Source organism: Microtus oregoni, unplaced genomic scaffold, assembly GCF_018167655.1.
Source record: "Microtus oregoni isolate MIOR12 unplaced genomic scaffold, Mior012 000009F_ref0000495, whole genome shotgun sequence".
In the NCBI taxonomy this organism is placed as follows: Eukaryota; Metazoa; Chordata; class Mammalia; order Rodentia; family Cricetidae; genus Microtus; species Microtus oregoni.
The window spans coordinates 25,892,147-26,036,325 of NW_024543068.1; the positions used below are offsets into that span (position 1 = coordinate 25,892,147).

Consider the following 144,179-nt stretch of genomic DNA (forward strand, 5'->3'; position numbering starts at 1 on the left):
GGGGCCAGAGAGATGAGCAAGTGCCTAGGAGCACTGGCTGCTCGTGCAGGGGAGCCGGGTTCGTATTCCACATGGTGGTTCACAGTTCACTAGAGCTTCAGCTCCAGGGGATCTGACACACCCTTTTGGCCTCCATAGGCACTGCACAAACGTGGTAGATTTTCATGCATTAAACAAAACACTCACATCAAAAGAGTACGCCTTAAAATGAGAGAGTGAGGAGTTGACTCCGTAACAAAGCAGTGGCAAAGAGATTGGAGGAGGAGTGGTCAGAGGGCTGTCGCCCGATGGACGGCAGTGGGAACACTGAGGAAAGCCCTGGACTCGGATTCTAGGGGGCCAATTCGGTTTTGGGCAAACAATCTGACCCTCCATTTTTCTTTTGTAAAATGAGAATAATAAAAGAACCCCCCTGGCAGAAGTGCTTCAAGGGTCAAATAGTTTCCAGGGACGTGACTGGTTGCGGGGGGAATCCAGCAGGAGAGCAAAGATTAAGCCTACCAGAGAAGTCCATGGGTGGCAGCTCTCTTGGTGTCTCGTCTCTGCTTCTCATAGGACCTAAGGTCACTTGAAGGGAGCGGTCATCCAGCCTGGTGCTGGGCTTACAGGAGACTGGCTAAATAAACTTCACACAGCCGTCATATAACCCTCCAGACCCCCGGCTCACAACGGCTCACCGCGAGGGCAGCACACTTCTCTGACCTCACAACTCAGCAGTCACCAGACAGAAGAGTGGTCACTCCTTGAGATGGACTCTGGAATATAAAGGCTCCGGTGCGCTTTAGCACGAGGTACAGCTGATCTGGGTGTGTGGCTTCATCCCGTGAACTCCTGAAGAGCATTTTCATCCCGTGAGTGACAGCAAGTTAGGAAGCCGAGCATGGGCTGGATGGTGAGTGAGCCACACGGGGACCCAGTGGGACAGAGAGGAGGTCAGCCCTAGCGAAGTCAGCTCTGTCTTCCTCAGAAGGGGTTTTGGTTGTTCCAGCTTGGTAAAGACCTGTGAAGGAAGCTGAAAAGGAAAGAAGCTGTGGTATGAATGATAAGCTATCAACACACACCTTCCATACCAGATGGAGGTGTACAGGGAGCCAGGGAATCCACAAGCTGATGCAGCCTCCTAGGCTACTGCTGGCAAGAGCAGCGGTGAAGTTCAGGTGGAGTTTCCAAGCCTATTACTTATTTTCCCCTGGAGTTGCTCTTGTGAACTTCTCTCTTTGACCACCAGAGGTCAGGCTGCAGTCAGGAACAGGCAGGATCCAGAAAGCTCAGCTTCAAGTGAACCCCCCTCGCACACCCTCCCGTCACACACCCCCCTCCCCCCAGCCCCTGCAGTTCATCTAGATTCTCCCAGGCTTGCTGAACACCCAGTAGTGATGGCAGGATTTCTCTCCTGTTCGTAACTGACATGAGCAGATATAACAGAAGCTGCCTGCAATCAGGTTAAGGCTCCAGAAAACCGTTCCCCTTTCCCACAAAACTATGCTTGGGAGTCACTCATCTGCCAATCAAGGAGGTGAGAGAGATATTCTATAAGCCAATTCCTTGTCTTGTTCACCATTCTGAAATCTGAGGTGGAACCAGGAATCTGTATGCCACGCCCTCTCTGCCTGTGGTTCTGTTCATCATTCCTGAACAGCAACATCCACTCAGGGCTGTCCCCAGGTTAAGCCTTTGACTGGGGCCATGCCAAAGAAGGAACCGTTGTCTCCCTAGGCCTGTAAGCTGCAGAACGTGGGGTTACTGGACCATCTGAAGAGACACAATTGCATATGGTGACATTAACATCCTGGCTGGGATGAAAGAGAATTCTCACTGTCCTGTGCAGTGAAGATCACTGGGAGCTGGTCTGCCCTCCCCAGGTGCTTAGAGTGCTGTGTTCCTTCTGGTTGCTTCTGAGAGCTGGTTTTTTTCTTTCATCCCATTTGGTGTGCTCCCATCTTCCCAGTGCTCGAAAAAAGCATCTTGTATTGTGATGTGGTTCAGCTGTCCCCTCAGGATAATCCTTGCTTGTCGTTCTTAGGTGATAAAACGTAATCCACAACACAAACACCCTGCCTGGTACCCCAGCAGCTTCCGAGGATGGAGATGGAGGGAAATCAACATCAAGTAGGAAAAAATCCATCCTAAGATCAGCCCCCCCCCACCCAATAAAAAAATGTAACTTAGGATGAATATAAGTTTTCTTCTGTAGTTGAATGTTACTATATCCACCTACTTAAATCCATCACAAGCTTGCTGTTTCACATAGCTGATCCAGTAGCTGGATGGGGTATGTATGCTCCTGAAACAGCAGGTTTCCAAGAGGGGTCAAAGGATGGATGGGTGGCTCTGTCTGCATCCTGGGGCGGTTAGGACTAGCACTTCCGTTAGCAAGCCTTCTCAGAGCCTGCGCTGTGAAGCTGTGATGTAAGAGGAGACCATCAAAGAATAACAGATAAATAAATGGGTCATTGAGTCGAAATCGGAGGTTAGCACAGGGTGGTACTGAACAATCTCTGCAGGGTAGGGACACAATAGAAGGCAACTTTAGAATTGGGGGGCAGGAGAGAACGGTCAGCAGAGTCACCAGCTAAGACCAGAATGGAGAGATGACCAGAGGAAGAGTCCCAAGGGGGGACCTATTTGCAATCTATCCTACTCACCTGGCTCCCTGGCACGTGACTACAGAACTTCTGCTTGTTGCCAAGCTCAGTATTAATTGGGTCTCTTTCTATGCCAGGCCCAGCACTAACTAGGTTTTTAGGATGTCATTGCAAACGGGTGTGTGTGTGTTTCCTGTACCTATGCGTACAACTTACTGCAATTTTTAAAGGATAAAGAAAACTCTGTTAACTGTCACCATCTATAAATTCACCACATCACCGTCCCTGATGATCTCCATCCCTTCCTTTACTCGCCATCGCTCTCTGGTGACGGCTGGGATGAGAGATGGCAATGACTTATGGGATAACCCAGTCCTGGGCTTTGGCGCCTCCTGCTGCACCAGCTCGGCACAGACGGAGGCTGTTAGGCGGGGTTTCAACGTTCATGCCAGACCCCAAGATGCAGAGGGTTCCCTTTGCTTCTGAATTTAGGAACAGAGGTGGAGGAAGAACTCAAGTAGAGAGGGGCTGCCTGGGGTCATAGCCAGCCTGGGTGCATCTGGCAGGCTTCTGAGAGGGGTCAAAGGATGGATGGGTGTATCACGGTCCTGCAGCACTCCTGGAGGTTCGGATTGGCGTTTCCCAAAGCTCCCATGCTGTTTCAGCACCTCTTTTAGGTTGATGAGTCCTTGAACTAGGGTGGACTGGTTAACACACTTGTGGTGAGCATCCCCTCAACTCCAGGTACCCCACCCTCTGTGTCTTCAGCCCCTCCATCTGAATACAGGGGCTCAGGTTCCACTTTTTGTCTTTGGCCCCCTAGAGGCTTGAAGCTGAAACGGGAGGCAGAGCCAGCCCCAGTGCCAGGTGGAACAATTGACTTGGGTCCTTTCAACAGGGCATTGGGTTACCAGACACCCATCTGCTGGCTGTGCTCACCGAGGAAACCGGAGCCAGATCGTTCTCTGGGGGTCTCAGAGCCACGCTTCCTTGCCTGCCCAGAAAAGGAGAGCCGCCTCACCTTCTGGCACCTTCCGACCAACAACTCCCATGTGACCCCCAAAGGCCTTTTCATTAATATCCCAACACCTCACAGAAAAACCCGAATTCACTGGCAGGAAGAGTCGACCTCCGGAGAAGTGGCGGCCACGGCACCCAAGGCACCCACGGCACCCACGCCTTATCTTTTCTACACAAACACAGCAACACTTTCCAGACAGAAGCCACATCACCACCTCATCATGGCCATCGCCTCTTTGTGGCTTTCAACAAGAACAGTTCAGTGGTTAGTACGTGTAATAATTCTGATAGCTTTAAAAAGAAAAATTAGCCGGGTGGTTGTGACACACGACTTTAATCCCAGCACTTGAAAGGCAGAGGCAGGCAGATATCTGAGTTCAAGGCCAGCCTGGTCTACAGAGTAAGTTCCAGGACAGCCAGAGCTACACAGAGAAACCCCGTCTCAGAAATATATATATGGAAAAATAAAAAATTGTATCCAAGTGGTGCATTAGTATAATTTAAAAGTCAGAGCCTCTACTGGGCACCATCTCCACACGCCAATGGTTTCAACTCACAATCCCTTTTCAGAAAAAAAGGATTTCAAACATACTTTTAAAATATCATTTTTTTTTTGTTTTTTTTGTTTTTTTTTTTTGTTTTGTTTTTTCGAGACAGGGTTTCTCTGTGGTTTTGGAGCCTGTCCTGGAACTAGCTCTTGTAGACCAGGCTGGTCTCGAACTCACAGAGATCCGCCTGCCTCTGCCTCCTGAGTGCTGGGATTAACTTTTTCATGCTTCTTCCTTCCCTTTGGGCTAGTTAGCAGCTTTCTAATAGGAAAGGTGAGACTGTCCCATGGCCGCTTTCCACACATTCTCTCCTCAGGCACAATTTCCTCCTCCAGGACTAACCCGTCTGCTAGCAGTGTTGGCTCCGGAGCAGGCGGTGTTTCCCGCGAGCCGTGCAGCGCTGATGGCGCCCTCAGTTAGTATTCCTTTGTGTGCTCATCTAGATTTGTATCGCTGACCTTTTCTATGTTTCTCACAGAGCTATAAACCTCCCATGTCACTCTGTAAAAGCCAAGCACATTATGAGACTTTGAAAATTGCCTGATGATCTGTCCTGAACTGGTCTTCATTACTTGTTTTCTGGGCGTTCCCGCTTTTTTTTTTTTTTTCTAGTTTGGACAAGCCTATCTTCATCTGGAGTCATTTCTTGTCAGCTTTCTTTCTCCAGATTGTCAGTGTGAACCAGCTGTCTTTCCATGTCTGCAGATCCTGGATGCCTGCAGGTCCTGGATATCTGGGGTTCTGGATATCTGAGGCCCCAGATATCTGGGGTCCTGGATATCTGAGTTTCTGCATATCTGGGGTCCTGGATATATGGGGTCCTGGATATCTGGGGTCCTGGCTATCTGAGGTCCTGCATATCTGAGGTCCTGGCTGTCTGAGGTCCTGGATGTCCATACCCTCTTATTTTCTTTCTTTTCCTTTTGCCCTCTTGACCTTCTGTTCCTGTTTTCTGGGGGACTCCCTTTCTCTCCCAACTCTTCACTTAAACATTATACAGCTCCGTTTCTGGAACTCTCTCCCCTCTCTCTGTAGCAGCTCTAATGTTCCACGCGCGGTACTTAATCTACCTCCGACAATGTCCTCTAAAATCTGCTCTCTGATTAATCTATTTTTAATTTTTAAAACGTACGTTTATTTAATGAAGGTGTTCGTGTGTGTGTGTGTGTGTGTGTGTGTGTGTGTGTGTACATTTGAAGGTCAGAGGACAACATGTAGAAGTCGGTTTCTCCTTCTACCAACCAGGTTCTGGGGTTCACACTTGGGTCATCAGGCAGCTCAGTAAACTCCTTTGCCTGCTAGGTTACCCCTCCGGTCTGTGCTCTGCTGTTCTAAAACACTGATTTCCTGAGAAGAAAATGTAGCTTAGAAGAGAACAGCAAAAGTCTTCTTTCCATGCATGTGGCCTGCCTCTTCTGATTTACTCGTAGCTTTGCTAAGTGTCCTTCATGATCATTTGCCACACACTTCCCGTGTAAGCAGACACAGACGGCCACGTGACTTTTCCTCAGACCATGCTACTAGAGACGGCTTGTTTCAGCCACTGAGAAGTGTCAGCGAGGCGGGAGTGGTGGCAGCTGAGCAGCTCACATCACAGCAGCCGGCATGCACAGAAAGAGCCTGTCTCCATTTGTGTCTTCAGCCCGCCCACGGGATGCTGCACGCCACACTCAGTCCGGTCCTTTGCCTGCTAGTTAATCCTCTCTGAAATGTCCGTCCAGATACTCCAGGAGTGCGCCTTTCTAACCTAGGCAATTTTTCCATTCAGTCAGGCTGACAATCTGTCTTCAGCCCACCCACGGGATGGTGCACGCCACACTCAGTCCGGTCCTTTGCCTGCTAGTTAATCCTCTCTGAAATGTCCGTCCAGATACACCAGGAGTGCGCCTTTCTAACCTAGACAATTTTTCCATTCAGTCAGGCTGACAAGCAAGCTTGTCCTTCATGGATAGCCAGGGAGCCAAAAGCAGCCTGCTACCTGTAGTTTTGTTTTGGTGTGTGTGCGTGTGTGTGTGTGTGCGTGCATGTGTGTGTGGCTATCTCTTTATTTGGAACAGATCCAAGATCTTTGCTTCTATGTTGTCTAGGCCTTTAGATATGTAGTTCTAACACACTTCACGTGTTAGATAAATGTTCATTTATTGGCTTTTTATAGAAAACACATTTCTAGGCTTTTTTTGATAGTATATTTTCATCTTTCCTGTGCTATTATTGCCAGACACCTTCTTTCCATATATGGTTATATGTGTGTGTATATATATGTATATATGTATGTATATATATGCATATAAACTTTGTAATATATTGCTTTGGTTTTTGCTTTAACTCTTCAGTCCTGAGTGTCTCCTCAGTGTTTTCTCAGCTCACTAGGCCTCTTCATTCCCACTGGCAGGGGTGCAAACAGCTCCTGGCCTGGCTAAGCTCCAGGGTTTTGTCTATTCTGCTTTCTGTGGGTTCTTTCAGTGCCGAGTATTTTCCTTGTAAGTGTGTACCAAGTCCTCAGTTCTGTCTCCTCCGCCTCAGTACTCAACTCCGTTAGCTCTCGCCCCTTCACTTTACCTGTCCCCTCACCTTTCCTTTCTCATTCAAGGGGGCCCAGGGCTCTCCTGGGTGCCCTCCCCCTGTTGTGGCCTGGAAGCTCTCCAGGCACTGATCAGGGTATTGACAATGATGCCCGTTTCCCGTCTCTGTGCCTGCCCACTGCCAATCATTGGCAACCATCTTAAACACAGTCTACACATATTTTTAAAATTAGTTAAGGCAATTCATCACTCCATCGTGGTTGCCATGGTTCATTTTGGTTGCAGCTGATGGAATTATCATACGTTATTGCAGCTGATGGGAATAACATACGTTATTGCAACTGATGGAAATATCATACGTTATTGCAGCTGATGGGAATAACATACGTCACTGCAGCTGATGGGAATAACATACGTCACTGCAGCTGATGGAATAACATACGTCACTGCAGCTGATGGAATAACATACGTTATTGCTGCTGATGGAATAACATACATTATTGCAGCTGATGGAATAACATACATTATTGCAGCTGATGGGAATAACATACGTTATTGCAACTGATGGAATAACATACGTCACTGCAGCTGATGGAATAACATACGTCACTGCAGCTGATGGAATAACATATGTCACTGCAGCTGATGGAATAACATACGTCACTGCAGCTGATGGAATAACATACGTTATTGTAGCTCTACATTTTAGGGACACAGCAGATCAATTATTTCGGCCTTCCATTAAATCCTCATTAAATAGCACTTACCTTATCTCACCCACGGTGACAGGATGTGACACCAACAACTTAGGACTCACAACTCTGGATACACAATCCACCCTGACCCCAGAGGCAGTGGGACTGGGTCCTGCCTGTAGCTGTTGAGGAATGCTTGTGTCCCTTTGACAGATGGGGAAGCCCCTTGATTTTTAAGACATGCATTTGGAGTTAATGGGCGAGTGTGCGTGCTGAGGTTCCCTTTAATTCAGTCTTGGCTGGGTCCACAGGAGGGTGCCACCTCTATGTGGCATGTCTCTCCCTTCAGCTAACCGTCCCTGGGAAAGTCCTCAAAGGCACATCAAAAGGTGTGTCTCACTAATGCCCAGGGATTTTACTCATCCAATTAAGTTGAAAATTAATCAGCTTAACCATCACCCCCGTTCATATTGCTGTGGCATTTCAAGCCTTCACGTAAGTTCCTTAGCTTTTCTGAAACACTTCTACCCTGAGACCATTCAGTGGTAGAATCTTCAGGCCCTGAGCAGCTCCTAGCCCTTCCTTTCACCTCTGTGGATCTGAAGATGACATTTCCTAGGCCTTTCTCCCATGATGCCAGATCTTCTAGTGCTGCTCTGAACTTGGGGGGTTGCGGATGAGGAGTCAGTGAACATTCTTTAGCTCCAAGACAAGCGCTTCACCTGGCCTGGCTTACCTGACGCTGATTTCTCTGTGTGTTATAGCTGAGCACAGAGGGGCCATGAGAAGGGAAACCTGAGATTTCACTCTTGCCTTGCAGGCTCTGCTGTCTTCTTTGCACCTGCTTGTGGGGGTCACCTCTGCTTGTGGGGGGCACTCCACCTGCTTTCTTTGACAGATGGTTACTAATGCACATGGTAAAAAAAAAAAAAAAGAAAAAAGAAAAAGAAATCTCTAATAATATCCCTGGACGAAACAGGCATTTGCAGGCCAGTAAGGGAAGTGGGATGCGTGTTCTAAATGTCAGATGATCAATTTAGAAGCACACTTGGAACACTGGAACACGATTCCTTTCCCATCTGAGAGCTGTCTGTTCCAACAAAATCAGCCTCTTGCAGTGATGACGGCAACGCATGGAGGAGACCTCAGCTGATTACAGCTGACACCAGATGGGTAAACATCCAGCCCATGTAATAAGGTGGTTAATTATAGCTCTGCCATGTTTATAGAATTCCATTAATCTCTTGAGCGTATTTAACTTTGTCACCTACAATGGCTCAGGGCATCTGAGCAGGACTTCTGAGAAGTCACGCTCCTGTGTTGACTCTACACGCATGCCTTAAGAATCAAAGGGCTAGGTGGGGTAGCTTGCTTTCATTATCCTCTGCTTGGGGATAAATCTACACAAAGCATCTGAGAAATGCTGAGGCAAATGAAACAGTGGCTGGGGAGTTAAGAACATCTGAGGGCACTCCCTGGTCCCCACCCTCACACTGTTACAGCGCCCAGCACTGTCCCCTAGTGAGGGAGGATGCATTCCCATGTCCTGGAACAGTGAGCCCACTGCTTCATATGAACTCGAATCGCTCTAAAAAAGGAATGTTATTCTCGCCAAATGCGATATCCTTGGATGCCCTGGAGACCCAGCCCATCCCAAGCAAGGATCATGGCAGGTTAGGGGCAATAGCCTGACTGGTTCATATTGCTCAGGTTCAGTTCCAGACAACAGGCTCAACCCTTGTGCATCTTAGTTTACTTCAAACTACTCTGGATGAACCTGGCCAGATGCCCAGGCTAGCCCTGGGCCAGGGCTGGTTTGTGTTCTGTAGGTCTTCGTAATGGGGCAGCCGAGACCGCCACTGGGACTGTTTTTTAACAAAGTATTCACACAGCGTACTTGTCACTCAGAGTTGTAGATAACCGTCATCGTCCCAGGCCCTCTGCCAAGAGCGCAACCGTCTGCTCTTAGCGGGTGAGAAGACTGTCTAGCAGCCCTTGGATTCTGCTTCCCCATGGCCGCATCCCCTTCAGACTCTCGCCATCCTCTCTAGTCTGGCTTCCCCTCCATGTAAGCACCATTCCGCTGTTTATCTCAAACCAACACACATTTTCTTCCTTCTGTATCATCCGTCAGTGACTCCTTCCATCGAGGAAACAAAACAAAACCCAGTGTCTTCTCTCTGTACTTAAGACCTTTCACGGCTATGCAGAGGAGTCACCAGGTCCCTAGAGGTCCTCACGGCCCCGGAAGACCCCTGCCGGGTGACTTTCAAGTCTTTGTTGGGCTAGCCCCATCCTGCCAGGAGGCTCCTGTCTTCCCCACAAAAGCTTCTGCTCTCCCACTCTTTAAGCCCAATCCTTCATCGCTTTTAGGTTAAGGCAAAGCCTGAGCCTTGTACATGCCTGGCATATCGGGTGCTAAAAAGCAAATTACTTAATTAGCACATTTTACTTTCACCCCTAAAATGTGGTTCTTCCCCTTAGCGTCTGTTTTCTCTAAGAGCTTTGGTTAGGTTGGTAGGTACAATGGGAAAAGTTTTGTATAGATTTGAGTTTAAAACTCTGATTCATGGGGCTGGAGAGATGGCCCAGCAGTTCAGAGCAGTCCCGGCACCCACATGGCGACCCACCTGCTCACCTGTAACGCCAGCTCCAGAGGACCTGCGGCTTCCTCCGGCCTGTGCTGGCTTCAGGCGTGCACATGGTACTCATATATACATGCAGACAAGATTACTCAGACATAAAAATGTAAATGCCATGGTACCATTCACTTGCGACAGGGTCTTGAGCAAGATTCACTGTTTCCTCAGTGGTGAAATGAGGGTGATAATTCCTTCAATTGCCCGAGGATTAGACAAGACGGATGTAGCATTGGATGAATAACAATAGCCTTTTTTTCCCCATTGACTTCTTCAATTTACTCTGCAACATTCATGAATAACACCCCACTACAAAGTTCTGGTTTTAGCTAGGCCTGATTGATACAGGCCTGTAATTCATTCAATAGGCTGAGACAGGAGGATCATGAGTTTAAGGCCAGCCTGGGCAACTCAGTGAGATCCTGCTTTGGGGGTGGGATGGAGGGGGAGACTAGGGGGATAGCTCAGTGGATAAAGCATAAGGACTGGGGGTTGGAATCCCAGAAGCCACATAAATGCTGGGCAGGTGTGGTGGCCACCTGTAATCCCAGTCCTTGGAAGGCAGGGACAGGAACTAGGCAGTTTGGCTAGCTAGACTAGCTAAGGTTAGTAACTTCCAGGTTCAGCACGAGACCTGCCCCAATAGAGTGGAGAAAGATTAAGGAAGACAGTGTTAACTTTGGGCCTACACACGCATTCATTCACACACAGAGAAGCATCATACATAAGCAAAAAACCATGGGCTATAGCTCAGTGGTACAGTGCCTGCTAGCCTGCTTAGGGCCCTAACTCCAAACCACAGTGTCACACACACACACACACACACACACACACACACACACACACTCCCCTACCCTTCCCACCTCTCACTGTGAACTCTAGCTAGGCTTCTAAATGACTCTATCCCAGAAGAGTTAAATGCCTGAAGTTCTGAAAGCTCTTGCTTCCCATCCTACTCACCAGGGTACCTTATTACTTTAATTTCTCAGTCCTTTGAATTATTATTGCCTTTTTGAGCCAAGAAAATCAGAGCAGAGGTAAGGTCTTGTCTTTGAGGGTGAGAGAGGCTCTGCAGAGATCATCTCTAGACACTAATTCCTGGCTCCTTCCCTTTACGCCTCAGGGCATCCAGCCTCGCGAATGCAGCCACTTAAAATCAACTGACAGTGTTAAATGTCTAAAGTTACTGCCTTTTTTTTTTTTTTTAGAGTCAGGGAGATACCTTAGTGGATAAAGGTACTTACTGCTGAGCCCAAAAACCTGAGTGCGATTCCCAGAACCCACATGACGGAAGAAAAAATTCCTGCAAGTTGTCACCTGACCTCTATACAGACACTGTGGTCTATGTGCACCCCCACGTACACACACACACACACACACACACACACACACACACACACACCTTTGAGCCTCTGATGAGACAGCGGTGTGTGACTTTGCCACAGTATCTGGAAAAGCCCTCGAAACCTTGGTTCACCCTAGCTGGCAGGACTCGCCGCCTCAGACATGAGGATTAATGTGTGTAGCCCTAATCTGGCAACAGACGGCAGAACTCAGCACCCTCTCTCACTGCCTTCCACGAAGGTGTAGGGTGTCCCCGTACAGCGGGACAGAAGAGCACAAAGAAAGCATGCAAGCACTTCTTCCTGGTTCCTGCTGAACGCGAAGCCGAATAACAAAAGACACCTTAAAGGCCAAAAAGTTAACTTTATTGACTGCCGATCTCACCATGAAACACCTGTAAGAAATAATTACAAAATAATGCGAGTTTTTTTTTTTTAAACATACTTTCAGTATCATCCCGACATGGTGATCCTTTCACAGAAAGGATTATTTACAGCTTACTGAGATATAAAGCTCACTGTGGCGAATACAAACGCGGGTGACATGGAGCGGTGACATGTTCCGACCTGGTCTGTGTACCAGTCATCGACATGTTAACCAATGCAGCATCAACAACAGCTGTGTCGTTTTCTTTTCCTTTATTTTTAAAAACAATTTCCCAATACAAAAATGTCAATTATTCGAAGTGGGTTTTCACATAGCTACCTGTGTAAGAGTCTACCACGGACCACAAAATTACAAATGTTCCCTAGCAGGTTTCCTCTTTGAAAAATCTGTAAGGCTAATCCCAAATCCAGCCAAAGGAGAGGGAAGGAAAAGCAACACCCCTGGCAGAACCCTGGAGACTGGATTCTGGAGCAGAGAGGAAAAAGAATACAGAGTACGACCTGTTCAATTAAACAACTATTTTATCTTTGTATCTGCAAGCGCCGCTGAGGGCCATGGGAACACACGGCACGGCGACCGGGGCTCTCAAGAAGACCAACTTCCCCAGGGCCTGGCCCCTAAGCATCTGTGAAAAAATGGTGAGATTATGTAATGACTCATAAGCAAAAGAAGTCATTAAATCATCCCTTCAACTTCCAGCCTTCTGCAAGGAGACTGAGATAAATTCTGGTATCAGAGACTTTGGTTCTTCTCAAAAGCATTTGACAACAGCAAAAATAATGTCATGGCCACAGAACTTTTTTCTTTTGTTCTTCTTTTTAAGGGGTCTGGTGAGAGTTACTGGGTGACATTGTGCGGCAGCTGTGCCTGCACAGGAGGGCAGCATGGTGGGGCAGCCCCCGTGGCCGCCACCGGTTCTGTAACACTGACTCCCACCCACAGGGAACGCTGCTTAAGTTCTGCCGTGCCCTACGTCTATTTCTTCGTTACTTGAAAACATAATTTTGTAGAAAAATATGAGCTTCTTTAGAAAATAATACATTTTTTAATAAAACCTGGCAGATAGCAAAAATGGAGTATCAAAATATGGTAAACAAATGTTGTAAAATACTAAATCATTAAAAACACCCCCTAGAAAGACATTGTGCTGTGAAGTCCTCTCCCGAAGTGCGAGCAACATTTCACTGCATGTCAAGTTGCTAAACTCGTCCCCTGGCTTGCTCTGACCACACACTGTAACAGTAGCAGTAGCAGGGCAGTGACCGTCTTCTTAAACATGGCCCATCCACCATTACTAATATCCCCTGTATACTTTCATTTCGAAGTTAATAAAAATACACTCTTGGATCAGTGGGCTCCAATCCTACTGTGCATTACCTCTGCCTAGCAAACTTTACAAGAAAAGACAGTCTCACCCGGGCCCCACCCACAAGAGCCTGATTTGAACTGACCTGGGGTAGGACCCAGGCTTGTTTTAAAAGCTCCCCAGAGGAAGTCTTATGATGCAATCGGGGTTGAGAATCTTGGCCAAAGGCACACAAGGAAAGTCACTCTTAACTCTACATTATCAACTGATTGTCTGTGGCGACCATTCTTCCAATAATGTACCCTCAACCTTAAACACGGAATTCTATGTGTGCAAGACATACGCGGAAATCCGAATGAAGAGTCATTAGGTTTCAAACACATATAAACACACAGAGTTCCATGTATCTATACACATGTGACATATACACACAGCTAGGGTATCTTTTTAAAGCAGAAACTAGCATTGCCACCATTAAAAAAAACAACAAAGAAAATACCACCAAACAAACTTTTTCTAAGACATTTCCACTGTTTTTTTTAACATATACCAGCTTTGTAAACTCCACAAAACGCACCATGTCACTGACACAAGCGAATCCCAGAGCTTCCTGGAAGACCAGCACAGTGGGCGTGGCACCGTGTGAAGGAGTCCCAGCATGCCTCTTCCGGCTCTGAGAAGCACTTCCATTGTACACGCATCTTTGGCTAGAACCCCAGACTCCCACCACTCCGTCGGTGTTCATTTTGGGCTAGCCTCTGTGAGGCAGCCATGGCTATAGACCTAAGAATGACTCTCTGTAAAAGAAGAGAGAACTTCCATCTGTCCTCCCTCAAGACATAAGCGCTCCATGAGGGAGTGGCTAAAAAAAAATAAACAAACAGATAAGCCTAACATCTTCCGTGTGAATAACGTATTTGAACTAGAAAACAAGGGATGAACACACACCACAGCCTAAGCCTGGAAGCTGGGCAAGCTCTAAAGCACACTTCCCCCCAAAGGGTCAATAAACATCCGGGCACTTGTCTGCCTTTTACATTCTGTGTATCTTTTACTTCTGCATAATACTTAAAGTGCATTGTCCCAAGGCTTTCGTTTCCATAGTGGATATTATAAAGAAAGAGCTAAATTTGGGGTGAAAAAAAATATGGCACAAATAATATGTGAAGGACCTCGGACTCCACAGCCTTCAGCAGACAGCAGCTGCCCGCAGGGCTGCCCGCAGTGGGGCTTATACGACGAACTCCGGGACCTCGTCGTGAGTGAGGTCCAGGGAGAAGTATTTGCTGGTTCTTTTGACTGGGAAAGTGTCTTGGATGTTGATGCACTGCCGAGCCAAGCAGCTGTTGCAGTAGAGACCGTCCTCCTCCAGTCCATGGCCACACCCGAAGGTGTAACTCTGAGCAGTGTCCTGACACAGACCTGCGATGCGCAGGAAGTCTTTCTGGTACAGCCTGATGTCATCAAGGCTCAGGCTGTGTCGATCGGTGGAAGTCTTTGGTTTCCGACATATTGTCTGCAAGACAAGGGAAGGGTGAGAAGATGCGGTGATGTGGACTGCCTGGGAAGGTAGTGTCTCTGGCCAGCTGAGAGAGCCGCGGCAAAAGCGTAAAATGTCAAGCAGTCCTTCCGTGTTACAAAGTGATTTCCTACCCACGGCTTCTGCGGGAAGGAACTTTGATCGACTATTTAAATCAGTGTGCCTGTATTCTGCCTGGACACTCAGCTGGTACGAACTGTGTAGTGTCCCTCCCCAGTCTATAGAGCCAACACAAAGACAGGTGAGCAACTACTCGCACGTGAGAGATCCAGCAATTACTGCAAAAGAAGGCTATAAAGATAGAAATACTGTTTTTCTTTCTTTTTTTTCTTCCATCAGGACAGGGCAGTTCAACTGGCTAACACCCTTCCTGTTTGTGTCTATTAATATTTTAATAAGAAATGGAAAAGCAATTATCACTCAAGAAACACAGCTTGAAGAAGCAAGTTCTAGAGTCCAGAATAGAGAGTTCTTGCTGCCGGAAGCTGGGAGGAAACTGGGGCTGCAAAGACGGCATAGCTGTTAAGAGAATGGGCTACTCTTGCAGAAGACCCGGTTCAGTTCCCAGTGCCCACAGCAGTGGCTCATAACCGCTTGTGACTCTGGCTCCTGGGACCCGCCACTCTCTTCTGTCCTCTACAGGTACCTGCATGCATGTGCACACACATGCACACTAATAAAAAATAAATTTCGAAATACAGAATGAAAAAAACAGCAGTTCTGGCCAGAAAGGGCTTGTCCTTCCAAATGGTACCAGTAGGTGGCAGGCCTTTGGAATTCATTATCCAAGTGGTCCTGGTGTAATGGAGAACACTGGCTCGGAGAGTAACACAAACGGGAGATGCTTACTAGGTGATGTGAAGAAACTAGATAGTCTAAGCTTGTTGTTTAGCACCACAAGGAACATCTTGTCGGAAAAAGACACCACTTTTCTAGACACTAACATTCCAGGAGCACATTTTGCTAAAAAGGGTCACATATGAGAGACACTGGCTATATGGAATGTCCCCTCAAACTTGATATAGTCTTCCCAGGTCTCAAAAGGAGCTCAGACAAGGAATTATTTGGTTATTTCCAGAAACCCTCAAGGCACACAAATGTCCCAGAGCTGTAGGTTTGGCATTTGCTGCTTAGCTGTGATACCTGTGACATCCATGTACAGTGTAGTATATATGGGGTGGCAGAACTTGGGTTCCAATTTTCCATGCTACACCTACTGTTTAATATCGGAAATTCTAGAATTATAGAAGTATGTGTACATTTTTAAAGAGTTGTACCAGCGGTCACAGCCTCAGACAGTGTAAGTGAAGGTGGGCTTTGAGGTCTTATATGCTCAAGTTATACCCAGTGTGGCCCACAGTTCACTTCCTGCTGTCTGTGGATCATGATGTAGACCTCTCAGTTCCTCTCCAGGACCATGTCTGTCTGTATTCTGCCATGTTTTCCTGCCATGCTGATAACGGACTAAACCTCTGAACTGTAAGCTAGCTCCAATTACATGTCATCCTTTATAGGAGTTGCTGTGGTCAATGTGTCTCTTTACAGCAATAGAAACCCTATGAAGGCAGAATGCCTACAACTCCAGTTCACAATATAAAGGTTTCAATGCCCAGTACCTGTGGAAGGGAGTCGGTGCTCTGTCCACGCAGCTTGACAACCGTTTCTGAAGAGCTGGAGGTGGAAGAGCTGATTTCTTTCACAATTAACCCTGAGGTAGAACAGAAAGAACAATGAACCTCCTCCACATTTCTGACAAGGCCAGCTGTGACCATTACTGAGGACGCTCATGGTGGCTCCTCGGTGGCTCACAGCTAGTGGTACCCACTCTTTGCTAGGAAGCAGAGGGTGACGAGTAAGGGTCAGCTGGGGTGGGGAGGTGAGAAGAGGCCTTTTGACCTCGTCTCCGCGTCTCCCTTCTCCTCTCATGTACCACAGTGTGCAGCACCAACATTATCTCCTAGCTTTGGGTCTATGTGGACATTAGGAGTGAGGAGCAATCAGGTGGGCTGGGGGGCTGGAACCTGCCCAGATAATTAACTGACTGTGTATCCTGGCCAATTCTCAAGTCTCCTCACATCTCATTAGCTTCCTTCTACAAACAGGGCCGCTACTCAACTAGCATTTTTGTGATGGTTAAACAGTAATGGACAAAAGGGTCAGGAGCTCTGGCTGGCCAACAGGTCACTATGACCACAGTCCCCGTGGCAGATCCCAGTGGGAAGAGATCAAGATGGAGATGGTAGTGAGAACTCAGCACTGGGTCTCAGACATCAGCGCAGCTCTTAATCACCTCTGGACCTCGAGGAAACCTCCATTTCCAGAACCAGAAATGCAAGGATGATAGTCTCCTTTCTGACTTTAACATGGGAGTGATGCACTCTCCAAAACGTTCCAGAGGCTAAAATCACCAACCCGGGCTGGATACTGGACCAAACACCACTGAAACAAGTGAGGACCAGCAGAGGTGTAAAGACAATGGCTCAGAGGGACATACACTCCCAGCACCCCACGGCCAGCAGCCTATAGCGCCTAGTATGCACCTTGTAAATACGGAGGATTCAGTAAGCAGCTCAACTGAAACATGAACCGTGAAGCTTCTACACAGGTGCTTTAGATGCTCTTGCTTGGGATGCAGTGTGAGCCCCTGAGTAGATCCCACAGGACTGAAGGGCTTGCGCACCATTGGGTATGTGGGATGATTCTGTGAGGGTTCTCTGGTAATGTTCTTGGCTCCTATGCCTGTGAACACTCCTCCACGCTCAGATCCGCCACTGAAGAAGTCAGAGTCAGGCATGGCTGCCCTCATCAGTCCTCAATCCACCACGAGAGTGCAAAGGCCATGCTCATGTGGTACAGAAAATGGAGAGCTGGGGTGATGCGAGGAGCAGCTGAAAGCATCCGTGACCCCATCAAAGTCACGTTTTTATGTAAACAGTTTCAGTTATATCACTTTTATATAACTTGTGTTTTTGTTGCCTAGCTTTTTAATTCTGTATAGTATCCTTCAAAAACTCATGGAAAGGCTATCTCCAATGTCTAGTGATCAGATAATTCAACTAGTCACTGTTTGCCTTTTTCACTATTAAAAAGGTATATTAAATATTAACAGCCATACTATTTAAATTCTGTTTCTATTAAAAATTACAAAATTAATCATCTCATGAAAATTGAAAGCAGAAACATATAAATACAAAGCACTTGCTAGTGGCCCACATATTCCACTTTCATGGGCATTTTGTATATACCGCTTCAAATCATTTTCTTTTTACAAACATAACTATGCAGCACTTCCCACGCACTTATCACATGCACACAGCTGAGGATTTCCACATAATGAGAACGGGCAGGAGGCACCAAGGCTGGCCCAGCATTGTGAACTTGGGCTGGTGTGGACAGGAGGCTCCATCCGCACTGCTGGTGGGTCGGCCACGGTTTGGGTAGACCATCTACAAGTGTGCTTAGGCTGGGTGAGCAAAAAGGATTCTGCAAGGGATTGTTCCTTGTGCTCTGTACAGTAGGAGGCGGGATGAAGGAGACTGTGTGTCTGTCTAGTTTCCCTCTGACGGCTGCTGTCCGCCACTCAGAGAGACAGATGGAAGAGCCTCTCCCTTGATCAAAGCTGAAAGTGGTTGGGGAATAAGGATCCGGGGTCCCTTTACAGAGCTGGCTCCCTAAATCTTAAGTCTTAAGAACAGACCCGTGATAGAGGCACACAGAGGTTTTAAAACAAACTCACACTGCTGACTTCAGATGGTGGAAATTTGTAATGGTGGCATTACGGAATATTATATAACCCTAGTGTTGAAGTTACTGTGAAGACATGTTTTCTAGAAGAATTCGTGCAAATGTGCAGTTTAAGAATGTCCACCTCTGTGAACGACAGCATGGTCTACAGAGCGAATTCTAGGGGAGCCTGGAATTTGAGATAGAGAAAGCCTGTCTCAAACAAACAAATCAACAACAACAAAAGAGAAAAAAAAAGACTATCAAAAAACTACACTGGTTTTTCTTGCAGATTCTTTTCTTCAGACCAAACCTGGAGACCTGACTTCTGTTTCTAGTCATGGACACTTGTCTCTTTAATCTCTATATACTTCTCATGTATACAAGGAAAGAGGCCAGACTGAAGGGTCTCCAAGGTTCCCTCTGGGGCCACAGGGTTCTCTAATTATCAGGTTGATAATAGCAAGGAGGAAGATGGGAGAAGGAAAGAAAAGAAAGTCAGTCACCCTATAGCACAGCGTGGTCCATAGCCTGTGTAAAAGATGCTAATGCTCCTTCCTGGTATCCCCCACCCCCAAACACACGCGCGTGCGCACACACACACACAGACACACGCACGCACGCACGCACACATGCACACACACACAGTCTACAGACGGCACCTGGCCTTGTGACGGTCGAGTGACCCAGAGTGGCTGCTCTCCATGGTGAACTGAGCATGCCCACTCTCTTCCTAGTCTCAGAGTCAAACGCTTGTGGGTTGCTGTGAGAGCTCACCCGAGTGTCCATTCAGCTTCCTCGACAGGAGCATGTCCTCTGTGATGTAGATGCACACGTCGGGGCTGACTTCCAGTGACTCTTCTGTCATTGGCTCCAGGTCCCTGGGGTCATCGACCAACATCTCTATTTCTGACACAGAAGCAGGGAAGAAGACACTGAATGATCCCAAGGAAAACGAAGACTATACCCACAGCCACATCACACTGTGAGGGCGGCCAGGTAAACAGCCACGCTGAGAATGAACCGAGAGCGTGACTCTGCGGGAGCGACTGTAGGGACACTCTCAGTCTAGGTTCCTTCTGAAGGATCGCTGGTGCTGCCCGCTCCACTCTTTACGCGGTAGGGTCATGCTGCAGTGACCCGGGGCTAACTGATGCTGACGGGTCATTAGCACCAGGGCGAGGACTGCTGACCCATGCCCACCTGAGCGCCCCAAAGCGGCTGCTGTGGAGTCCTGTGCAGCGGTACAGCGTTCAGGGGCCTAATGTGTTGTGCAGCTTTTCTTAACAGAGCCAGTCGTGTTTCTTTGTTTGTCTGTTTTCATCAAGCCCAGATGTCACAGAGCTCATGTGAAACAGAACAAAAGAGGTAAACAAACGCTACATCTGGCAGACACAGGCTGGGATCTGCTGCGTTCTCTCCACAGAGAGCGATGTCCTAGCAGCCAGGTTCTGTGTTTCTTTTATACTCCCTGTGGTTCCGGTGGCATGGGGAACACTCAAGAAAACACTTTAGGGCTTAACGGTATGTACTGGGTGTAATGTTTCAGGGGAAGAAGAACACAGGACAAAAGGGCTACAGGACTTCTGTCCCCTTGACTTCATACAAGCTGCCAACCCTGAGGCTGCCAAGGTCCCTGACAGACACGGGTAACTCAACCATGTCCCTGGGGGAGACGGCCAGACCTCTCTACCACCATTACTTAGTCACTAACCAGATACTAATGCTACGGGACCAACATGGGGAAAAGCCGCAGCGCCAGGAGTTACCATCGTCCTGAGAGTCCTCTTCCAGACGCTCTTTGCCGCCGCTCTCCACTCCTGAAGTGTGGGAGCTGCCATGGCTGGTCATGGAGCTGCAGGTCTTCAGCTTGCGGTGCATGGCGCTGCCGGAACAGCTGTCTTCTGGCCCGGGATCCCGGGGCTTAGTGTCTGCTTCGATGCCGGAGGTGTGGGAGCTGCTGTGGCTGGCCGTGGAGTGGCGGGACAGGCGCTTATGCTTCGCGCTGCCGGCGCTGCTCCCGCTGGCACGGGACCGCTTTTCCAGCTGGTCCATGTCAAGGTCCAGGGTGTCACTGATGTAGGATTCCCGGTACTGCTTCTTCTCTGTGTGGGAAAATGCAGCTCAGCAGCATGCTCAGCCAAGGCAGAGTGCATGAGAGGGCCAGGCTGAGATCAAGGGCAGCCTCTTTGACTGAGGAATTCGGGGAGCTGGAGCTTGCTGTAGGAACACTATGTGGGGAATAAACATCAGCGCAGCAGTGCCTTGGGGGGACTTAGAACAGCCAGTTATGAAGCTCCAGACACCAGAGAAGTGAGCCCTTCTGAGTGTCATGGCGTGTCACTTACTCCCTGTCTGCAGACTGCTACCATTCCACAGTGAAATAAATTCAGGGACTGAGAGCACCTATCACCTTGCAGCGTGACGGTGACATTACCATGGCAGTCACTATGGGATTCTGCATTTTGCAAAGCTGGCAGATAACAGCATGTTAAATATCAAAATCTGGTCCTCCACGGATGATTCTAGAAACATTCAATGACTGGTTATTCAATATGCTAACTGCTGTCCTGTTACCTTCAGTTGCTGAACCCAACAAGACAAAGCTATTCAGAAAATTTCTTTCAAAAGATTCTAAAACTTAGCTTTTCAAGTAATCCAAGAAGAGCCGGGTGGTGGTGGTGCATGCCTTTAATCCCAGAGGCAGAGGCAGGCGGATCTCTGTGAGTTCGCGACCAGCCTGGTCTACAAGAGCTAGTTCCAGGACAGGCTCCAAAAAACCACAGAGAAACCGTCTCGAAAAAAAAAAAAAAGTAATCCAAGAAGAATGACTTTCTCCAGTTTGGCCAAAAAGTGAGGCACTCTTTACCACGATCACCACTAACGGCTTCGTGCCACACCCAGGTGACCTTCGATTGGTAAAAATCCTCAGCTATTGGCTGAAGCAGTCAAAACAGACTTGAGGAAGCTCTCTTAGCAAACACTAAGCTAAATAAATAGATGTGGGGGTTACAAAGCCACACACGGACACATAAAATGAGCAGCTGGACTAGGGCGCGGTGCTCACTGCAGAAATCTTATGTTTCAGGTGAGAAACATTTAAAAGCAACAGTCTGGCTTCCGTAAAACTGATGAGAAAGAAACACAGCAGACCAATGTTAAGGACAGAGTACATTTGGGGACCATTAAACTGATGTAATCTTAGACTAGCAGACTATAATTGGGATCTTGGGGGCCTGTTAATGGACATACTTGTCCTGCTTCTTGGCTAAGTGAAAACACTCGCAGCCCTTCTGTCTGCACACAGTCCTGAACCTGCACCCCCACCCGCTCTCTGGAGGCAGTGGGTAGCAGGACAAAGAAAGGAGGCCTGGGGATGGAGCTCATAGTCCTCTGCCTCCTTCTGACCACAAGAGCCCGTAGCCAGATCATCAGAACCATGCCTTCTACAGCGTAAGCCGGGAGAACAGAGGTTTTTTCAGACTGTATTTTGGATATAATGTCGTAAGTGTGACTTCTTGATCTGGGACCTAAGAATGAGTTCTAGTAACTGTAGATGATGTTTTTTGTTTGTTTGCTTTTTTCAAGACAGGGTTTCTCTGTGTAGCAGCCCTAGTGCCCTGGGTTTCACTTTGCAGACCAGGCTGGCCTCAAACTCACGGAGAGTTGTCTGCCTCAGATGATGCTGAGATTACAGGCAAGCACCACCGACTGGCTAGATGATATTTTAAAGACACTAGGCACACTTTCCTTCTCTCAACCACAAGTATTCTTGTGACCTTTTCTATAATAATGGTGAAACGGTAGTATCTTAAAAAGGTATGTAGAAATAAAATTTAAGAATACCCCCTCTTTATATGTTCAACTAAATGCAAAAAAGGGCTTTTCTGGTGAAAATGATAAAGCCCTTACATGTGGATTAGCTCTCAGAAACTTGGTGTGAGAATTTTTTCAGACCTGAAGGTACCTCTAAGAAGGAAAAATAAACAAACAACCCCATCCCTGCCGAGATGGGGTTTCTTTGTGTTAAGTCCTAGCTGTCCTGGAACTAGCTCTGCAGAGCAGGCTGGCCTTGAATTCACAGAGATCCACCTACCTCTGCCTCCCAGGTGCTGGGATTAAAGGCATGCGCCACCACTGCTCGTATTTTTTTTTTTGTAGGAATACTGTCCCCATCATTTATTTGAACTGAACCAAATGAAAGATGCAACATGCACCGTTATCATTTCTCTAGTCCCCTATTGTGCTCTGAATGCCCCTCTCAACCCTGGTTGAAATTTCATCAGCGTTGAGATGTGGGGCTGGTTCGGAAGTGACGAGGCTGTGACAGCTCTGTCCTTATTAATGGGCAAATGTGACCGTGGGAGTCTCCTCCAGTCTCCTGCGCCTGCTCCTTGTTCTTCCAGATGATGCATCAGGAAGTCTCCACCAGACACCCAGCCTTGTTTGGGCTTCCCAGACATTCTCTCTGCATCACCAGCCTGGAGCGCTCTGCTCCGGCAGCAGACTGAACTGAAACACTTGCTCCCTTAAGTTATAACACATCAAGGGGACAGTGCCCGGGCCTCCACGAGCTCAGTGTCCTCTGTAACCTCACCAAATCTACCAGACTCTCAAGGGTTCCATTCAAGGTCTTCTGCACCACTAAAATGCTTTGGGCTGAGGATTGATGTGATAAATAAATCTCTTTTAAGGTGCCACAGTGGCCACTTAGGAATGAGGCAGAGGAGGAAAATCATGGGCTCTACACCCGGCTGAGTCACCTGTTCTCACAGGCTCCTCCTTGGTGCTTTTGTCCCTGAGAGGATCCCTCTTAACATTCATGCCAGCCCAGAGGTGACATATTGGCTAGGCTGACGGGACAATGGCAGTCTGCAGCAGCAGCCGGGACATCAGAGGGTGCCACAGGAGAGTCACAGTGGCAGAAGGGACGGAGAGATTCATGTTCCCATCATTGCAGACAAAGGACTCTCCACACAGATCTGACCACACCGGCTTTAGGGAAGTTGGTCAGATGCATGTGTCTTTAAGGCTGCGCTGTTAGAGGACCGCTGGAGTCAGCAGTTGCTTCCAGAGCTAACGCATGAACCGCATGCACCACTGTGTCCTGAGGCCCGGCAGACATTCCATTTCTAATCTGATTACTGTGACAGTGACCACAATAGGACTCTGTGCAACAAACTGAAAGCAATGCTCAGCAAACCCATTTGGGGCTGAGAAGCTGGTATTTACTAAGCAGAGGAGCCCCAGGGTGTCACAACTGATAAAGACAGAATCTGTTAAACTGAGGTCATCTACCGGAGGCCCCAACACTGCCTCCTTCCCCACACAGTTAGCCCTCTTAGACAGTGCTAGGACCTCAGACACGCTCTTCAGCTTCACCGCATCTCCATGGAACCACCATGCAGCTGTGGGCAAACTCCTTGGCTGGAAAAAGCCTCCCCCACTTTTATTATTATAGGGTCAGTCACCTTGAGGGTCTCCCTGCAGTCAGTCAGAGAAGCTGTGATCTATCTTCACTGACACTTGGGCCTAAGGAAAGCACCAGGTTAGGAGGAACTGCGGCGTCCTGTAGAGAGCAAGGCCATGGCCTGGTGCAGTCAGACTCTGATGCAGAAGGTTCCATTCTAGCTCTCTGCAAGCTTTTCAGGCTGGGGCTAGAAACTCTAAATAGGAGGCTGGGGAGCTGCTCAGTGGGAGGGCCTCCTGGGCTGAGACCAGAATGGAACTGAGCTCTGAAGTCCTAGTCCCCATTCCTGGCAGGGAGAGCAGGAGGCTAGCGGTGCTAAGGCAGTCTTTGCTTTCCCCATGTGGGGCCCACAACACCACCCCACCCGTCTCACCTTCGTTCTCCTCCAGCTTGCGGAGGTGGCGCAGGACCGGCTGCAGGTTCATGTAGAGGCGGTGGCTATTGCTCAGCAGCTGCAGGAGATGCCGGGAGCGTGTGGGACACCCTGTATAGTAGACTAGCTTCCTGGCGGAGGGAAGGCCGTCGGGCAAAATCTCAAACTTCTTGCCCTGTGGAGAAAAAGCGCAAATCAAATTATGGCAGAAAACTCCCCCAACAGCCAAAGTCCACTAAGCTTTTTATTTATTTATTTATTTTAGATAGTTTATTTATTTTTACTTTATGTATACTGGTGTTTTGTCTGCATGTATGTCTGTGAGGGTGTCAGATCTTGGAGTTACAGACAGTTGTGAGCTGCCATGTGGCTGCTGGGAATTGAACCTAGGACTATGGAAGAGCCGTCAGTGCTCTCAACCGCTGAGCCATCTCTCCAGCCCATCCCCTACACCATTAAACTAAGATTCTCACAGATGTGTGAAGCTGAACTGACCGTTCTGAGGGACAAATCATTGTTTTTTCTCCTTCAGAGCTGTTGAAGGACAGAGAATACCAAACTCAGGTGGGTTCTATCCAGGGTTTCCGGGAAGCCCTCACGGTGGGACGGGTCGGGCCCAGCACAAGAGATCCCTCCAAATACAATCCCAACACCTTAATGTAGCACATGAAAGGAGGTAGAGCTGGAGTAAAGGAACAGGGGACGGAAATTTACATACAGATTACGTTTATGTTTTTAAAGCATTGACTCTTGGATTTATTGGGCCACAATGTCGGGATGTTAATAACTGAATTCAGTAAGCATTAAACATGCATCAATTCATCTAGCCCTCACAAGAAGTTTGCCACTTGGTAGAAGAGCAGATTATCACTATTTGAAAGGAATGCCAAGGTGGAGAGAAACTGAGTCTCTTTTTTTTTTTTTTTTTTTGGTTTTTCGAGACAGGGTTTCTCTGTGGCTTTGGAGCCTGTCCTGGAACTAGCTCTGTAGACCAGGCTGGTCTCGAACTCACAGAGATCCACCTGCCTCTGCCTCCCGAGTGCTGGGATTAAAGGCGTGTGCCACCAACGCCCGGCCTGAGTCTCTTCTTAAAGGACACATGTAGGCAGGGCTGGGAGACTTGGGGAATGGATTCCTGGTGTCTATGCCAGTTGATAAACCTCCCGGGGAGGGAAATGAGGATGAGAAACCTGCCACCTTCAACAAGACTCTAGGTAAGGGTGGTGTGGTGGGAGTTCCAGGGGTCATGGTCAGACCATGAGAGCACAGCGAGGAGGGGGCAGAGCAAGCTCTACTTAGTGTGAGTGAGGCCAGAGAAGTCGGTGCTCAAGGAATCCAGGCAATGCAGAGTCAGAACTGACAGGCAGAGCTGTGCGGGCCAGGGTTCTGCTCCAACCAGGTAAGATGGCCCTGTCTGCTCAGGCCTTCTGGTCGGCAGAAAGGAATACATGTCTACACATCTTTTACAACGTTTTCTGGTCTACTTTTCTCGATTGCTCCAGAACTCAGGAGGATTATGGATATTTGTGACCTCCATATAGACACACATGACGGTAATTCTTGTAATTCTTAGAACGCTACCACACAGTGAACATGGCTGGTAGAGAGGGTCACCATGAAGAGTCGAGACTTTGTTCTCATAGACCCCATGTCAGTCCTTACTGCTCCCCCACTGCTTATGGCAGATCATTGGAAATGGTGGAGGTTACAGGGTCTGGCATTCATGGAAACACCTTGTCAGTTTTACGTTATATTCTGAACTTCCTAGGCCAATAGTCCGTCTACACGCTGAGCCATTTACTCCACGTGCCGACAACTCCTCTACTGTGGAGTTTGAAATACAACTCCATGTGGCGGACAACTTCTATTTTCTTCTTCACTTCCTCCCTGCAGTCCAGTTACTCACGGTGGTGTGGCAGGAACTGGACTCACAGATGAAATTCTTTGGTTCTGATTTGCTTCTGACATAAGTAACTTTGGTTATGAGAATACTTGAGAAAGCAAATTGCTCTCAGCTTTTTCACTTTTGAAAAACCGCTTAAACACTTATTTTGTGTATGTTGTGAGGGGCACAAGCCACTGAGTGTTTCTGGGGCCGGTGAGAGGACAGCCTGTAGGGTCAGGCCCTCTCCTTCCACCTGGTGGATCCCAAGGAGTCAACTCAGGTTGTTAAGTTTGGCCACGAGCCCTCCATGCGGAGTCATTTCACCCACTTAGCTTAGATTGAAAAGAAAACAAAACAACCAACCATTCCTGACCCCATTTTAAAAAAACCTGACTCTTGGACACAATATTTTTCAAAATGAAACCCTCAGATTCTCAAAAACAACCATTCTTCTTTTTCTCCTTTCCACCGCTTTTTCTTAGTTACTTTCTACTTACCACAAATACCAACTTCCCGACATTCGTCCAGGGGAAATCGTACAGCAATTGTTTCTCTTCTTCTAGATTCTGCGGGAAAAGAATGTCGGCACGTGAGGAGTTAAGAGGAAACGACAGACATCCTACAGCTGCTGACTCATCTCATAGTAAACAAGGATTCAGTAATTAAAACCTGAAAGAGTCCTCAACCCTGTATGGAGAAAGGCAGACCGTAATTGAAATGATCTGCTTCTGTGGACTGCAGTCACTGGTCCTAGGCAATTTCCCCTTTGGTCTTATCCCCAAATTTAAATAGGAAGTCCAAAAGACTCAGAGACTGGGCAACCCCAACCAAGGGAATGAGACTTCCGGATATTTTCCTGGATCAAAGATAAGACAACTTTCTATCTTCTTCTAAGAGAGCTACTTCCTCCCAGTAGTTCCTGATATAAAGCTAAAGCTCCCACCAGCAGAAGGGAGACTATGGGACATCGTGTATCAGAAAACCGTAAAAGACACAGAATCATCGGGAAGACCCGAGGAGCAAAGTTTGGATAGTGAGGCTCTGGAGACTGGGCCCGTCTTCTGCCCTGCATTTTCTCTTAAGTGGGGTGGAGCCGTTCCATCCATGACTTCCATCCACCTCTGTGCCGACACACAGGAGACAAAGGCTGAGCCTGGCAGGTTGGCACAGCATTCCCTGTAGTAAGACCCGCTCACCACCATTTGATACTCCTCCCCCTCCCCTTTACAAACCTGAAAAATCTGTATTCCCCGCATGGTCAACCCCAGGGCCAGTGAAGCTTCAACTTCCCTTTTATCCTGGGGGAACAAAATTTTATGAAAAACCGTTTTTCCTTGTATAATAAACAACTGAGTAATGAAGAAACAAAAAGATACTTTTCAGAATTACGTTTTTTGTTTTCTTAAAATAACCGCTCGAGCCGGGCGGTGGTGGCGCACGCCTATAATCCCAGCACTCGGGAGGCAGAGGCAGGCGGATCTCTGTGAGTTCGAGGCCAGCCTGGTCTACAAAGGGAGTTCCAGGACAGGCTTCAAAGCGACAGAGAAACCCTGTCTCGAAAAACCAAAAAAAAAAAAAAAAAAAAAAATAACTGCTCAAATCGTTCACATCCTTGGTTTCCTGCAAGACTTAAAATTTTGAGTATTTATTAAACCAATTATTCTCTTTATTTCCGACTCCTTAGGTTTCCAGGTCTTAGTGTTCAGCACTGTATAGGCAGCTTCTACTTCTGAGACTATTCTAAATACTAATGTCACCAAGAACTTGGACGCCAGGCGTTTCCTGCTGCCTTCCCACTTTTGATGACTGTCTCCTTCCACTCTATGCTCACTTACTGTTGGACACCACACTATTGATTCAGGGGTCTAGCTATGGTATAAGACGGATTTCACAGGTTTATAGGTTTCAAATCGGGTAAGTCTCCCAGCTCCCTATCCCTGAAGCCAAAAGGAGAGACAAGTGACAAAACACGGCTCACCCACAGAAGATTTATATTGTTCATCTGCAGATATGTGCTGATGCACACTCTACTATTAAGTGTGTATGTACAGAAACTGTAAAACTGAAGCCATTTTAACTATAAGAAAAACAATACTACAATTTAAAAATGTGCTCAGATTGGGCAAATCTTTAAGGACTTATATGTAATGAGTAAGCCATGAAGCTTTAAAAGTTGAATATTTTCTTTACAAGCTATCTCAAAAACAATAATGAATATTATCAAATCTTCAAGTTTAAAATTATTTTTAGATTTATTTTACATGTATATTTTGCCTGTGTGTGCGCATGTGCTGTGGGCTGGATGCTGGATGTGGATGGGTGTTGGATGCCTGGAACTGACGTTACAGATGCTTGTGAGGCACTGTATGGGTGGTGGGCATCTAATCCAGGTCCTCTGAAAGAGCAGCAAGTACTCCAAATAACTAAGCCATCTCCTCAGCCCCTAGATCTTTATTACGCTTAAGGCCAGTTTTCTCAGGAACACAGGAAGAAGTAGTAGAAATTACGTTCTTGCCTGAATAGAGAGAAAAAGCTGACCTGTTACTAGGTTGGATTACTTCTTCCCAGCTAAACAATTTTTATGTCAAGAAAGGCACCTGCAGGGTCAGGCTCAACAGGGCCTGCTCCAGCAGCACACAACCTCAGGTCGGTTTCCCTCCCCAGGCTGTGCCCGTGCTTCTGAAATAAGATTGGGTCCAAAGCAATACTGTGTGCATGCCTGAGGAGTGCATGGAGAAAACAGGCACCAAACCTTCAGAATGCTCCCCGTCTGATGAAGCAGATTTAATGGCTGCCATTTGAACTTTCCAGACGGGAGGTGTCTATCAGGTAGTAGTATCTCCTTCACCCTCTTCAGTTACGGCTCTGGTGAGTCTCTTTTTAAAGCAGGCAAGGCATTTTCTACACAAGGTAGAACCATATACTAAGCAAATTGCCCCCACGCATCGTCAAAAGATTAAGTTGTATATATCAATTTTACTGAAAGACTAATTTCTTATCAAGCTTCTTTAAACTAGCAAATTTCCCCAGCAAATAGGACAAAAAGCAATGGTCAATTTCTAAACACTTGCTAATGTCACAGGTGTCGCACCTTGCTATTTCAAGCCCGTTACTGCATGGCCTTCACAGGCAATAGAGTCGTTCTTACTCGACAGATGGCCCGTGACCAGTACAGCTGCCCAGGATCCCCAGGGCCTCTACCTGATACCTCATTCCAGGACCACAGTCTGTCCAATATATCATTTGTATCTCTAATGCACTTCAAAATATGAACAGATTGTCCCAGATGACACTTACTGGAATTGTCTCGTGTAAAACGGGATGTCACAAAGATGCCTCTTAGGAAAAGCGAGTCAGTCCTTTAGGAACTTAGATCGTAGGGAACTAACTCTATGGGCCTCGCTAGGATGGTGAGGTGTTACCTCTGAGAGCCAGAGCTAAGGAGGGGGATTGTGCTGAGGTCTGCAAGCAGGTGGGAAGACTACCCAGCAATACGACCAAACACCCTCCTCCGTGTGCGGGCACACACACAATGGTTCAGTTATACTGATCTCATCACAAAGGATGTGGTAGGGACAGCAAACATATCAATGAAATAGCTTGCTGAACATAATGTTTGACATGTGACAGACATTGTTTTAAACATGGTTCCCTCATCAATTCTTTTAGACTGCAGTCCTAAGGGGTAGGTATGTTCTAGTGATCCTTTAAGCCATGGGAAATCTGCAGCACAAAGATGTTAAATGCTTGCCTAGGGTCACACAGTAAAGAGCCAAACTGTGTTCAACCTCACAGTTAAGACCTACTGATCATATTTTAACAACTTCATCCCATTGGGCTTATAAAAACAACTTGAGTACTTAGAATCCAGTTCTAGTCAAAGAATAGCACTTGTAAGGATAGGGAAGATGAGTGGGGGGCAGGGAGGGAAGACAATAAGATGCTGAAGCCCGGCAGGAGTGTGTACACAGCAGAGCACTCCTCCCCACAATGCTCTGTGACTGTGTGGTCCATATCAGAAAGAAAAACAGGGCTAGGGATACACGGGCTGCAAAGGAGACTAAGGCACCGGAGCGCGGCAGTGCTTGACTTCAACACACTGTCATTGAGGAGCCCGCTGAATCCAGTCTGCTGCTTGGTTTTGCAGCCTTAGTGAATTATTTAGCTTCCTTAAGCCTCAAGTTTCCTGGCCTATAAAATGAGCACACACTTCTTGCAGAGTGGTGGGGGACTGAACGAAACAACGAGGAATACCATGCTCTGTCTGCACTGGCTGCTGTGGGGACAGTCCTGCAATTAAAGGACCTCAGCGGAGGCGAATAAAGGCTAAATAAAATCCACCAAGTGGGTTGCAAGGGTTACTCTTCAAAGCAAAAAAAGAATTACGGATTAGGGGCTGCAGAGATGGCTCAGTGGTTAAGAGCACCGAGACTCCTCTTTTGGAGGTCTTGGGTTCAACTCCCAACTGTAATGATCTGTCCTGTCCCTTTAAGAGACAAGCTCGGCCCACTCCCACACCCCTGTCCACAGAGGCAAGCTGATCTTCCTTCAGCTTCCAGACTGAGCTCCTTCCTTTTCCATCTTTCTTCCAAAGAGGCGGCTTCTCTTCTCTTCTTTCCCCCCTTCCCCCTTCTCCCCTTTCCCTTTCTCTCCATAACCCACTAAATAAATACCCACTCTCTTTGCACACCTCTGCCTCTCACCTGCTGCAACTCCTCAAGCTCTCACCCACCTTGCAGCTCCCTGCCTGGGACCCACTGTCCCTCATGGCCTGCTGCCCACTGCTGCCTCTAGGGGGATGGGGCCGTTTTATTTTTACCATTACACCAACACCCACAAGCCAGCTCACAACTGTCTGTAACTTCAGGACCCAACACCCTCCCACAGACTTACATGCCAGCTAAACATTAATGCATATAAAATAATAAATAATATAAACAAAGGGCATTAAAAACAACTACAGATTAAGCACCAAAGAGGCAGATTCCCGATCTACAGCCATCTGTTAAGGCACAGTTACAAACATTTAAGGCATCCTCCATCTTGCTTCTAGGCTGGATCAAGATGGCCTCTGGCCTGACCTGTGGAAGCCAAGGGCAAGCCAAGAGAAGCTCTTTCTACAGCTGTGCAGTGCTCAGGCGAGCTCATCCCAGGGGCGGGGCCTCAGACTCCTACCTTGTACAGCCTGTAGTAATGGATGGCAACGTCGTCCAGTCGGACGGCCTCTTTGATGTATTTCAGATGCGCCTCGGAGGCCGTCAGTGCAAACTGGTCTTTGTGCATGTTCGGAATGTGCTTCAGGATGTACTCCTTCCCCCTCTTGGAAACAACCTGTTGGAACACCGGCCCCCACAAACGGCAAAAGGATGAGGAGCTAAAACAGGCCACATAAACTGGCTGATTTCTATTAGAAAACTCTAATTTTATCCCCTTTCCACTGTCTTGTTACACTACTTGGAACTGGCTAACATTATGAGCCACAAGTCCATTTGGTAGAAGAAAAATCCCAATGGGAAAAACAGTTTCTCTTTGTTTTAACAATCACCAAAGTGGGGAAAAAAAATCCCATGCAATCTGGTGTAACTTCATACACTTCATGGATTATACTCCCAAAATGGTGGGTACCATAAAAAATGCCTACATCAGAACATCTGCAGGCTCTGGCTCCCGCTCACTCCCACGGTCACACACACACACACACACACACACACACACACACACATACACACACACACACGGAACACGAGACTGTAAACATGCGTCTGGGGAAAGTAAAGGAACAGGCAGGGTTCTTTGGAACACTTTTGATTTTCACACAAAAGGCCAGGAACTCTACTTAAAAATGCGTGAGGAAACTGTTTCAACTCAGTGTTCATTGTGATTTGTTGAGGCTCAGATTCTGATGGTGTCGAAGGCACACAGGACCCAGCAGCTGCAGGCTAACAGATGCAGAGAACGCCCTACCTGATTTCACATGGAAAGGTGGTGGCAACGTGAGCAAAAGGAAGGGCTTCAAACAGGAGTGAAAATACTCCTGAGTTTCTAGCTTTAATGTGGCTTTTCAGATATGGTGTTTGCTTCTCACTTTGGATATTTCATAAAGAATTCAAATGCTAAAGGAGAGAGGCCACTGCTGGGTGTGGTGCTGTGTGGACAGGTTTTTAATGCCAGCACTCAGGAGGAAGAGGCAGGAGGATTTCAGTGAGTGCCAAACCAGCCTGGTTTACATGGAGAGGTCCAGGAAAGCCAGGTCACACAGTGAAAGCCTGTCACAAAACACAAAACCACCAGCCAACCAGTCAAGCAAGCAAGCAAGCAAGCAAACAAACAAACAAAAAGATGAGAGGCCCAAGGTATGAAACATCACAGTAATGATGCCAACATACAGGTAAGTCACTGGCTGGGTGATGCCAGGCAGACATTCAGGTAAGTCACTAGCTGGGTGACATTAGAACACATAGTTTAAGGGGCAGGACAAGCAGCTAAGAAGAGCTGGAGGGGCAGTGGGAGCCAGATCTTGGAGTTTTGACATTTGGGAACAGGGACTTCCCACCACAGGGAACTGGGGAGTTGCTACAGGCTTGATTCTCTCAGGTACAAGCTGGGGAACACAGAAGCAAGGATAGCGCCACCCGGTGCGCTGAGATCTGGGACTCAAATGGAGGGACAGCTGAAGGGAGGGGATGCAATGGACATGGATGGGGAATAACAGTAACAAGAAGATTCGGGACTAAACAGGGTGGCAGGTGACGTCAGAGCATGCTGCTGTTGCTGGGTGGGACACGGAAGAAGCCGAGCACCAAGCAGAGCCCACGTGATGCCAGCCAGGTTTGGGGCAACCGGGTCAATGGCAATGTTCAGCACTCTATACCAGAAATATGAAGGTCGGCTACGTCTGTGGAGCTGGGGAAAGGAGCATTATGGGTGCTCTGAGTTTGCGGTACTTAGGACTGCACGGCTATGTAACAGTACTGTGTAAACATATTGAGGGGTCACCTGCATATTGTGACAGTAGTAATGAAAAGCAGTGGTCAGGATGAAATCTCCCTGGTGTAAATGGCCAACTGCCATGTGCAGTAGAAAAACTCCGCAGAAAGAGAAAAGTGTCTGCCAAATCAGCAATGTGTACAGCTGAGTGGAAGCGGGCAGGCGGAAGTGGACCAAGGTATGCACACTGGAAGGAAGAAGCTGGAAAAATCAAAAACACTTGGCCTATCTTTAGCTTTTTCAAGCTCTCCCGAGACAGGAAGCAAGCCAGGCGGCTCTGCTTTGTGGACGCAGGTGACCCACTGTTCTGTGAACACTATCTACTGCGGGAGAGTGAGCTAGAGCCAGAGCGGAGGACTCGGAAGAGAGGGCCAGGGTGGCCTGCGGGAAGAACGGCAACCCAACAGGCTAGGGAGCCTGCTGACCTACATCTACCTTTTCACTGACAGAAGAGGGTGGCTCCTTGCCTGGCAGGGAAGGACACAGAGGGCAGAGCCAAAAGTTTATTTAGATTCTTTTCTCAGCCCATTAAAACTGTGAATGACCTCATCTCTTGAGAAGCCACCATTTTTTTCCTCAAAGGGAGAAAATGCATGTCAGCAGGAGGATCCTGAGTGCCACCACCACGCACATCCGACGGGACTGTGGACACTTGCGGTCCCCAGCATCTAGGCTGGCCGGTGAGCCTCCTCAGCTATGAGCAGACTGGGAAAGACCTGCAGTATACCAAGCTCCTGTACTTGGGCATCGTGAGCAGTTTCACTGTCCCCAGAACCCGCAGGTTCATCTCTCAAAGAAGGTGGTGTACCTGAATGGGTGGACGGGGAATCCAGACAGTACCTACCCATGCCGGGAAGTAAGCCTCCGGCTCAAAGTACTTTTCACGGTGCTTATTCCTTTTGAAGTTCCCGAGATCAGCCTGGAGCGCGAAGGCCGCCAGCAGGAAGTAGGCCTCCTCTCTGAGCACGCACTGAGAGTGCAGGACTTGTTTCCTCAGGTGCCAGTAGTAATAATACCGCGCTATGCGGTCACTAGAACACAGGAAAACAGCACAAACATGTCAACAGAACCCAAATCTCACTCTGCATCTGCCGGCAGACGTCCTTGGCTTCTCTTCCCCGTACCCACGTCACCAAGGGCGGAAGGCCCAAGCTGGGACCAGATCACCACCTCAGGAGGCTGCAGGAGTCAGAAGGCCCAGATGCCAAAACACACTCTAAGGCCCACAGCCTTTGATTTGTTCAAAGAAAGGGAAGTCTGAGGAATTCCACTCCAGTAAGGCAAGGATGTCACAGAACACAGAGTGGCCATGCTGGAAGCTGGGCATTGGCAGTCTGCTCAATGTTTATTCTTTCCCTGCACATCAACGTTGTGCACACCACTCGATGGGAAGAGCCTGACAGATGCTCTTTGGATTGCTCCAAAGGCTCTACAGCTCTTTAGAATGCTTGTCGGCGAACACCACACACTAGTGGTCTGTTTCTCTCCTGTGGCTGAGGAAGAATGGACCAGAGCTTCCCTTATACCTGCCCTGTGTTACAGGAAGAGGATGCCGTCTTACAGAGTGTTTTCCCAGGCACGTCATGACAACCATGATGCTTCCCCCAAGAGGAAATACCAACAGTGCCCGTTCTGTAATCCACTCGAGCCAGAAATAAACTCAGTCTCGGCTGAGATGAGTAGAAAGCGCTGGCTGGAGTGGTGGCAGGGGTGGGTGGGTCACAGGACAGCTAGTCAGCTCTACGGAAATGCTCCTGGATAGCTTTGCAATTAAGGGAAACCATCACAGACATGCATGCTCTCAGCGAGGTCACTACTCTCCCTACTTCAGACTGTTTTCCTGAGGTCATGGCTCATCGGCAGGTAACAGAGCATAATGGTCTATTTTAACTAAGACCAAGGCTAAGAATACAGAGCTTGGAAAGGAAGCATCCATGGCATTCCTTCCCACAGACAGGGCACCTTTCGGTGTTGCCTTTGATGACACCGGTTACATGCTGTCGGTAGGGTGCTGAGAACCCAGCCTGCCTCCATCTTCTAGTGAGGACAAACTAGGTTTATTCCTGTTTATGATTAAACCTCTATTTCTCAGGGATGGGGTGGGTTATACCCCACCTGTAACCTTAACTACAAATGGTTCTGTGTTGCCTGTTCCAGGAATGGCAATCATGTCTTTGTTCTAAAAAGTTGTTTATAACCAACTTACTCCCCTCCCTTTGTTTCAAAAGGTTGCAGGGCCATCTATGACTACCTCGCTATGACTACCTGTTGTCATGACAACCATGTTATTGTTTCAGGTGGCCGTCAGGACTCACTTGCTGTGCTTATGTTCTGCTCCTGTAACCCCGCCTATTTTGCCTGCAAATCCCCCATCTGGAAACCCCCTACCCTGAGCTACAGAAGCCTTGTCTTCCTCACATCCAATGCTGACCCCTCAAACTCCGACTTAGGGAAGGCAGCCCGTGTAGATGGATAAAAAAGCTTGCTTTAATTAATTTGGTCAGGATGATTTGGGTCTGTGGTCTTTCTCCTCCCCTCTTTGGGGTTAATAGTGGGGGTAGGGGCACACAGAAGTCAAGGGTTAACATTCGTTAGCCCTGTGGGGTTTACTAGTGGCCAAGCACTTTGTTTTCCTTCCTTGCAGGGCATTCCATATAACCACGTAAAGTGGGTGAGCACATCACACAACAGGCAAACCAGTGAGGTTTCTAGTCTCTAGAAACAGTCTGGGTATTAGTACCTCTTACTCTTCCTTTGCAGCTGATAATAACAGGAAAAAATTAAGTGCTAATTTTTCACATTACATTGGCCCAGCATCCTTCAAGGTAAAGGAAGACAAGTTCTTATTTCTTGTGGTTTCTGTCGGCCAAATATGCGATCTCTTCACGTTCTCTAACATTGAATCCCACACCAAAGAAAGAGATTCAGAACCAGTAAATTCTGACTCACATCATGGTGCAGATCACACATCCACCTCTGAGAAGAAGAACCCTGTTCCCCGCCCCTCAGAGTGTACCCTCGAATTCCACAGGAAGCGCCTCGAGGTTCGCTCTTAGCTTCTGAACCACTGGCTAAGAGTGCAAATAAGACCTCAAGTGAAAACCAAGTGACCCCTAAAACTCAGTGGCTTGAGAGTTTGAGGCCCTGTCCCGCCTGGAAAAGAATATAATTGCCACATGCCTTTAATCCCAGCACTCAGGAATCAGAGGCAGGTGGATCTCTGTGAGTTTGAGGCCAACCTGGTCTACATAGTGAGTTCTAGGACAGCCAGGGCTATTCAGAAAAACCGTATCTCAAAACAAACAAACAAACACCCCAAAACAACCAAAACAAACAAACAAATAAGAACAGACTCATATTTAACGAGTCTCTTTACAACAGTGACAGTTCCTTCTTGGGGACTGTGAGTGGAAATGTGAGCCAGTGATATTAACATTGTCACCTTTAGTCTATGATTTACTTAGCCCACAAACACTTGTTCGGCAACAAATGTACCCTGTGTTTAGGCACCGAGAACACACGAATGTGCAAAGACAAGCAAGCGAACAGACTGCTGCTGTTGTAGACTTCTCCCAGCGGGAGAAGAAAGCAAAGAACACCATGATGTATCCGGTGTGTATCAGGGAAGCGTGCTGTGGAGGAGACCAAGGCCCAGGCTCACGACTGCTTCATCTTCATACCTGATCAGTTTTCCATTCTCCACATAGTACTGCACCCGGAAATGGATGATCATGGGAGGCCCGAACTGGTCGATGCCCTAAGACGGAGACATGGGCAGTGAGCTGTGTGTAGTTACCTCCACCATGGGCCTCAAAGGCAATCACACTGGCATCGCTCGCAAAGCACATTCCCCTGCACAGAGAGGTTTTATATGCTTGGAATGTGGAGCTTGTAGTAGGCACTGTTGTCCCATGCAGACACCAGGTCCACATCCAACCAGAAAGTTACAAGGCGAAACAGGGCACCCTCCTTCTTTGGATTCTCATCCGTGGTGATGCCAATGGGAACATAAGGGAAGATAAAAATAAACACCATGGAAATTTCTAGCTGAGATCCGGCTTCTGGCCCAGCTCTGTCCCCTGTGGTGACCATTTGCTCCCTATTACAAGTGCTCTCTTGTTCCCTCAGCATTCCACACGCCACATTCTAATATGCTGCTTGTTTACTTAAACGTTGGAGTGTTTTACTCTGTGGCTGGCTTTGAAGTCCGCCTTCCAGTGCAGCCCAAGAATCCTACACTGCTACGGGAGAATCTGGATTAGAAGTGCGATTTCATTCCTGACTCACCAGGGTGATGGGGAAACCACACAGCCCCCCTGTGCCTGCTCCCTCGCTCAGATGGAACTGATGTTTACTACATAAAGACGCCAGCACAGTAAAACCACAAAGGCCTGAATGCAAGAACTCTAAGAAGGCAAATTTAAAATTACTAAAGACTCCAGCAAGTTTTGACAACACTGTCACAGGAGAAAAGCAAATACTTTCTCATGCTTTTCACCCCAGACATTCCCCAAGATTACTAAAACATTACTACCAATAGGTAGTTTACGCTGTCAGGTATTCACACCTGAGCCACAAGACGTTTCAGCACCTAGAAGTCATTTCCTTTCCTCATTCTCCACTGGAGAAGTTGCTGCTTAAGACTTTTCCTAACGTGACAGCTAAAATAAACAGCTTTAAAGAATAAAAAGAAGTTTGCGCATAAATGCAATCTCACCCAAGTGACTTCGTATTGTCGTACCTTGCTGGCCTCTTTTTTCCATTCTTTTGGACAATACTTATAAAGCTTTTGTGACAACTCCATATATACGTGTTCATTATCTGCACATTAAAAAAAAAAAAAGACAAGATGCTAAAGAGAAAAAAATCTGTTTCAAAGAAAAAATATGCAAAGTGACAGTTCAATAAATACAGCCTCATGATCTATGAATAAAATGTGAACCAGGAAAACTCAAGACACAAAAAAATCCAAGGTGTATTAGCTAGACATTAATGAGGTTATGAATTCTCTTGCTTCTGCAACACAGAACTCAAGATTCTAGAACATGTAATGCTCAGAAGAACTGGGGCTTCTAACTCTCCCTGTGCTTAGCTTCCAGAATCTGCAGACAGCATCCAGCACCCACTCCCGTGGACATGCATCTTAGAAAACACACTTTGGTTCGGTGTACAGAACACGCTTCTCATAAATGCAAAACACTGATCCAGCGGCAGCACCAGACCAACCTCTGTGAGACACTAAACATTGATGATAGCTCACTTCCAAGAGTGGGCATGACACCTGCTTTGTGAAGAGCTGGCTTTAAAAACATCCATTTTCCGTGTTCCCACGCCAGAGCACAGCTTGCCAGAATGACAAACCACTACTGGCTCTGCCTTTGGGATCTATCCTATCAGAAAAGCTCTGCAAAAACCAAGAGTTAACACCAAACAATCCCTCGAGGAGGTGACTTGCTGTTAGAGTGAACAGAAAATATGCCCACTGGAACTTATGAGAGATGAGTGAGTGTAAAAAACAAGCTGGAAGATGCCATTAGGACAGTTATGCTACTCTGGCTACAAATGGGCTCTTCAGTCCTCTTAACATGAAAGAAGGGATGAGACACCCCAAAGAGGAAAGACAGGAGGTGCTGCTTAACCCAATTAGCAGGTCAGTGAGTGCTGCCACCTTGCCTCATAGCTCATGCATATTTTCATTTTATATATTGTCGAAAATAATTTTTTAGACAATATATTCAGATCATGGTTTCCTTTCTCCCATTCCCTTCCACATCCTCCCCATTTCCCCTCTCAGCCAACTCCATGCCTTCTCTCTTTAGGAAACAAGCAGGCAAATAAAGCAAACCAAAACATTTAAAAACAAAACAAAGAAAAAACAAAAGAAATACAGACACATAATCTATAAAAATACAAAATCAGAAACTGTAAGATACAAGCAAAAGGCCAGTAAAGATTAAAAAAAAAAAAAAGGCCCAAACAAAGCACTAGGAGACAAAATGTTTGCAAAAAAGTGTCCGTTTTGTGTACTGAGTTTGTTTTGTACTGGCCATCTACTGCCAGACATGGGGCCTGCCCTTGAGTGTGGGTTGTTTCCCCAGTGAGACTCCACAGGACAAACTCATTTTTCCTCTGTGAGTGGTTGTTAATTAGAGATGCTTCTTGGTTAGGCATGGGAACCACTTCCCCCTCTTGGGGCTGAGACTCCATTTGGCTTAGATTTATTTGCACAGGCCCCGTGTATGCTGCCAGAGTCTCTGAGTTCATGAGCACATGCATATTTTAAAATTATCTTTATGTGTCTATCACTTGACAGTGTGACCAGCTCTGTCTGGCTTAAAAACTCTGGGTATCTGAACACAGGGAAACTGGTATCCAATGAGAGCAGATGGGTGTCCCCTCCCTATAACCTGCCCTAGTAGCTGTGCCTCTGCAGCATCCTTTATGGCACAGTCCTAAATGCCTGAGCAATAACCCAGGTTTCACACTGTCCAAGGGAAAGAAGAAGGGGTAGGAAGAATCTCATGGAACTAGATTATAATAAGGGTTAATATGAGCTCATGAATATCAAGGAACGCATGTGGAGAAATTTTTGCCAAAAGCTAATATCACCATTAAAGCATAAGTAACTATTGTGTGTCTCATGATACTGTATACTGAGATGGGCTTGTTATCATTTATCTGATATTCCCACCCAAATCAGGCATAACCTGAATTAATCATGAAGAAACATGAACCAAATCAAATCAAAAGATATTACACAAAGTAACTTGTCTCTTCTCTTAAAAGAAAAAGCAAAGATCCCAAGGAGGGGTGATAGAATGGCTGAAGAACAGACCTGAGCCAGGCTACCATAGTCCCTGGACTACGATGGCCATTTCCAGGCCCCTCGGCATCAGTGTGCAGACTTCCTGACAATGAAGTTCCCACCACGGTTATGTAAGAGATGTTGGAAAGATGGGAAACAGGTAGATCACAGATGGAGAAGACATGCACTCTGGTGTTAACACCTGAGGACATCTCTATCATCTTCTTACATTGCTGGAAGTTCGAAATTATTTTAAAATGAAAGTTGCAGAACTGGGATGACATTAGGGTTCCTCGTGCTCAGATTCCCCCTTGGACAGCTTTCGAGAAGAGTGCTGGAATGGCTGGATTTGAAAATGCCAGTGTCTGAATTACTTGAGAATTAAATTCTTTCCAACTACTCAACGGACAAGGAGAATTTCAGCTGAGAATCCACAATGGTGTGAGTGGCTTGGGGCAGTGACAGTCATCCTGCACACCGTGACCACATGCCATACATCCATGTAAAGCCGTGGGATACAAACACCCGAGTGAACCCGGAGACAGATGATGGACTCGGGGTGGGTTCACTGGTCACCACACCAGGGTTGGGGCTGACAGTGGGGAAGCTGTGCCTGCAGGTGCCTGGCTTTCTGGAACTCTCTAGACTCCCTGCTCAACTGGGCTGGGAGTCCAAAACCATACCAATCAAACAAAACCTGTGAGACAAATTCTCAAGCACACTTCCAATTTCTATCTGATGTGAAACAACCTGACAATGAGGAAGCCTGGTGGCCTGTCTGCAGGTTCGCTGCTAGCCAGCGGTAGAGCCAGAATCAGAACCTGGTCACCCGGCTGAGGTTCCGACGCTTTCACTACACTGCAAATTCTCTTCTATAGAGCATCTCAAACACTCCCCTTGGATATGGAAGGAAGCTAGGAACTGGTTTCCTTGGACCGACTTGTTGAACCACAGAGATCAACAGTCTGGCCGCAGGTGCAAAAGGAAGAATTAGCCTTGAGGAGACCACAGGAAGAGCCGCTTGGAGTCTGTAAGGCATCTTATTGCTTTTAGACCAGTGGTTCTCAACCCATGGGCTGCGACCCCTTTGGGGGTCTAACAACCCTTTCACAGGGGGCTGCCTAAGACCATCAGAAAACACAGATACTTACATTAAAATTCATTAACAATAGCAAAATCACAGTTATGAAGTAGCAACCAAATAATTTTATGATTGGGGTCACCAAACATGAGGAACTGTATTAAAGGGTCACAGTACTAGGAAGGTTGAGAAGCACTGTTTAGACCCTTCCTAGAAAGATGACGGCGGTCTGCACAGACACAGTTATGGATGGAGCTTAGCCTAGGGCCCTCTGTAGTCTCCATCCCATGTTCCTAGACAACTGAGCACAGTTCCCATTCAGAGGAAGGGAGCTGGCTTTATCTGCTGACCACAGTACGTTCTCGAACTCGGCAGATGTGAATATTCACAGCGCAGTCCAGCTTCTCAAGCTAACATAATCAGTTTAGATTTAAACTGATTCAAGTAAATATCCACATAAACATAGAAAGCATAATTAAATACAAGTAAATCTCCTTGAAAAAGATGAGCAGAGATGCTAAAAGACTCTGGAATTCAGAAAACTAACACAGAGGAATTTCCAGATACAAACCGACATGGGACAGCTTTTATCAATCGGATGCAGGTGGTCCCAAGAGCCTAGAGCTAAGTAAAGCACACGAGACGGGCAATGCGTCTATGAAATCAAATTTTTCATGTAATGGAGGAAGAAAATGACTGTGTTTCAAAGTCACACAGCCTGACCAGAAAAAGAGAAGAGCACAAAGAAAACCAGAAAATAAAATTCAATGAATCATCTGTTACATTGCTAACCAGGAATCTAAACAGAAGAAAGGCAGTCTTACTGAGCTCAACATTTTTGTGATGCTACAAGCCATTATCACTTACAGTTATTAGAGATCGTAATGATAACTGACAAGAACATCTACTTTCCTCCCAGCTACAGCTGGTCTGTGTACAAGAAAACTAAACAAAAATCAAACTTGGTTCGCTAAAACAAAACAAAATAGGGAACAGATATATGAGCATCTAGATTCCTAAAAAGGAATCGCTATTAAGTTCAAAATGTAATAAATATAATAAAAATCCCGACTCATATAAAAAGTACATCATGCTGATATTGGAAAATAAATACCAGATTAAGAATGAAGATTAGTTGATGGGTATCTGACAATCAGGTTACACAGCATGGTGGCTTTAGGGTTTACAATGTCATTTCCTCGGGCATACTTGGCTGACAGAGAACAAACTGAGACTTACTTTGTATAACACTGAGACCAAAGAGGTGACAGTCCTTTAACCTGAGCAGGTCACACACCTGGACCAGCAACTCATGACAGAGAATTTTAACCTGTAAAAGGGAAGAGAAAAGACACTTGAGATAGTCAAATTCGGCCCCCAGTGAGCCACAATCAGCCACTTTCCAACAGGACTTGCTCACATCAGCACCGCCGGCTTATCACTGCAACCTGTGGCTGTGTGTCAACCGTTATCACTCTTCACAGCGCTAACAGAGCACCAACACAATCTTTCACAGGACTCATAATCTCAGGACAAATGGGCCCTTCAGAGGTCCCTTAGAGGAGCTCGCTCCACTACACGCATTTATGTTTGCTCTCTCAACATTTTTTCTTACTTTAATGGATATGCTTTTACATAGTATTCAATGTTGTGATATATGTATACCCTACAGAATGGATTAACCAATGCATTGCTTCACATACCTATTATTTTTTGGTGTGTAGTTAAGATCTGCTCTCAGTCAGCACAAGACTAGTTACAATTGCCATTCTACATAGGTTTCCTGAACTGATTCATCCTGCAGATGAAACTTTGGATCCTTTGACCAACACCTCCCCGCCTTGACTACTTCAGGCCCTGGTACCTACAGTAACTGCCTTACACTCTGTTTCTATGAGGTAGCCTTTTTTGGATTCCACACAAATGAAACTATGCAGTCTGTACCTGGCTTATGACATTTAGTATAATGTTCTTCGGAATTACCCATATTGTTGTAAATGACAAGCTCTCTCTCCTGGTGTGGCTTATTACTTGAGCCTGTGTGGACACACTACACTTGGTCTCTTCAGTCATCAGTGGGCACAGCTGACGGCCCTGAACAAGGCTAGGGACTGTCAGAGTGCAGGTGCATTTCCGCCATGGTGACCTCATTTCCTCTGGATGCCCAGGAGTGGCCCTCCAAGATCACAGGCTCGTGCTATGCCCAGGAGTGGCCCTCCGAGATCACAGGCTCGTGCTGTATTTAACGCTCTGAGTAACCACATGCTAGCTGCCACAAGGGTCACGCTGCTTCATTCTGATCACAGATGACACATGCTCCTCTCTTCTACGTCCTTGGCACTCTGTTTGGTGACAGTCATTTTAACAGCTGTAAGTTTCAATTTGTTCTCTTGATGCTGAGGCTGAGCTCCTTGGTGGACACCCATCAGCCACTTGTCTATCTTCCCACGAGAAACGGTTCTGCAGGGCATCTTTGCTCAAGGAAGTTTTCTTCTTAAAGGTCTAAGCAAAGTATTCACCCACTGCACAATGACAGCGTGCCAGATTTTGTTTATTTTAATCAATCACTTTTATTACTTACTTTCCCTTTCTGAGTCTTAGCATAACTCAATCACACTAACATTCTGAGGATGAGCTATTACTAATTGAGAAGGCATCACTTGTGTGTGTGTGTGTGTGTCTAGATCCATGTATTTGTATTTGTGAAGTGTGCGTGTGTGTGTGTGTGTGTGTGTGTGTGTGCGTGTGTGAGAGACGGGGGTGGGGGGACAACCTTGGGTGTCAGTCCGCACCTTTCACCTTGTCTAGGGGGTCTCTTTGCTCGTGGTCCTCTGTGTCCACTTCTCCACCTCCCATCCCCCTGCTTGAGCTGCTAAGTCAGGCTTTTAATTGGGTTCTGGGGATTCAAACTCAGGTCCTCAAGTTTGCACAGCAAGCGCTTTTAACCCTGAGAGTCAAATCCCCAGCCCCCAGACACAGATTTGATGCTTTCTCTATTGTGAGGGAGCTGTCAGGTGACAGTGCCCTGAGTGTCCAGAGTCAGCCGCACTGCACCCAGAGTCACCTAAAAGACAACCCAGCTCCATCTCTTCACCTCACAGAAGTAGAAAACGAAACTGTTCAGTCATGTAAGGAACTAGTGACAAAGGCAGGCCCTCACAACTTACGAGTGTCAAAGGTTGCACACGGGTTAAAATGTGCAACACAACCTTGGTGATTTCGATCTATGTACGGTCATGACGACACCAGTCATGTTTTTATACAGGACTAAAATTAAGAAAATGAAAATTATGCAAAATTCCACTGGAAAGAGCTGAAGACACTGAAGGCCACAGGGACCTGTCGAATTCTCCAAGCCCCAGGGACTGAAGAAAGCTGTGGTGGCTTTAGGGACTTCTTGCCACTGTGACAAAATAGTTGACAAGCAAGTGAGGAGGAAGGGCGCATCCTGGGCACCTGAGGAGGAAGAACGCCTTGTGTTCTGGCTTACAAGGAGCGGCATTCCATTGCTGTGGGAGGGTGGGGTGTGGTGGGTGCAAGAGCTTGAGGTGGGGTCACGAGGCACCCAGTCAGCAGAGAAGGGAATGCTGCTGCTCACTCTGTCAATCTTACTCAGTCTGGGATCCCAGGGCATGGTGGTCACCCACATTTAGGATGTGTCTTCCTGTATCTGGGAACCTGACCCAGAGACTCCCTCACAGCCATGCTGTGAAGTTTCTAGACCCTGTCATGGTGACAATAAAGATGAGCTGTCACAGGTAGTGTCCCTTTATATGCAGGATTCGATTCCCAGCAAGCTCTAGGGTACCTCCACTGTGGTCCCCTAGAGACCACCCCCTCAGTTACCCCCACGGACACTCTCGCTTATGAACGTGCCATCCAGCGATATTGTAAACACATTTGCCTGAATGGGTCTGTGTACCCATGTGTAGAGTGCCCTCTGAGGCCAGAAAAGAGCATTGGGTCCCCTGGACCTGATGAGTTCTCCCCTGGGCCCTCTGGAGGAGCAGCCTGTGCCTCTAGCTGCGGAGCCAGCACCCAGCTCAAGTTCACCTCACCAAGAAGACCCACTGCCGCCCCCTTCCCCATCCCGTGCTAGCTCTATCCACCAGCTTGGTGTACTTGACTTGTGTCCTAGAGAAGTTGGACTAATTTCCGACACTCACTGTAAACACTGAATTTGTATTTCATGCCGTAACTATACTGCCGCAAAGAAGCTTGAACAGACTGACAGGAGGAAAAAGGGCCACAATGACAGACAACTCTTACCCCGAGCTCCATAAACTCGAAACTTACTTCAAATGTCGCACTGCTCTGGGGCACTTTTAACCCTTAGCTTGGGCTGTTTAAACTTTGGTTGGCTTGGCTGGATATGGAGCAGCCAGGGTGAAATGGGACAAGCAAGCAGCCGAATTCCAAATTCCAAACCCAATGTTTGTAAAATGAAGTATGTGGTGAATCTTGACTAAATAAGGCCGTGCGCCTCTCTTCCAGGCATCCTATCTAGTTAATACTGTCCCGCTACTTAAATCAAGTGTCTGGAGCCTTCTGCTGAAGCGCTCTAACAGTCATCAAGTAAGTGCAGTGTGCTTGTTTAAAAACTATAATTAAATAAGGAGGCGGCTTGAAAGGGTCACCTGCTGTGAAAGCAATCTCCAGCCTTGGGTGTGTGCAGAGCACAGTCTTTCTAAAGCCACACGGCTGACTGTGAAGTTTTGTAATTCTTCTCGTCTTCAGGGGCAATGGGAACTTTAGAAGCACTACGCTCTCGACAGCGTGGGCTTTACCTAAAAATACCCTCCATACGGAACTTTGAAGCGGAAGGGGGTTTGATCCTCGCTGTGCCAATGGTGTGTTACCATGCAAGGATATCTGAACTGTTCTCTGGAAAGAAAGAATTGTTCGCTTTGCCACAGGAAGGGAGGTATAAGCTTCTCGCTCTGTGATTTCTGCCACCTTAAAAACTTTCCGCCTCTTATATTCACCATAATTTTATTGTTTAAGTTTCTATGTTTTATATTCATTTGGTGATTAAGATGATTTAAAATAGCCCCTGCTAATACAATTCATGGATATTCAAAATGATTAAAACATTAAATTGATTCCACATGCAGAAAGCCAATATGAAGTCACCTATACCTGAAAGGGGAAAAACTCTCACTGCTAGGGGTGGGCACCGATAAACTTTTTTTTTTACTACAATTAATTTGTTACACCCAACTATGTAAACATCAAAATCACCCTTCTCAGCTGTGGGGAAAGGGGTTCTGGGCACTCTGGCCTGTTCTTCTAGCAGTGGGTAAGGCTCCAGGGTACCCCATCCTTCCTGAGGTCCCAGGGCTTGCTGGAGGGGAGCCCTGGCATGGCAGAGTGCCCTAAAGAAATGAATGAACAGCACAAGGATCTAGACAAGGGCAATGTCACTCCATAACGACAGACTCACTGAGCGACTCTGAGGACAGACACTAACGTGCTCTACATACAGTGTCTTTAAATCCTTGCCATGTTTCCGCACGAGGCCTAGAACAGCCAGCCCCTCTTCATGTATGAGGAAAACAAACCAAATCATGAACAACAGACTTAAGAATCATGCCGAAGACTGCAAAGAAAGCCAGGGAATAGACAGTTCAGACAAGGTCCCTGGTGTCAATGGCCTCAGGAAGTGAGGGGCTGGGCCACAGGCTCTTCTGCCTGCTTAGGACTTCAGCCATCTGTGTCCTGCCCTAGACATACACCAGCATCTCCATGGGTGAAGCCCACAGAGCTGAGCCCCTCCCCCAACAATTCTAGGGGACAGTCAAGATTTAAAGCCACTGATCTACATAGCAGCAGCTATGGGGAAAACTAACTCACAGCACCACATTAAGGTAACTTTTGCTTAATTCTATTAGACAGCAATTAGATGAAAGAAAAAATATGGAGGTTGACAGTAGAAAGAGGCATTTAAAAAATGCTAGGTATGATACCATAAGACATGCCATGAGTCTGCCCGTCGTCTGTCAGTCTGTTCTCCAAGAGTATTTCCCTCAGTGACTGGAGACTCCGGTGTCAGCAAACGCCTTTAGAAACTGCAGTCATCTCAGTGTTCCTCACCATGACAGATCTGGTACGCCTTTCCCCATCCTGTACTAGTCACAGGCTCAGCAACATGGATGCACCCTTAACCGGGCAAAATGACAGGAAAGAGGCAGAGGAGTTTCCTCAATGCTTATGCTGTATGTCCTGGATTGTGTGTGCTTAAAAAATCCAAAGGACACATTGAGCGTGTGTGTGTGTGTGTGTGTGTGTGTGTGTGTGTGTGAATGAGACTTCACACAGCAGATCTACGGTAGAGTTTTACTTTTCATTTCCATTTATGTTGCTGATACCCACACTGACATGTTTTCAATTTTCATCAGGTTCTAGAAATCAAGTGCTGCGAAGAGAACAGTCCAGCACTCTGCGCTCTGCACTCTGCCCTGTGCACTCTGCGCTCTGCACTCTGCCCTGTGCGCTCTGCACTCTGCACTCTGCACTCTGCGCTCTGCACTCTGAGCTCTGCACTCTGCGCTCTGCACTCTGCCCTGTGCACTGTGCACTCTGCGCTCTGCACTCTGAGCTCTGCACTCTGCGCTCTGCACTCTGAGCTCTGCACTCTGCGCTCTGCACTCTGCCCTGTGCACTGTGCACTCTGCGCTCTGCACTCTGAGCTCTGCACTCTGTGCTCTGCACTCTGAGCTCTGCACTCTGCGCTCTGCACTCTGAGCTCTGCACTCTGCGCTCTGCACTCTGCCCTGTGCACTGTGCACTCTGCACTCTGCCCTGTGCGCTCTGCACTCTGAGCTCTGCACTCTGCGCTCTGCACTCTGCCCTGTGCACTGTGCACTCTGCGCTCTGCACTCTGAGCTCTGCACTCTGCGCTCTGCACTCTGAGCTCTGCACTCTGCGCTCTGCACTCTGAGCTCTGCACTCTGCGCTCTGCACTCTGCCCTGTGCACTGTGCACTCTGCGCTCTGCACTCTGAGCTCTGCACTCTGCGCTCTGCACTCTGAGCTCTGCACTCTGCGCTCTGCACTCTGAGCTCTGCACTCTGCGCTCTGCACTCTGCCCTGTGCACTGTGCACTCTGCGCTCTGCACTCTGAGCTCTGCACTCTGCGCTCTGCACTCTGAGCTCTGCACTCTGCGCTCTGCACTCTGCCCTGTGCACTGTGCACTCTGCGCTCTGCACTCTGAGCTCTGCACTCTGTGCTCTGCACTCTGAGCTCTGCACTCTGCGCTCTGCACTCTGAGCTCTGCACTCTGCGCTCTGCACTCTGCCCTGTGCACTGTGCACTGTGCACTCTGCCCTGTGCGCTCTGCACTCTGCCCTGTGCGCTCTGCACTCTGAGCTCTGCACTCTGCGCTCTGCACTCTGCCCTGTGCACTGTGCACTCTGCGCTCTGCACTCTGAGCTCTGCACTCTGCACTCTGCACTCTGAGCTCTGCACTCTGCGCTCTGCACTCTGAGCTCTGCACTCTGCGCTCTGCACTCTGCCCTGTGCACTGTGCACTCTGCGCTCTGCACTCTGAGCTCTGCACTCTGCGCTCTGCACTCTGAGCTCTGCACTCTGCGCTCTGCACTCTGCCCTGTGCACTGTGCACTCTGCGCTCTGCACTCTGAGCTCTGCACTCTGTGCTCTGCACTCTGAGCTCTGCACTCTGCGCTCTGCACTCTGAGCTCTGCACTCTGCGCTCTGCACTCTGCCCTGTGCACTGTGCACTCTGCGCTCTGCACTCTGAGCTCTGCGCTCTGCCCTGTGCACTCTGCGCTCTGCACTCTGCCCTGTGCGCTCTGCACTCTGCCCTGTGCGCTCTGCGCTCTGCACTCTGCGCTCTGCACTCTGAGCTCTGCACTCGGCGCTCTGCACTCTGCCCTGTGCACTGTGCACTCTGCGCTCTGCACTCTGAGCTCTGCACTCTGTGCTCTGCACTACCAAAATCAACTTCAAGTCCCCCAATCTGCCCGGAAGACAGTAAAACCCGCCTGGGAGGCAGGTTTGATGCTCCAAAATGCAAACGAGCAGAAACCAGGCGGCAAGGGAAAATCAGGAAACTGTTGGCTGCTTGAGGAAGACCAAGATGTCTACGGATACAGGCAGAACCTTGCTGCAGTCTAAGCTTTTAATCAGGTTATTTCAATGTCGTATCTGCTCTGCATAACCATCCCATTATACAGAAATTATTATTAAAACTACATAGCATACCAGCAGGAAACTAATTCAAGGGGTGACAGTTAGGACAAGTTTTTCTTAGTTCCATCAGAATGCAGTTAAGGGAAAGAAACAATATGAAAATTGATAGGTCTGGGCATGGCGGCCCACGCCTTTAGCTCCAGCACTTGGAAGGCAGAGGTGGGCAGATCTCTGTGGGATCGAGGCTAGCCTGGTCTACATAGTTTTTTTCAGGCCACCCTGGCCTACTTTGTGAAGTCCTGTCTCAAAACAAAAACAAACAAACAAACAAACAAACAGGTTGATAGGTACAAAATCGACTGCCATGAATCCGCCTGGCAGTTCCTGCCCAGGGTGCTCGCTGTCTCGCGGTGGTGGTCTGCGATTCACACATCTACTCTGACAAGTGTGTGTCTGTGTTTGTGGGGCTATCCCGAAATGCTCACAGCAGCTTCCTTCATATTAGTCTGGAACATCAAATGACACACCATCCGTCAGCCACAGTGAGTGAGTGAGTAACTAAATGGGGCACGGCCACACTGCTGAAATATTCTTATAATGAAAACAAACACTGCTGTGTCATTTTCATGGGCCAGATGCTGAGTGAGAAGTATCGGAGACGAGAAGAACACATCACATCACTCCTGTGGCAGGAGCCGACGACAACGGATTACTGTCATGAAGCGTCTCCTCAGAAAGATGGAAATTAGTATCTTAGGTTGGGCAATGGTTACATGGCTGTATACACTAACAGTGTATGTACTGGGGTGCACATTTAAAAGAGTTTTACGCTTTGCAATGTGTAAATTGTAATTTAACTGTTAAAAGTTAAAAGGAGAAAACTAAAAATAGTATCCCAGTCCTCAATGTCCTGGTTAACCAAGTATCTGAATCTGACTTAAGAGCCCGTGGGTAGCATCTCAGCTTACCCACGGCCCTTCAGCTCATCTGGGATATTGCTTAGGCTGACTGATCAAACCAGTCAAGACACAGATGAGAAACTTAGCAACGGCTACCATTTTATGACATGGGCGGCAACTCTGAGCATTTAAACCACAAACAGGGGCTATATAGATGGTTCAAGTGATTAAGAGCACTGACTGCTCTTCCAGAGGGCCTGGGTTCAATTCCAGCACCCACAGGGCAGCTCACAACTGTCCATAACTCCATTTCCAGGGCACCTGACACCCATGGCAAAACACCAATGCACATAAAGTAAAAAAATTTTAAAAAACTCACAAATGGACAGACTTAAACAGAAAGTTTATTCAGAAAGCCAAGCAATTTTAGAAGCAAAAACCAAGGCTCAAAAGTGTTCAGCTTTGGGCTTCCTTACTCCATCTATAGTCTCTGGCCTCGGACTCGTTGCATTAAATCTTAGCTAAGAAAGAGACTCCCACACAGCAGGAAGAGCAAAAGGAATCCTTCCTAGTACAGAAACTAGGAGCAGAGGAAGCCAAAGAAGAAGCTGAGTCTGACGGCGGGATCTGAGGGGGTCCTGTCGCTCAGCAATATTGGGGGCATTCCCTAGACCTGAGTGGAAAAGGGAAGGTATTCCAAAGGACCCCAGATGGATCCACGGCTGAACACACAGAAAGATAAAGAAATAGAGAAATTCAATAAGTTAATTCAACTGAAAAATTATTCAATAAAGTTTAAACACAGAAACTTTTTTTATTTTAAGCGTAGTACCCAAACTCCTAATTTTACCCCACTAAGACTGCTGAAGGTAGCTGTGCTGAACGGAGCCAGAATGCTGCTTCCAGCCGTGTGGATGCCTAGGAGGATGTCTGCCACATTATCTTTGGTTCACTCTCTGATGACTTTGCCCTGAACTACCTGATGTGGGTGTGGTCTGGCAGGGGAACAGCCCATCAAAACGCTCCTAGAGGAGACCTACTCACGTTTATGATGATGTTCAGGGACTCATCATTGGGAAGGAAGATACACACGCTACGCCGGTCCTGCATGACTCTGTTGTTATGGAAGGTCAGTTTGTTCATTGTGTTGTGGGCTCTCCAGTGGGCAGGCTGGGCGCACCGAGTGCTCAGCAGTTGCTCCAAAGCCAGCTTCTCCTCATCCTCATATGGCCAACAGGAGAAGCATCGTGGTACCCCACTATGTAGGTTTCATAGCTAGAGAAAGTCCACAGGGAGGCCTGTGAAGAAAGGGGGCAGTCTGGTCAGTGGAGAGGCAGGCAGGAGAGCACACAGCTATTTGTCAGGCGCAGGGGAGCAGACTGCTGTACCCGGGACACGAGACGGCACAGACACACTCTGCCCCTTAACACCCATCTCCACACTCCATTCTCAGACATCAGTTAATAGACACAGTGAGAGCCTGGACAGTCACAGACGGCCAAGCACCACAGACTCAAGGCGATGGATCCCGACTGACGAGTTCCCAGTCTCTCAGGGGAGATGAAGGGGTTCTGGAGTGAATGCAAGGATGGCATCAACAGAAGCCTCTCTTCCGGGGTATGGAACACAGATGGATCCCTGGCCTCTACCACATTCCTTAATTTCACCAGCTGGTTCTTCGAAGGGAGCCCTGGCTGCTGGACCACCCACGGGGTCCACGGGAGCAGCAGTAGCCACTGGAGCTGATTTCTCCATGGCATCCTCCAGGGTTATTGAGTTCTCCTTGTTTTTTATGTCCTGCTTTCTCCTGGTTCTCTAACTAGCTAATGAAAAATTAATTCATTAGTTCATCAATCAAATAATATAGCAATACTCATGCTGTATTACCAAGCCAGGTATACATGTAAAAAGAACTATGGGTCTTAGAAACCTCTCGTGTTTTGTCAGTTTACTAAACATTAAGTTGGCCCCCTGCTCCCCGAAGTTTTAAAGTATGTAACTTTGCTTGTAAGTAACGAAACTTTTATATCTCTGGTCTTCAGTAATTTCACCCTTCATTTCTGTTTTTCTGCCTCCTGATATTGTAAAAGCCTGCAGAGTGATTGTCAAGCACTGGGGTCTTTTTCCTGCTCTCGAGGACGGCTTTGTATGTTGCTGCTAACAGGACATTACTCAACCGCGGTGTGTTGAGACCAGCTGTCTCTGTGCCATGGTATTTACAGTACTCCTTGGCAGCTGTATTTGCAGGGTGCGAGAAAGCAAGCCCAGGAATGCGAAGCTGATTTCCAAGGCAGAATCCTGACCTCTCTGTTCCTTAAAGCTCATCTGTTCTCAGCAAGAGAGACGATATTCATAGATGGTAACATGAGTAAGTGTGATCTAGTGGTTTTTAAGAACGTAAGTAAAGCTGGGCGGTGGCGCACGCCTTCAATCCCAGCACTCAGGAGGCAGAGGCAGGCAGATCTCTGTGAGTTTGAGGCCAGCTCTGGTCTACAGAGCGAGTTCCAGGACAGGAACCAAAGCTACAGAGGAACCCTGTCTCAAAAAACAAAACAAAACAAAACAAAAAAAGCCAGGCAGTGGTGGCGCACGCCTTTAATCCCAGCACTTGGGAGGCAGAGGCAGGCGGATCTCTGTGAGTTCGAGACCAGCCTGGTTTACAAGAGCTAGTTCCAGGACAGGCTCCAAAACCACAGAGAAACCCTGTCTCGAAAAAGCAAAACAACAACAACAACAACAACAAAAAACCCCCAAAAAACCCCAAAACAAACAAAAACCACATTAGTAAAATATAATCTTCAAGAGATTTGTTGAAAACTAAAATTAGGTGGTTAATCTTGCATGTGGTACTTCTTTCTTAGGAAGGGGACCATCCACTCAGACATTCTGTCTTCCTTAGAGGAAAGGGTGATTGCTTCCCCTTGGTTTCCAGTACATCTCTAGAGGCCAGGGCCTCTTTAGAGTATGGAGTTCCAGGAACTACTCCCCATATGCAGTCACTCACCTAAAAAGTATTCTTTTCTTTTAAAATTTATTTATTATGTATACAGTGCTCTATCTGCACACCAGAAGAGGGTACCAGATCTCATTACAGATGGTTGTGAGCCACCATGTGGTTGCTGGGAATTGAACTCAGAACCTCTGGAAGAGCAGCCAGTGCTCTTAACCTCTGAGCCATCTCTCCAGCTCCAAGTGTTCTTTTCTTAACCAACGGTGCCCAAGCACCAGCTCGAAGGGCGATGCTGGCTACATGTGACCCACACGTGGGGTTGGAGAGAAATGCAGAGTCCAAGCCACAGTGACACTTCTACTCATGACAACTTCCTGCTGTGCCGCAATGTGGAGACCACCCCACTCTCGGGGCATGCCGGGAGAACATCCTAAGAACCGACCCACCAGAGAGTGACCCCTCACTGCTACTGCTGAAAATGTTCTCAGCATTTTCAAAGGTAGACATCCCCCTAAAGCACACGGGGCACATGCTGGGAGTCTCAGCACTAAAGCACGAGAATTTCAGGCTCAAGGCCATCCTGTACATTCCCATCCAGTCCTATACAGAGCAGGAGCCTACTTCATGGAGCCAAACACAAGCCAGGTGTGGTGGTGCACACTTGCGATCCTGCCCTGCAGAAGCAGGAGATAAACGGCTGCACATTGGGGCCAATCCAGCCAGAGTTACACAGGGAGACTCTGTCTCAAAAACACTGAAACTAATAAAATTCCCGAAATGGATCAAATCTGGAGACCGAGAGCCCCCCACTTAAAAATTCTAAAAGTATTAAAGGCTCTGAGAAGGTGCATGGGCAGATTCCTTAAAGCTGACAACATCCCACACGCACGTCTCTCCCCAGAGACTATTACGGTCCTGGAGAACAAAGCCTTAGGCGCATCCTATCAACTGAGAAAGGCAGTTCTGGAGTGATTCCACGGCAAAAGGTCCCCCTATCAACTGGAATAGTCCAACGTTTAGGCCTCTCTTTACTACATAAATTATAAGCTATGATTAAATATATCTTAAATCAAACCCTTAAGTGATATGAATCCTACTATAATTTCTTGTATTTAAATCTGCACTTCATATTGAGAAAGTTCCATTTTTAAATTAAATCAATTAAATCAGGATATTTCTACTGACCTACTTTTTGGGATTTAAAAGTTAAATGAGGGGGGAATCTTCTAAGGTTTAGGATGGTTCTAGCTTCATTAAAATACATTAAAATTCTCGTTTGGGTGTGATTTGTATTTTGTGATTTGGACACAGTACAAAGTCTGGACAAAGATTACAGCAGCAGTTACTGACAGCCACAGAAGAAGGTGCACTGCTTCACTGCCGCCTTAACACGAGGGTGACCCACCTAAACCCCCTAAAGAGAGAAGGGACTAAGCCTTCACTATGCCAAGACACCGTCAAAGCTGACTTAAACGTCCTACTAAAAAGGCAAACACAAACCAAACCAACCCTATCTCTAACACATACCAGAGCTCATAATCTCCATGAGGAGCTAAAGGTAGCACAGCAGAAACAACAGGAAGTAACACTGTGATATTCTAGTTGAATGCCAAGTGATGCTATAAAATGAAACCCTCGTCAGAGGGACGTCCACCAACCAGTCGCCTGCTCTAGCTACCCTGATGGTTCTGAACGCTGCTGTTGCTATTCCGACTTCTGCTCCCACCATCGCTACTTTCTGTAACATTCGCACTCATTTGAGGAAGAAGGCTAAGCAAAGGACAAGACAGCTGTGGTACCTGGGGAAGTGACGTGACTGTTCCTGCCCTACAGACCAGCAGCACAGTCCTTCAAAGCCTGACTTGGCATGCCTGTTCTCTAGGGTGAGGGGGAACAGGCACCGCACTGTTAACCTATGATGGGAAGGGCTTTGTTCCTGGAGTCCAGAAAGGAGTCAGGGTGACCTGCCATTCTTTCTAAAACCCTGATGGAAATGTCACATTTACCCTGGCCGTACACCAGAGAAAATAACTATCAGTTAATTAGCCCTCCTACCATCTGAATACTTACCTGGAGAACACAGTGTCACAGGCCATAGTGATGAAATGAATAATCTTTCCAACCCAAAGACTAAGGGGAGGGGACAGATGACCAAGTGATCTTCGAGGTCTGAGGGATCTGAACGCCATATGTAGACACTGAAAATAATCTTAGAAGGGAAAAGTAATACTCCTCTCCTCTGGGGTCCACCCTTCTGATGACCATGATCATCTGACCATGGTTAGCTGCTGTTCTCGCCTGGATTCTCAAGTTCTCTTGTATTGCTCCTTAACCACACACCCAGGTGCTTCTGTGTTAACAAACACTGATCACAGGTAACACATGCTCACATTCTTCAATGGCTCGGCACTTCTCTGGACACGAGATTGTCAAGGCTCACTTTGGGTTACTGCAAATCATTTCAGATTTTCTCTTGCTTTTGATCACGCTGTTCCCTCTGCCCAAGATATCCCCCCACCCCCGCATCCTGTCCCGGCCGTCAACTTCTTCAGAGAACAAACATGGTCCTTCCTGCTCCCTAGAAAACACAGGTGCTGGTCTAGAAAACCTGCCTCCTCATCCCTGGGTGGTCAGCAGCTGCTGCTTCCACTCCGTTCAGGGGATATGGTCCTTCTCCAGAACACTTTGTTAGCCTGGAGGAATGCTCTACTTCAACACTGGGAACCCAGTGAGACTTGCTGAGTATTGTAGAGTTACTTGCCAAAAAAGCAAACAAACTCCTTAGTAAATAAGATTAATATTATGTTCCATAGATATCCTTTGGAGCCAGTCATAGTAGCTCATGACTATATTCCTAACACTTAGTAGGCTGAAGCAGGAGGATTGCTGAGTGTTTCAGTCCATCCTGGGCTATGCAGTGAATGACGGGGCCAGGCCCTGTCTCAAACACCAACCAGTAAGCAAGGAAGCAAGCAAATGAATCCTTTCTTTCCCCAGTGGTATTAAGTACTGACCTCTGCTTTTTGAACATCACACGGGTTAGAGTCAAAATGGGTACATCTTTTCTTTTCCTCCAAATGGAATGGGCACACAATGAGAATACTATCCCCCAACAACTATCAACACAATATTTTTTTAAGTCTCAATAACTTCCGGTAATGTCAACTTATATTAAAATAAACATAATGAAAACTCAGTCAGATTCCCTAAATTGAAAGTGCCAAAAAATACCCAACTGAAACCTGAACGGTGGTGCCAACTGCTTGATTCCAACTCTTTGTTCGCTGTTTACCAGCTAACCGGCTACGCAGCAGCTGTATACTCGGGGATGAGTCCTATCACCTTTCGGTATCGTCCGTGTGTTGGAGGGTCTTGTAAGGCATATGGTAAGTTTGATACAAATCTTAACTATTGTTAAGTAACATGACTCATTAAATAATTCAAGGAGATTTATAAAGGCAATGTCTTATGTGGGTCTGATGGAGAACACAATGCCATCTAGGACCTCGTTTCTTCCTGATGCCATGAAATCGGTTCTATCTGAACTGGCATCTCTCAGAGGGGCTGCATCAACTAGAAGGTGGTAGGCAGCAAACAAGAACACTCGACTAATGCCATGGGTCACAAGGCCCCATCAAAAGGCAGGAGCAAGTCCGCCTCTACATCAGGAGGAAGAATCAGCTTCCCTGGAAGCAAACCAAAACCAAAATTGAGTACCGTTGTGAAGCTGAGATGGTGAGGTTAGACAGGCAATCAGCAGGGAAGACAAAAGCAATACTAAAATTCATGAATTTTAAACCACAGAAATGTTATTCCAACAGCCATCTGCAGTCAAAGTCGTATCATGTTTAGCAATGAGGCACAAAAATTCCTTTCAACCAAGATGAACTTCTAGCCTGACACTGCCAAGGGAAAGTGCTGTTCTCAGGGAAAACACTAGACTCAGAGCGTCTGCTTCTAACTCCTACAATGAAATCTTTGATTCCTTCATTAGCAGGACCTGCACTCAGTTCCATCAGCTACACGAATTATGGTTTTGTAGATGATGATTTTGTTGTAAAATTCTCATTATATATATATACACACACACATACATATGAGGATAAATATATACATGTATGTATGTATGTATGTATGTATAGAATTTTAACATCAACTTTTTGGATGTTTCTCCTGAAATACTTTTCTCCAAAGAAAACATAATTATAATGCCTTTAAGGAAGAATGAATGAAACACTTGAGAAGTCGCTAGCTTTCTTGGATACTGCATAGTCTTTATATCATTAAGGAACTCCTCATAACAACACACACACAAGTTGAAAACAGAGGCGTCCACGGCCAAGAGTAACATAATCAGCATTAAACACCAATCACAGGGAAAATGAATGAAAACACAAACAAAAATCTCAAAAATGATGAATGAAAACCAAGTTAATAGAAAGATATATGATTCTATCTCTAGGATTAGCAAGTTCAAAGATAGGCAAAGATAAAGAACGATTCATTTAGGAAGACAGGATAGACGCATAAGGCAAGACTCCTAAGGGAAGCAAAGGAACAATTCAACTCAAAATTGTATAAAAATTACATATAACCTCTTTATTCTATATGCAACTTTCCAATTTTAGAGAGCAAAACTAATCCGTGGGTACTGATGATAAAAATAACCACATACTAGCGAATAAGTCTTAACATATCTATATCTATCTATCTATCTATCTATCTACAAGGGCTGGAAATATACGCAATTCTACTACGACTGCCTGCCACATTTCACAAGATGACCCACTGAGGACTGTATCAGCTTATAACACTTCAAGTTAATATAAAATATTTCACCTACCACATAATTGCTATCATGGCTTTGAAACTGAAAAACAGCCTCCAGGGCACTTAGTGCTAACTTAGGAGACAATTTAGTGAGAACATGTGTCTTCTGTCTTGAGTTTCTAAGTATCCTAAATGGAAACACTGTAATCAGGCACAATCAATGACACCTTTACCTCTGCTCCACTAGCTGAACGTGGGAACTTGACAGGTGAAAAAACTGGCACCTGACCAAATGACCCTGTCGGTGTGGGCTGGGCTTTTCCTTACAAGACTCTCCCTCCCTAGTTTAAAACAATAATGGATATGAAATAATTTAAATCTCCTTGGAAGGCACAATAGCTACATATTTCATAGAAAGTTAAAAAACATTTGGAAGCATTTAACTATGTCAAACACACTCAAGTGCTAATAAAATGTCTTTTTTTCCCTACGCGGCTAGCCACAGAATTACATGGGAAAACCTATGACGTTAGAGAAAGACTCTGAGATGCCAGAAATTCAATATCCATACATATATTATGAGACTGAGGTTATACTGTTACACAGACACACCCAAACATGTGGCAGTTCCACAAGGAATCACCATGTCCACGCACACATGCACACATACACACGTGGCCTGTATACATGTAGTCTGGGGACAGACACTCTTTTCAGTAAAAGATCAAAAGCACAATCTACAGGCTTCAAAGGAGAATTTTCTAACAAAGCTTTATATTGCTATGAAGTCTTGTTTTACACCCCCTTGGGGATTTTGCTTTGAATACATGAGTTGGAGACAAAGATGTCATATATAGACAGAGCTGTGATTTATGGCTTAAAAGGCACTTAAGAGAACGATAAAAGTATTTGCTCTATGCATGACCTACTTTTTACAGCTTCACACAATGTTCGCTATAGCTACTCGCACAGGGAGTCTCTATCAGACGCCTGGAAAAATATGTCTGCTCCGGCCAGCTTCGGTCAACAGTCCCTAAAGTGTCATTAAATTCATGAGCCCGTCTGCTCTGAGGAAATCATGGTGGTTTGTGTACCGGTTGGAGAGGCCGTTGGGAGATGGTGGCAAGCCACAGCTATGGTCCTTACCCAGGGAAATCTTCTTCCTGAAGCTGTCTCTCTTAACCAATGGCCAATATTTAATTATTCCAGCTTACTCACATCTGGAAGTAACTACCATAAACACGCAAGTCCACCAGCTGGAATGTCATTTTTGAAGGGTGCTTACCTGTGGAGTAATGTCCTGTTTTCCCTTATGCCAATTCACAAATCTTATTTTCTTTAGCTCTTTTCACTGAGGTTTTTGAAATCAGATAAAAATCAAGGCCAACTCAATAATAATCCATTTCTTCTCTGGGGGATGGAAAGGAAGCCAAGGCCTGACCCTCTGTGCCTTTGGGTATGCGAGGCAGTGAGCCAGGAGCAGCCTAGGCAAGCCCCGAAGGCAGACCCCATGCTTGCTCCCTGGACCTCTGGTTGTAAGAAGCACATCTCTGCATCTCCCTCGACAGGGCACATTCCTTCTTACAGAGATCACCTGCGGATGCTGGGAGAGACTTGCAGTCTGGCTTTCCAAGGGTGTGGAGGAAGGAAATCAGAATCACACCTTACTTACACTAACATGCTTAATCTTCCGTGAAACAAATGGAACCATCCCTCAACCTTAAAGGTTACAGTTTTAAAAAAGTCCCAGGCTAAACAGAACCAGAAACTACCCCACCTCTGCTAGGGACTTTTTTTCATAAGGCTGTGATCACACCGGAAAGGCAACTATTTTTGAGTTGAGCCAGGGACTTTCTGCCCGGGGAAACGGGATGTGCAGCTCATCCGTGGCCAGCTGTCACTCACGGCAGGACCAGTACCCGGCTCCAGTGGTGCAGGGTCACCCTATCAATTCCCTCGATTCCCCCCAGGACAAGCCTGTCTACTGCCAGCGGCCTCAGAACCATTTCATCTGTGGGCCAGAAACAATGCATTCCAATGTTTTATTTAAAAGTACTCCTTTTGCCAGCATGCCTTTAATTCCAGCACTTGAGAGGCAAAGGCAGGCGGATCTTTGTGAGTTTGAAGCCAGCCTGGTCTATATAATGAGTTCCAGGAAGGCAGATCTACATAGCGAGATCCTGTCTAGAAATAAATTAAAAATAAAAAACCATACTCTTAGTCAAGTGGTGGTGGCACACATCTTTAATTTCAGCACTCGGGAGGCAGAGGCAGGCGGGTCTTTGTGAGTTTGATGCCAGCCTGTCTACAAATCGAATTCCAGGACAGGCTCCAAAGCTACACAGAGAAACTTTGTCTTGAAAAAAAAAAAAAAAAAAAAAAAAAACCCAACCAAACTGAAACATACTCTTGATTCAGTGAGATGGCTCAGTGGGTAAAAGGAACCTTATGCATAAAACCTGATGACCCCTGAGTTCAATTCCAGTATCCCACAGGGGAAGGACAGAACCCACTTCTGAAATCCACCCCTACTCTGACCACCATACAAGCACCATGGTCTCTCTCTCTCTCTCTCTCTCTCTCTCTCTCTCTCTCTCTCTCACACACACAGAGTACAAATACAATTTTTCATTAATTAAAACCACTTGTGCGTCTACACTGAGGATATGGCTAAGAGGCAGAACTCCTGGTTAGGGTTAATTTGGGCCCTGGGTTCAAACCCCAGAACCCTGGGATGGGGAGGGAATGAGTTAAGAAAGCATGTTACCCCTAATGCTGAGCTTCCTAGTATGGAGAGTTGGGTGAGAATTCTTTCTCACATATAAGATCTGCAAAACGCTATCTGCTATCGATACAGGTCACCATATTCAGATGATCCTAACCTCCCCTGGCAAGTCTTTCTTTCAAAAGCCATCTTCCAAGTGAACACAAACTACTTAGAGTTTGGAAACGATTTCCTCTGAGGGCAAAGGCAGGCAGTTCCCCAAGCACCTGCCCTCCGGGTTATCAGCACTAGTGATGAGGCCATCAGCGGCAGAGATCTTCTTTTCGGTCTTACCTTGGCAGCTGTGCAATACACTCTGGATGAGCCGTAGACAAATTTCCATTAGCACACGAGTGCTCGCTGGAGCCATGCTTCGAAATAAGCACCAGCATAAAAATTAGGCGTGAGATACTGAGTGTTTTGCTGTCCATATTTTCACAAGTATTTCTTCTGGTTTAAGGAGTTTTAAAGATTAAAAACAAAACAACACCACATCTAGGAATTTCTAGCGCTTGCTGAGTTCTGTCTGTCTGAGACGAGAAGACTGAGATCAGAGCTGGAGCGGTAGAGGCATCTGGGGCTAGGACAGCACAGAACATCAAAGAGGGTGCCGAGGTACAAAGCAAGGGCTAAGGATCTATGGGGGTGGGGGGAACATGCTGGAAACCACCAGCCTGGTATCCGTATGGAAAAAGCCCACAAAGTCAGACACAGACTCCTCAGAGAGCAATAGGCCAAATGATCCCCAGAGTTCACAGGGTCTGGCAATGGCTCCAGGCCCCATTAGCCAGGGAGAACAACCCTCTAGCATGCATCGTAACAGACGGCTTACTCCGAAGGCCCTCCTCATAGCAAGTATCTGAAATAGCTGTTGTTTGAAGGCAACTCTCAAAATACCTTATAAGCTTCAAATCTTCCGAGGGCCAAACGTGAACCCACGTGCTAGAATAAAACCCAAATTCAAAATTTGGCAACTGGTACAGATGTGTGAACCGTTTAAGTTGACAGACACAACAACGTCGCTGAAAAACGTTCATATTTTTCAGAAGACACAACCGACCAAAGCTCAGTGGAGAAATAAGCTATCTGCATGCACCACTGTCTGTCCCACAGATCCATGTTCTAGGAAAATTAGACAAAGAAAATACCAAGTGTAGATGCTGTCCCTCCAACTACTATCAACGTGTAAAGAAAAAACAACTCAATTCTCTACAAATTTTCTAGGAAATTAAAGAGAAATATTTCCCCATTGTTTTTATGAGGCCAGCATTTCCAAAACCTGTTCATTAGAGAAAAACAAACAAAATGACCAACATCTCTCACAGATGCACTTAATAAAAACCTTTACTAAAACTTGGTGTATTGAATCCAGCAAAATATAAAAAACAAATATGAAGCTGAACATGGTGGCACACATCTTTAATCCCAGCACTGGTGAGGCAGAGGCAGGTGGATCTCCGAGTTTGAGGCCAGCCTGGTCTACAGAGTGAGCTCCAGGACAGTTAGGACTATTCAGAGAAACCCTGTTCCCAAAAATCCAAATCCAAAAACCCAAAACTAAAAACTCCAAGGACCCAAGAGGAAACACAGTAGGTCTAAGTCTACAGCATAGATAATAGCATTATGCAAAGTTAAGGTCCTGGTCTGGAAAGCATATATAGTTATGAGATTCTCTTTTCTCCCAGTGGAGAGGTTATCAAAGGGTAGGATGGAACTACTATTTTTGTGGGTCTCAAATTATTACAAAATAAAGTTTTAAAGCTTTGCAGTATGCTTTTTTTCAACTCAAAAATAAACAAGTGGATATAAAATTAGCTAAAATGATTTTGACGATACCAAAGTAGGTCTCACGACCTCATTCATAGAATTCTTTTGAAAGATACAAAACCAGAAATACTCAACCAGGTAGAATAAAGGGTTCAGGAAAAAAGCCTGTATAAAGTTATCTAACTTTTGACAAAAGTGATTTATTAACACATTTTTATCAAATTGTACTGAAACTACTAGACCTAACCATATGGAGGAAAATTACCATAGACCTTAAACAAAAAAAATTGTCCACAGAATTCTGCCCTTTGAAAGTCACCTTAAAGATGAAGAAATTTTCACACTGGAAAAAAAGGTAAACACCTGCTTCAAAACAAGTCCAGAAAACATGAATAACACAAATAGCTCTCATAACGAAACAGAACCGACAACTTCTTAAAAATATGATCAATAAATCTGAATAGTCATTCAGCGAGGACCAGGTAGTAAGGACAAAGAAGCACTTGGGATGATGCTCGGCATCATTAGTCTTTAGGAGACACAAGTAAGAGCCAGAGTAAGCTACCTACACACTCATAAAACTGCAAAGACTGACAACGCCAAGACTCGGCAAGAATTCGGACAAAGAACTCTCGGCCATCATCGCTCATAGGACCTTGAAATGGCACAAGCCACTTCAGAAAAACAATCAGGCAGTTTCTCTATCAAGTTATGTATTCCCATACCAGGCAACTAAGACCGGAAACGAACATGGATATTCTTGGTAACTTTAGGATGGCTCTAAAATAGGACAACCCAAGTATCCTTCATCAGTAGGGGAATGAATGAGCCAACCGACAACTGGATGCCACCCAAGAATGCCAAAGGAGCTACTGGCATGGGCAACCAATGGTGAATTCAAAGCAATAGGAACTTTTTTCTTTTCTTTTTCTCCCCCTTTTGGGTTTTCAACACAGGGTTTCTCTGTGTTGCCCTAACTGTCCTGGAATTTGCTCTGTAGACCAAGCTAGCCACAAACTCAGAGATCCTTCGGCCTCTGCCTTACAAGTTCTGGGATTAAAGGTACAGTGCCACCATCATCTGGCAAGAACTTTTTCTTTAAAAAAGATCACTCATGAACACGCTCACCAAAATCCCTAACAAAACTTGATATCCCCAAACACATATACTAAATGACAGAAGAAACCATGTACAAAAGCAAGGTGAAAGAAAGAATGGGGTGTGACTAAAAAGGGGCCACAGTAAACATTTGGTCCCGACAGAATGGTCTATATTCTAGTTATTTTGTTGGTTACATGAGTGAATACATTTACCCAAACTCAATTATCTACTTATAACTTGTGAACTTTATTTCTCATGCATGTAATTTGTCTTAAGAAAGGTAAAATGTTTAAAAACAAATCTACATATCCACTAGTGTTTATATAGTAAGTAGCAGTTATTACCTCAAGCCTCTTGTTGATGTGCAACGAATACAATGCAGAATTGGCTCAATTAGTAAACCCGAGGCTTTAGTTTAAACCCTGAGCTTAAACTCAACCTTAGAACTGAAATGTAGGAAGTCATGGTCATTTGGTAACTGAGACAAGGTCAAGGCTACTTCATAAAACAAAGATCCAGTTACCACTGAGCAAGAATTCTGAATGCTTTTAATCTCAGCACTTGGGAGGCAAAGGCAGATGGATCTCTGTGAGTTTGAGGCCAGCCTGGTCTACAGAGTGAGTGCCAGGATACCCAGGACTACACAGAGAAACCCTGTCTTAAAAAACTGAAGGGAGTTAAAAAAAAAAAAAGAATAAAGAAAAAAAAACAAGAAAAAAAATTCTGAACAGCAAAAGATAATTTGTTGTCAAACAAAAACAGGAGAGCAGTTATACGTAGCATCCTCCTTAATGAATACACTGTGTTAAGTGTGCTTTCCTTGTCCTTCTGGCCGACCTGTGCTAGGCTCCTGTCCTGCTCATCTCTGATTTTCAGCAAAATCTCTGGCACATACACCAGTGTTGAGGCCTGTGAGAGCAGCAGAAGGTCCGCGGAAGAAACACTTCCATGAAGCACCCGTTGTGCCCCTCACGGGCGCCACAGGCTTCTGCATCCCAGGTTGTAAACGGAAGCTGTAAAGAGTATGCCAAGTTTCGGAACTGAGTATCGAACCTTTAAACACACAATGTGTGATCATTTCAAAACACTTTTCACTTTAGATTTCTTGCTAGCAGGTTCGAAAAAGCAACAAGATAACATCTGCAATGACCAAAGGAGCCACAGTGTAAGATTTTACACACATCTTTGCCTTTTGTGATTAAAGGTCAATGATTTGGAATTCTGGGTCAAGCTGAAAATGTCTGAAAAGACAGACTTTAGTTGGCCTGAAATAAAACTTCTCTCCGACAAAATAAACATGAGCTAAAGAAAATAAGTTGCTAGTGTCCGACAGAAACCACAATTGGCTTTGTAAGTTATCAAAAGGGTACTTGGGAGGTTGAGGCAGGGCTGTGGCAAATTAGAGGCTAGCCTAGTCTAAGTAGAGGTATCAGACCAGTCAAGGCTATGTAGTGAGACTCTATCTCAAATAAATTATTACGTAAATTTTAAAGGGGATAAAAGAAAAGGAATAAAAAATGTTGTGCCATATATTTCAAAAACTGTAATTATTTTATCCAACAAGGTAGTTAGCGGAAAAGAGCACAGGCCTTAAAGAGGGCCCTGTTCTGCTGCAGCCACCGACTGCCCAGGGAAAGGTGTCCTGCCATTTAACTCACTCCTTACAGGCTCCGTCTTACAGCTATTTTCTATCTGAAGTCTTCAGACTCAGTTCTCAGATTCTTTAGAAAATTTAAGCATTAAATACATCTTGTTCTTAAGGAGCGGTGGTTTGCTTCCTGGTCAAGCTGCCGGTTCCTGGCTGTTGGGAGCCATCACCCATGCTGAGATGGCTATGGGGGTGCGTCCGAGTCACTTCTGCACTTGGCCCTAACCCTTCACCCATATTCCTGTAAGTAACCCCCATAAAACTCATGGTTCACCAAGTTGGACTTTGGGGTGTCAGTACATTGGTTTGTCCCGGGCTCCGAATCTGTGAACAGACGTGTGTCGCATCTCCCCAGAAAGTTTTGTCACACAATATCCCAATTGATACCAAACTCAGGTATTTCAAAAGACAGAGCTTACATTGAGAAAGCACAGAAAATTTCTACTGTTATTTTCTATCGGTAGTCATAAAAACTCAGTCTCTACTTAGGGCCTTTTGAATATCTAAGGAACAAAATTTGTATTCTTTTCAATGCAAATATTAAGAGCTGTTACAAGACGATAGAGTTTATTCATATGTCAGACTTAGGACAGAACACATTCCCTTTGCGGGCCAGCAGGTAAACATGTGATTTGCCTAAGGTGTGAACCCGAATGCCAGGTGACTGACCTCACAGTGCTCGGAAGGAACAAAGCGGAGACACCGCTAGACACAGGTCAAGAGCCACCAGTGCTCCAGGTGGCAGGAAGGAGTCCAGAGGGCAGAACAGGAGCCGCTACCTGTTGGCAAGCTGCTTGCTGCCTACCTGTTAAGCCACAAGAGGCCTCCCAGCAGTGTCGGTGTCACTGGGTGAGACACAGGAGCTACCATCACAAAGTCCTGCCAAGACTCGAATGGCCAAAAAGGCAGTCTGGCTGACCCCAAAGCAAGGCCTCCCCCCACCCCCCACCCCCCGCCAGCCCCAAAGCCCTCAAACCAAATTTCACAGCCTTTCTAATCACTTAGGCAATTTAAGATAGTACTTCAAACTCTATTCAGCAGAAAACAGATTACAGAATAAAGGTATTAATTTAGCTCTCTGTCTCTATCACTCCGATTCCCAGGGTCCTTCACAATATCCTCCTCAGGAAGCAGGCCTACTGGAAGGACAAGGCTGGTACTAAAGGGAACTGCACGCCCTATCTTGGGTCACTTCCATTAGCTTTCTGTGACGTCATGAAAATGTCTCTTAATGTTCCTCTAGGCACCTGTGGAAGTAAATAATCAATCAAATGTTCTTTTCCAGATATTTAAAATGAACACAGGCTCAGAAAATAAACTCTGGAGATTACAAAGGCTTTATTTTAAATGGACTTAGTTAGGGTTTACTGCAAATTCTAGACCCTCGACATTCCTAGAAAAAACTGCTTCTTAATTTGATTTTTTTAAAAAAAACATTTTTTAATGTTAAATTTGAAAATCTCACGTTTACTTGAAGTAACACTCCCTAAAATCTGCCCATAAGTAACTTGATTCCTTAATAAAGATCTTAAACTGGCACCTTGAAGCTGACTTTAGTATGAAAAACAAATGAACTTTAATACTGTATTTAGATAGGTTTGGTTAAGCACAGGATTCTCTTTTCTTTGGAAGAAAAACACGAGCCGTTTCTGGTTGTGGTGATGGAACCTACGCCAACACAGAGGCTGACTCCAGCCAAGTCTTCAACATTTCCCAAAGATATCAGATGGGGAAAATCGTTATGAGCTTGGAACCATTAAATAAAGGCTACCCACTTCTCATGGGGAGGGGGTGTTCGTTTATTTTCATCTTTTCCTTCTCAGAGCAATGAGACAAGACCTCACTGTTACTATCTTTGAAATAGTTCATAGTCCCGTAAGTTATTCCCAAACTGGCTGTGTCTGTCTTACATTTGAAGCCTGATTTTCCCATTGTCTTTTATTCAATCAATTCCTAGAGTCATAAAGTGTTATTTTCTTTAACACTGCTGCAATGACAACAGGCAAAGAAAATTCTCTGGACAACAGTTTTTCCTTTTTTGAACATTTTCATCCCCCAAGCCCTGGCTTTCAGTACATCTTCATTCATTTTTGTCCCAAAGGCTGTAGGTTTACATTTGATTATTTTTAAATCTTCTGTTGGAGAGCAGAAAGGAAGGAGAAGGAATTCAGAACCTGGTCACTATCACATGCCCTACCTTTGCCCCCTCCTAGACACTCAGAGAAATCTCTACTAAGATCTTGCTGCATACTTTTCTTCTCTCTCTCTCTCTCTCTCTTGGTTTTTTGAGACAGGGTTTATCTGTGTAGCACTGGCTATCCTGGAAGTGGCCTCAAACTCACAGAGATCTGCCTGCCTCCTGAGTGCTCTGTACCACTGCCCGGGTTTGTTGTATACTTATTGCAATAATTTTCAAAACTAAATCATTATGTATTCTAGTATTTAGAACCTACCTTTCACAACCAGTCACTGTGGTCCACACCTTTAGTCTCAGCACTCAGGCAGGCAGATGCAGGCAGACTTGTGAGTTCAAGGTTAGCCTGGCCTACAGAGTGAGTTCCAGGCCAGCCAGAGATTCACAAGTGAGACCTTGTCTTCACAAACAAAATCAAAACTGAAAACAACTCGGGAGGCAGAGGCAGGAGAATCTCTATGTTTGAGGCCAGCCTGGTCTACAGAGCGAGTTCTAAGACAGCCAGGGTTAACACAGAGAAATCTTGTCTCAAACAACAACAAAAAAGTAATGTACACATTATTTGTAAATGAATGAAAAAATCTGGACTTCTGAAAGTGGTCATAGCTAAGATGAAGCATACTGCTCCCCCAAACTGGTAGGCAGTACTGACTCATTAATCTGGAAACCACACATTTTCACATTACACACTGTACAGAAGCTACACACCTATACAACAGGACAGAACATTGACGATAACTGAAGTATTAGTGAATGGATACGCAAGAAGATTGTGCAAACACTATGAGAACGGGCTTGGGAATAATATATCTAGAAAGTACAGTTTGAAGGCGATTTTACTAAGACTGCTGTTTTCCATTTCTATACCATCACCATAATTATAGAGAATTATAGAGTTCTATGCACCAGAAACTAAATCAAAAAAGCTAATCCAGTAAATCTAAAATAAACTTTCCTGGTACTGGTAAATTATATGGTCTTTGCTTTCAAGAAACGAGTGGGGAGACTGGGCGAGCCAGGTACCACGCGCAAAGCTGACCGCACAAGGTGCCAGGTGCCAGGTTTCGGCTGTGAGGAGCAACAGAGAGAGCCTGGATTCCAGAAAGAAATCCCAGAAGAGGAAATACGGCGTCAGCATGTCACACGGGATTGACGGGGAAGACAATTTAACTAGACCTAAGGCGCTCTGAGATGACACACAGCCCACTGGAAGAAGCAGGCTACTGTGAGATGGAGCAGCCTAACTCAGGAGATATGGACACTGGCTCTCTGCTGGCCTCTGTGGGGCTGCGGAGCACACGCCCACACAAAGAAGGTCATTGCCAGGGGTTCTGACCTTTCAAGGGGAAGTATAAAATACAATTTTTAAAATGTCAAATTTCCCAAGATTTAAATGTTGGCGAATAAAAGTGGTAAAAGCTAAATTATGTCCACCGCCGCCAACCTTGCTGATGGGCGTGAAAAATCTCATGCTAAGAACTCTGGATAGCATCCTACAGTCCCGGACAGAAGAGACTTGACATGGTCTGCTTAAAGTTCGGCACCATATAGCATCCACCATGGAAAACACTGCACTGCAGAACCATTTCACACTGGCCTGGTGTGTTTCTGTTACGAGTCAATTATGACCACTTAGCTAACCGTAGAGTGACTTGCAAGCTTCAGCTGAAAAAACATGCAAAACGATGATAAAGAAGTGTGGACAGCGCATGCCTGAGCATGTTGACATTAGATGCCCGAACCACAGTCTGCTGGAAACAGGCTACCATCAGGGTGCTCCAATATCCAAAAGCCATGTGCCATAACCCACGGCCAACGAAGCCTTTGCCCTTTCCAGCACCTCTCCATAATCAGTGACTTTCTACAGAATCTTTTATTACCAAACAATAGTCAAATCGTGTAACAAAGTCTTAATTCTCCCAATCATTTTGTAAGCCTTTAACACTCCAAAAGCTTAAGTGTCGGTGTTTGAATACACTTAGAGAAAGATAATTAGTATTAGAGATGTGTTATTCATTTTGATGACAGCATTACATAAAATTACCATTATAATCCAAAGTTAATTCCAGGAAGGGAAAATTCTTGGTGCCCAATTATGATATAAAATCCAAAATTACAAAAATTGCTTAATCACATGCTTAGAAATAACGATCATGATGAAAGCCATTAGCGGGGTATAGAACAAACACTAAAGAGAACTTCATTATTTGCTTTGACTCTTGAGAACCTCTAGTCCTAATTCCCTCTGTGAAAGAGGACTTCCAGTGTGGGCCCTAAGCATAGCCTGGACACCCTAAACCTACTGTTTTTCAGGCATGTATCTCTTTTCCTACAAAAGAACTTCATATACTGAATCCAAGAACAGATCACTGGACAGATAAAGACTCATGTGAAGGGCTTTTAGGGTACAGTTTTTAGCTAAAGACAGTCAACCTGCAGCTTGAAAACTGCGATAGAACAGTTCTCTTATTTCAAAAAAAGTAGATACATACAATCTGGACACCGGAGCCTTACCAACAATTACCAAGGAGAGGGGCGTAAAGGTGCCCAACTCCTGTCTGAGCCCACTGAAGCCCTCAGGCTCCCAACAATCCCATTTCTGAAATAATGCCCCATATTAAAATAAAAAACATAATCAATATTAAAGATTTATAAATGGCAGAATTACAGACAGTTACCGCTCATAAACTTCTCGTTCTCTTGGGACCCTCTCCAACTGGGCATCTGTCCCTACCCTTGCCATCACCACAGCTTTTGCCTTGGTCTAGAATGATTTCAGGGGTTCAAAGAATGACTCTCCTACCTAACCCCGCTTGACCTCGATCTCTGAGCAACACGTGACACTCACTCACTCACTCTCCCAGACTCTGGGAGACATTTACTGACTTCAGGGACATTCCCTGCTATCTTCTGGGAGTTCATTCTAAATTCAAGTCTGTTGATGAAGCAGTCCAAGCACCACAGTCAGAAAAACAACTCCTCTGCCTGTGGTGCAGACAATGGTGTTCGTAACAGCATCAGACGCTCAAGGAGGAGCCCACTCCACTGGAAAAAAAAAAAGCCTTCCTTGGAGAGTTCGTTTCTTCTCTTCTCCACCAACTACGGATACTTATCTGCCCCGCGGCTTTGCTCATAGGCCTTTCTCTGTCTGCACAAGCTATCTCACGCACACCGTGTTGGCAACTTCCAAACTCTGGACCCTTTCCCTGGACTCCAGATCCCACAGCCAATCTCCCTCCTCCTCGGCTCCTCCACTTGGAAGTCGGTCAAAACAGCTTCCGGGAACTCTGCCCATCGCAGTCACCGTCACTGGCACAATGAAGCAAAATGCTTTGGTACTGCCCTGATATCAGCATCTCTACTCCAAGCAGTAATGTCCCCATCTCCCTGGACCAGCATTTCTTTTGACCTCCTTTTGTTTCATACTTATGACCTTCTGAACACATAAAATGGACTTCACTTCCTGTCTGTCTCTTAATAGACTACCATGAAGGTGGAGCTCTGTTCTCTCTTCTGTTCACTTACGTATCTCTGGGGCCTACAACACAACCTGGCATATGCCGGTTATGTATTATGTTAGACGAACAACGGAATTTAAACATCCAGTCACTTCAATTTCTTAGTTTTCTTCTAATGCTTGAGGCTTTTTCCTGAACTCCAGGCAAGTTCCCAAAGATGGAGCTCAGCCTGGCTTCCTACCTTCCAGAGGCTCAGCACCCAAAGATGGGACCAGACATCGTACCCTTGGCCACGACCACTTGTTTCCTAATTGCTAATTTGGCACTTCCCTAGGGACACCTAACTCCTTTCCCCATACTTGTATTTCACTGGCCAGGCAGACAGGGGCCGCAGGCATCACTCAGTATAGCTCTGAACACTTCACGCAGACACCGAACCTAGTTTCTGTTGGTCTAGCGCACACCGCTAAGGTGCTCAGTTTACTCCAGCCTGAGGTTTGCAGAGTGCACAGGCAGGAATGGGCCATGTGAGGTGGCACCCCCACTTCCGGGAACAGATCAGAATGATACAGCACGGCTCATCCGGGCCTATAGCTGAGCTAGTAATTACGCTGTTTAGATGTAAATGTATCTTCCCGATGCGCTTAAGCTAAGTTCCTTTTTGCTTAAATGCTCCCTCTGAAACTTTCAGACTATTAATTTCCCCTGAATGAATGGTTTTAAAATCTTAAACTCTGGGCCCAATAACAGAAAGTCATTAAGGGGTTTGACTCACAGTGTATAAACTGGGCCAATGGGGAGGGGGGCTGAGGAATAAACATGAGGGGGGCTCATGGGAAATTCTGCAGGGTGTATGAGCAGAAAGCAGGGTCCTCTGCCACTCTTCAGTCTGAAAGCGCTACCCAATATATTAATGACATAAAGAGAATACTTTTAATATGCAGATTTACTTTTTGGTATCTGTAAAAGAAAGAAAAACAATTAGAAGAGAACTTGGAAAACTTCCTCCCATCAACCAGTAAGAAAAGCCAGCTGTTTTAATGCAGCAACCAACTGCCCAATATCTGAACATATAAAGGTTTTGTTGCCTGCTTTTCCTGAGAGGAAAATCCAATGATCCAGTAGTAAACAAAGGCAACCTCTAAAAAGCCCATTACTTTTTCTGTATACAGCGATAACAGCTCAAACCACTTGACTACTTGCTGTATGTCAAAACCAGGCCAGTTGTTTTGCATGTACCATTTCATCTAATGGTCACAGGAACTCTGTGGGGCAACCAAAACTTCTGTCACCCATCATTTTATAGGAGAGAAGGAAATGCAAAGCACAAGTCATTTCTCCAGCTACCCGAGGAGAACAGCCGAGTCTGGATTCCAGGGAGTGACTTCAAAGTTACCCAGTGGAATCTGGGTCAGCATACTAGAGACACTGCTCATGACTGACAGCCCTGTTGTGGAGTCAGCCTAGGTGCCTATTAGCAGATGAATGGATGAGGAAAAATTTGGTGTGTGTGCGTGTGTGGGTTTTATCCAATCATAAAGTATATCATTTGCAGGACCAAACTCAGAAAGACACATACCACATTTTCTCTAATATATGGTTCCTAGATTTCATATACATATATAAAATCATTTATATGTGTGTGACATGAAAAGAGAAGCAAGAATGGCTGGCTATAGGAAGAGCATGAAGTGGGAGGGGCAAATACAGTCAAATCACATGATACATTTGAATGGAAACTTCTTATGAACCCTATCACTATGTAAAATGAATACATGCCCACTTAAAAATATCCTTGCCAGGCAGTGGTGGCACATGCTTTTAATCTCAGCACTCAGGAGGTAGAGACAGGCAGATTTCTGTGATTCTGACGCCAGCCTGGTCTACAGAGTGAGTTCCAAGACAGGCTCTGAAGCTACTGAGAAATCCTGTCTCAAAACTGCCTCCTCACCTCCTCAAAAAATTCTCATCATTAAGTAGGCCTGTGGTGATGCATGGCTTTAATCCCAGCATTGGGGAGGCAGAGACAGGCAGATCTCTGAGTTCAAGGTAAGCATGGCCTACGGAGTGAGTTCCAGGACAGCTGGGCCTACACTGAGAAACCCTGTCTAAAAAGAAACAGACAAACAAAATCCTCACCTTACCACCTCACGTCCCTGCCTCTCTTCTCTACAGTCCTCAAGCTATAATAATCTCTTGAGATTTCACTGAGTAACATGTCAGGACTGTAGATCTGCGGTCATCATATACATTCTCCTGGGATGCTATCTGACAAGATTTTGCTGTTGAATGTAGTGCCTCATTTCATCAGGGTTGAAGATGACATACTCTTATTTAAATTTCTTTCTTTTTTTTTCTTATTTAAATTTCTGTAGTTCTACCACCCACTACCACCTTTTTCATGAGCCTAAACCGAAATGGCAAGCCTTGTCTGGAGCCATGAAAATGCCCTTTATTCTTCAGGGAGACGAGAGAAAGAGCACATCTGAATTCTTTGTGAACTCTTGGTTTTATCCACCGGGTCTCAGTGTGACCACAATCCCAGGCTTCTCTGTTTAGGCTTCCAGGGCGGGCCACAGCCCTCGGCAGCAGAACTTCACCTCTGTTTTTGGTGAAGACTGGCTGTTTCTGAGGATATTTACTTGCTGGGGGAGAATATAAAGAGGGAGGGAAACTTCAGAGAGGGAGAAAGCTTACATGGAGGAACCCAAACGGTGAACCTTCTTTAGAGACAAGATCTTTGAAATTAGAGTCCATCTTAACAGGGTCCAAGATACCCACTCAGCTGTCTGCAGCCCAGCATCTCTGGCTGGCCTAGACAGGAGGAAGATGAGAGCGATGGGGAAGAGGGAGGGGGAAAAGACAGATCACAATAGCTCAGTGTGGAAGGCACAGGGGTAGGGGTGGGGTCAATGGGCATGGATGGACAGATGGACAGGGGGATGGACAGATGTCCCGCATCACTACAGATCCATTCTAACAGGTGGGACTACCTGAGCAGAGCCACACAACATCACGGGGTGAATCAGAAAAGGGCATCTATCCTCTAGGCACTGAGCCTCCAGGCAGACTGGGATGAGAACTACCGGGTTCCAGGCCTGTGCTCTCCCCCGCAAGGTCTGGACAGTAGCCCCATCTGTCTAGCTGCTGGCTGGACCACACTGGGTCCTGAGACACGCCCACTAGTGTGAGTCATTCTGCCCCTAAAAATGATGGGTTAGTCCATATGTCACCTAAGGCCCCTTTCACACCTTCAGTGCTCAGCTGAAGTCTGGCACTGTTGAGCCGAAACACTTCAAACTATCCCATAAAGTTTGAGTTCCCAGCTGAACCTTCAGTGTTTCTGTTGATAAATACTGCTTAAAAAAAAAAAATCACTCTGATTAAGATACTTAAAAAAAAAATCATTGCATACCCTATTTTTGAAGTTATTTTTAATCTTAATGTTATACTCTCAATTCTGAAATAATTTCTTTTTGAGCCACCAAAGCATCAGTCAGTACATATGAGCCCCACACTACCCGACTGTCTGGTAACAGAATGGAGAAACTGGATGTATTAATCAGTGGAAATTCAAGAAAAAGAATCACCTCTCACGACATCAATTTCTATGAATTATGTGACATTGTTGGGCTAACCATCCAACCCCCAAAAGGCAAAATACACAAGAAAACCAAGCAACTTATATTTGCCTGTCTTTAGATGAAATCTAAGAACAGATTAACCTTACATAAGAATCAAGAATAATGTTCCTCCTTGGACCAGATCCCTTTGTGCCGGATGATTCTGAGTTAAGCGTGTCTCTGGTTATATATAATAAGTGAGCAACAGATTCAAAGAGATAAAGCAACAAGGACTAAAAGGTGTGAAAGAAAGTCAGCCAGCCACTGCAACTGTAGAGCACAAGCTGTGTCCTGTGGGGAGAATATTAATTACATCTCATTCTGTGACCAGAGAGCCAGCTCCTGAGTTAGCTTCACTTAGGGAAGACTTTCTCTCTCACACAAGACTACGGCTGTGTGTTGATATAAAACGGTGTTTTATAAAAAGTATAAAAACGTTGGAAAACATCTGCGGGTACGCCGGGGTAAGTCACCCAGGAAACTCCGTATCTAAGTTGATGCTTCTGAACGGAACCTTGTCCCAGCTCCCGGGGAACATCTGGATCGCTCCACAGTTTTTTACTGTCTGAGCTCTGCCGCAAGGGCCATGCAGGTGGGGAAAGCAAAGCAAGCAAACGCTGAGCTAGAGACACCGCCAGGGAAGCCCCAGGTCAACAGTGCCTTTTCCTTGGGACTATGTACGCTTGGTTCATCTGAGAATTCGTTTCAACACATTCTTCTCTTCCTGGAGCAACACAGCCAGCGGTCAGATCAGTTATTTTCCTCGTCCTTCTCATGGCCTGTAATCTCTCTTTGATCAATATAATATATTGCACGTGGTGCACATAAAGAATGACCATATACAAACTTGCACTAGAAGTAATTACACCACTAAATCATGAAAAATTACGAGATGCACAGAGTGCCTGCTTCTACCCCAAACTTAATGTCGGCCATTACTGCTGAAGAACCCTTTGGTCCCACGGCTTTTACCAAGCATGTATTAATAGCCTTCCCAAATGGTAGAGACCAATTAAATATCTGTATAATCATTAGCATTTACACACAAAAATTTTCCACTCTTTAAAATGGGAAGTGGCTGGGGAGGGGTGAGCAATAATGGCATTTGGCTCCTACACATTACTTAACAGCAAACTAGTGAGTCAACAACAAGGGAGGCAAGGTTTCCAGGACAACAATCAATCAGCAGCCAGTCCCACTGCAGGCTGTATACAGACCCTCGGCAGGTCAATTCCAAATTTATCCTTTATGCAGCTAAGAAAGATATTATTCTTTTAATTCAAATAGAAAGGTCTCCCTACTTTAACGCTGACATTCACTGTTTATCCGTCTAAGTTTAAATTCCCCATGCAAGCCAATGCTCAGTATTCTGAGACCTGGTTCCTCTCACATTATCCCTTTACCTTGCTTCTACTTATTTATGTAGATCGGCAAGGCCCCCTCCCCAGACAGTGTGCGATTTTAACAGCCCTCTCAACTGTCTCCTACCCACTGAAGTTTCGCCACTAAGGTTGGCAATCCCACTCTTCTCACTTAGCTTTGGGGAAGACACATTTTTATTAAAATTCCACAACTCAGAAACTCCTTGACAGAGCTGGGTAGTGATGTCGCACGCCTTTAACCCCACAGTCAGGAGGCAGAGGCAGGCAGATCATTGTGAGTTTGAGGCCAGCCTGGTCTATAGAACGAGCTCTAAGACAGCCAAAGCTGTTACACAGAGAAACCCAGTCTTGAAAAAACAAACAAACAAACAAATAGATCAATCTTCTTTCTCTTTTAAACTACTTGTTCAGACTCAGAAGGGGGCAGAAGGTTAAGGCTAGTCAAACAAGACCCAAAGAAACTTGAAACCACAAGACAAGCCCTTATCGCGGGACCCTAATGAAACACCTGAAACTTCTTTTTCTGTTAAAGGAAAGCTGGACTCAGGTAACTAAAGGAAACCTTTGAAGGCTAGCCCACATGCTCTCTACCTCCTGTTTTTACACTAAGGAACAGACTGCATGTCCTGCGCTGGGACCCTGCAGGCTTCTGTGGGAATAACAAGCTCCCGCCCTGCTATGGTTCAGAAAGCTTTCTATTCTCGAGATTTAAAATAGCATTAAAGTGACTTTGGAGAAAGCCCATGAAATTCGGTCCTCAATTCAGAAACAGGCCTATGGGATAATTTGTGGATGCCATCTGGGATCCAGGCAGTCTCATCCACAAAAGGAAAACTTGTTGAGATCATCCAAATCTAAAATTCACATACATTTTTTACATCTGGACTGAATTAATCTTTTCTTGGTACTGGCTTTCACGTAACAAAATAATTGTTTGCAGGCTTCATTTAAACACACACACACACACACACACACACAGCTTTGGAGATCAAAATGTATAACATCCAAGTTGAAAACTACAAAGAATTCCTTTATCAGAGAGTTTGTTGTGAGGCAGGAGTCATTTACACAAAACTCTTAAACCTGACAGCTCAGTTAAAAACAATTCTATTTGAAACTTGCATTCCAAGCAACTGCCACAAAAGGCTACACGGCCCATTATGTCATAAGTTCTGAAAGCCAAATGTTCTTTATAAGCATAGTTAAATGTGGAAGGGTCTTCAACAGCCCCCAATTCAGCCAGCCCAACTGAATGACAGATTTTTAAAAACCTATAGCACACTGGCATGTTGCCTTCAAAGCAGGGCCTCAGGAGCCTGCCCAGGTTGCTTGCAGGCATTTTCCTGTGAAGCCAGGGGTATCTGAAATCTACACGCAGATTGTGTCCTCAAAGCTGGGGTCTTACCCCTGTTAGATCCAAAAAGGAAGGGACAAAGAAGCCAGAAAGATCTGTCCTGTGTCAGAAGGTTTTGAGCCCTGCAAGAACTGCCCATCAGGGTCAAATCACGGGTATTCTACAAGCAACTCAAAACCGGCGGGGAACGAATTCTGATTAGAGTCAGCCCACTTTCCGGAGAAGATATCCTGCAGATAACTTGATACGGGATATCCCCTGGAGGACCCCTTCCATCTAATAATCCCACCTAAGGTCTACTTTACTATGAAATATGAAGTCAGTGTGTTTACAAACATAGCTCCCTCAAACCCCCCCCCCCACATTTCCATGTCACCTGCCTCCAACTGTGGAGCATTCTCAGTTTTAACGTAAAACGGTAATTTCTTAAAACCACACCCAAAGAAAATGATTAGGTGCTAGGAGTTTTACTACAAAGGACCGGGGCAAAAGGCATCTGTTTTCCTGTCCCTTTCTGCTCCCCTCCCCTCCCCCACTCTCCATCCTGCAAGCCATTTGTAGGTCTTGGTTGTTAAAACTTTCTACAGCAGTCACAATACCCTAGATTCGGGATAAAGAAAGCAAACAAAACAAAACAAAAAACCAAGAAGCCTTCTTGTCCCTTTAACAATGCTGGGCCTGAATTTATGCACTGTTCTTAAGGAGAAAACCCAAAAGTCACAAGTCTTTTAAATGACAGATGTATTACGGAAAATTTTCCCCACAGAGTTTTGATGCTGTGAAACATCAACTCCCTGAAACCACAGAAAGGAAATGACTTACATTCTTGGAAAATGAAGCCACTAGCAGCTTTCTCCAAAAGCATTCTCTAATCCCCAAACTACACCCTGTGGCAACAGGGGGGATTTCGTGTAAAAACTAAATGTAAGTAGACGCTTAGAAAACCAGTGAACAAACATCACCAGGTCCAAAGAAAGGAGGGAATCGTGCGTGGAAAATCCGGCAAGGTACACTTTCCCTCCACATTCAGAAGTGCCGAGAACCTTTGCGCAAGTTTTCTTTCCCCGCTGTGGGCACCACACAGCTCCCGAGGGCAATGCAGGCAAAATAGACCGGCTGCTTAAATAAATAAATAAACAAAACCAAAAAAGGTGTAAGGGGGCCAATGAGGTAATATTTCTTCTTCCGACACCAGCCACACAACGGCACGGTCTGAAAATCGTGCCAGCTTTTATTTTAACTTTAAATGTGCTTGTTTTGACAGCTTTCCATCTATCCCCGCCTTTAAGAAAGCGCCCCACCATTAGGCTAAGTCATCCTGGAACTCCAAGTGTTGTTTTAATCCTGTAGACCTCTCAGGGGTGGCCCCCAGATGTCCGCGTCCCCGCCTTCCCGGCTCAAAAGAGGCTAGTGGTCTCCTTTGCTTGGCCGTGTTAAGTTCTTCCAGAAACCCAAATTCTACAGGCCGCACCCCCCGCTCGTGTATCCCTGAGGCCCCCTTCAGGGGCTTCCCACACTAGGCAATTGCGGGGACCCCGGACGGCCGCGCTGGGGTGCTGCCTTCCCAAAGCCGGCAGCCCGGCCTTCGCGCGTAACAGGCAATCCTGCACAGCGCTCGGAAACACCCGGTTCACGACTGGTCCCAGCTAGTCAGACGGGGCGCTACAAACAGGAGCCCCACGAACCGGGGTCTCGGAGATTGGGGGCTCAGGATCGCAGAGCCGGGCACCCCCAGCTCTTCGCCTCCCTCGCGGCCGCGGCTGCCCCGGGTCCCGGCCTGGGCGAGCTCCGACTCGCGGAGAGACGACCTGCCCGCCCGGTGCCCGACGCCCAGAGAGCCCCGTGAGAGAGAAGAAAGAAGCCGAGAGCAGCACTGCGGGGAAATCGCACTTTAGACCAGCAGGGGGCACAGCGGCGGCCGGGGTGCACCGTCCCAGAAAGGGGGCCAGCAGGCCCGCGCCCGCTCCCGCACGTACCTCCAAAGTCGCCAGCGCCAGGCGTCCGACTCCGAACCGGCGTCTGCTCCAGCGGCACCGAGCCTTCTCGCTGCTCCCAGCCCCTCTGCCGCCGCCAGACCAACGCTGCAACTGCCCCGCCCCCCGCCCCCGCCTTCCGCTCCGCCCCCTCGAGCCCCCGCCTAAGACACGCCCCACTTTGCCCGAGGCCCCGCCCCTCCCCGAGTTGGAGGCGGAGGCCGAACAGCGGAAGAAGCCGAAAGCTCGGGATCGCGGCCGCACGTGGAGGCTGCCCTCCCCGCCCCGCCCCGGACCTAACCAACAATCCCGCGGAGGGGTGAGGCGAGCTGGGGGCGAGGGAATGCGGGAGAGAGCCGTCCCTCCTCTGAGCCCCGGATAACCGAGCCAGGCTCAAATGCAATAGAGTGGACTCTGTCTTTGCACGCCTTTTCCCTGTACGACGGATGCCAGGGCACGAGGGTAGACTGTCGGCTCCCCCCTCCGTCTGAATGGTCCACTTCTCCGCTCGCCTCCGCATCCCCAGCCCCCTTGGTGCATCCTCGGAGGCCCAGACGGGTTACCTGTGGGTGGCTGTTTAACCTGAGTTCTCGCTTGATAATTAGGAATAAACAGGGGCGGCCACTCCGAGAGGAGGCGGTCCCCAATGGAGGCGGCTTCGTGACTCCTCGGTCCCCTCCTGTCCCGCTGCTCCCACCTAACCCTCATAGCTTTATCCTGCAAGCAGGATGTGGGCGCGGCCCAAACCCCTCCGCCCCCGCTTAGTCTGTCTCTTCCAGTTGACACAGCCTCTGCCTGTGACCCTCAAAATGATGTTCGCCCCAGGTGAAGCTGGCTCGCGCAGCGGCGAGTAATACAGGAGGCAGCAAGAAATGACTTCATTGGCCCCAAAGACCCCAGCAGGGCTTGGAGGTTCCATTGCCTGCCTTAGTTGTCAGGTAGAGAAGTGAAGTCCACTTTGTTCGGCAACTATCTAGCCCTGCAGCGGTGCCTGGCAGGTTAGAGAGAGCGACCCCAACTGGCCACGAGCCTTGCCACCCACAGAACTACACCTGGGTTCTGTGGGCATTGCTGCTGTAATAAGGGGGCGGTCTGTGTGTCTGGTTTTGCCAGGTAGGTGCAGAGACCCATGAAAGAACAGTTGATACCGGTAGAATCTAGCTTTGAAATTGTCCTCGTCTTTCGATCCATACATAATTATATAAAGCTCTCTGTTATTGACTGAATAGACGTGCCTTATCTGTGTGACTTGTTTGCATAGCCAAAGATGGTCAATTTAGGGTTCCTTACAGATGCTTGGAACAGTTAACTTCTGTCTTAATTATCGTTTCTATTTCTGTGATTAAACACTATTACCAAAAGTAAAGGATTTTATTTCAGCTTCCAACTCTCAGGCCACTCCCCATCACGGAAAGAGCAGGAACCTGGTGTCAGGAGCTGATGCAAAAGGCCTTGGATGAGTGCTGCTTACTGGCTTGGCTCAGCTTGCTTCCTTAGAGTATCCAGGACCACCAACCCAGGGGTGGCACCTCCACCCCCCAACACACACACATGTGAGCTGGACCATCTATCAAGAAAATCCACCAAAGGCCAATGTGGTTGGGGGCATTTTCTCAATTGAGTTCTGTCTTCCCAAATGACTCTCATCTATGTCAAGTTGACATAAAAATGAAACAGCACACCCCCCTCAAAAGCCTTTCCTGTTAGTATGAAAATTAAGGATTGTGATCACTTACCTTTTCTTAGGCAGTTTCTACGAAAATTACACTTAGAGCCTACAGTTGTGACCTGTTTATGGAAAGCAGAACGAAAAGTGTGTTTCAATAAAAGCTTTTACTTACTGTTATGCTAATATAAAATACTAGTTAACAGTAGTGAATCATGATGTCTTGTATTGCATTTAAAGTAGATAATGGGGTCAGAGAGGTGGCTTTATCAGTAAGGCACTGGTGGCCAAGCCTGACTACAGTACCCTCTGATGGAAGGAGAAAACCAACACCCCAAAGTCTCTGACTTCCCCGGGAGCACGTGAGCAGACGACTTGTTCTTCTCACATTTTATACTTACTCAGGATGGGTATGTATTGGGTATTAGTTGGGTAATAATGTAACCAGTGTTTAATGAGACAAACCAGCATTTATTGTATATGATAAATGAGAAACATATTACTGTCTTAGGAAAAAATTCCTAAATCTAGTTCATTTTCAGGTTTCATGTATCAAAACTTAGCAGAGAAAAAAGAAAACAACATATTGTTAGACTGTGAAACATAACTGCAATTATTGAAACAATTAGGCAACCCAAAGAGCAAAATATTTTAAATAGGTTTAAAAAAATGTTTAAGAGTGGATTTATTGCCCAGAATTAGATTGTCTTAAAATTTATTATGTGAATATTTTTTTCTGAATTGTAATGGCCATATTTTAACAGCGAGGAACTGCACAGTAACCCACTCTTTCATAACACATTTTGTAAACTACTTCAAACTTTCTAAATCAGTTTTATAAACCCCTACGACATAAAATGCCAACCGTTGCCTTGGAAGCAACACACAGAGCCCTAAAGACAGAAAGGGGACTGAGAAAGGATGCTTCTGATCATCACAGGATATGGTTTTTAATGTGCTCGTTACGATAGGAATGTAGTTCTGTGTGCAGTCTGGTTTTCTCCTTCAATCTTGAGATCTCGTTTATTTTCACTGGTACAATGAGATGTTTCTCTAATGTGTAATACGTCACCAGTGACACATTCTGAGCATCTTAAATTATCACTTTTTCCAAAGCATTTAAATATCAGCATGACACGTTTTTAGTTTTGTTTTTCTTTGGATCTATTCCATGGGTGTGATAAGTATTCCCAACACTGGGGCATAGGGTTAGCCCTGGGAGTCAAAGATAAAAATTCATTCCTGCATCTTAGAGCAGATGGGGAGGACAGGCAGAAAGCTAAACAGTTGCAGCATCCTCAGTGCTGAGATAGAGTCACTCTGGAGGAATACTGCAAAGGCCTGACACCTTTAGGGAGAACATTAGACATCCCCTGGGACCTGAGAGGGGAAGAAGGGACAGAAGTTTACCTCGGAACCAGTTTGTGAAGGCAGTCTTTCCCAAACCTGTCAGCAAACTGGGATCATCTGGAGACTTCAGAAAACTAGCAAAGAGTGTGTACTAGGTCTGGATTATAGGCTTGGCTTGGGAACATATTTAATACGTGCACATTATGTGAAGAAATACTTAAGGTCAGGTACTACAGGGTCTCAGGTAGGGTCATGGAATGAGGAAGTATCCAGAAGTATGCCTTGCTTTTAAAGCTTGATAACCATATAGCTTACTCCTGAAGTCAAAAGGCTTATGTAGTTTTAGTATTTGCTTGCTTGTTTGTTTTACAAGCTCTTGCTGTATATTTCTCACTGGCCTCAACTTGTGGTAATTTTCTTCCTTTCTATGACTACTGAGAGAGCGATCAAGGACTCAAGAGCTGAAACACTACTCTGGGTCTTTTAAGATCCATCATATGGGCACAAATGTCAAACACTGGATTTCATGCTGCGGTGAATCCGTCCCCACTTCTACTGTATGTCTTTCTGTCCTGAGCCCTTCTGCTCTCCCCCATCACCTATGGAATGCGAGACCTCACTCATAAGCCAGCCATCCTGTTTTCACAAGTCCTCAGCTGCATTTCAGCGAGCCCAATGTCCCTTCAGCTAGCCCTGCCTCTGCTGCCACTGAGTCTCATGACAGTTAGAGCTCAGAGATGTCCTCCATCCTGGGTCACACCTTTGCAAGAAAGAAGGACTGGGTGGGGTCCTCCTGGCCTTATCTATGGAGCCTTTCTCCTCACTCTGTAGTATTTGAATATTCTAGTTTACCAGGACTGAGGTTGTGATGTTTGTGGGAAAGCAAACCATATGGACTGTGTGGCCTGCATCCTGTATGTGCTGTTTAAAAATCAATCTTTGTCCCTCAGGAATCAAGGTATCCTACTGCTAAAGACTGTCTCAAATATTAATGAGCAAAACCAAGTATGGTATTGCATGTCTGTAATTCCAGCACTTGGGGAACTGAGGCAGGAGGACAACTGAGTTCAGGGCCTACTCAGTCTACATAGCAAGACCCTGTCTCATACCAAACTTGATGAGCAAGTGAGAATTTAATGTTTCAGTTTTGTGCTGCTAAACTGGATAAAGGTACTCTTTTGAAGTAGGTTGCTCAGTAGCATTAATCCTCCCAATTACTCATTGAATGGTACACACTACAGAGTATGTTCTGTTTACTCTGATCATGTTGGTTTGTGAGTGTGTGTTACAGCTTTCTGCACCCTAATATAACAGGAAAGTATGTCATTATCACGAGGTCAAGGGAAGACCAAATCTCAAAATCTAAACGATGTGTGGGTTTCACTGAACACAGACAATTCACTTCTACAACATCCAATAAAAAGGTCCCAAATTACATGAATTGGGACCACCTATATTTAAATTTCTGGGTTGGTGCTCCTGATAGAATAATCAGATAGATTAAATACCTGAAGTCCATGTTCTTGACCTGATCACTAAAACCTCTTTCCATGCTTTTATTTTGCAGGATGCAGCGATGAAACCGCTGAGATCAGTAAAAAGGGTGTCTTAAATGTTGGGGTGTGAGAGCCCGTAGGGAAGTGCCGCACTATTTAAGTGTCTGTGTGCTGTAATTTGTCTTTTATCAGTTACAAAGACATTTAAAGCATTTAGAATAGGACTTCAATGATCTCATTCAGAGTGTATTTTAGTTTGCTTTAAAAAAATGAGTCTCAATAATTGCCAAATGGAAAATGAGCTTAATCTGCATGACCTTCAACCAATATGATAAATAGTCTTTAATTTTGGAAAAGTTTTTTTTTAAAAGCCAGTATATCAAATTATTGACTTATCTTTTAGACCAGAACCAAAATTTCAGCATTAAAATATACTATGAAGCCAGGCAGTGGTGGCGCACGCCTTTAATCCCAGCACTTGGGAGGCAGAGGCATGTGGATCTCTGTGAGTTAGAGGCCAGCCTAGTCTACAAGAGCTAGTTTCAGGGCAAGTTCTAAAGCCACAGAGAAACCTTGTCTCGAAAAACAAACAAACAAATTAATTAAATATACTATGAATCACTCAAAAACTTGGAGTACATAATAGATGAAAAGTTTTTCTTTAGTCTATGGAACTGATCATCTAGAAAGTACTTGTACAGGAATGCTTACTATAGCAGATGCAATTTAGAACATGCTCACAGAGTTAATTTTTATCATAGTTTAATACTAAACAATAAAATCAATCTTAAAATATTTCTAAAAACTTATTTATAATAAGTTTTTGGTTTTCTATACACAGGTACTCCTTACATCAAAAGCCCGAGGCAGCTGGGATGGTACGCGCCTCCCTGCACTCAGTGGTCAGAGAAAGAAGGAGAATGATGGCAAGGTGAGGCCAGTCAGGAATACACAGCAAGACTTTGTCAGAACAAACAAACAAAAAGTAAAGTTTGGTTTTATATAGCAAGGATATAGGAGATAGTCTGTATGGTTGTCTTTTTTTAAACCGCACAGACAGGATGCAAGCCACACACCCACGGATGGGTAACAGTCTCACCTGGAGTTAGATTAGATGGGAGACGGAAGGAAGCGTGAGTCTGGCCTGCACACTCACTGGTTATTCAGTCTTATTTCTGCTTCGGGCACGTCCTATCTTCTGTCTGCTATCTGAGATAGTTATCCTAGGAGGAGTCACTTTAAGACAGTGATAACATATAGATATCTTGGGCCATTGAGGTTTTATTCAGTGTTTCTATGATTTCGTGCCTGCAACAGCTGAGCGAGAAAGGGGAACTTTGATCTGTCAGAACCTGTGTGTCCTGGTTGTCGAAAGCTGGCTTTTGAGAGAACACCAGCAACAAGCGGTGCCATTCATTGAGAGGCCTTCACGAAAGCCCCTCCCACATCCTTTCTTAACTGGTCACCTTGAGTAGGTTGTAAGCATAACAAACCTTCTCTCAAAGTTGGATTTCAGTGCTTAAAACAGATTAATGGATAAATACAAGTGAGATATTGGAGCCCCGGGAATGAGTTCATTGAAGTCAAAGGACCCGTGGTGCGGCCTCCAAGAATAAACCTCGATGCCTTGCAATTGGGGTATAAAACATGGCTCTGCTGGGTAGGAAAAATAATTTGGGACATCTTCATTAATTCCCTAACTTTCTTCATCTGTAAGTTAGAAAAAAATCAATACTCACTCTTACTCAGTTTGGGTACGGAGTCAACTGCCAAATAAAGTATTCTACAAGCAAGTCCCTGGTTACACTTTTCCTTTTTAAATGGTGGCCTCACAAATCACACTGGAGTGATTGCCTCTACATCAGTTCTTAAGGGAAGAATCCTGGCAATAACACTTCAGATCATGAATTAGGAACCATGGGCTGGGAAATTATTCTTAAAATCCTCACATCAAGGTGTTGAATTTTTTTGTTTGTTTGTTTTGTTTTGTTTTGCAAGACGGGTTTTCTGTGCAATATCCCTTGCTCTGGAACTAATTCTGTAGACCCCGCTTGCCTCAAACTCAGAGATCCTCCTGCCTCTGCCTCCCGAGTGCTGGGATTAAAGGCGTGTGCCACCACTGCCCAGCAAGGTGTTGACTTTTGATAGGCGCAAAGACAGGGTAGTATTGGGCAGTACCAGTTTTAGCTGATTGGCTTTGAAGGAGAGATGGGGGATGCATTTGTGAGACTTATTCTTTTCAAAAGTTAACTATGTATTTGCAATTTGTGTGTAATTAGGCCAAACATTGCACTCGGTTTCTTTCTTTGTATTTTTTGAGCTATCAGATGTCTCATGTAGCTGGGGATGGCCAGATCTCCCTCCTGCATCTCCCAACTGTTATGATCATGGGTGGCACCATGCCCAACTTCCCCGTGGTTTCTTAAGCTGGAAACACAGAAGGCAGTTCTTTTCTTCGACCACTAATCTGTATTGGGTAGTAGCTTTTGTCCTTGTCTTAAAGGATAATGAGCACATATCTATAGCCTATGATAATTTCATATAACATAGATTTATTAAAAATTCATATAAGGTATTCATGATCATGTACATTCATCTGTTTTCATAACACTTCACCCTCTGAAATTATTTATGAATGAGTTTGTCTCTTGGAGTTTCAGCTTTGCATGAGCACACAGCTTATCTCTGCTGTGTCTCTAGAACATGCCTGGCATATATTCACTGAATGAGTCTCGGAAATGATGTGGAGGGGTGGAGAATCTGATTTGTGTTTGTGTGTCGAGGTGGGATGGAGGGCGGAGAGTCATGGCAGGGTGAGAATGTGGAAGGCAAAAGAGCATTTGAGATGTTTCTTGGGCAGATAACCCTGAGGCTGACGAGAAAAGGAATTTTGATGGGCATGAATAGGATGCCTTAAGTCAACCAACTCACATAATGTTTAGTTTTTCAGGTATAGATAGGAGATAATGATTAAAATCCTGTATCTGTTGATGATTTTCCTTATTATAGATGGTGTTTCTATCCTAACCCTTCTCTCTGCTTTTGCCTAATCATCCTATAGCCCTTCTACAAGTTAAGATGTTTGCCGAAGCCATTTTCCTCCAGGTAGGTAAAAACTGCTGAATTCATGCTGCTGGGATGATGTCCTTGGAGACAGAGTGGCTTGAGTGACCAGGGTAGGGTGGGGTGGGGTGGGTGATCTTGTTTCCGCTGGCACAGCACCCCTCCTCCATGTGAAGTTAGCAGCAGGGGCTCCACCTTCCTAGCCCTTGGGAAACCTTTGGCTCCACCAAGTCCCGCCTTCTCTCTCCCCTCCCCACCCTCACCCCAACCCAGGAGTCTCAGTTTAGTTCCTGGGTTTTTGGCTTCACTCCTTTTCTTTTCAGGTTAATCCCCGAGGTAGTCTTGAGTCCTGGGCCTCTTGACCTTCTAATCCAGCTTTTCTAACGACCCCAAAATGAAGGCCAACCCAGCCATTGCTTTCCCCGCTTTTTGCTTTAAAGTTACCGAGGAAGCCTATGAAAATCCAATAAATGAGCTGACTAATCTTGGTGACTAGTCACGTCACCAAGACAACAGCTCCATCAGTGTTTCCACAGATGCTCGGTCAACTTTGTATTTCTCCCTGCTTGGACCGCTTTTCCATCACTGTGACTTAATGTTTCTAGATAGTATTTGTTCTCCTCACCCCCTTCCTCTTCTCCCTCTCCTTCCCTGCTTCCCTCTCCCTGGACATCTCCTTTCTTCCTCCTCTCTCCCTTCCACCTCCCCTGCACACTAACATCTGCTGCTCAGGGTAGTTGAATTGAGTGATGAATCTCTCTTCATTTCCCTCTTTCTGTCACTCTCCACAGCCTTCCTCCTTGTCAGTCATAGAAGAGATTTATTGGTGTGACCTTGCTAAGTCCTGGCAGCAGTTTGGAGGAATTACCATCGTTACCCAAAGTTTTACTGAAAACCCTTGCTCTTTGTCCCTCCAGTCTGTGGCTTCCAAGTCAGAGCTGGTCAGGCATTTCTCAGGTGCCATCATTCATTCATTCTTTCCACCTCAAGACTCCTCTGTATTTTCCCTTAGGCCATTCTTTCCTGATGCTTCTTCTCAGTCTCCCTGCCAAAGCTCCTCCCAGCCCTTCTCCATCAGGTACTGTTGACTCGTTAACAGATATGTATTAAGTATTGTTACATCAGATACTCAGGACTCAAGTAAGTCAAAACCCAACATACAAAAAAGAACCCATCATCACTCAACCTAGAACTTTCATTCACACAATTTATTCTAGCCATCTAATTCGTGCCCATCCCCCAGGTCCCTTCTGAGCCTACAAAGCTGTGGTCATTGTCGGGGCACCTGCTTGATAGATAGATGAGATAATTCCAGGTCCAGTGACCAATGCTTGAAAGCATCACCTTTCTGTCTGTCCTCCTTTTAAAAATAAAGTGGCATACATGAGTGTTCAAACTTCTGTAGCTCCTTCTCTCTGTTTGTTTTAATCTTAATAAAATCCTCTCTGCCAACATAAGAAACTCCAATCAAACCAGAGTAGACCAAATTAAAATGCCCATGTTTAATAAATGCTATACTCTCGGGTGGACCAAGACAGCATGGCAGGGAGAAAAGCCCATGTAAACCCGAAACCACGTGTTCCTTTTTCCAGCATAAGCCTAAATAGCCTGTGGGAATGGTCCTGACTTCGCAGGCTGGGAGTTGGAGTCTGGACCGGGACAACTCCCAGGCCAGGGGCTTCCAATCATCCCAGACTTCTTGGATATAGGGGTGTTAGTAGGCTGGGGTGATGCCCCCAACTTAATACTACACTCTCCTCATTTCAGACACAAGAACATTTTGAAAACCAACTGTTTGCTGTTATGGAGGGATCTGTTGCCTTGAAGGCATTTCAACACCTGAAAGGTGGGAGATATCTGTGACACAGAAATCTTCAAGTTCGTGTTTCGCACTTGTAGTGGCCCTTATGCAGAGGGCACTTTGTCCTCAGAGAACATTTGGTCATGTCTAGAGAGGAGAGGAGAAGGGCAGTGGTCAGGCTAGCAGGGAGAGCCTAGAGACACCACTAAACATCCTATACAGTACAAAGGACCATACCTACAATGAAGAATTTCCACCGCTGGTTAGGAATCACTGATCTAGAAGGTAAATGTAAGGAGACTCAGTGTGCCTGTGTTTTAGGGTGGGGGTGGGATCCATCTGGCGATCCTGACTGAGCCTGCCGGAAGCTCGGGACAGAGCCACTGGAGTACACCTCATGTTCTTGGGACCTCCAAAGTGGCTTGGTAGAGATGTATTTAATTGACCAAACAGCATGTATGTTAAACAAGTTGCCCCCACTAAATATATAGAATTAGGCTTTGTTTTTATGCATTTCTAGGTATTGAATGCAGGACCTTGTATATGATGAGCAAGCATTCTACCACTGAACCATATCCCCAATGTTTTAAAATTAAGCTCTGAAATGATTGAAAGCTATCAAGAGTTGATTATATAAATTAGACTGATCAAATTCTTATTGACTAAGACTCTTGCTTAGCCCTAAGTTTCCATTGTTAATCATATCTCTATCCTTTATGATAAAGAATTATAAATCTTATATACTTAAATATATTGAAGATCGCATGAAAGCAAAACCCAAGAATAGCTATAAAAAGTAGAACAAATCATCTTGTAAAAATATTGTCTGGTTCCCACTTAGATTTATTAGCTGATTTCTTTTTGGCAGTGATTTCCAAATCTGGCAGTGGATTGAACCACGTAAGAATGGGTGACAAGGCTGATCATCTTGATTTAAAATAACTACAGCCAACTCCAAGTGATTGTGACAGTCATTCATGACCACATGACCATGTGAGGCTGGAGCCAAAGCAAAATTTAAATGAAGTCAAGAATATAAAGTGTTTAGTTTAAGGCATTAAAAAGCATTAAAAAGCTTTACTGCCCCCTTCCAGGGAATAAAGCCCGTAGAAGGGGAATGTGTAAAGATGTGGTTAGTAATCTTTTTATCACAATAAGGGCATTGACGTCATTGCAGTCAAGTCCAGTTGAGGGAGGGTTGTCTATTTTTAATTTCCTGTGATGCGAATAGGATAATCAAAATTGATTATTAATTTGGGCAATAAGAAGCTGTTCAACTAAAGATAATGAAACGGAAACGACCAGTGTCTTGGTGAATAGCGTAATTGCATTTGGTCCCTAGAAACTGCCACATCAATCTAATTATGTATCAATGAATCAGAGCCTTAATTAACATTTCCATAAATATGCTGAAGCTGAGAATATAGACTGAGCAGGTTATATGAACACCCCAATCTCTATCTCACACTCTGAAGTTCGCTCTTTTGAACATTTATATATTTTACACCTATACCTAGGTAAATGAACATATTTCATCCCTATTGTTCTGCCCATTATAGTCTTTGGAAAGAGATAATTCACAGATAAATAGATACAAGGTGACATGGCTAGAAAGTGGTTTGTTGAGTGAATGACAAGGGTAGGATTTCTAGGAATGTATTGCTTTTATAAGTAACTTATTAGCAGCTGATTGCTTATGGTCATTAAGTTTATTGTCGTATTTAATCATAGCAGCAATACTATTGGATAGGTGCATCATATATTTTGTTTTACAAATAAGGAAACAAGACATAGGCAAATTACCCAAAATTGAATAATTCATTAATGGTTGAACTTCTGAGTAATTTAAAAAGAGAATGGTTCTGTCAGGTCAAATGGAAATGCCTATTTCTAATAGAGAAAAGAGGTGGCACCGAGTGTCCACCTTCTCGGCAGAGTGTGAGGATTTCAGGCAGCCATCTGTGTATCAGAATACAGGGGAAATTACTCAAGGTGTGTGCCCATGTGTGTACTTGGAGCAGGAAGGGCTGAGGGCAGACTCTCAGCCCATTTCCAATGGGTGGGCCTCTTTAATAATAATTACAAAGACTCGCTGGAGGTCATTTGGCAAGAAGGAGACAATAAGCCGAGCTTGATGACACCACTTCCTCTGCAGCAGCTCAGCTTTGCCTTGGTCTTGAAAGGAAGGGATTAAAGAAAGGATCAGATCGAAGCTCTCAAGTTGCCACGCCCCTCAGCATTCTAAAAGGAACTCAGGTTTTGTGCTTTCAAATCTCCAGTTGCTTCATGTGAGACACACACACACACACACACACACACACACACACACACACGAGAGTTTGACCATTTAGATCACAGGTGGAAAGCTGTCAGTCCCTCAAGTCAGTGCCGTCAGTTTCTCTGGTTGTCTGTAGCATTGCTGGAGCCACGTAGTAAAATCCCACGTGACAAGAGCCTCTGAGTCAGCTGTGGCTCCCAGAGAAATGGCCCAGCCGTGAGAGTCTTCAGCAAGAATGTGAGCAATGCAGAACCACCCTCTTCTGGAGGCTCCCAGGCCAGGTGGAGTGAAGAGGAGCCCACGTCCTTCCGCTGGCCTTGGCTGCCAAGGCCATCCTGGCCCTTCCAATCATTAAGATAGGAGTGAACTTGGCAAATTTTCTACTTTTTACAGACAATCCTGCTGCTCTTAGTGTCTTGGAGAATTCCTAAGTATCCTCAAATTTCAAGAAGAAGAAGCTATTAAAATCTTCTGGGAGATTTGGGTGGGAGGGTGGGAGTTAAGTTGAAATGACTGTGGGAAAACCTGGTCGGGTGTACGGATTCCATTCATGAACACGAGAAGACATACATCAACATGTGAATTTAGTCTTTAGTTTTACTTCTTGCTCCACTTTCAGAATGAAATCCCTTTAGTGTTGTGGCTGGTTCTGCTGACTGACACAGGCACAAGCTTTCCTTGTTCCGTTTCTTTTATTATCCCTGGGATGCACTGCCCTGGAAGTCTGTGGTGGCAAACAGTTGCAGATTTTTCTGCCCTCTGATGATGGGCATGCCATTTGCTTTAGCTCAGATGCTATTTCCAGGCAGAGTTATCACTCTCGTTGCTCTTCAAAAATATGTTTGTATTTATAGCAAAGCTATGCTCCTAAAATAAAGGGATGGCATATGACATATTTGACATCATCTCCATGCTAAGCCAGGGCACATCCATTAGTCAAGTCATGTTTTCAAGGGTTTTGATGTAGCAGCTTTTACTTATTTATTTTTATTTATTTTTTTTTATTTTTTGGTTTTTCGAGACAGGGTTTCTCTGTAACTTTGGTGCCCGTCCTGGAAATAGCTTTTGTAGACCAGGCTGGCCTCGAACTCCCAGAGATCCGCCTGCCTCTGCCTCCCGAGTGCTGGGATTAAAGGCGTGCGCCACCACCGCCCAGCCAGCTTTTACTTATTTTTAAAGTTTATTATCTTTTAAAGTTTATTCTTGACCTTAAATCGGAAGCATAGTCATCCAAGAAGAATTTCTGGACAATTATTTCAATGAGCAAGTGAAATTTTATTTTTAAGTGTGAAATGTATCTACTCTTACAGTATTTACGCGTGTGGGAAAACAGTTCCAAATGAATCTGGACTTTTCTTCCCTCCGGTTGCCTCTGTCTTCCTGTTGTTTGTCAACTCTCTTGGGAATGAACTCTACTGCTTCCTTCATGCATGGGGGACGTAGAACTCCAGCACGCTTGTAAATGAGCATGTGACCTTGTCACACTGAGAGACTTCAGATATCACATCCCCCATTTTAACCTTGATGGCCTCAAACTGGACCTTTCCATACTAAGTAATATTTTATACGGCTAGACTACAGACACATTTCTTGTAGCTTGCCAAAACAGGAAGATGTTGGCCAATAGAAGGGCTTTTTGAGCCATCCTCAACACAAATGAGCATTTCATGCAATAATTTCCCTGTGGGAAGTATAATGGGCCATGGTAAAAAGCCAGACAGGAGACCAGGTAGGTCAGTAAGTAGATGAGTTGACCTAAGCCAAAGGTCAGTTCATGGCAGAAGGCTCTGTCCCAAAAGAGGGGCAGGAAGTGCTGTCAGTCAGTGACCTACCACTGCCCTCCACACTCCCTACAGAAGGCATTCAAACAGGACAAAATGAAAAGCTTAATCAACCTAAAAGGAATGGGTTTTGGTTTGGTGTTTCTCTTTTGTTTGGTTTTGTTTTGTTTTGAGACGGGGTCTCAAGTAGCTTATGCTGGCTCCAAACTCTCTCTACTGCCTTATAGTAGTAGAGGAATACGTCGAACTCTTGACCACCTGTGTCTGCCTAGAAAGCATTGGGATTACAGGTGTGTCCCACCACACTCAACCCAAAACAACAGAATTCATGGTGGTTTGGTCAGAAAAGTACTATTTTTCTAGATGAAGGGAATATGAAAAAAATCAATTACGATGCTTTATCAATGGATCCCTGTGTATCCGGTACTAAAGTATTTTCATTTACTTCTTACGCCTCCTAACAAACTCATGAGAGAGTACTTTCTAATTAAATAACCAGTCTTTTTAAAAGATAAAGTTACCCTACAGCACAGAGAAGTCCCCTACCTGAAACTAAAGGTAAATTCAAACCCAGAGGGTCAATGGAAGAGACTATATCCTCTACAGCTAGAATGTGCTGCCCCATGGTAAAGCATATTTAAAACGTTAAAGAAAATGAGAGCACTTGAATTTTTTTCCCCTAAATATATTTTACAGCCCACCTCCCCAGCAACCAGAAACATTCATTGACAAGTACGGATTTTGTTTTCCAGTGGCTAGGTTCCCAACATTTGTGATGCCACTGGGGCCAAGTGCTAGGCAGTGCTGGCGAAGAAGCTAAGCCACCACCAAGCACAGGTCAGTCCCTGCTTGGAGGACAGTGGGGAACGGGCTGTTTTCAGACCTTTTGTACATGAGGAGCAATGAGGTGACTTTACTGGGGTAGGGACAGCCGATGTGCCGGGCCTGTCTCTGTTTTCCTCACCACGTTCGTGCAGCAGCACTAAGTTATCTCCAGACGCACGAGAGCAGATTGTACGCTTTTTCCTCTAGGATTCATCGTTTTGTTTTGCTAAAAGCTAATAAGTTAATCTTTATAAATTTTTCTTTGATTTTTTTTAAGAAAGGGAAAGAAAGGTAAATAAATTGTGTTTGGATTTCTCAAGCACATTTGAATTTCATGAGTTTTGCATTTGCTACAAAAGGGGCCAAGCCCAGCAATTTAATTTTCTTAGGCTAAGAGCTTTGATTAAAGCCTTCACCTTGACAAATAATTGGTTTGGGGAGTAGGGGAATAGAGATAATTCAGAGATAGGATAAACAGTCATTCATTTATTCAAGCAGATACTCATTGCATGCTAAATATGGTTGAGATATCATGCTAGATACAGGTCAGACAAGCATCATTACAACAAAGTGCTTTCCCTTGAGGGGAGTGTTTCCACAGTCTCCCCTCTTAGCAAAGGAACTGTATAGTTATTCCTGCTTCACTTTAAGTTAGACTGTGGCTCCCAAGGTGTAGCGTGAAGACTATGTGTGGTATACCACGTGACTTTAGGTGTGGCTCCCAAGGTGTAGCGTGAAGACTATGTGTGGTATACCACGTGACTTTAGGTGTGGCTCCCAAGGTGTAGCGTGAAGACTATGTGTGGTATACCACGTGACTTTAGGTGTGGCTCCCAAGGTGTAGCGTGAAGACTATGTGTGGTATACCACGTGACTTTAGGTGTGGCTCCCAAGGTGTAGCGTGAAGACTATGTGTGGTATACCACGTGACTTTAGGTGTGGCTCCCAAGGTGTAGCGTGAAGACTATGTGTGGTATACCACGTGGCTTTAGGTGTGGCTCCCAAGGTGTAGCGTGAAGACTATGTGTGGTATACCACGTGACTTTAGGTGTGGCTCCCAAGGTGTAGCGTGAAGACTATGTGTGGTATACCACGTGACTTTAGGTGTGGCTCCCAAGGTGTAGCGTGAAGACTATGTGTGGTATACCACGTGACTTTAGGTGTGGCTCCCAAGGTGTAGCGTGAAGACTATGTGTGGTATACCACGTGGCTTTAGGTGTGGCTCCCAAGGTGTAGCGTGAAGACTATGTGTGGTATACCACGTGGCTTTAGGTGTGGCTCCCAAGGTGTAGCGTGAAGACTATGTGTGGTATACCACGTGACTTTAGGTGTGGCTCCCAAGGTGTAGCGTGAAGACTATATGTGGTATACCACGTGACTTTAGGTGGCAGGAAACAAACATTTTGAAGAAATAGTTATGTATCATTTCCTTGTGTGAAAATGTACTTGTATATTCAGTGTGGTTATATATTCATTTCTAAATAGAAAAGCCCAAGCAGCCCACGTCCATATACTGGATAACACTCAGCATATATGGAGTAGGGCCTAAGTGCTAACTCTTTTTACCCACTTGGCACCCACAAGCCGAACAAGCTGTTATGCTTAGGCATGCTATTTTATTTTATTTTATTTTATTTTATTTTTCCTTTCTTCTTGTGGCAGAACCGAGGCCTTCATGCAACCTAAGTCTTCTGCTCTGAAGTTTCATAAACACGAAGATACAGATTTTTAAGAACACAGAAGAGTAGCTGGGCGGTGGTAGCTCACCCCTTTAATCCCAGGACTTGGGAGGCAGAGGCTGGTGGATCTCTGTGAGTACGAGGCCAGCCTGGTCTACAGAGTGAGTTCCAGGACAGTCAGCACTACACAGAGAAATCCTGTCTCAAAAAGACAAATAAAAAAGAATACAGAAGCGTGAACTCATAACACAGACTGCATGAGCTGAATTTCTCTGTTCACCCCCACATTCCTTTAAAGAGACATAAAAATAAAATGGGGGGAGGGATCCCACAAGGTCTAAGAAGGTGTGTCAAAATGCTACTTATGGGGTTGATTGTTGTGCGTGTGGAATCTGTAGCTGCTCGCTGCTAATTCTGAGCAGTCCGGTTCCCTCTCAGCAGCTTGTTTTTAGGGACATGTGTGAAAATTGATTAGAGTTATTATGCATACCATTTGATTTAACATGCTTTACTTGTAAAAACATAGCATTGCTTTTTATTCTAATTCTGTGGTTACCTTCTAATTAAGGCAAATAATTACTCACTTTCTCATTTTTTAATTCAAAGATGTGCAGCTGTGTTTGTATTTCAAACAGCAAACACATCGGAACTAATCAGTAGTAACAAGACATGTTAAATTTCCTTGTTTGGTGAGACGGTTGATCTGTGAGCTAGCATCTGCAACCTTACTCTGTGCATCACTGTTCCCTGACGTGGGCCCAGGCTGCGATGGCTGGATATGTGTGAAACTTGTAACAGTCTGGAGGCAACCTGTACCTCAGCTTTCCCAACCAGAAGTGTGGAAAAGGAGAGGGAGAGGAGGAAAAGACATAGAAAATAAGATAATAGCAGACTCTCTCCTAGCCCAAGCACCAGTGCATTTGACTTCTTAGATTTGGGGCTGATAAATCAGCATTTAAATTTTATCATGGGGTCTGGGGAGATGGCACAGTGATCAAGACTGTGTACCCTTTGGTACTCAACAAAGACATTCACTCTGATCCTCAAACCTATAGTGAAGTTGGGGCTGTCTAGCCCATACAGATCATCTCTCGGAACATGGTTTGGGAACAGGTTGACTTCTGCCACATCGCTGCCTTCATTAACTTCACAGCTGGTTCAGCAGAACACCTTGAAGTTTCTCACCAGTTCTTCCTCTTACCCTTAGGCCCCAGGTGTTAACTACTAGTTTTTTTATCCATTAGAAGCTAATTGTTATTAAGTACATGAGATGAGACAAGTAACAGGACTCTGCCGGAGTTGGGATTCAAATATAAAGTCCTAAAATATAAAGACTTGGGTGCTAAGCACACAAATAACCATCAATTACCAAAAATTTTTGTAGACTGTGATAACTAGAAAGGTCACTTCCTGATCCATGATTCATATTCTCATCTTCTGTCCCTTGTCTTACAATCCCACACTCAGCATGAACAGCCCCTGACTTGATTCTGGAAGGAATAGGGGACTGGACAGTCTACAGACAATGGGGATGACTTCTCCCAGAAGGGGCTCTGTAGCTTCTTCCATGCAAAGCATTCCTTCTGCACCCCAAGAGCCACCACACAGAGATGCCAGGTGGCCGTGGGTGGCGGTGACATCAGTAAAAATTCCTCTTACCCGAGGGAAGCAGAACTATTACTCAAAAAATGTACCAGTTTAATTCTGGAGCCGCTCTGCTTCTCACCTTGGGTGGTAAAAATGACTCCGTGGATTTTCTCTGTACTAACTAGGCAAGTACGCAGGATGAACAATCTTTTCTTAGCTGGGAGAAAAACGAAAATGTCTTTTGAGCAATCAGGAATCCCACTCCTCCACGCTCCTCCTGGAGCAGCTCGGTCTCCAGGACTCAACTCTGCATCACGCATTGCACCAGAGTGTGGACAGAAGAAGCTCCGCACCACAGGGGGGATAATAATTGGCAACTGAAGGGCTTGTCGTCAGAGTTCCCATTAGCTGCCGTGTGTGTGTTTGTGTGTGTGTGTGTGTGTGTGTGTGTGTGTGTGTGCTTTCCTTTAAACTCCTCCTGATCATTAGATTGTGTTGCCTTCTTTGTTCTTGGCAAAGTGAAATCCAGCTTGGAACTAAATGATGGAGACTGTAATCTTAGCTTCTCTCACTATCTGTGTGACCCTTTGTGATTTACTTAACCTCTCTGTGCCTGTGTTTCTTCGCTTGTGGGATGATGATTATAAAACTAACTTAAGGGTTATGAGTTTTATGATGAAAAGTATGGAAATGTCTGTCTCAGATCTGGCACGTGGGCAGTTAATGGACATTGAGTCCTTCTGCTGTTTCACCTCCCAACCCCAGCACATAAAACTTTCATACAATCCCATCATTTTGAGAAGAAAATGAAGAACCAACTATTTGTTCGGTTCTGTTTGTTTTCTTTGAAATAGCAACACAGGATATAAGAGGCTCATCCTAAAAGGCCCTGCCTCAGTTTGTGGGAACAGGGCAGGCCTCACATAGAGAAGCAACTTCCCAGTGGTCCTGGGGAAGGAGACTTGCCTCCAGCACCTCATTTCAACATCTGCCGCAAGTCTCTTTCCCTGCTTTATTCTGAGTGTCTGACTAAACATACCTTTTCTGCCTGTGCGGTTCCAGGTTGATGCATGACTGTGTGTCATGGTACGGTGTATATGATTCCAAATATGAGCATCATTAAAAGACAAAGGCCAGGCCATGCAAAGCTATGAAGCAACTGGAAACCTCGTGCAAGGCCAGTGGGAATGGGGAATTCTTTTCATTCCGGAAAGCAACTTGGCAGTTCCTCAACAAGTTAAACTTAGGATATCACCCAGCCATTCAGCTCTTGGGAATGAAGAGAAATGAAAACACATCCACTCCAAAACGTGTACAAAGATTCTTTTTTTTGGCATGTTTTAAACGTTTTTATTGAGCTATATATTTTTCTCTGTTTCCCTCCCTTCCTCCCCTCTCTCCTGTTATCTTCCTTGTGATCCCATGCTCCCAATTTTCTCAGGAGATCTTGTCTTTTTCTCCGGCCTATGTAAATCCATGTATGTCTCTCTTAGGGTCCTCTTTGTTGTCTAGGTTCTCTGGGATTGTGGACTGTAGACTGGCTTTACTTTGCTTCTTGTCTAAAAGCCACTTACAAGTGAGTACATATTATATTTGTCTTTCTGGGTTTGGGTTAACTCACACAATATGTTTTTTTCTAGATTCATCCATTTGCCTACAAATTTCAAGATGTCATTACATTTTGCCACTGTGTAGTACTCCATTGTGTAAATGTGCCACATTTTCTTTATCTATTGTTTGGTTGAGGCACAGCTAGGTTGTTTTCAGGTTCTGGCTACTATGAATAATATTGCTATGAACATAGTTGACACATGTCCTTGTGGTATGATTGAGTATCCTTTGAGTATATGATATGGGATTCTCCTTTGTATGCTGTGAATACCATTGGTGGATAAAGAAACTGCCTTGGCCTGTTGATAGGGCAGAACTTAGGTAGATGGGGAAAACTAAACTGAATGCTGTGAGAAAGGAGGCAGAGTCAGAGAGAAGCCATGTAGCCCCACTGGAGACAGATGCCTGAACTTTAGCCAGTAAGCCACAGCCATGTGGCGATACACAGATTACTAGAGATGGGTTAGTTTAGGATATGAGTTAGCCAGAGATATGTTTAAGCTATTGGTAAAACAGTATTGCAAATAATATGGTTTCTGTGTGATTATTTCAGGGCTGAGCAGCCGGGAACAAACAAGCGACCCCCTCCAACAAATTGGCATACCAACATGGGTAACTACATCTATATAAAAACCTGAGAAAACTTAAAAAGGAATTCTAGACACAAAGGAAGCATGGCTTTTGGTAGCCACAATTTTTTTTTTCCTAGATGGGCTCATTGTGAGCAGGGCGGGCTGCTTTAAGAGAGGTACAGTAAAAAAGAAGCTTCTTTAAAAAATAAAAGTGGCAGGGAGCTGGGGAGTTGGCTCAGTGGTTAAGAACACCAGTTGCTCTTCCAGAGGACACAGGTTCAATTCCCATCAACCACATGAGAGCCAACAACTGTCTATAACTCCAAGAACTGACATCCTCACACAGACATACAAACATACATGCAGGCAAAACATTAGTACACATAAGATAAAGATAAATAATTAAAAAATAAAAGTGGCTACTTCCTGGTTTGGCAGCACAAAGGGCTCTGACTCTTTCTAGAGGTCCTGCTATGTAGCATTTAAATGGGGTTTGTGAGCAGAGTGCTACAACTTGCTTAATGGCCAACATAGACTGGCTGTGTGCCTAAAAATGGGGCTGTGAGCATGGCTCTCAGAGGCAGCAAATAGCTTCTCCATGTTGGACTGGGCGGGGCAAGTAGGAAGTGCCATATACACCCTAGCAATGTTGCAACTTAGGTTTTTAAGAAGCGCTTAGCATTTAAATAAACAGTCCTGGTCTGAAAATAATTATAAATATACAATAAAGACAAATTCAGATGGAAAAGACCTCTACATGGGTCACATTGTTGGATAAATTTACATAGGCTTGGGAGAGAGAAGAAAAAGAGTATAGAGAGTTATAAAAAGAAGTAAATGGTTTACAAAAAATAAAATACAGTCTTTAAAGAGACAGAGTACAGACAGTCATAGATGAAAGGAATAAAGATAATAAAATAAATATTAAAAAGTAATAGAGTAAAAACAAGCCACGTAAAGATGAAACATGCACAGAGAGTCTGGATTATGTATATTATTGTGGTTTTTTTAAAAATTTTTTGACTGTAAAGGAGCTAAGTAACCAACAAATATACTTTAAAGGTATCTTGAGTTCAGAATTTGGGTCTAAGGATATGTTGCTTTGGAAAAGAGGTTCTGCTTTTGTTTCCACAGAAGATGAGAACCTGTGGATTAATTCTAGACTAATGTGGTTTGATGCACCAAGACCCCTGAAAAGTTGCTGTGAACACCCCAAAAATACTTTGCCCAACAAAAAGCAAGAAGTAGTTTGGAGAGAACTATGCCCATATTCCTAAATATTGTTATAAATGTTTGTTTACATTTAAAGGGGGATATGCTATAGAGATGTGCATTGGTATGGATCTTGGTCTATGGATACAAATTTAAGGTCAATTTTGTTATACTGTGTATATGTATTTCTGCTCTTGATTAAGGTATTGTGTTTGTGCAGCTCATTTAAAATTTAATGTATAATTAAGAAATATGGGTTAATATATAATCATCTATAATAGTAGTCGTGTTAGATTTTCTAAATGTACAGAGATGTATATCAGATGGATAGGCATTCTTCAAACCTTTTAAAGACTACAGAATATGGCACTTAAAATGTTTTAAGAATTTAGGACTTTTCATGACAGTGAGACACATCTGCTCCTGGCAACACTAATCACTTCAAGAGGATGGATGGATATCGAAGAGGCTCATTATGGAGTTTGTTAGTCATTTGGACAAGAAACTGCTCTTTCCTGGACTGCTTGATGGTATTCTGTGTAAACTGGACATGTAGGACACACAGAGAGATGAGTGTTGAACTTGCCTAAAGGTGAGACTGCCCTTTGGAGTTTCTGCTTCATAAAAGAGTCTGCAGACATTTTGTAGAACACAGAAAACAAACTGCCAATATAGGCAGAACTGTCTTTGAAATTTCCTGCCTCATGAAAAAGTCTGCTAGATACTGTGGGCCTGTAGGCTGAAGATGGATGCCCCAATGGTACAGAAGAACTTTGGGTGAGTGTCCAGGCAGTGAGATGTCTCTGTCAATTCTAGAGTTTTGGACGTTGCTTACAATGCACTTCCTGTTTACTTCGGTAATATTATATCCTTCTGGAGTCTTTGATGGAGTTGAAGAGTAAGTAGTAATACTATAGTTTTCCTTAGTTATGATGAAAGATAAAGTAGATATAATATTGTAACTATAATTCTCGCTTGATAACTGTTTTGTTATATGTAATTTTACTATGTTAAAGTTAAAACTTTCCTTTTCATTTAAACAGAAGAGGGGAGATAATATGGGATTCCCCTCTGTATGCTGTGAATACCATTGGTGAATAAAGAAACTGCCTTGGCCTGTTGATAGGACAGAACTTAGGTAGGTGGGAAAACTAACTGAATGCTGTGAGAAAGGAGGCAGAGTCAAGGAGAAGGCATGTGGTCCCACTGGAATAAGATGCCAGAACTTTAGCCAGTAAGCCACAGCTACATGGTGATACATGAGATTACTAGAGATGGGTTAGTTTAGGATATGAGTTAGCCAGAGATATGTTTAAGCTATTGGTCAAACAGTATTGTAAATAATATGGTTTCTGTGTGATTATTTCGGGGTTGAGCAGCCGGGAAGAAACAAGAGGTCCCTTACAACAGGTATATGCCCAAGGTGGTATTGTTGGGTTTGAGGTAGATTGTTTCCTAATTTTCTGAGAAATTGCTATACTGATTTCCAAAACAGTTGTACCAGTTTGCACTCCCACCAGCAATAGAGGAGTGTTCCTCTTACCCCACATCCTCTCTAATATAAGTTGTCATCAGTGGTTTTGATCTTGGTCATTCTGACAGGTGTAAAATGGAATCTCAGAGTTGTTTTGATTTGCATTTCTCTGAACAAATATTCTCCCCCGTCCCCAAGACAGTGTTTTTCTGGGTAGCCCTGGCTATCCTGGAACTTATTCTATAGACCAGGCTGGTCTCCAGCTCATAGAGTTCTGCCTGCCTCTGCCTCCCAAGGGCTGGGATTAAAGGTGTGCACCACCACTGCCCTGCACGTATGGGTATTCTTAGCTGTATTAACAATGTCAATTGGAAATGACTTGGCACAGGGAAAGGGAAGTCTATTCAGAATAAAAGGAACAGATGGCTGCCACCACACGAATGCTCTTTAAAGCCATCGTACTCAGTGATGGGAGGAAGATATAAAAGACAGACTGTATGATCCCATTGAATGAGAAATCAATGGAAACAATATTTAGTATCTGCCTGTGGCTTGGAATAAGAGACTGTAAAACTGTCCTGGGACTTATCTGTGGGATGTTGGAATTATTCCCAAACTGGATTATGGTGATGATTATACAACTCTTAAAAAGTTCTTAGAATATTTCCGTATGTAAAATTTATGACCTTACTTCAAGTTGTTTGGAATGTCTCATTACTATATAATTCATAGTGTTCTCTTATCAAACGTAGCAGCTACAGTTGCTGCGGAATCATGAATTCCTGGAAATGGATGGTCTTGGTCTTGGAGACTATGGCTGTGCAGGTAACAGCGCCCGTGCTGTGACTTTTAAACTGGGCGAAGCACAGAATGGCGAGCAAGGCAGACAAACACATTGATTGACAGCAAATCCAAAGAGAGGACACAGGGAAACAGGGAGCAGGCCAGAAGCCACTTCTTCTGGTCTTTAACATCAGCCATGGAGATGGCCTGCATCCAGCACCCAACATGCCCATCTGCTACTTCTTGTCTCGGCACTGTAGCCTCTCTCTATGCTCTCCTATTTTCGTTTGGCTTGATTTATAATCATCTCTGATAGTCCATACTTTTTCTTCTGTTGCTCCTCAGCTACCTGTGCCCCAGCGTGTCACATCTGGAGACTTTTCTGATGAGGCTTCGTCCCTTTGTGTCACTTTTAAAGTTTATGAAATGTCTCTCTAGGTCTTATATACCTAAGCGGCCGCTGGGACTATTCATTTGTGATTAATGTTACAACAGGAAAAACACGTGGTTGAGAATTCAAAGAATAGTGAATGAAATCTAGTTCAGGACTAGATTGGTTAGTAATGCTTTCTTTCACCTTCATCCAGTCTCAGTTGTTTGTTTGTTTTGAGGAAGGGTCTCACTGTGTAGCCCTGGAAGCCCTGGAACTTGCGGAAGAGACCTTCCTGTCTCTCTCTGCCTCCCGAATGCCAGGATTAAAGGTGTGCGCCACCCGTCCAGTCTCAGTCCTTCCAAGTATGAGTGTTAAGATAGCGTGAGCTCTGGACCATGCAGATAAATACACATAGCACTGATCGGTGCAGGGCTTTGTTTGTTTGTTTGTTTGCTGTGTTGGGGATTGAAGCCAGGGCTTTGTACGTGTGAGCCAAGTGCGCTACCGCCCAGCTACATTCCCAGCCCACGTGGGTGTAGTTCCAAAGGCACGGAAAGGATAGTCAGAGAGTGTGTGAGTCATCTCAGTGTCAGTTCATTTGGCATACAAATGAAGCCTACTTAAAACCTCCTTAAAGTTGAAAAGGTCCCCCAAGCCTACCTGGCAGCTAAATAACTGGGATTTTGAACTCTGTGAGTCTCTTACTATAAGAAGCTTATAGCACTTTGAAAATTATAGTTGATAATTATCAAGGAGGCTTAATGGCCCAGCACTTTGCGTAATCTTCACAATGTCCCTATACAGTAGGTACAACAATTACTCCCATTTTACAGATGAGAGAAATGAGACCTATAGAGGTGCCCTGCTCAAGGGCAAAGCTGGTAGCACAGCTATGGATTCAAGGCCAGGTCTTTCTGACCCTACAACCATTGCCCATTGTTGCTACCCCATGCATCTAACGAAACCTCACGATGATAATCGTCTTACAAGACAGTCACCCTCACTGTAGATGGGAGACCGTGAAAGGCCAAGGAAATGTGACCCTTAGAGAAGAGTAGGCAGCAAGGTGCGTCTTTGTAGATCCCCAGGCTTGAGCATATGCCCTCCTCCCAGCCCCCACCCCAATTCCTCACCAGTTCATCAGGCTGTCTTAACCGGTGCACTTACTCATGGTCCAGCTAAAGTGTCCCAAGTCAACCAGAAGACTGCAGGCTCCTCCTTTGCTGGCAGTTACTGGGGCAACTGAAAAAAAAAAAAGCCCATTTGTATTCAGGGAGCCGTGTAACGAGACCCAGTAAAGAAACAACTTTATTTGGCTTACATTTCGTTCAAAGGTTTTGCGCACCTGCCTACTGCAGAAAGACAAAGGACCTGAAGACCATTATCCCACAGCGCATCTCTGCAGAGATTTTAAGTAACCCAAACTTAAAATCATTTGGTCATTTGACTCAAGGTAAATGCTTACACCGCAAACTCCTTTACGATCTCCCTCTGGTGGGTCTTAGAGGTCTTTGTCTTACTTTGACATCAGACTGGAGTAACTTGGGGAGAATGATAAATCCTGACAATGAGTGAATGACTGCAGAACGAAACCTCTGGAAACCTTTTCCTTATGAAGGAATGCCTGGTGCTGTATTCATGGTGCAGAAAACCCTAGTCCAGATCCTGGGGATGAAGAGGAAAAGTCACATGGGCAAGCCTGCCACACACTGCAGCCATTCCTGTGTCCCCTCCCCTGATTCTCTCCCGCTGAGTGCAAGTAATGCTATGAATAATGTTTATTTCCCTGAATAGCAAATACCTCAAAGCCACATTCATCTATTTGGCAAACTAGTACACAAGGGAATATTTATCGTCTAGAACTTGATGCATAAACAGCTGCCGTTTGGTCCAGAACCTTTTTAGAGAAGGCACAGTATCTGCCTCTTACCATTTAGAATCCTCGTTCCTCTACAACAATGAAGAAAATGGGGCTATGGAAGTTAAAAAGCCCTGTCGGATGCAAAACGCCTGTTCTTTCTTTCCACTGTGCTATCTCTCTCCTCATCAGACCTTGGAGTACCACCAAGGATTGGACACACAAATATTTATCTTGCATATTTAATGCCAAGTGAAAGCCTAGGACAGGACGATTCCAAAGAATAAGACATGTGCCTCGTTCTTTGGGATCTCATAATTTAGTCAAGATGAAAGGAGAGGAGAACAGTATTAAATTCTGTAAAGACTGATTTTGGAAGTAAATTAGATGAGAATTTAATTAGTAAATTAGCTAGAGAATTAGACGGATGCAGTTAATGTGAGTGGGTTGGGATGGCTCCCTATACAGTGGGACTCCACAGTGGATCTAAAGAAGGCAAGATCTGGGTAAGCTGGGAAGGGAAGGAAGAATATTTTACAAAGACCTGGAATGAGGGATAAACATTGAACATAACCTCCTGGCTGAGAGGTGAGGTTTCTGCTGAGGTTCTAAAAGATTTGAAGGCTATAGCAATGCTTGTTGATATAGATAATCAACAAAGCTTTATATGTTTATGTGTGCATATTTAATAAGAGTCTTATGCAACACTGAATGAATTTAGTTCCAAGTCATTTAGTTTAGGCAAAAGTTGTATAGGCACTGCTTTCTACCCTGTCTAGAATATGCCTGTTTTCAAGTCCTCATATTAAAGAAAGAAGGAAGGAGAAAAAGAGATGGAGAGAGAGAGAGAGAGAGAGAGGGAGAGAGAGAGAGAGAGAGAGAGAGAGAGAGAGAAGGGGAATACCACATGAGTCATGTGACAAATATAGGCTTACAAATATTCAAAATACCAGGTTCTGTTTTCAGTTTTTGTTTCATTGATTCTCTACAAATGCAAACGATAGAAGCCATTCGACTTCTCCGAGCTCAGTTTTCACTGAGGAAGCTGTAGAGCCCTCTCATTCCTGCCCCTACCACTCGGGTTCTAACTACGATTTTGCCGGTGAAGTTTTCTCTCCAGCCTCACATGACGCCTGAGACAGAGCAGGCGGTTAATGATGGTGCTAGCAAACCGTGATAATGCTGGCTCTTCCAGCTGTCAGGAGAGCTGATGTGAACTGTCTTTCTAGGTTTCAAGCTGCACAATGTAACTTTTATTAGCATTGTAATTTTTTTCTTCTAACCTAGATCACTTAAAAGCTTTCTAATGTGTTTAATTACCCAGTTTTAAATTTGTACAAAATTGGGCTGAATTATCATTTAAGATTGGCATTAAACAGGCAAGTTAGCATCCCAGACAAGATTTCCAAACTCCCTGAGCTCCAATTTGGATTAAAAAAAAAATCATTTTACTAACTCATGGAGCACAAAAGAGTTGACGCTGATGTTTAGCAATCTCGGCATTGAGGTTTATTAAGGGTAAGTGGAAACCATCCCCAAGGGCTCCTGGGACAGCAGAAAGCAGCTGCAGACGACACTCTGATCACTGGATAAATAAAGCCTGGCACAGTTCACTTCATGAACAAGATAGGAACAGAACACACATGAGCGCGTACACACACACACACACACACACACACACACACACCTCTATAATAGAACGATACGCTCATCTCTACTTCCCCTACTAGTCATTTCATTATTAGGAAGGCAACAATATTAACATCTAGAAGAGGGTATAGTTGCAAAACCGACAAGTCCAATTTAGCATTTCTATGTTATTCAGAGTCTCCCAAACACTTTGTCGGCAGGGGAAACAGAGACAGTGCTTGTGACCTGGCAAAAGTCACTGATGGAGCTGGGAGGGGTCTGAGTGATTTATGGAAGCTTCTGGTGTGTGTAAGGGTCCTCCATGTTGTGCCAAGCTCCGAAAGAGAGCTGCCAGGCTATGGTAGACTGCAATCTCTGCCCTGCAAGGCCTCCCAACAATATTATTGCAAGACCTTGTTTAAATAAATAAGCGCATAAATATTTTTGATTTTCCCCCTTTTTGGAGGAGCTGGTATTAGTCATTCTCACTGTATAGTCCAGACAACGGAAGATCTTAGTGTTGATGGACAAAGCGGCTAAGTGAGTTTGCATTAAGAAAGAACTAGATTGAAGGACTCTCCAAGACTGGTTTGGGCAGAATTTGGGGGGTTCTGCAAACAAGAGCCAATCACTGGGAGCTAAACTGTGTGTACTGTGTGTGTGTGTGAATCCAAGTAGGCATTGATGCCAGTGAAGCTCCAGGGTCAGAAGTAACAGAAGCAATGGGTACCAGAAGGGACGGACCGATGGGCCATTTTCATCCTATAACCAGGGACTACTGCTGAGTTTGTATCTTCATCTGGGAGCCTCAGTTGGAGCTGAGAGATTTGCTTGCATTTCTCAAGCTTTCTTGAGTGATCATCTCTTCCTACTTTCACCATTGTTGATGTGGTACAGTGAGAAGTTGTCCATAGTTTCCCCCTCATGGGATGATGCCGACTGTTCTGTCTCTAGGCCATCCCACCTAGGCAGTGCCTTTGCATGGGTGTGGAACCTGAAGCTTACACAGTTTGGGTGGCAAGTAGGACAGGTGTGTGTGAGGAGTGACTTACTTTTTTTTTTAAAAAAGATTTGTTGTAATTCTTGTCTGTCTGTGTGTTTCCACGTGGATGTGACTATTTACCAAGTATGTGTGGGTTCCACGGAGGCCAGAAGACAGCATCAGCTCCCTTGGAGCTGAAGTTTTGGGGGTGATTGTGAGGCCTCTGACATGGGAGCTGGGAGCCAAACTTGGCTCCTCAGGAAGAGCAGCAAGTGCTCTTAACCACTAAACAATCTCTCCAGCCCCAGACTGATTTCTAGAAAGAAGAGTAAAAACATGCATGCGAAGCGAATCACCAAATTAACAATTACTTGGGACAACGTATGAAATCCGAAAGGTCGCTGATGTGAGACTTTATTGAAGGCAAATGCCTGGAAATGCTTCTGTAAGAACGCTTCAATCTTTCTGTCCCCTCCCCGCTCTGGTCACAACCAGCGCAGCACTCACGAATCTCTCACAACTGAACGACCTGAACCCTACAGTCAGTCCATCGACCTCATGAGTCCCCCAGATGCGCTCCCACTGGCAAAGGCTACAGCAGAAGCGCTAAGCGATGGCTGCCAGACAAACTGTATTGTTTAGCGGTGGCCAATAATTCCTGCTGTGTTCTAAAACCAGCCCTGGTTTGCATGCTGCTTGATATGGTCACCCTCTTTGCATGGGTCTCCTCTGTGACCACTTGAGCTTGACCCAGATGGGAAGCTTTTTCAGTTCTAACTTTAGCACCTCTGCTGGCTTTCTGCCCAAGCTGTGCCTAAGCAGAATCTGTTTCCCAACCTTAAAGTGGGCGTAATCAGATTGACCTACTTACAGTGGGTTGCAAGAAGGATTCTGTTATACATTTTTCTATACTCTTACAAGTTCCTGTTTCCAAATTACATACATTTAAACCAATGGTTTGAAAACAGTCATTGCTGGACAGCTTCTTTCATTTAGAGATCACAGACACAGTGAGGAGCGGCAACTAACCCAGGAGAGTTATCCCCGTTGTGGCCTCACGAGGCTCGGCCCATCTTCCTGAACAGCCCTGCAGGGTGGAGCAACCAGACATTCAGGTCTCTTCAGAAGCTCGTTTGGCTGAAACAGGTCATCTGGATGTGCTGTGGCACTAGAGAAGTTGATCCCAGAGGTCATTTGACCTTGGTGGGTGGCAGGAGGGCAGCTCAGAACCAAGAAGGAATGGCCTTGGCTCTTAGTCTCAAGTGCTCTAAGCCCCATGCAAAGCTGGATCACTGAGAACGGCAGGGCAGTTGTCTAGCGGAGGCTACACGTCCAGCTCCACACTCAGAGCCTTTGAGTCACCCCAGCGAGCACAAATAACCAGGCTGCCAAAGTCACATGCGGTGTAGAGAAACTTCAAAAAGTTAAGGCTTAAAAGGCAGTTCCCTCTGAGTGCTGATTTGGCTACGTAAACAGTGGCATGGTTAGATGCCACTGTGTGTTTAAAGTAAATTATACCGCAGCCCTGGAATGTGGGCCTGTGAAGGCCCCGGGGCAGCAAAGAGAGTCGATTCCATCAGCAAACTGGCAAGTCAGCTGGCTTGGGTGCTGCTGCAGCTTCCTCAAGTTCCTGTTTCCGACTTGGAGGCTGTCTCCAGCGGCATCAGAACTTCAAGACACGTGTGAGTGCGCTGCTCAGCTCCGAAAAGCTTGGGCCAGCATCATGTGTCTGCGCGTGGCTTGGGGAGCTGGGTCTCTAGGTCCTCTATAGGACTGTAGTCATGCACGCTTCATACATGGGTCCTGGAAGACAGCTCAGACCCATCGTGGCAGCGGAGATATGAGTCTGGACATTATTATTCTGTCTTGGCAGATCCTGAAGGGATGGGACTGCAACCGTTCAGCAAGAGGAAAAATATTCAACAGGAAAAGACTCAGGGAGAGGTGAGGTTCCCAGGAAAAACCTCCCTAGGGATCAAGAGATACGCTCAGGTTGTAGGAGCCCATGTTGAGGGCCCACTGTGACTGAGATAGCTTAACTTCTTTCTGAACAGAAGGATTCAGGAGAATCAGACCTCTCTGACTTGGGACACTCTTGGGAGTCATACTTTCTCAGAAAAAGAGACACAGTTATCACCCCAGCCCCCAAATCCGCAGAACCTTTCTTGAGGTCTGGGGAGAATCATTTCCCTATACTCTCAGGAGCTCCCTCGGTTAGATGCTGCTGGCATCTGTATTTCTGCTAATTAGCTACCCTTGATGGATTTATTTCATCCAGTTGTAACTTTTAGAGACGTTCCCAGGCCAATTTAGAAGTGGCATGCACGAACCAAATTGAGTGGAAATCAGGTTTGGATGACCTCCATGGAGCGGTCAAGCCAGTTCCCATGGGGTGGGTTTGACCTCTTCGTTCCCGGAGAGCACTAAAGTTGCAGAAAGATGCTTGAGGAAGAAGTCTCATGCAGACCATTTAATTCAGTTGCTTCATTTTGCAAACGAGAGACCTGGGGGCTCATAAAGGTGAATAGCTTATCAGGCAGAGCTGGACGCTGAGAATGAAAACATGGGAGGCGCTACAGACTATAGGGGATGTGTTCGTTACTGGGACAGTGTGGCTAGTCACCACAAGGAGCGGCCTTGGCTATTAGTCTCTTATTATTTATTAGTCTAATATTCATCTTCCTTTCATTTTCCAACGTTTTTTAAAAAAATGGAGTAATATTAAAACCCATATGAAAACACATGAAACCCAGCTGTTGAGCTATTTCAGATATTCCAGAAAATATACAATATAGCTGGCATAGTTTCAGTAGGGTCAGCTGCTAGGAAGCATAGGGCTTCCCAAACATCTGGAAGGGTCTGTGTCTTTGGTTAATCGTGCCTTGTGTACTTGCTATAAACCTTGGTGCACTGAGTGCAGGGTGGTCTTGATCCACGCTCCATCCAGCACTTTAGAAGTATAGGGAGTCATTCTGTGAGGTCGTGGGGGCAGAGAACTTGCTTTTGGGGTATGGAGAAGAAATCTTTCCTGTCATATATATGATGTTTCCAAATGGGACGTTTTTCTTTATATACTGGCCTCGGATTTGTTAGAGGGAAAATCCAGGATGGTTTTCTCCTCTCCTGTCCTTTCCTCCTTTCTTCTCTCCCCTCCTCCTTTTCCTCAACACCTCAAATCCCAGCTCAGTGACTTAGTAAACATCCATCTACAGTAAATGATCATGTAAGGGCCATGCTTAATTCTGGCCTCCTATGATTTAGGAAAAATAAGTGTTTCTTCATATTGCTCAATTTCACCACAGGTTTAAATTTCTATTTTATACACAAGAAGACTCTCTGTTTTATTTTTCATCAAATCAAGAACAGTTAGTGTGAAACTTATGTCATGAGAAATATCTGTCAGCAGGTTCAATGGCGCCAAACTAACAGTCAAGGCAATTTGAAACCAGTGGATAACCCATTGAGATTTTGCCTCATTATTTGAAATTCCTTATGCACGGGGAGTCCAAGAATCATCTGGACTTCTTTAATATTATAAATACATATGTATATAGACATGCATGCTTGCACATTATATATAGATTTCACAATGTTTCACAATGACAGATGCAACTGTCAATTTGTTGTAAAATACATTTGTAATGATGCTATAACATTTTACTGAATGTGATGGGATAAAATTGCTTCCAGTTTGATTGCATGATTCTGAAAGCAGATTCCAGAGCCTCACCTTCCCTGCTGGGTCTGTTCCTCCTGTAGACTGCACTATTTCAGTCAGTGGTGGTATCATCGTCCATCACCTCAGCCTCGATGGCTGGGTGTTATCATTTCTGATTTTTTTTTAGTGCTAAGGTTGGGATCCAGGCCCTTGCACGTGCTAGAGAAGTATCTACCTCTGAACTGTGACCCCAAGCCCTAGGAGTCCTTAACACCCTTCAATATTTATCTTCTTATTCAATCCAGCATGGAGACCTGCCAATTTCTGTTCCAAAATGTGTTTAGACTCTGCCTCCATTTCCTCCCTTCTCCCTAAGCCACCATCAAGGAAGTGGTCACTCACCCAGGGCCTCCTAACAAGCTTCCACACTCGCCTCTGTCTGTCTGTCTGTCTGTCTGTCTGTCTGTCTTGCTCACAGTGACCAGAGGGGGTGTTTGAAGAGGGAGGAGACGTGTGCAAATGGTCCCTGCTTCTAGATTCCTGAATGTAGCTCTAAATCGCTTTCCACTTCTCCAGGGGCTCCCTAAGCCCCAGCCGCCTTGGCCTTCGTTGATATCTAAGACATACAAACCCTTTGCTTCCCTTACACCCTGCCCTGTACCTAACTCTGTGCAACACAGGTTTCTTTCTATCCTCAGGTCTTAACTGAATGTAAATTTCCAGAGAACTCTTTCACCCACGCTTGTGGAAGTAATATAATGGAACCAGAGAAAGTAATTATTACTCTCAAATACAACACTGGGTACTGTCTTAAAAACTCTTACAAATGTAGGCTGGAGAAATGGTGTAGCAGTTAAGAATACTGGTTGTTTTGCAAAGGACCTGGGTTCAATTCCCACGGCAACTCATAACCGCCATAATTCCAGTTGCAGGGCATCCAACTTCCTCTTTTGACCTCGCTGGAGGCACTGCACACATCTGATACACACACACCTATACAGGCAAAACACTCAAATGCATAAAATACAAATAAATAAATCCTAAAACAACAACAGGAGAAACCTCTTGCAATGGCCAGGCATGGCGGCACATTCCTTTAATCCCAGCACTTGAGAGGCAAAGGCAAGGGGATCTCTGTGAGTTCAATCCCAGCCTGTTATACATAGTAAGTTCTACGACAGCCAGAATTGCACAGAGAAGGTCTGTCTCAAAAACCTCTTGCAAATGTGAATATTATACTTTAATGTATTTTATCACACTAATATATTTTATTGTTGTGTTTATATTATGTGTGATTTTATGCATGGTCTCTAGACACTGCATGTGTTTCAACTCAATGTAGGCATATAATAAATGTCCAACAAATTTGCATGGAAAAAGATCATTAATGTCATACGTTTGAAAGTCGCATGTGTTAGTCTCACAAGCACGACTATCCTAATATCACTAAATTCATTTATAAATTCACCAGGTGACTTTTGGTTTTCACTAGATAATAAGACAAAGCTTCACAAGTACAGTCCTCCCAGCAACTCTATAAAGCAGACAATGGTATGTTTACCCATGTTGGTGTTTGTTTATTTGATTTTGAGACATAGCCCTGGCCATCCTGGAACAATGTAGATTAGGCTGGCCTCGAACTCATAGAGATCCACCTGCCTCTGCCTCCCAAGTGCTGGTATTAAAGGTGTACACCACCGCTCCAGGCTATTATTTTTCTGCTTTTTCAGATAGGAAAGCTAGAGATAGATAGAGCTGAAATGACAAACCCAAGGTCTCAAGCACGTGTACAGCAGTAGGTCAACTTAAATCTGTTTCACAGTAGAATGCATATTCCTGTTAGTTGTCTCACTGAAGTGCAGTTGGGACACACTGAGCATTGCGTAGTTAGGTTTCCCATATTGAGCAATAGTCCAGGTTACAGAATAACTTCCAGCCAGTCTTTACCAGTAGCAGTTCCTTCTCTACACCTCCTGCCTCTGCTCTTCCTGTTCTCTCCTCCTCCCCTTCTCTTCCCTTCCTTCCATCCATCTGCTGTCCAGTCAGGAGATCCCTGAGGGAGCCACATCTCTGCCAGGCTATCGTATATAAGGTCAGTGTTCCCACATTCCAAAGGTAGGCCGAAATGTGTGTGGAGAGCAGGACTTCTGCCAGAACAATGACTCGCTGTGTACAATGCAGAGCAGTTCAAGGGGAGGTCACCCTTTAGTTAAGAGCAGGGTGCCTGTCCCCAGGAATGCAAGAGGGCTACCACAGAGCCCTCTGAAGGGTCGAGTGTGGCTTCTGCGACACTCGGGAAAGTCAAACCCATCATAAACAGGTCCTGATGTTTTATTGCATGACCGAAAGGAGGTGCGGACACTGTGCAGTTCTCAATGTCACAACATTGTGCACATTTATAGTAAGCACACACAGCCGCCTCTAGGTTATTCGGCAGTTAATAACCCAGGTAGGGAAGTATCTGGTTCCTTTGCATCTCTTCGTGGCTTGTTTACTTGCCTTTCTGACCCAGAGTCCTGTTGACTAGAACATCTACTAGCATAGATATGGGATTGTAGAGGGATGGGCCTGGGGAGCTTCCTGTCTCATTATTTCCAAGCCATGGCTAGACCGAATGGAAATGGCTTGAGCAGTACTCACACCTCGGTACGGTCGAGTGGATGGTCTTTCATACCACAACCTTAGTAACCACCAAAGCCTACTTTGGGACTAGCCTCCCTGCTGGTATAATATTGCTACTATGTGTGTGTGTGGGGGGAAAGCCCTTGCAGATTGGGGCACTGACAAATTTGTTATCTCAAGACTTACTTTGTCTTTAAGGTTGACTCGTAGTTTATTGCCCGTTCTGAGTTCCCTTTCTCATTCCCCCAGCCCCAGTGGTGATACCAAGCCTCTGTTGCGCTCCCAATCCCTTCAATTTAAATTAGTAGTTCTCATTTGCCACATCTTAGTCTAATTACCCCAAACCCTTAAAAAAGTTCTTTCCTAGGTTGTTATCCAAGATTAATGAAATTAAATCTGCTGGCATCAAATCTAAGCATGGTTTTTTGTTTTTAAATTACTTTTGTGTGTGGAGGTCAGGGGACAGCTCGTGGGAGTCGGTTCTCTACTCTAATGTGGATCCTGGAGACAAAACTCAGGTCATCAGGCTTGGTGGCCTTTACCAAGTCATCTCACTCAGCCAAGCATTGATTTTTTTTTTTAAAGATTTCGAGATAATTTCAGTGTATAGCTGAGGACTAAACCATCGCTTTCAATGAATAACAACACTTTATAAATCACCAGAAGATGTATGGTCATAAAGCATCACCCCTGAATCCTCTCCAAGTTGTTCTATAGCCAACCTTCTCTTCCTTTCCTTCCTTCAGGTTTTAGAGATTTGGGCATCCCTTGCTCTGTGCGAACAAGTTCTGCCTATGGTCTCTTTTATCCTGTCTTCCATGGACTGAATCTCTTCTCCTGGGCCGAGTCTTTCCCTCCAGGCTGTAAGTAAGCTAAAGTCTTATCCCTCGAAAGATAATCCTAGAGTGTGCCATTCCTACCCGCGTCTCCAGTCTCGCTTCTGTCTCCTCCTTCCTGGGTCTTTCATTTACTGGTTGTCTTCTCTCTGGAATCCTTGGCTTTCATAATTCAGCTAAGCCTTACCAATCTCTCAGAACTTGGCTCTATTGTTATACTCTTCGTGAAATGTTTCTAAATTCGCTGGCTGCATCAAGCCTCTACCCTAGCACTTGGCCCCCACAGTTGGGTTCTCTATTTTTCCTTCTTCCTCAGATGTATGACGCTTCCTGAGGGCAGGAACCAATCTGTCTTCATCTTTGTTGACATCAGAACCTGGGTCACTCTAGGTGTTCGGTCTGTGTTTTCTGGGCAGAGTTTCAAACAAACAAACAAACAACTATTCTCTACCTGAGGAGAAGGATGAGGTGTGCCTAGCAATACGAGCTTTGTTTTGTCAGGTTCTCACTTTCTAATTTGCACAAACAATTGCTGTAGAGGTCGCAGGGCACATTTTTTAGAGTTTTATACCATGTCACAAGATAATGGCACATTTGCTTTTTCAAAGCACGCTTCTATAACCATTTAACACAGAATTCCTCTCATCAGCGTTTCTGCCCCCTCCAAGGCAACCCCCCCACAATGACCATCAAGTCATCAGAAGAAAGAAGGACCAACAAGATGACTTATACTTTATAGTATTAGTAATTAAAATTCTTAGTTGGGCGATGCTGACACACACCTTTTAACACACACCCAGCACTCGGGAGGCGGAGGCAGATGGATCTCTATGAGTTCAAGGCCAGCCTCGTCTACGAAATGAGTTCTAGGACAGTCAGGGATACAGAGTAAAACCCTGTCTTGAAAAGGAAAAAAGGAAGAAAAAAAGAAAGGAAGAAAGGAAGGAAGGAAGGAAGGAAGAAAGGAAGAAAGAAAGAAGGGAGGAAAGAAGGAAAGAAGGAAAAGCAAGATGAAAATTCTTGCTTGGACACATTCCACTTTTCTGCTTCATTTTAAAATTGGGTACCACTTCCCTGTGCTGACCTGTCTCCAGCAATCAGAGAGAGAGCAGGCTGGGCCACAATAGTGAGCAGCCCTGTGCTGACAATTTCCTGCTTCCTTTCTTTTCCTTTTAAACATTTTTTTAAAACACACACACACACACACACACACACACACACACACACACACGTCTGTCCTTGGTTGTCCTCTAAATGCTTGCTCTCGAAGGAGAAGGCTCTCTTTATCATCCAATTAGTTGGCTGAATGGATCTAAGAAACTCCTCAGCCCTGTCCCCCTCTTCTTGCCAAAATTTTATGAAACTCAAGACTGCATATATTCATAAGCACCAGAAAACACCTGTGAGCAATTAACTACACGCCCTTGATTTAGAAGCCTTGGAAATATGCTGATGGCCTTTAGACCGTTGTCGCAGGCCTATAATTATGTAAGACCACAACCAAACCATCCCAACAGGCCAATTACAGGAAGGGCCATTCTTTCCCATACGGTGTGACCCTGCCTCTAAAATCATTCTGTCCAGGACTCTGAGAGATGTACTCTTTAGAGAGGGCAATCTTTAAAGGAAGGGACTAGGCCTTACAGCATGTCTCTGAAATATGTATATAAACAACGCATGGGGAAAGGAAGCTACCAAACTCAATGAAAAGAAATCACGGAATTAAAAGCCCTATTTAAAGTTATCTATCCAGAAAATGTCACATATAACTCCTCATTCTGTCCAGTCCGGAAGCAATCTCCACAGGGTTAACAAACTAATTCTGCAAGCAACAGTGTCTCCTAGAAAATGCCCAAATCTATCTTTTAGTAGATAGCCCACTGTCGGGTTGCAAAACAAAAAGATTTGCCCAATCCTTTCTTTATGTGCAAGCATGAGTTCTTATCATTACACAGGGCACTTTATTTCACATTTGACGTGAGCAAGATATTAAAAGGGAAGCCTTCCAGCACTGGAGAAAGCCATCTTTTTCTAGAGGCAGACTCTAACAACAGGGCCATAGAAGCCAGTGTTCTTAACCAGTGCAGGTGTGCCTGGTGAGTGCTAAGTTCCATGATATCCGGACCCTCTCCTAAGTCTTTGTAGTTTTCAGGCAGCAGAGTAGTGGCCTATGGCTGCATCGAATACAGTGTCAACTGTTCTGTGTGGCTACTGAACACTGTAATCTCTCGCCTCAATCAAGGGGCATGCAAGACTGAAATTCACACTTGATTGTGAAGCCTTACAGTGACAAGAATGTTGACTAGCTCTGTAAAAATTCTATTGATTAGAGAAGAAATTATATTTTATATATGTTGGACTGAAATTATTATTAAAATGGATTTTATCTTTCTTTTTGCTTTGAAAATACATGGCAATTAGAAAAACTGAAGTTGCACAAGTAGCTCATATTATATTTCTATAATATAATATAATATATTTCTATAGGAGATTACTGGTCTACCACTTTCTTTAGAATTGCTGAGGACCCTTTTTCTTAGAGAAACGAGAGTCTTGTGAAGATGTGCAGACTCGCACCTCAGCCTGTAGATGATGTATTACCGGGTCTCTGATGGAGCCCAGTACCAGGGCACTGTGACATTAGGCTAGGCTGACATGGCTGGTAATTGTCAGGAACAGAAGGATCCACCCATCAGTCAACTGACCACTTACACACCAATTCTGTACTCGTCCATTTTCTAGGTTTCCCTGGGTCTGCTGGGTCCACCTTTCTGGTTTCTCCACCCGAGGACTGGATAATTCAGCGGCTCTCACCCTAATCCTGCTCCTCTTGCATTTTCTATCTGGGTCACAGCCATGTATGGCTTCCTCCTCTCTGAATTGCGTGCCCACACCCAGCATGCAAACAGTCATTAAGGCCGATCCATCTCTCAGTACACCCTTTAGGATTCCGCGGCCACCACTGCTTGGATTATTGCTAGAATCTCCCAACTCTCTTGCTCCATCTCATCTCCCTCACTGAGGTTAATTTAAAACAATCGCAAATCTAGTAGATCACCCCCTGGTTCAAACATTAAGCCATAAGCCCTTCATAGTAGACAAAATGTTTCTTCTTCAGCTGCTTCTGTCCTGGTTCTGTATCTACCTGTCTCTCCACATGGGCTCTAGCCATCCTGACCCAGTCTTTGTTCATGCCTCTAAGCCTGGGAACTGGAGCGCCTCTCCCTCCCTTCTCCTTGGACTTCACTTTATCCCCATTCCCACCCCCTACTGCCAATTTGGGACTTCACTCTTGTGCCTTTTCCCATTGTGACACATACACCGTTGTACTGACTTTATTTGTGACTTCTTGTGCTTGTCGCCTAGTAGGTGGCTAAGAACTGGTGAAGAGTGACAGCTAGAGAAATGTTCCTACAGATCCTCCCCAAACACAGCCCTCCAACTTTAGGAGTCTGGAGGAACCTCGGGGGTCCTCTACCCTCTCATCTCCCCCGGAGCATATGATGGAGGCAGAGCATCCCTTAATGCCTGCTGTCTCATTTCATGCTCACACTGACCTCTGAAGGGAGCATTTCTCTTTACACACATTTCACAGAAGCGGAAAACCAGGCCTCTGTGATTTAAACAATGTGTCCAAAGTCATGCAGCTAGTTGCAAGATAAAAATTAGAACTCAGGTCTTTTTCTACTTGGGGGAGCCAGCTTTCCCTTTCTCCCATGGCTACTCAGGTTCAGAAGCATTCTGAGCTACTCAGCATAAATAAGGATGTTATATTCATAGAGAGAGAAAGAGACCGTTTTGGTGGAAAGAACCACATTGTGACAATGTGGCTAGTTTTATCCTCAGCTCTGTGGGTTATTAGCTATCTGACGAAAGCACTTGTCTCATCTGCATTATTTGCTAAGTAGAGAGTTTTCTTGAGCTATATTTATTGCTAATAGAAAATAAGAGTGAATTTAAGCATTAAATTGGATATATAAACACATTTAATTTACTGTTTTGCTTGTTCGTTTTTTGTTGCTGTTGTTGTTGTTTTTGAGACAGAATTTCTGTGTGTAACAGCTCCGGTTGCTCTGGAACTTGATTCTGGAACAGGCTGGCCTTGAAGTCACAGAGATCCACCTGCCTCTTCTTCCAGAATGCTGGGATTAAAAGTATGTGCCACCACTGCCCAGCTTAAATTTATTGTTTTTAGTTTGCAGATTTTTCGGCATTTCTTTGGGCAATATTTCATGTGTCACAGAAGTATATGCTTATAACCATCGAATGCTTGACAACCATGAAAATGAAGAGACTATCACTACCAAGATCACTAATAGTAGGCCAGGTAGTGGTAGTGGCGGTGGTGGCGTTTAACTCCAGTACTTGGCAGAGGCAGAGAAAACTCTGGATTCAAGGTCAGCCTGGTCTACATAGCAAGTTCCAGGATAGCCAGGGCTACACAGAGAAACCCTGCCTTGAAAAATCAAAAGAAAAAACAACCGGTGTGGGGGCAGAGCAGCAGGGAGATCACGAGTAGTGGGTAGATCACTAATAGTGGGTAGATCACTAGTAGTGGTAGATCACTAGTAGTGGGTGGATCACTAATAGTGGTAGATCACTAGTAGTGGGTGGATCACTAGTAGTGTGTCTGGAGTAATGTCTCAGCAGTTAAGAACGTGTGCTATCACCTGGGGCCATGGTGGTGCCCGAGGGTCACTCTGTCTCCAGGGCCATACAGATGGGGTGGCCTGCGCTGTCACCCAGGGCCATGGTGACATTAGTGCACTGGCTGCTCCCAAGGGTTATATCTAGGTCTGTGGTCCTGCTGTAGCTGGGGTCTGTGTTGATGTCTGTTGTTTGTGTTACCACAGGAGCCCATGTGAGCCATGTGTTGAACCACAAGAGCTATGGGGGCCGTGCTGAGATGACCTCACCCTTCACTGGCCTGGGGATAGCTGACCCTGCCCTGGGATAACTGAACCTATGACTCTGGCACTGGAGAGCTGGCCCTGCCCTTCATAGGAGAGCACCCCCAACTTAGGAAAGCTGGCCCCAACCTCCGTGGGTGTAGGAGAGCTGGCTTTAACCCTTGCCTGAGGGGGCTGGTCCCAGCAGACCAGACTGACCAACTCAGCTACCATCCAGACCCACATCCAAGGCTTTGAGTTGGTACTCTCCAGCATCTACCCCATTGGTGACCTGCTGGAGCACATGAAGAAACAGGAATGTGGAACCGCAGCCACAGGATCCCCATGACTGGGGCAACAGCAGGATACCTGAGAGGAGTTATGGTAAGGGTCCAGTATCAATGGTGTAACAGAAGCCGGAGGTCTGGAACCTGACCAACAACACATTACACAATGAACCTGTGCAAGTAAAGCTGTTTGGACAAAAGGGTCTACTGGATGGTACACAGCAGCATCCAATGTCACTAAGATGAATGGAGAGGTGGAATGGAGGGAGGAGTGAAGTGATTTTGTTTGGTTGTTTAAAAATTAATATTCTTATTTATATTAAAAAATTTTATTATTTCTTTTTAAGTTTTCCTTTGTGGGGGCCATAAAAGGGTGAAGGGCAGAGGAGGGACTGAGATATGAGATTTATAAATAATCAATAAAAAATTAAGTGATTATTGTTTTGTTGTTTTTGTTTTTTAAGGAACATGTACTGAGGGCCAGAGTTAAGTGTCTAGCAGCCATATCAGGTGGCTTACACTTACCTGTAACTCTAGTTGTAGGAGATCCAACACCTTCTTGTTTTCTCCTCCATACCCATGCACATGAGTGTACGTACATATACATAAGTAAAAATAAGTCTTTTTAAAATGATCCTTATTGATGTAATTCTTATTTTTTTTACCCATGCATTTTATTGAACAACACTTATGGTCATATAAAATTTTATCTGCCACCTTCTAGTTTGGTTCAGTTCAGTTTTGGTTTTGGGCAGGGACTCACTTCTTTAGAGCAGGCTTGCCTCAAACTCATATTCCTCCTGCCTCAGCCTCCCAAGTTTGGGATTATAGGTATACGACACTCTGCTTTTATGATTAGAAAGAAATCGCTTGACTTTGGGACATAAACATTCTGCTGTGATAACTGTATCTTCACTACTGGAACTGTTCACAGCTATAGTGGTCTGTCAACCACTCGCATCAGAATGCTGAGTTGTAGAGTGACCGATAGCCAAAGATACGGAATCCAGGAAACCAATGGTATTAACAACCTAACATGGGTTCAGAGATCTCGCCTCCTCCTCTTCTCGGGTGTAGCCCTCCTAGATCAGCCTAGATCAAGGGGGCCTTGTTAGATATGCATCCTCTTGGGCTCTATCCCCAGCCTACTGAATTCAAATCGGCATTTGAGATCTACGGGTGATTCATGTGCACGTACAGTAAGACGAACAGTGGTTCTCAACCGTGGCTACGCTTCAGAAAGGCATGGAAAGATCTTCAAGATCCTAACGCCCAGGTTGCACCCTCTGCTTATCAAATCACTACAAATGGATCCCACACAGTAGCGCTTATCAAAGCCACCCTGGTGATTCTGTAATGTGCAAGGGACATGGAAGGGACTGAGTCACTGCCACAAACAGATCCAAAGCTGTTTAGACAGCACCACGTTCCAGCGGCAGAGTTCTTCCTATGTCTTTCCATGAGGAGTTCTGGGGAAATGAGACAAATCTGAGGCAGGCAAGCTCAGGGAGTAGTTCAGCAACCTGCGACTACACTTAGTTTGGGCTATGTACGTACCCCTCTGCTAGCAATTGTGCACTTGACATCCTGGGACACTTACTCAATTTGTATACACATTCTACGCTCAACAATACACCTAGCAACCCAATTTTGAACTCCTACCTACATTGAGCTTCGTGCACACCCCTTTTAAACAAAATAGATTTCTCCTCCCCTGACACAGTCAAACTTAGCCAGATCCTATTCGGTTGTAGTCTTGTGTCTGGGTAGCAGGGTGGAAGGGCCAAGCAAGCTGAACTGATTTGGGTACATGTTCAATAAGGCAAAATTGTGTCCTCAGAGCAAGTGTAGAGAGAATCCCCTGTTTAGCATCTAAAGTCTATTCAGAGTCAGGTGTACACAATGATTAAAGTCAGACGCATTGCAAGAAGGGAAAGACATAAATAATTGAGAAATAATTATAACCTAATCTAGCAATCAAAATAGAGAATCATCTGAACTACATTCCCTAACAAGCAGCCCCACCTTCCTTTAGAATCCCAGGAAAAGAGACCTTGAATAATCTCATTCAGGAGGCCCTAATCTCTTACATTGTAATCTGCCCTTTCTATCACTTCACTTTGAATAAAATTGCCTTGGCACTTTTGCAAATGTCTGTGAACCTTTGTTTCAGTTCCTTGAATAAGAGGCCAAGAACCCAGGAATACTAGGTCTGGACTCAAACTGCCATCAAGAAAACAACAACAAAGTAATATAGAAGCCTCCTTCTCTATGTTTCTCTTCCCTAAAGTGATTTCTGGTTTTTGTGCTGTCAGGCTACAAACAATGGTTTCTGTGTGTCCTGGAGCCACGGGACAATAGGAAGATCAGCCCATTTCTTCCCCTAATTTATTGTCCTGACATTCTCCTGGTTGCTGCATGTCTGGTTTCTCTTGTGCCTGCATTTAAGCAAGCCACTGGATTTCAAAATTCTGATTCCAGCTACACAATGCCACAGGTGAAAGACATAAAGGTCACACCCATGTGTGATTGTCGTCATTCTTTTTCTTTCAGTTTCTTTCTGTTAGTTTCTTTTTTCTTTCAGTTTCTTTTTTTCTTTCTTTCTTTTTTTTCTTTTCTTTCTTTCTTTTTTTTTTTTTGAGACAGGGTTTCTCTGTGTACCCTGGCTGTCCTGGAACTCACTCTGCAGGCCAGGCTGGCCTGGCTTTAAATTTACAGAGATCTTCCTGCCTCTGCCTCCCAGTGCTGAGATTAAAAGCATGTGCCACCACTGCCCGACTTTCTTTCTAGTCAATTGGCCACCTCACAAAGAGATCCTTTTGGGCTGGAGAGATGGCTCAGAGCACTGGCTGTTCTCGTCCAGAGGGTTTGTGTTCAATTCCTAGTAGCCACAATAGCAGCTCACAAACCAGTTGTAACTCTGCAGGTACCTAGTGTGAAACTGGTACATAGATGTACACACAGACATGCACAAAATAAAAATAAACTAAATCAAAAAAATCTTTGAAGAAGAGAGAAAGCAACTCTTGTGGGAGGTTGGAGTCTCCTATGACTGCAGAGTATTTAATAGTTTCTAACTTAGGACCAGAGGAACATAAATCTTTCCATAAACAGTTGGTATTGTTCCTGTTTTTTTTTTTTTGCAGAGTTAGAACCATATTGCATGATACTTTTGAGTATTTTGACATTTGTAGAGAATATTAGAATGGGAAATGACATATTGATATGCTATTAGTAAGGAAAATGATTCTAAAATTTTCTTAAAATCTTTATTATGATGATGATGGGAGATTGGGGATCAAACTCAGAGCCTTGTACCTACCAGCTGGGTAAGCAGCTCTGAGCTACACTCTACTGCCTTTCATATCTTTAAACTTAGCTGCATGATATTTAAAAGTTATTGGTAAACTTTGTTGTGATGGTTTGAAAGAAAATAACCTCCAAAGGGTATGGCATTGTTAGGAGATGTGGCTTTGTTGGAGTAGGTATGGCCTTGATGGAGGAAGTGTGTCACTTGGGAGGTGAGCTTTGAGATTTTATAAATGCTCAAGGCATGCCCAGTGTCTCAGACCACTTCCTGTTGCCTGAGCAAAATGTAGAGCTTTCAGCTTCCTCTCCAGCACCATGCTTGCCTGCCTGCCATGTCCTACCATAATGATAATGGAATGAATCTCTGGACTGTAATTGAGCCACCACAATGAAATGTTTTCCTTCATAATAGTTGCCGAGGTCATGGTGTCTCTTCACAGCAATAGAAACCCTAAGACGTTTTTATAACAAATAGAAAAAGAAAAAAAAGATAGTAATGGCTTTGACTTTCCTTTCTTCTTGGAAGTCACCAAACACTGAAAAGTTAAAAAAAAAAAAAAAGGAATGAAAAGAAACTGAGAAAGGAGCTTCCAGCTTCTGGACAATTTGAGAAGGTTTTTGCAGAAAGCAACGTGGTAGAAGGTGACCTGAAAGAAAAGCAGATTCAACATCTACTTTCCAACTCTTGTCTCAGGTCCCTAGAGGGAGGATTGTCCTGGGGCTGAGTCTGTGAGTAGATCAAGAAAGAAGAGAGAGGTAATCTGGGGAAATAATAGAGCTTGTGTAGTACTGCCTACTGCAGCTGCCACCGGAACCACACACAGGTGGATGCCCAGCCCAGCGGTGGCTCTTCAGCTGTGGGTAGCTGGAAGCATGCAAGTTGGATCTCAATCCTACCTAAGCACACAGTACTCCTTAAGCCTTTCAGAGGCTTCTCCTAAGCCCAAGCAGGCACACTGAAACAGGCTTCCGAGTCTTGTGACCTCAGACTCTGTGTTCATACGCATGTTTGGGGTGAGAAGATCTATGATCTGTACCATCCCATTCTCCAGAGGTCTGTGTTAAGAGTTTAAGATACACATCTAGAAAGCCTGGTCTCTAATGCAGCAGGGGAGGGTCTGAGCAATCTAGAGGAACCAGCTGTCTTGAGCTGAGTCTCCTGCCAGCCCCTACCTTACCTTCAGTTATAAACTAAACTCTGCTCTGTGCATGAGCCCCACATTGGGCGCCATTTGTAAACAGATTTTTCTTTGGGTCATCAACTCACAAGAAATGACAGACTTATTATTAATCATGAAAGCTTGGCCTGTAGTTTAGGCTTGTCCCATCAGCTCTTATAACTCAAACTAACCCATTTCTAGTCATCCATGTGTTGCATGTGACTTGTGGCTTTTACCTCTCCTCCTGAACATCTGTTTCCTCTGTATCTGGCTGCTGATTCCTCCTTTCTTCTTCCCAGAGCTCTCTGTCCCCAGAATCCCACCTATACCTCCTGCCTAGCTATTGGCCATTCAACTCTTTAGTAAACAATCACAGTGACATTTTCACACAGTGCGACTATTCCACAACAGAACTCTAGTCCCAGAATCCCTCATCTCTCACCAGTCTCAACACACATGACACGGTGAGCTCTTTAATATCACTTTGATGGAATATGTGCCCCCCAAACCCACGCTGTCCTTTATTACTTGCAAACCTTTCCCTGCCTGGTAAATCCCCTCCTGTCCTTTGGAGCTCAGTCACAACATAACCACATGGCCTCTTCCACCGGTCCTTCACTTCCCTGTGATTTCTTCCACTGTTTTCCGACCAGTGCACATGCTCATGTCTGTAGAACAATCCCAGTATTGTCCCATGTGTGTGCTACTCTCTTCCAGTTGTGTGCAGTCCAGAGAGCACACAAATCATGGCTCTCTCTACTCCAAACCACAACTGAGGACGTAGCAGACAAAAACAACCTGAGAGAGGCAGTGATTGCATTAATCAAAAAGGTCAACAATCTCCTTGGATCCTACACTGTTACAAGACTGGGATAATCTTAGGAGCTCTTCTGGTCAAAAATGCACATTTATGTCTGATTTTTTTCACACATTTTAAAAGATACTATTTTAAAACGAATAATCAGAGAATAGAAAGATTACTAAGATATAAAAAACAGAATATAAAAAACATAAAATTTAATAGGATGTTTGGAAGATAGAATTGGAGCAACTTAGAGAACAGAGCAGCCATTCAACCAGAATATCTCTGCACCCTGCACTAGCATAGCTCCTTGACATGGCTCTGTCTGCTGGGCTCCACAACAGGGACCAAATCTCTTTCTTCCCCACCAGCACTTCAGCGTTTAGTACATGATAGTTGCGGGCACATTTCTTCTGAAGGAATGAAGGGTGAGCCCATCAGTGAGTGAACACACTTGACAGTGGAGCTATGGTCTGAACAAAGATCGGATGTAAGCAGCTTTGGTATTTTAGGAAAAGATGAGGGAAGAAGCAGCAAGGACTTCCACCCAGGGAAGGGTTGGGCAAGGGAGGCAGCAGTGAGTTCCCAGCATCGTAACGGAAGAAGGGAAAGATGGACCTACAGATCATTGTTTACAAGAGCAGCATCAGGATTTCTCATGCTGTCTCCCGCAAACCTTCACAGTACTGCAAGGTAGCTATGATCTTCATTGCCAAGACAAGCTCCCTTTATCTGTGGTTTTCCAAGGTTTCAGTTGCCTAAAAGGTAACTATGGTCCAAAAATACTGAATGGAAAATTCCAGAAATAAATCGCTTGTGTATTTGAAGTCTCCTTTTAATTATAGCACATTGGGGTAATTATTCTATTATTAGTTATTAATATTAATGTCTTACTGTGCCTAGTTTTCAAATGAGTGTTTATTATAGGGATGGACGTATAGGAAACAAAACAACACTAATGAAACCCCATGCCGAGGAAAGGAGGCTACCATACATATTTTCGGGATGCCGGGACAAGGCTGTGCAGGGGTACTTATCTGTCCAGAGAGTCTAGAGCCAAAAGGTCATTCTAGGACCTTGAATTTGAGGAAAAGAATCTGACTGTGTCTGTATTGCCTTGATGCTGGGCTATCATCCCTGGCACGGTTCAAGCCAATCTTCCTGTGAGTCCTGCTTTCCTGGCCTTCACCCAGCTGGGACTCCAAGCTTCTCTAAAGATCAAGGCTCCCAGCCAGGATGCCCCCTCCCACTCCTCACCCTGAAAATCCTGTGTGGGAGAGTAATAACTGGGTTTAGGGCATAATGGTTTTCTTCTGTTTTGTGTTATGGGGTCTGGTGTGCGCGCGTGTACACACACACACACACACACACACACACACACACACACACACACACACTACCCAGAACCTCAAGTAATTATAGTAAGACGACTCTGCTTCCTTCTCTTGGCCACAGCAGACAGGCGGGAGCCCAGACACTGCAGAGAGGGCAGAGTGACTGCAAGACGGGAAAGGCAGGGACTAGGAATTAGGGGCTGTGACAGAGCCTCAAACTCAGCGTGGCACTGGGCGGGAGCGAGGGGAAGGCCTTCCCTAGAGGGCCAGGGACTTGTCTCATTTAAAAACCACTTAATAGGAAGCCCTTTCAGACAAACAATTACGTGAGGGGAACGGCAAGTCTAGGACAACTCATGTACTAGGCTATCATTTCCGTCAAGAAAGAGAGAGCTGCGCAGCCCACGTTTGCGGTCTGGGAACAACCGACAGCGCTTTTCTGTGGGGAGAGAGCAGTTTGGGAGGAGGAGGAAGGGTTTTGACTTTGTTGGAAATAAAATAACAAATTCAAGAGACTAGTGAAAACGAAGCAGCTTTTAATATAGAGATCTGCAGAAAGAGACACCAGCGGGGAGAAAAGGCAAACGTGGCTTGCTTGCTGATTTGGAGCAAGGCTCTTTCGGAGCTGTCCCATCATTTCCCGTCTCTCTTCCCATAGGCCAAGGCTTGCCCCCTTCCCAAAGTCCCCCTTCTATTGGCCCAGCTCACAAAGACTCGGCCAATGAACAATTTGGGGCTTGAATCTGCCCCCCTTTTCTGATGGGGGCTTAGGCACGAAGTAGATGATGCCAGTAACTTTCCAGAGACAAGCTGGCGCCAGGTGCCAGCTAGGGAGAGAGAGAGGTCCAGAGCCTCCTGCCCCTCTGTGACTCCGATGAACTCTATAAATGCACCTCAGATTGAAAATGGACTGCAGCAGTCTGTTTCTTACAGGAATTATCTATAATTCTGCAATTTTCACAATACTATGACAAGCATGTATCACCGGGTAATGAAAACAATAAAACTAAATCAAAGGAATTTAAGAGACGGATAACGTGGAAGACGTGACCACTCCTTTCCTTGTCCATGAAGATTAGACAGAGCCATTTTATTCTTTGATCTCAATGACCATGACCCCCTTCCCCATATTAAATTAGATGGAGTTCACTTTCTACCATACAGTGCAAACAACGCTAATTTCACAGTCCGTTTGAGCAAGAAAGAACTGAAGAAATCATCCGATCTACCATTTCCAGAGACAACACAGGGAAGTCAGCTCCTACTTGCTACCCTCTTACTTCTGGTCACCGCAGACTTCCTTTTTTCTCAGCACCAATTTCAGTCTCTTGATCCTAGAGATATTAGGAAGGGAAAAATTGGTGGGAGGAGGCTGGGATCAACAGTCTAGCTCAAGGCCAGAGCACCATTGAAACAGAAGGCTAGGGAGGGATTCTGGTGTGAGAGACAGGAGAGAGTGGTCTTCGGACATGGCCTGCCAGTGCTCAGCGGGCTTGTATACATATGTGTTTATGTGAATATGAGGTGTGTACATGTAATGTGTGTGTTCATGTTTGTGTGACTGTGTAGGCGTTTAAGTCTGTATAGCTGAATATGTGTAGTTATGCTATTTTGTGAACAAACTGTGGATGTTTATGATTATATTAGTTCCTGTGTGTGGATGTGTATGAGAGAATGTCTATGTCTATGTGTGGGATGGAAGATTTCTTTCTCTAGGCCAAGCTGATTGAAAAATCTGCTGCTTTCTTCTTCTTCTTCTTCTTCTTCTTCTTCTTCCTCCTCCTCCTCCTCCTCCTCCTCCTCCTCCTCCTCTCTCCTCCTCTTCCCCCCTCCTTCTCCTCTCTCCTCCTCCTCCTCCTCCTCCTCCTCTCTTCTCCTCTTCCCCCCTCCTTCTCCTCCCTCCTCCTCCTCCTCCTCCTCCTCCTCCTCCTCCTCCTCCTTCTCCTCCCTCTTTCTTCAAGACAGGGTTTTTCTGTGTATTCCTGGCTGTTCTGGAATTCATTTTGTAGACACGCATGGCCTCAAACTCGAATTCAGAGATCTGACTGCCTCTGCCTCCTAAGTGCTGGGATTAAAGTCATGCGCCTCTACAGCCTGGCCTGATGTCTTGATTCATCCTTTTGATGACCTTGAAGCACCAAACCAGGATGCAAGTGTGTGGCAGGAGAATGTCCTTCTCCCACTCAGGAGAGAACAGCCTTTCTGTAGTCTCAGAAGACTGACCCATCTTGCTTCTGACTAAGTCACCATTTTTTACATCAATTTCTCTGACCCTCCAGAGTCAATGGCAAGGAATCTGGGTCGTTAAGAGTCCCTGCGGCGTAGCTTAGAGTCCTATGAAGGTAAGAAGTCTTGGCACACAAGGGTTCTCATTCCTCCTGCTTGCCCTTTAACAAATGAATAACGTGATGTTTGGGAAGTCTAGTTGCAGTCCTCTTCAATGGGTTTCAAAATTAATAAATATTACATCATCAATTTTTAAAGGTATGCATACTATCTCAAATAGAGGGGGCCAAGCTATCAAATAGCCATATTCCAGATCTCAGAAGTTAATTCTGTACCACCTTGCTCTACTGGTGACTTTTCTGTAGATAGAAAAGTCTGGAACAAATTAATATACTCTAGAGAGACACTCATGTCTCTCTAGCTGACTATCAGGCTGTTAAAACAATGGACCCCAAAGAAGTGAGAATTTTCCCAGGAATCTCACGCTGGGAGAAGGAAAGGGGCAAGCAGAGGGGCACTTATTTCCCTAAACAACTAATCAAATCCACCTTACAGGATATGACTGGAGCCCAGACAATGGGCCAAGCTGGGTGGGGCAACACCTTGACCAGAACTGCTTATCCTACATATCCTTAGCCCTCTATTTAAATGTTGATCTTACTTCAGGATCCCAAAGATGGACTTGAGGGATTGCTGGATCTCTTTGTTAGGATTCTTTCTAATGTGGCCACATTGCATAAATCTCCTTTTTCTGCTTTCCATGCTTAATACGGTTTCCTTTATTGACTTATCGAGAATGGGTGCCCAGTCCTGACTTGGGTACATGTGATCTCTAAATTTGATAGTACCTTTTTTGTTTGTTTGTTTGTTTGGTTTGGTTTTTTTGAGACAGTTTTGCTGTGGCTTTGGAGCCTGTCCTGGAACTAACTCTTGTAGACCAGGCTGGTCTCAAACTCACAGAGATCTGCCTGCCTCTGCCTCCTGAGTGCTGGGATAAAAGGCATGTGCCACCACCACCGGCACTGAATACTTAAGATACAGAACCTCCCTTCACATCCTCAAGAGTGATATTTAAGTAGAACAATGTACTGTTTGTGGTAAGACATGGCAATATCACGATACAGACCCAAAGTACTTCAGAAATGAAGTCTGTATCAAGCATTAGAAGAACATTACATTTGTTTTGCATGATGTAGGAGTGATGGTTGCCTAGATAAATCCATCCTAAAACTGAACTAGAGTAAATAACACAATGCAAAGAATATTTGTAAAGAAATACACGTACAAAGGAACCTAGAGAAAGCAGTAGCTGTGTAGGTGGCAGGGGTGGAGACGCTTGTTTTTGGTTGCCTTTCACCCTCCTCTTCACATGGCTCGCGATCACTGCTCATGTGGGCCATCCACACTTTCAGAATATGGACTCAAGGGCTGAACTGTATTCATGTGCCAGGAATGGTGTAAAGAAATAGTTGAAAAGATTAAGAGAATTTAGGTTTGGGGAGGTTCTGGTAGAACGACATGAGGACATGAACTCTCAGGGTAGCATTTTCTGTAGATTATAGAGAACAAAGGGGTCTAAAAGAATATGGCACATTGTAGGGCTTCTGCTTGACACTCTCCTACCTAGGGAATGTGCCTTGGTGTCTGCTGAAGATGTGTAATAGGCCACAAACCTTAACTCTCCCTCATTCTCTGAAACTTTTCATGTCTATTCTCTTAGCTTTCTAAATGTTTTCAATTACTCTTTTTGGTCCTCATTCAATTATATCCAATAATTTCCTCTAATCATAATTATTGTAAAGGTATTTTAGCAACAATTTTCTTTCTTCCTAGCCCTGAGTGGGAAACTATTCCTTATCATTCTAATTACTTGAGCTGGTAAATGGGTTGGACACACCATGATTGCCTTCAACACCTCCCCCAAAGCAATCTCCTTCCCACCAGCTCTCTGTGGAGTCAATGTGCCCTAGGCATCTTGGGCTCCTCGTGCTATCACATAAGAGGTATGAAAACCTCTTGGTTGTACTGTGAACTTGGTGATAGTTCTCCTCCAAAGACCTTCCCATCACACCTATGTGGACATTCTGACTGCTGGTGCCTTCCTCCCCTCAGCAATCTAGCTGTCCCCAAACTACGTGAGAAGTCATGGAAGCTTTCTGACCAAATGATTAGGTTAGTGCCCTTCCCAACTACTCCATCTACCCTCATCTTCAGGAGAGCTGGTGTCTCACCCCCGTGACTGTCCCCCATCCATCATTCACCTTCCACTCTCCTCACTCCATGTATTTTACTTTAATGGCCTTTTCCACAAGACAAACTACTGGAGAATATAGAACATCTTTATAGCCAAACTTTTCTCTGAAGTATGCTGTAAATCAATACCTTTACATGCTTATCTGCTCCCCACTAGGTGAGTTATTGGTTATTTTGCATGCATTAGCTTATTTAGTGCTTGAAAAAGCAAAAGCAGAGTGTTGTTTTCCTCATCTGAGAGCTTGGAAAGACAAAAGCCAGCACAGACGGAAGCACTGAGGCCATTAAATCACCTTGCTAGTGACCTGCAGACCTTTCTCAAGCCCAGGGGGCAGGCTGGGGACAATGTCCGTGTTCCACTGTCTCCTAGCAGGAGGAAATATATATCAAAGATGTTACCGTTTTCTTCTATTTCTCTTTTAAATTACGTGTGTGTGTGTGTGTGTGTGTGTGTGTGTGTGTGTAAGTGCCTGGGAATTCCTGAAGAAAGCGTTAGATACCCTGGAGCTGGAATTAATGTAGTTGTGAATTACCCAGTGTGGGTGCTGGGAACTGAACTGTGTCCTCTGTAAGAACTTAGCAGCTCCTGCTCCATTAAAAACAAACAAACAAAAAACGTCTGATTTTGAAACGAGAGGGGAAAAGTTTTTCACTACGTACATGCATATATTCCACTTTTAAAAATCAATATTTGTTTATCAAAATTTATTTCGAAACTGTACAGACACAAAAAGAAGGGGGGGGGAATCATTTATACCTCTTGGGTATAGCAAGTCTGAATTTAATCGCAAATATTTAAAGACATTTTTATTTGGTCCTTTTTTTGATGAGCCCACACTACACAAAGAGAGTTAACAACCCCGTGTCACTTGCTTCTAGCCTTTCTGAGTGGCTATAACAAAATGCCACAGACTGTGACATTTATTTCTCTGGAGTCTGAGGACTTCAAGGTGTCTGGTAAGAACCTGGATTCTGGCTCACAAGTGGGGCATTCTTGCTACGAGCTCACCCAGTAGACGAGCTGGCTGTCTCACTGAGCGCTGTCAGGAGTTAATTCCTCTCATTAGGGCTCTCCCTTCGTGACTCTGCGATTGCCCTCAAACACCCTCTTGTCATGGCCGTCATCCTGGGAATTAGGATTTCAACACATGAATTTACTTTGTGATGGGACACAAAACATTATACTATTGAGCCAGTAAAGGATTCCCTGCCTACCGACTGTTTCAGTACACTGTAATTTAACAATACTATATGACTAGACATGAAGTTTTGTTCACTGTGTATAATAACCAAGGATGAACAGCTCCTTAAATATTTCTACACTTTAATATTCTGAAGGGGAGGAAGTATTATTTGTTGAGCAATATTTATGATTGTTATGAAGGCCATTCAACTGAAAGTATTACAGCTGAAAAAGAGCAAATATTTTTGCTATAAACCAGGAGTTGACAGAATTTTCTTGGAAGGGGCAGGTAATAAGTACTTTAGGCTTAACAAATAATTAGATCTCTTATAAAACTGTTCAAGTCTACCATCACAGCACAAAAGCTGCCATTGGAAAGACATACATGAGCCAGGGAAGCAGTCTCAATAAATCTTTATAAACACTGGAATTTGAATTTCATAGAGTTCTTATATATGTTATAAAATATTATTCTTTTTTATTTTTTTCCAACCATTCGAAAACGTAAAAAGTACTCTTTATGTGTGTACCACTACAGCAAGCGGTCCCTCATGCTCTAAATTATCCATTCACACTAACGAGGTAATAAGAGATCTGCATCCAGCCACAGACCAAGGCACAGAATTAGTGAGGATTTCCTCTCCCACCCTTCTTTGTCCTGGACTTAGACATACCTACATCCACACCCACTCACATCTACACCTATTATCCCCAAGTCCTTCCACAGCAGATGGGCCACCCTTCTCCAGAGTATCACAGGTTCAAAAATTGCTCCTGTCTAGCATGAAAGCACACACCTGTAATCCCAGGAGGAAAGATGTAAGTTTGGCCCAGCTTATCCCAAAAGATCCGTGTTGCACAGCTGGGCATGGTGGAACACACCTTTAATCCCAGCATTTGGGAGGCAGAGGCGGGTGCTGGGAGTCCCAGATCAGCCTAGTCTACATAAAATTCTAGGGCAGCCAGAGCTACACACAGAGATCCTGTTCCCAAACCCAGACAAATGTCAAACCCCGTGGCACTTCTGTTTTTCTTAGTCAGCTCTATTTCTTGGAGTATCTAATTTTCTCTGGAAGTCATTCACATCAAAGAATGACTGGCAGGGACCAGCTGTCCTCTGGGAATTACCACTTTAAAATGTATTTCTGTAACTAACTGTACATTGGGGAAGCCCTGTTTGAGCACAGGGTTGCCAGCTGTTCATTTAGAAAGGTGAGTTGGTGCTACGTGGTAGTGGAGAAGGCTAAAATAATTCCTCTGCCAGGTGTTTAATTGGGGAGGCAGAACAAGAGTGAGAAAAGCTCAAATCACAGCAGGCGGGTAGTGAGTGGTACACGTCTTTAATCCATGAGGCAAAGCAGAGGGATCTCTTAGTTCAAGGCCAGCTAGGTCTACAGAGATAATTCTAGGATTGCTGAAGCAGCAAAGAGAAACTTTGTCTCCAAAAACAAAAACTAAACAAAAAAGTTCAAATCATAAACTATTTACTGCTCAGTCAGTGGTACATTAAATAAAAAGCCTAAATTAAGGTAGAGACTGGCGTAGTTGCTCAGTGTTGTCCAGCAATACAATCTGGTATAATTCTCTGCACACTGGACTACAGGGGATTGTAATCTTTGCCTCTAGTCCCCAATTTAAGTTATAACATTAAAAAACTGTCAATGTTCAGGCTGGTAGTGGTGGTGCACTCCTTTAGCCCTAGTACTTGGGAGGCAGAGGCAGGCGAAACTCTTGAGTTTGAGGCCAGCCTGGTCTACAGGGTGAGATCCAGGACAGCCAGTGTTAGGAATATTTCTTAGGTGAGCCTAAGGCAAATAATTCCAATCAGACCAAATTAGATAAAAATTAAAAGATATCCAGGTTTAATTGGACGTCTGCGCTCTCAGGTGGCCTTGGAAAAACATGAGGGGTCGGGGAACAGAAAGCCGACAAGACCACAGGAGAGGAAGAAGGGAGACCGCATGTTTATTTTCTGGGGGGCAGTTTAAATAGCCTGTGGGAGTGGTCTTGACCTTCCCTGGGTCGGGGTCACCATTTGGTGGGCTTCCTTGACACTCCCTGGGGAGGTGGAGTTTGGACTGAGGCAACTCTCAGGGGAGGGGGTTTCCAAAGATGGATGGGAGGAGGGCTACGATGAGGCCCCCCAACTTAATAACCAGGGCTACACAGAGAAATTCTGTCTCAAAAAGCCAAAATATATATGAAACTAGGGGCTCTAATATACGTCCCCTTGTAACTGGCCTGCTTGGCAGGAGTGGCAATTCTCCGGGGACACTCGTGCCCTTCTCATTGGCTGTTAGATTATTGAATCAATGGAACCCAGGATGTTTGACTTTCCCTAGGAATCTCCCGCTGTAGAGGAAAAGCCCAGGGGCAGCCAGAGCAGGAACTCCTCTCCTGGAGAAAGATTTACTACTTGTCTGCCAATCACACAGGCGAGACTTGAGCTGAGGCAATGGCGGGCGGGGCTACTTGGGGATCCAACTGCTTAGCCGCCACCTCTTAGCTTCTGTTTGAAGGTAAATCATGTTGTCCCTCCTCCCAGTGTGACCACATTGATGAGTACATCTCCTATTTCTGCTTTTCGGTACTAATTGCCTGTTTTAATCGGCTTGCTGAGGATAGGTGACTGAATCTAGCATGTTGGGACACGCGCACCATGACCCTAAGTCCGATAATATTGTCTTCCACAGTAATTTTTCTCTTGGGAAAAGAAAAGTGTCCTTGAGATGCAATGCACGGAGGAAGGACCCTGGAAGGTGAGTAGGTGGATTGTCGGGCATAGAGGCCAACTTTGCTTAGGGAAAATGGAGTGATGGGGAAAGGTGCTGGCCTTGCCATTGGCAGGAATCTTCCACGGTGACTCACGGGCAGCTAGACTGCTAGGGAGAAGAGCAGGAGCGATTTTTCTCTTCATACTTTTAGTACTTTTGGGTGACTTTTTCAGACTCACAGAGGAAGCCATTTCTTTCTTTTCAAAGACATTAACATATAGCGATAACTTGAGGTAGACTCCGGTATTGTGCATAACAGCTTCTCAACGTCCTTAGGGGCCCAGTGCTTTTATCCAAGAGTCTCTATTTCATGGATTTATATGTGCATAAATGATCAAAAGAAAAAATCCTTTTTTTCCCTTCCCCATTAAGCAGCAGCCCAGGCTTGGAGGCAGTTCTTGAACCTTTTAGTGAATGTGTACCGCTCTGAAGAGAAGGCCCATCCGTGTAAGGACGGATCTCTGGAGCTTTGGCAGGATTGTCTGACAGAGCTGATGGGTTGAAATGAAACTTCCACAGGGATCCCCTCACCCTGGGTGAGAAGGAGATGAGCTACCCAGGATGAGCTCTCCAGTCTCCCTCCTGAAGACATTTTAAACCCAGGGTGGAAAATGCCTCTCTAAGTTGTCAGGAAAAGGTGGCCCTGTGCTTCCGCCTAGGGACTTGGAGTCAGCCAACTTTCTCCAGCCAAGACATTCCCTGGGGCGGGGAGGGAGCATTTTACTGGGAGTGGGGGTAAAGAGAAGCCCCAGGCCTGACTCAGAGGTCAACATCTGTGTATCCCAGTTGCTTCAGGAAGGCAGAGGTGAAAATATGCCTTCTCTCTATGTTCTAAAAATGGCTGCCAGATAGTTTTCTTTAATCACTCAATTTTTATTTCCAAGCTAAGCATTGTTAATAGGTCACTAAAATAGTACGCAATTACTAGCCAGACTATTGGCAACTGCTGCCTGCTGCAAGCCCTTGACATTGCTCCCTGCATCTGACCAGAGTCCCACTTCATCTGGCTCTCTGCCTTTGGCATGGCCAAGGTTTGATGGTTCAGAGAAAGGCAAATTGCTTAGCTAATTAAAATCTATACTTTAAAAAAAAAAAAAAACATCCCCCCCCCCTCTTATGTTGTCAGGCAAAGTTGAATGAGTACAGCTTTCTTTCTGGAAAAGCTAAAAATAAATGCTGGGCTTAGATGTTACAGATACAATTGCTGCCTTAGAATCTAAATCACAGAAGAAGAAAGGCCTCTTGTGGAGGTCGGGAAGGAGTAGGCTCTCTGCTATTTTACCACCTTCCCCTGCAAACCCAGCTTCCGGAGCTCCCGTGGAAGACCCAGAGTCCCTGAGCTAAATATCAACAGAAAGCTCGCCTGCCTTTGGCGACTGTAATCCCACATCTGTTTCAGCCTTCCCCACCTTGCCAGTAACACTGCGAGAGTCAAAAGGATTTCCAAAGTCAATGGCAGGAGAGAACTGTGATTCCTGTTGATAAGTAAATTACGTACCAATTTCTTGAGTTCTTCTGAAAAATGGTACTAAACAGGGAAGAAATTAAGCCCCCATGCTTCTGCACATCTTTGCCAGCTACAGTAATTCTCTGTGCCCCAGGCACTAATTCCCCCTGGCAATTCAGAGGAGGGCTTTTCGCAAAGATGGGGAAAAACAACTGTTTTCCTATCTGTAGCCTTTGGGAAGAGGTCAGAAGGTTGTAATTTTTAAAACTTGGACTAGCAACAATGTCACCTTGATTTCACGAAGTACAAGGTTTTCTGATTTGTGATCTCAAACTTCCTGATAACTCTTTAGGAGTCCGGGTTATAGGGTTGGAGATGGGTTGACGATGGGATATTGAACTGAAGGCAGAGATGGTTGGCTCTCCATCCAGACCTAGAGGACTTGGGGTCTTTGGTACCACACTGCTCAGAGGATCAACGAGTCAGTCCCCAGAAAGCACGGAGGGCAGAGAAGTCAGAGGACCTCAAAAGCATTTGCTTCTGTATTTAACAAACGGAATTTAACCTGGCTGTCATCATTCCGGACCATCGCTAAGGGAGATGACAAGCCAGAAGAACGGCAGAGGAAGCTGCCTCAGGGGAGGGGCGGAGATGACAAATGGGCTATGAGCGCCTGTCTTCAACCCTACGCCCAGACGTTCCACCCACTGGATCTGGGCTGCAGGTAGCTGGGGTGCCCCTGCACTAGGCATGGTGCAAGTTATGCAAGGAGTCCTGCCTCCGGCACCCCGTGGTCTCTGCCTACAGCTAACGCTGTGATTTCTGGCTGGGTTCACCTAGCTGATCGCTTTTCATTTTTCTCCTCTCTCCAGCAAAGCTTTTTTCTCTCCTCTTTCTCATTTTAGTCTCCCCGTGACCAAGGAAATTGAAAATGGGGGGACTTTTCTGATGGAGACAAAGCCAGACTGGTGTGAAATGGCTTCCTGTTCTTTCTTCAAATTCCATATTAAAAACAGACAACCAAAGTTGGGAGGAGGGGGCAGCTGTCTGCTTCCAGAATCAACTCTGTTCCAAGCTTGGCCCTTCCCACACTAGAAAAATATTCCCAGGTTTGTCCCGCCCGCTTTGTTTCTCTTTGCTTATTCGAGGCCAGTGGTTTGTCCTACCCCCACTTCCGTCCTGCTATAGCCCATAGGGCTCCAACTCCACGCCCAGAGGTGCAGGGCTCATCCTATTCCAGATTCAGGGATCTAAACCTGACCCCCTTTCCATTGGCCAAGGACAGTGGAGGCCTAACTGCGGCCGGGATTTTAAGTTGGTCAGTGAACACAGGTTTCTAAAATGTTTTATTTGTCTCTCTGTTAGAATGATGTGGCCACGGTATGTCTCTGTAACTTTATAAATGTTTCTGTGTGCATGTGTACTCGTTTTAAGATTCTTTGACTTATTAAAATATTCCTTTTAACATTCTTACATTCACTAGCATTAATACACTGTAATTAATTAGATAAAATAAACATGTAAATTTATCTTATATGTCCAGTTTAAAGTAACAGGTAATGGTACCTGGTTCTCAAGTGCCTTTTTGGATCTGAGGGCATGGCATTTTCACAAGAGCTTCTAACACAGACATGCCCCTCCCGCAGCACCCTATAGCTCCTCCAGGAAGACGGAAGACCTTTTGCCTCCAGGCCTTGCCTTTGGGTTTGGCATAGCCACTCACACAGCAAAAGCAGCCTTTTACCTCTCTAGCTTTCTGGATGCTTCACCTGGGAATTGATCTTCTCATCTTGCCAAGCCAGGTAGACTAAATCTTCCCCCCATAGGAAAAATCTTCAGGCCTCTTGTGCTCAGCAGCTAACGGCAAGCACTGCTTCTAAGACTGGTCTTCTCCAAGGACTAAGGAGAGGACTTGGGATTGCCTGCGTAACTAAAAACCTGTCTCATTTTTGCTCATTTATCCCTCCCAGATCTGTCTAATGGCATTTGATAACCTAGGTACTGTTAACTTATTACTTCATCCATGACATTTAATGAAGTTTCCTGCTAAAATACAGACAGGTGTGCCTGACAGGTTTCAGGTAGATCTTAAAAATCCAGGGTTCCCAATTACTTTAATTGTCTTAACCAAAGCAATAGCCTTTTGCTATGACACCAAGATGTAAATCTGTTCCGGTTCTCTTACAGGTTCCTGGAAAAGTTCTACTGCTGTATCAAAATCAGGTCTGGTTAAAAACTAACAGTCTCCAGAGACTTTTGCTAACCCCAGCCAGATTCAAGCATATTTTATGTTACTCCAGCTGCCTGGGCCAAGACCAACCTACAAAGTGCTCCCCAGACAATGCCAAAGACCTGCACCAGCTCCTGGGACTTCACCATGGGTACCAACTTTCCTGGATTAAGGACACCTGCCAACTAAAATCTGGTTTTATCTGCTATTGTGTCCCATCCCATGGCTAGCCCCATTTCACAGGACCAATAATAGCAATATTTTCTTTTCTCCCAGCCTCCTGCCTTCCCCTCTCCCTAAGGGGGGGGAGCTGCCTAAGGACCCCAGGATGACAGCAAACCACATATTGCCCCAGCCACACCCCTCCCTGAGCATAAACCAACACCCAGCTCTCCTCTCTCCCACATCACCCCTTGCCCGCAGGAAGAAGTCAGATTTGAGCCAATGCCCCTTTATCCAAAGACAGCCTAAATGTTGGTCATAAATATCACCTCAGCTCCTTGTCACACCCCTATATCCAAAGAGTCTGGAATGTAAGTGTCACCCCATCCTGCCAAGCACTTAGACTCCAATTCCCAGCCTGCCAAGCGCTGACCCCTCCCCAGGGAGGGTCAGGGCCACTCCCACTGGGTATTTAGGGTCGCTGGAACAAAGAACACATGGTTTTGGGTTTGTGTGTGCGCTCCCTCTGTCTTTCCCCTGCCAATGCTCCCAGCTACCCGGGAGTCTGCCTATTAAACTCAGGGCATTTAATTTGGTTTAATCTGGCCTGATTGGATTCCTTTGTGCCGGCGGAGAGGCTCTGTTAGAAAAGATTCCTAAGAACAGGAACACTGTGTGGATGAATATACATATCACACAGGTGCTGCTGCTGCATGAACCACAATGCCTGATACACATTACAATTAGGCTCTTATAAAATGCTTAATATAAAGCAAATGCATTTACATATGCTAGTCAGAAACTGTACCGTGCTTCCTGAGGGACAAGTGTTTATACAGCACCGTGTACGGTATAAACAGTGAAGAGCAGAGCAACAAAGCCAACCTGAAAAGCTCAGGAACACATGTGACCCATGTCTGGCATGAGACAAACGCTGCATTGCTTCTTTGTCCTTCCTTCCTTCCTTCCTTCCTTCCTTCCTTCCTTCCTTCCTTTTTGTTTTTTTTCAATGGGGTCTCTCTAAGTATCCCTGGAATTCCAGAACTTGCTATGTAGATCAGGCTAGCCTGGAACTCACAGAGATCCACCTGCCTCTGCTTCTCTGGCGCGGAGTCAAAGGCGAGACCTATCACACCTGTGTTCGCTCCATTTTCCTCTGTGAAACATGGAGTTTCTGCTGGGTCGTCTGTATTCTTACTGCCCTTTCTGGGCCCACGAACTTTTGTACCAAGGCACTTCGGCTCTGCTCAGCAGAATTGTTTCATCTGCCAACCTGCCCACAGGGGAACCTTGTTTAGCCTGAGTCCAGATCCTCCCGCAAGGTTTAGACCCCTGCTGCAGGAGAGTAAGGAGGAGAGTGATGTCATAATTAGCATATAAAAGAAACCAGCTCGGAAACCTCCCACGGAGGCCAACAGGTGATAGAGCGTTCACAGGGGTAAAAAAGCCTGCTCTAAGCCAGAGGCCTATGAAGGTCACTGTGTGCTGAGTACAAAGCCAGTGCGTGTCTAGCCTTTTCCTTCAGGCACAGCCCGTTTTATTCCTGGAACTGCTTAAGAAAGAGCTAAGCTTCTACACCTTTCCTTGGGTTGCTTCCCAATTTCTTGCTCTGGGACACAAGAACCTGGAAGTCTCAGCGGGTGTCCGCCAGTTCCTGTTATTTGTCACTGCCCTCAGGACACAAACCATTCCAGCCCCTGTGTGATGAATGAATCCTAGACCCTCTCTATGCCTTAGCTGTGTGTGTGTGTGGGGGGGGGGGGGGCTTAACAAAGACTGTGCCTCTCCTAATCTTCAAGCTGGCAGCTGGAGCAGACAGAAAACTGCACAAAATATTTAACTTAACATTAGTGCAGCTATGATAGGCTGCAAACTAGCAATACTGAGACTAGGCCTCACCATTACAATGACCAGGAAAAGCCACACACACTTGTACCTCGTGGGGGACAAATGAGAATTGAGATAAACAAGTACTATATGCTCCAGAGCATCAAGGATAGCTTGCCTAACTTGTATATAGGTGGCCAATTTCCTTGCAGCAATGCCATACAAATCCCGCTTTGACAAGACTCTGTTACCTCAGTCCTGCCCAATCGGGAGTTTAATCCCATCTGAATCGGGAATTCCCCTACTCCCCCATCCTTTACTCCTTAAAAACCCTGCTTTAACTAAGCCCAGGGCTCCATGGTCCAACCATTGGGGGTCTCAAGCTCGACCCTGCAATAAAGGCTCTTTGCTTCTGCATACGAACTTGGACTCCTGGTGGTCTCTTGGGGGCTCAGGACCCAGGCATAACAGATAAGACCATACTTTGTAAGCATTAGTTTATAACAGAGTTTGACTCCCTAACTTCAGTCTTCCACAACTCTCCAATCAATAGAGCGAGGGCTATTGATTCTGGCTATTCGTCAAAGCCCCAGTGGAAACACACACACTCTCTCTGTCTGTCTCTCCTCGAAACTCCACAAAGTTTCATAGTTCTTTAGGCTGGGACATGTGGGTTGAGAATCGTCACAAAACAAGACAGAAACATACTAATCAACACCTACTCCCTGGCTTGTCCCTTGTCATCGTTGCTTTTTAATCAAAAAGGTTACAACAGGAACACGAACAGGAACACAAATTAGTTCTGCCAGTGAGAAGACTCACAGTATTTCACAGCTGTGGAATCAGTGAGCGGCTGTGACGGCAGCCGCAGTGAAAGCGAAACATTTTCCCCCAAGCGGAACCCAACATCCTCCAGAGAAGAGAGAATACACATGGAAGATCACGGAGCTTCCATTCATGATAGAATGTCATTAATGAACTACTGGCAAAATTTTAGTGCTACAATCAGAATGGGCAGACCCATTATTGCCTTAGAATCTAAGGAAGGCAATCTGTTGTTTACTGAGAAAATTATAATGAGCCATAGTCCCTAACCATATGGCAAAGCTAGTACTTTCCAGTTTATAGCAGGTAATTGATCTGCGTTATTCGCTCAGATTTACCCACAGTAACTGTCCTCTCCATGAGATAGAAGGGTGTCCTCTTGCCATTTCCTTTCTAATTTCTTTATTTCTATTTTACGTGCATTGGTGTTTTGCCTGCATGTATCTTTGTGAGGGTGTCAGATGCCCTGGAACTGGAGTTACAGATAGCTGTGAGCTGCCGTGTGAGTTGGGTGGGAATCAAACCTGGGTCCTCCAGAAGACAACTCAGAGCTCTTAACTGTTGAGTCATCTCTCCAGCCCTCACCCTCTTGCCATTTCTGATATGGCAGATTCTGAGAGTTGTCATGTTGTATCGACTTGTCCTCTCTCCTCTTTAAATCCTCTTATTCTTTTCCTGGCGTTTTAATCCAGAGCTCAGTCTTTGCACTGGTAACACTTTCCTACCCAGGAACAGAAGGGATGGAAGTGCATTCACTTTGTCTTCTTCGTCAGTCTCTAGAAGGATGCCAGTGACCTAAGGCACCTAGGTCCCACCAGTAATCCCGGTACCCCACCTCACACACTCTAAAAACACACTCATCCATGTCAAGCTATTTTGTCTGACCTTTGGTTCAGAAAGCCTGAATATTTTTCTCTTAAAAACAAGCAGTGTATTGTCTTCTCCAGATCTGTGAAGAATTTTGATGGGATTTTGATGGGGATTGCATTGAATCTATAGATGGCTTTTGGTAGAATTGCCATTTTTACTATGTTGATCCTCCCAATCCAAGAGCAAGGGAGGTCCTTCCATTTTCTGGTGTCTTCTTCAATTTCTTTCTTCAAAGACTTATAGTTCTTGTCAAATAGATCTTTCACTTCCTTGGTCAGAGTTACCCCAAGATATTTTATGCTATTTGTGGCTATCATAAAAGGTGATGCTTCTCTGATTTCCCTCTCTGCTTCCTTATCCTTAGTGTATAGGAAGGCAACTGATTTTTTGGAGTTGATCTTGTATCCTGCCACATTACTAAAGGTGTTTATCAGCTGTAGGAGTTCTTTGGTAGAATTTTTGGGGTCGCTTATGTATACTATCATATCATCTGCAAATAACGAAAGCTTAACTTCTCCCTTTCCAATACGAATCCCCTTGATCTCCTTATGGAAAAACAAAAAACCCAGGATAGCCAAAACAATCTTATACAATAAAGGATTGTCTGGAGGCATTACCATCCCTGACTTCAAACTCTATTACAGAGCTACAGTATTGAAAACAGCTTGGTATTGGCATAAAAACAGAGAAGTCGACCAATGGAATCGAATAGAAGACCCTGGCTTTAACCCACAAACCTATGAACACCTGATTTTCGATAAAGGAGCTAAAAGTATACAAAGGAAAAAAGAGAGCATCTTCAACAAATTGTGCTGGCAAAACTGGATGTCAATCTGTAGAAGAATGAAAATAGATCCATATCTATCACCATGCACAAAACTCAAGTCCAAATGGATTAAAGACCTCAATATCAGTCCGAACACACTGAACCTGATAGAAGAGAAAGTGGGAAGTACTCTACAGCACATGGGCACAGGAGACCACTTCCTACGTATAACCCCAGCAGCACAGACACTAAGGGCATCATTGAATAAATGGGACCTCCTGAGGCTGAGAAGCTTCTGTAAAGCAAAGGACACTGTCACTAAGACAAAAAGGCAATCCACTTACTGGGAGAAGATTTTCACCAACCCCGCAACTGACAAAGGTCTGATCTCCAAAATATATAAAGAAATCAAGAAACTAGACCGTAAAAGGCTAATCAACCCAATTATAAAATGGGGCATTGAGCTGAACAGAGAATTCTCAACAGAAGAACTTCAAATGGCCAAAAGACACTTAAGGTCATGCTCAACTTCCTTAGCGATCAGGTAAATGCAAATCAAGACAACTTTAAGATACCATCTTACACCTGTCAGAATGGCTAAAATAAAAAACACCAATGATAGCTTTTGCTGGAGAGGTTGTGGAGAAAGGGGTACACTCACCCATTGCTGGTGGGAATGCAAACTTGTGCAACCACTCTGGAAAGCAGTGTTTCGGTTTCTCAGGAAATTCGGGATCAACCTACCCCTGGATCCAGCAATACCACTCTTGGGAATATACCCAAGAGAGGCCCTATCATACAACAAAAGTATATGCTCAACTATGTTCATGGCAGCATTGTTTGTAATAGCCAGAACCTGGAAACAACCTAGATGCCCTTCAACGGAAGAATGGATGAAGAAAGTATGGAATATATACATATTAGAGTATTACTCAGCAGTAAAAAACAAGGACTTCTTGAATTTTGCATACAAATGGATGGAAATAGAAAACACTATCCTGAGTGAGGTAAGCCAGACCCAAAAAGAGGAACATGGGATGTACTCACTCATATTTGGTTTCTAGCCATAAATAAAGGACATTGAGCTTATAATTAATGTTCCTAGAGAAGCTAAATAAGAAGGTGAATCCAAAAGCAAAACACATAGGCATCCTCATGAATATTAACCTTCATCAGGCGATGAAAGGAGACAGAGACAGAGACCTACATGGGAGCACCGGACAGAAATCTCAAGGTCCAAATCAGGAGCAGAAGGAGAGAGAGCACGAGCAAGGAACTCAGGACCACGAGGGGTGCACCCACACACTAAGACAATGGGGATGTTCTATCGGGAACTCACCAAGGCCAGCTGGCCAGGGTCTGAAAAAGCATGGGATAAATCCGGACTAGCTGAACATAGCGGACAATGAGAAATACTGAGAACTCAAGAACAATGGCAATGGGTTTTTGATCCTACTGCATGTACTGGCTTTGGGGGAGCCTAGGCAGTTTGGATGCTCACCTAACTAGACCTGGATAGAGGTGGGCGGTCCTTGGGCTTCCCACAGGTCAGGGAACCCTGATTGCTCTTTGAGCAGATGAGGGAGGGGGACTTGATCGGGGGAGGGGGAGGGAAATGGGAAGCAGTTGCGGGGAGGAGGCAGAAATCCTTAATAAATAAATAAATTAAAAAAAAAAACAAAACAAGCAGTGTAATCAGGCATGGTGGTCCATTCCTTTAATCCCAGCACTTGGGAGGCAGAGGTAGGTGGATCT

General features: G+C 45.1%; 1 protein-coding gene and 1 long non-coding RNA gene across 4 annotated transcripts; one reads left to right on the forward strand and one right to left on the reverse strand.

The window, feature by feature from the left end:
- Positions 1–14,082: 14,082 nt before the first annotated feature.
- On the reverse strand, positions 14,083–80,732 carry Frmd6 (FERM domain containing 6). 3 transcript variants are annotated; one of them, XM_041658433.1, is made up of 14 exons: positions 80,681–80,732; positions 51,005–51,258; positions 42,150–42,240; positions 37,742–37,845; positions 36,705–36,781; positions 33,869–34,055; positions 31,213–31,368; positions 27,270–27,335; positions 26,535–26,603; positions 24,153–24,327; positions 20,079–20,414; positions 19,087–19,218; positions 16,203–16,294; positions 14,083–14,562 (listed from the first exon to the last, which is right to left on the reverse strand). In XM_041658433.1, exons 2-14 carry the CDS (start codon positions 51,101–51,103, stop codon positions 14,278–14,280), a joined length of 1,869 nt encoding a protein of 622 aa, XP_041514367.1. In that variant the 5' UTR covers positions 51,104–51,258; positions 80,681–80,732; the 3' UTR covers positions 14,083–14,277. The 3 variants fall into 3 exon arrangements, with proteins under 3 accessions (XP_041514367.1, XP_041514368.1, XP_041514366.1); XM_041658434.1 differs by lacking the exon at positions 80,681–80,732 and adding an exon at positions 78,948–79,065 and having other exon boundaries at positions 37,766–37,845; XM_041658432.1 differs by lacking the exon at positions 80,681–80,732 and adding an exon at positions 78,948–79,065.
- Positions 80,733–112,579: 31,847 nt separating this feature from the next.
- Positions 112,580–119,642, forward strand: LOC121452087. Its single transcript, XR_005974811.1, has 3 exons — positions 112,580–112,714; positions 113,991–114,107; positions 118,934–119,642. It is a non-coding gene; the product is annotated as an uncharacterized LOC121452087 (long non-coding RNA).
- Positions 119,643–144,179: the final 24,537 nt, after the last annotated feature.

Bases quoted from the DNA above. Each gene is read 5' to 3' on its own strand.
- Frmd6 (XM_041658433.1), bottom strand. From the start codon at position 51,103: ATGAACAAACTGACCTTCCATAACAACAGAGTCATGCAGGACCGGCGT. The intron at 37,846-42,149 runs GTAAGTCTCAGT...TTTAATGTGCAG, and splicing joins TGGTCTCAGTGTTATACAAA to ATAATGAACACGTATATATG. The intron at 16,295-19,086 runs GTGAGCTCTCAC...GTTCTACCTCAG, and splicing joins GAAGCTGAATGGACACTCGG to GGTTAATTGTGAAAGAAATC.